Below are 144,179 nucleotides of genomic sequence, written 5' to 3' on the forward strand. Positions count from 1 at the left end.
GTTTTCTAGCTCAGAGGTGATGAGCATTGGTTTACAAGTTTTGGTAAGCCATGGCAAAAGTGACAAAATACTTTTGTAAAGATTTATTTATTAGAGAGAGAGAGAGAATGAGTTAGAGAAGGAGAAGAGGGAGAGAATCCTTAAATAGATTCCCCGCTGAGTTCAGAGCCCTACTCGGGGCTTGATCCCATGACCCGTGAGATCGTGACCTGAGCTGAAACCAAGAGTCAGACAGTTAACTGACTGAGCCACCCAGGCACCCCGAAATATTTATATATACCCAAACATTGAAATTTGTATATAACAAATGGAGAATAATTTTGTTAAAAAGATACTGAAAGAAATGACATATACTTTGAATTTTTATAGGTACACAGTGATTGTTCTTAGAGGTCAAAGTGTAATTCAGGGATTGGAATTGAATTTACTTCTCAAAATAAAAACTGCAATTAGAATGTTGTGGTTTAAAGAGTTTTAATCTGCAATTGCTCTTCTTCCTCCAGCTCTGCTCACTCACACACACACACACACACACACACACACACACACACACACACATTTCTGCTATAGAAAATTAGCCATTTAAGAATAGTTGAATATCCACTGGGAAATGCGATGTGAATAGTCACTGACATAAAAACCACACATTTTTGTCAGTTTCCAAAATAAGAAAAATACCAGGATTGAAGATGATGCTTTACGGTAAATAGAACAGTTACTGATTGACAAGTTCCTAGGTAGTAATAGAAGAATTATGTTGTAGAAAGGTTAACTGAAGTCAGTCAAAAGTAATAAAAGATGTGTATTGGAAGTCATGTGGCTTTACTAGATAACCAATAGCTGTTAACTTAGTAAAGATGGAGTCAGTAAGTTTTTATGGGAAACTTGTTAACTGCTGTATCTTTAACACCTAGAAGTATATTTGTCACATAGTAGATGCTCAGGAAGTAGTTTTTCCTGGTTATCTTTGTGTTTGTGCATTACATTTATTCTTGACCATATAGGAGCTGAGATGTGAGGAATAACCCACGTGTTGAGGACCTGTAGAAGTAGGATAAATAGCTATTGGTTGTCAATGTTTTAGACTCCCAGCCTTAAAGAAAGAAATGTAATGAAGCCAGAGTCGTGGGAGATCTCTTTTGGTACTTGAATTCTGCAAAGTGATGTAACAGTTTTTATTATATTAATTGAAAAAAGTTTTTTTTTTCTTTTTTCAAGTGGACCTGGGTACTCCTCTACTTGTTTACCCAACTAGTGGATAGAAAATGAAAGCACAGAGGACTACCTCAAATGACTTGTTCTGATTCCTCTCCCTGGGTGCTATAAAAAGACAGTTAATTATTATTATTTTTTCCCCTTAATGCATGACATTATAGCAACAACATTTCATCTATGACCTGCCATGTGACCAGCTCAAAACACTGTTTTTTTTAAACCCTTACATATGGTTTACAGTATATATCCAAATTATTTTTGTAATAATGCCAATTGAAAGTATAGCTGATGTAAAATAAAAAAGCACAAACCATAAAAGCAGTGGAATGGAATGGCTTAGCTCTGCCTTTTGTCTATTTGGCAGTAGTTCCCAGACATCTTGTTTGATTCATTTAGGGGATGCCTTCTCACTTCTGTTTGACCTTGGGGGTCTGTCACTCACCATCCTACTCCACCTCATGTCCCTTCTCTGGGGTTGCTCTCTGAAAGGTGATAAATGCTATCCCTTCTGGAATCCCTTCTGGAGCTGCATCTGGGGCTTGTACCATTTTGCCTACAATATACAGAGTCCTTTTGTGTGTGATGAAGGTGAAGGCGGTTGAGATGGAGAAGGTCTGGATAACACTGAGTGTCTGGATCTGGATCTGGAACTTGCTGTAGCTAGAACCACCCTGGACTTCCTGCTTATGCAAGCCAGTCAATTTCCTTTGTGTTTAAGCTAGTTTCAGATAGATTTCTGTAACAAGCAACTGAAAAATTTTTTTAAAAATCCTATATTGTTTTGGATAAATATTTGAATTGGGTAAATGTAAAATGATTCTAAATAAAAGTACTGCTGTCAGAATACGAAAAGCTTTGAGAGTACTACTGAGATATCCAGGTAATTGCAGAAGAAGCTTAAGTGATCTGGAAGGGCAATTAAAGTCACAAGTTATTTATCAGCCTGATTTACCTCAGGATTTTTTCACTAATCTGTCCATTATTTCCCCTCTTAATGATTGCAGCCCTAATCCTGTTTTAAAATTCATCAGAACAAGTCCATAAGACCAAATGCTTATTAATCTTCTCCCTGTTAAAAACTTTCTTAGTTATTTATTTATTATTTCTTTGTTGGGGGGGGTGGGAGTGTCAGAGAGAGATGGAGAGAGAATTATCTTAAGCAGGCTCCATGCCCATTATGTAGCCTGATGTAGAGCTTGATATCACAGCACTGAGATCATGACCTGAGCCAAAATCAAGAGTCAGACACCTTAACTGACTGAGCTGCCCAGGTACCCCACTGCCCATTTTAAAAAATTTTGAAATATAATGGACATATAATATGGTATTAATTTTAGGTGTACAATAATGATTCAGTATGTGTATATTTTGCAAAATGATGTCACAATAAGTAGTTAACATCACTTACCACACAAAATTACAATACTTTATTCTGATGAGAACTTTTAAGATCTATTTTCTTAGCAGCTTCCAAAATATACGATATAGCATTGGTAACTGTAGTCACCATACCGTTAGTTTTAAAAATTTTTATGCTTAAGTAGATAATTACTCCTTTACTCACACTTCTCATTCTTAGGCTAATCAAGTTTTAACTTCTACTTTTCTTATAGTTAATATTTTGATTATTTGCTTTTCCACTGTATTCCACTGGGACAGTTAATTCAGGTCGATAGTTTATAATGCCAAGGCCACACTTCATCTCCCATGAGATTAAGTTGGCATTATTCAGGAAGAATCCTGTTTGGTGACTGTTGTACTTCAGATGACTCAAAATAGAAGTTTTCGCTTATGCACATACCAGGAAAGAAAGCTTAGATGGTTTACCTCCAAATTCAGTAACTAGTGGAGGAAAAAAAAGCTGCCTTATCTAAGACAGTAGTAGTATTTTTATATATGAAGGCTGATTTTTATTTTTTAAGTTTATTTTTTTATGAAGACTGATTTTTAATAAATGCTTGTCATGTTATGTTTTAAAAAGAAAAACTGGGTACCTGAGCCTTCACGAGTCATGAGGGCAGAAGAGATTGGTCAAGGCTACTTTTAACTACCACCTATGAAACTGGTTTTATTACCTTTGTCTTTTAGGTCAAAATCATGAACTAAAAATGATCTCCCTGGCTCTGTAATTTTCTCTGTGTCTGTATTTGTGTGTATGTGCTCATACTGGGCCTTCTAGTTCTCTTCCTAGGGAATCAGCGTTGCATAGTGGTTAAGAGCACAGGCTTTTGATCTGCGCAGATTCAAATCTGACTACCATTTATTAGCTGTAAGACTTAGAGCAAGGAACGTCACCTCTGTAAAGGGTAATACCATCCTCCCTTAGAATTGTGAGTAAGAAGGGCCAAACAATAATTTGTAAAGGCCTTGAAGTAGTACCCATCTTAGTCAGTGAGGGAATTTTTTTAGAATGGCCATTTAAAAAAAAATAAGGGGGCGCCTGGGTGGCTCAGTCATTAAGCGTTTGCCTTTGGCTCGGGTCATGATCCCAGGGTCCTGGGATTGAGCCCCGCATTGGGCTCCCTGCTCGGTGGGAAACCTGCTTCTCCCTCTCCCACTCCCTCTGCTTGTGCTCCCTCTCTTGCTGCATCTCTCTCTGTCAAATAAATGGGTAAAATCTTAAAAAAAAAAAGTCTCTGTGGCCAATGTGGGGCTCAAACTCATGACCCTAAGATCAAGAGTTGAATGCTCCACCGACTGAGGCAGCCAGATGCCCCTCGAATGGCCATTATTAACATAAATAGGCACACATACATATCCTAGAATTTGTTTTTTTCCTTAAACAGTTGACGTAACACTGCTTCTGAGTGGATATAGATATATGGGATTCATTTTCACTGTAGAGCAGTCTATGCACATATCTAACATTTTCTTTAAAGACTCTTCCTCAGGGACGCCTGGGTGGCTCAATGGATTAAAGCCTCTGCCTTCAGCTCAGGTCACAATCCCAGGATCCTGAGATGGAGCCCACGTCGTCGGGCTCTCTGCTCAGCAGGGAGCCTGCTTCCCCCTCTATCTGCCTGCCTCTCCGCTGCTTGTGATCTCTGTCAAATAAATAAATAAAATCTTAAAAAAAAAAAAAGACTCTTCCCCATTGTTTTGATGTTTTGTAGGATAGATTCTTAACAATTTAGCTGGCTAGCTAATGGATATGCACATTTATATGATAGATATTGCCAGATTGCTTTCCAAAAAGTCAAACTAGTTTATCTACCTGTCAACAGGATATAAAGGCCCATTTCCTGACACCTTTGCTAATAATACTGGGTATTGAACCTTATGGTTTGGGCAAATCTAGGGAGGAAATAGTAACCAGTATGCTCTCATTTTAATTCGAATTCATAGGATTATCTTTTTGTATTTATTATCCTCATCTTTTCTTGTTTATAGCCAGTTGATTTATTATGTTAGTTCTGTTTTTATTGAGTCTTTCCTTTTTAATCTATAGAGTTGTCTTGTTAGTTTGTAGGTACTCCTAATGCATTCTGCATAGTAGTCTTTAGTGTTTTATAGCCTGATATTTGTGTTTTTTTTTTAAGATTTTATTTATTTATCTGACAGAGATCACAAGTAGGCAGAGAAGCAGGCAGAGAGGAGGAAGCAGGCTTCCTGCTGAACAGAGAGCCTGATGTGGGGCTCGATGCCAGGACCCTGGGATCATGACCTGAGCTGAAGCAGAGGCTTTAACCCACTGAGCCACCCAGGCGCCCCATGATATTTGTGTTTTAATTCTTTTTATGTTGTCTTTGTGGCACAGAATTTAATTTGTTTTTTCATATAATCCAATCTATTAGTATTTTATGGTTTCTGGGTTTTATGTTTTGCTGAGGAGGACCTTTTCCATCTGAGTTACAAAAGTATGGCCTATGTTTTCTTCCAATATTCTAATAATGTTCTCTTTTTAAAAAAATTTTAGATCTTTAAACAGTTTGGAACTTATATTTGTTTATGTATCCATTTTTTCCCAAATGGAGCGTCGTCTATCCCAACAAAATAATCCCTTCGAAGTTTACTTAAGAATTCTTAAAAACCTTAGAATTACATTGAATTTGTATGGTCCTTTTGGGACTGCTCCAGGATTCTTTCATATACATAGATGTCACTAGTGATTACCCACCGGATTGGTTTGTAGTGAGCTCTATAGCCACATGGACTGTGACGATCTCTTTCTGAGATGTGACACATTGTGAAATAAATTTGGCATGGAATTTTTGTTCTATAACTATGGGAATTTCAGTTTTATGCTATACTCTCCAGTTCTACAAACATTTATTGAATACTGTTTTTAACTAGATACAGGGTAAAGTATATTTTCAGTGCCTCTGGAGCTTATAGTCTAATGGGAAAGACAGATACGCCAACATAATTGGTAAACTCAGATGATAACAGGAAAATCCCAGAATACTAAAGAATGGCACCAAATGGAAGTATGAATCAAGAGGTCAGGTAAGGTTTCCTTTGGGCAGTGATGTGTGAGGTAAATCTTAAAAGAATGACAGTTCAAAAAAAAAAATGACAGTTCACTGAGTGAAGGGTGGCATTGTAGAGAGGGGTGGGGGCAGCAGAAAGTATGAACAGTATGAGCAGTTATGAAAGGATATACTTGTCTATAAGTATATATTCTAGAGTATATGTGGAGGGTTGGCAAGGAAGCATAACCCAACTATATATAGAGGTCCTTGCTTGTATCTCATACCGGAAATTTGGTATTGGTACTCTGGGCAGTCGGGAATTAACTGAAGATTCTAAGGAGCAGAGGGAGGGTGACGAGCAGATTTATGTGTGAGAAAGGTCACCTTGTGGCATTTTGAAAGGTGGCTTTGAAAGGCTGAGATGGGGGCAGGGAAACCACTTATGAGGCTCTTGGCAATGCTACTTACTGGCAGATGTGAGGTAATGAGGATCAGAAGAGACACATGAGAAATACTTTGGAGTTAAGATCAGCAGGGCTTGGTGACTGTGCAAGGAGAAACAAGGGAGAAATTAACACTTAGAGAAGAGCTTAGGTGACTGGCTGGGTAATTGGGGAGATAGGCAGGGGTGAGGCTTGGAGGGAGGGGGGCAGCAGGATGACAAGTCAGAATTAAGAAGAATTTCACTTCTCTGTGGGATATGCAAAGGGGGATGTCCAACAGGCAGCTAATTATGAAGAGCTCGAGGAAGTCTACACCAGGTCCTTATCTGGTAGCCATGAACATGTTGGCGGTAATTTAAACAATGAGAAGGGGAACCATATAGATTAGTAAGAAAAGTAAGCCAAAACCTAATCCTTGGAGGCCATGGCATTTAGTAGACAATAACAACAATAACTAACATCCAGTGACTGCTTAATATATTTTAGATGGGTTAGGTTTTTTTTTTTTTTTTTGGTCCTTAAAAAAACATTTCATTTTTATTATTATTATTTTTTAAAGATTTTATTTGGAAGAGAGCAAGGAGTGCACAATTGGGAGGAGGAGAGGTGGGGAGTGGGAAAGGGAGAAGCAGACTCCTGGTTGAGCAGGGAGCTCCATTTAGGGTTGTCCCAGGACCTAGAGATCATGACCTGAGCCCAAGGCAGATGCTTAACTGACTGAGCCACCCAGGCACCCCTAAAGATTTTAAATAATCTCTACACAATCTCTACACCCAACACGTGGCTGGAACTCATAACCCTGAGATCAAGAATCCTGTACCCTACTGACTGAGCCAGCCAGGCACCCCCACCTGGGTTGGTTTGAATCTGCACAGCAAGCCTACAGTCTCCTTCGATGTCAGGCCTGCAGCTTGCTTCCACTATATTCAGTAAACTTCTGTCTCCTTTCGGGGAAAAAATCTAAACAGCAATGCTAGGGATAAGGTACCATTATTATCCCTGTTTGTATAGGCGAGGAAAGAGGCCCAGAAAGACTACGTAGCCACCATCAAGCAGTGAGCAGCAGTCATTCTGGCCCCAGAGCCCAAACCCTTGGCAGCTGTGCCCCCCACTGGCTGGGAAGGGAGTGGAGGGAGAAGAGGATGACACAGAGAGCAGCAAAAGCCTCACAAAAGACAAGGAAGTTGTGTTTCCAGTGAGGCACGGGCAGTGTCAGGGAGCTGGGCAGTCAACTGGGAGTGCGGTGGTGTCGGGCTGGGCTGGTGGAGATCCCGCCACGTGGGTGGGTACGCTGCGGAGGTACAAGAAGCACATGCAGAGATGAGCAAATGGAAACAGTGGGAGTGCCGAGTCTAATGGGAAAGGAAGGGGAGTCAGCAGTTATGTTATACAGGCTCCTTTCGAATTGGGGAACCCAAGGACCCACGTGGTGTGGGAAAATCTCAAGGTCAGACTGAGGACATAGGAGCATGAGGGAATAGAGGGAGTGGAGTGCCCCCAACCGTTCATTTGCTGCCATATCCCCCACTTTCTTAATGGAACTGAGAAGGCAAATCCTTCTAAATTTTCTTTGGAAACTCTTATTTCTTGGTCCATTGATGCCAGGATTTACCCTTAGCTCTTTTTATACTCTAACTCTTCTAGCAATCTTATTCATTTGTGTGGAAAAATCCCAAATAATCCAGCCTAAAATCTCACCCACCCAGGTCGAGACATCCAACTGATGTCTTGACATCTTTTATCAGTCTTAACAGTCACTTCATACACTGCATGTTTGCAACTAGACTCATATGGGGTTGCTTCAATCACAAATACCTTCCCTATAACTCTGCCCCAACACACACACACACACCCTCACATCCTCTGCCAAAATCTTCTGTAGACCCTCAAGACTTCTCTCAGTTCCTCCCTGTTCTAGTACTTGCTACAGTATACCGTAGTGGCCATGGACACCTATCATCCTTACATGTAAACCAGAGGGCAGAGTTTATAACCCCAATCACAGTTATGACCTCTGCCTAGTGAAAAAATGAGGCTGTAGACTATGGCATTAAAGGCACATGTAAGGATGCCTTGAAAAGGAGAAAAGAGCCCATTATCCTCTGACACTGGACTGGCGGAGGTGAGAACAGATGCCCATCCAGACATATTTGTAGGTTACATGGGAAGATGAAGTGGTTGGGGATCCACTTTCACCATAAAGTAGGAGGTTAAGATGTTTCACTGAGGACAAGGGGCTTAGTCTGTGGCTTGAAGAGAGAAATGAAGAAATCGTCAGGCCAGGTGAGGGTAACCAGAAGAAAAGACCCCCCCAACCCATGGGGTGAAGCCTGCCAGGGGCCCCTTGCATGTAATTTCTAACCCACTACTCAAACCGTTGCAGATTTTGGATGTCTTTCCCATTCACTGCAGTGATGGGTTTCTTCAGGATGACTCAGGGATACAAACTACTAGTTTTACCCGGAAGTTGTTAAAGTTATTTCATGTGCCTACAATTATAAATAGTGGGATCTAAAAATCAGAATACTGGGATGCCTGGGTGGCTCAGTTGTTAAGCGTCTGCCTTTGGCTCAGGTCATGATCCCAGGGTCCTGGAATCGAGTCCCGCATCGGGCCCCCTGCTTAGTGGGAAGCCTGCTTTTCTCTCACTCCTGCTGATTGTGTTCCCTCTCTTGCTGTGCCTCTATCAAATAAATAAATAAATCTTCAAGAAAAACTTTTAAAAAAGTCAGAATCCTAGCCTGGTAGCTAAATGATACCTTGCAGATCTCCCTACTTACTTCATCTTAGAGTCCCCAGTATTTAACATGTGGAATAAAAATGGAGATAAAACTCTTGTGTTTTGGGGCGCCTGGGTGGCTCAGTGGGTTAAACCTCTGCCTTCGGCTCGGGTCATGATCTCAGGGTCCTGGGATCGAGCCCCACGTTGGGCTCTCTGCTCAGTGGAGAGCCTGCTTCCCCCTCTCTCTCCGCCTGCCTCCCTGCCTCCTTGTGATCTCTGTCTGTCAAGTAAGTAGATAAAATCTTTAAAAAAAAAAAAAAAACAAAAAAAAACCTCTTGTGCTTTATTTTTTTAGACTGAAAATGCCATTTCTTTGAATAATAAAAATGGAAATACACTTATTTGAAAGTTCCGTTATGAATGGGACTAAGTTGCGAATTAAAAATTCATTCTCTAAGTTGGCAGATTCTGATAATAAAATCATGGTAACTTTTCAACAAATGCATTTTCTAAACACTACTTCTCTTACCAAACAGGTGCGACTGATCACTTAAGAGCACAGTACTTTCATTAACCGTTAGAAACACACGTGCACACACATACACAGATTCTAAGATAAAAGCGGAATTCCATTTTATAAGTAGCGGTGACACATCTTTATAAAATGGGAATTTGGGTTCTGTGATGGCACTGAGAAGCAAAATATTCAAAGCAGCCAGACGGAAGGAAGGAGTAGCTAAGAAACACTTGAAGGCCTTTTCCTTGGGAGGAGAGTCATCAGATACTGCACTCATGCAAAACAAAGGCAATCCTCTTGGCTCCAATGGGACACACGTGCCCCAGGCGGTAGGAGTCTTCTAGAGTATCTCTGCACCATTGAGGACATGCTGCGGTGACCGTAAATTTAACTATCCTATCTTTTTCTAAGACGGCCATACCCCACTTTCCCCCCGAAAGTATCAGTACAGGTGGCCACAGTTTACATTGTGAATATATAGGCTTCTGTAAAAGGAAGCATCTGTTTATTAAAACAGCCCAAGTATTACTCTAGTAGAAGGTACTACTACCTATAAGTTCCCTGTGCTAGATGTAGTCCATCAGTTCTTTTATTATTTTATTAATAATAAATATATTTGATAACATCCTATGCTTCAACTGATTTCTCAGCTAAGGACTGAAGCAGATCTTTATAAAGGGCAGAGTTCATGAACCGGGGATAGGAGTCTCTGTGCATTAAGGTGTAGATCTGGAGTTGTGCATCATCAAATATGTGTTGGGATGGCTCCACCATATTCCTATTGATGACTTCTCTTACTCGGGAGTCCAAACTGACCTGTCAGTAGAAACACATAAGAGTGGTATTAGACATATTTATCTTTGGAAATCCATCCCCAACGCACAATGGCTTGTTCTGTTTTTTAAAAAAATCCCAAACCAAACAAAAAGTCATCCAAAAATCTAAATTGCTGAAAAAGAAACCGAACACATAATGCAGGGGCTTCTCAAGCTTTAGCAGCATAGGAAGCCCCTGGAGTGGCTGTTAAACGATTACTGGCCCCCACCTGCAGAACTTCTGACTCAGTGGGTCTGGGGAAGGGCCTGAAAAGGTGTATTTGTCACAAGTTCTAGGTAGTGCTGGTGGGATCACACTGTTCTAGAAAACCACAACATTGTTTTTCTTCTTTAAATAGATTGTACTGTGTCCTCTGAAGAACAGACTTCCTAATTTCCTAATAACATTAGGTCTAACCCCTGGAGGTCCCAGGCTGTGGCCAGGTGGAACACAGTTGCAGATTCTGGGAATGCGCATCAGGCTGGCTGGTGAATGGATGCTAACTCAGAGCGCTGTGGAAGGGGTGAGAGCACCAGGCCAGTGTTTATAGCCCAGCTATGTGTCACTGCTTATTTGTGGGGCCTGGGACAAAGTGAGCTGCACCTTAATGAACTCCTCCATAAAGAGGAAAATGGTGATGGATAATGCTGATTGGTGGGGATTTAATGAGAATTTATTTAAAGTGCTTGGAATGCACTAAGTCCTTAGGAGACATTGGCTCTTCTTTCTCTGATGTTTTCCTCATCCTAGAAAAGGCGGTCTCAGACCGGAGCAAGCTACTGGGCTCAGACTCTCCCCATAGGATGCCAGACAAACATGCCTACAGGCTGCAGAGCCAAGCTCACACATCTTCTCTTCTGTGCGAAGGACCTTGGCCGGACCCACTCTGCCCCAGGAGGCCATGGTAGTTTCAGTGCTGTACAATGCACATGCTACTCTTTCGTATGAACCTGAAAATCTGACTAGCTGAATCAGTAAATACTGACTTCAGTGATCTGTCTTCCCAGATGCATATACCCACTTTCCTCCTGGAAAGCCCCTTGTGCCCACCCATAGGTAGCTCAATATAGTTGACCTCGAACAACATGGGTTTGAATTATATTCTTCTCTTATGATTTCTGAGTAACAATTTCTTTTCTGTAACTTTATGGAAGAATACAGTATAGAATACATATACAAAGTATGTATGTGTTGTCACTAAGGCTTCTGGTCAACAGGAGGCTCTTAGTAGGTAAGTTTTTGGGAAGTCAAAGTTACACATAGGTTAGCGACTGTGTGGGGTCAGTGCCCCCAGCCCTGTGTCGTTCAAAGACCAACTCTGCATTCAACGCAGATTGCCAGCATCTCTGGATCTCTTTCTTATATAGCTTGTGGAGGAAGAGAATGATTTATTTCCATCCAATTCCAAGTCCCTCTCATCCTTTTCACTCTGGCTCTGTGTTTAGTCACAAAGTCTCAGGCACCCTGCCTCTTTAACCCCTCTCAGACCTGTCCACCTCGTCCCTCTTCTCTGCCAAGACCCCTGGGGAGGTCACTCACCGTTTCCTGCTGGATTGGTTCACTGGCCTCCTAACTGGCCTCCTGTCTCCCGAGTGCCCCTCCACACCACCCCGCTGTTTGGTCAGAGGCCTTCTTCTAAAGCAAACCCCATTCTGACACTCCAATTTCAGACCCGGCATTGACTTGGCCGGGCACTCAGGCTAAGTCCGAAGTTTACAGTCAGGAGGCCTTTATGATCTGCTTCCACGAATTCCCCTGGTCTACCTTACTATTCCACTCAAGAATATAAAGAATTTGGAGTTCCACTTGGAATTTTAAGAAAGAAGGAGCTAGGGTTGCCTCGGCACAGTCGGTTGAGCTTCTGATTCTTGGTTTCTGCTCAGGTCATGATCTCAGGGTCGTGAGATCACGACCCATGCTTAGCAGGGAGTCCGCTGTAGATTCTCTCTCTCTGCCCGCCTCTGGCCCTCCTCCCACTCACTCACATGATCTCTCTCAAATAAATAAATCTTTAAAAAAAAATAAGAAAGAAGGAGCTCGGTTTTGAGATCACCCTGACCCCACAGATTTTAGATACGAAGGAACAAAAACTGGGGGGATGGAAGCTTGACTGATGTCTCCCGGACAGTCTCTCTGCTATAAGGGAAGGACATCTCAGGGAAAAGCTCTGTCTCATATTAGTGAGGCTATTTCTAGTCAAATAAAAATACCTGTAAAAAATATTGGTGCTCAGAATAAAAGGACAATTTTAAAGAAATGCTTACAGGGTTTAATGTTTTTAAACAGTGTTTACAATACAATGCATAGACTCCCCCTTCTGGAGAATCTGGTGAAAGTCAGAAAAGAGGCACGAAGTCTTTCACAGATTTCAGGGCCCACGGAGAGCCCGCATGTGGGACCACGGTCAAAGGCATCTGGATAGAATGAGTGCGGGTGGAGTCATCTTTGTTTTGGACCAGCTGTCACTGTGCCCGGTGACCCTACACTGACGGTGTTCATTTTCCAAGGGCCTCCCAGGAGGAAGTCCTTTGTGGGGGCACATACCTCTTTCGGAGAAAGAATAGAAATGTAGTCTTCATAGATTATCCTTGCTTTCTCTTCAATGATCGTTTTATTAGCTTCCTTTTTCAGTTCCTCACACGCCATCCAGAAAAGCATATTTTCTTCACTGAACTCTGTTCGGAGGAATTCCCGAAAAGCATTCCTTCCCGCTGGAGTGAGCATTACCTTGTCGAAGGACTGAGCCCAGGCATTGACTTCCTCCAGGGTGGGACTTGGGCTTAGCAGAGATGGAAAGAAAGGGGCAAGAGGGAGCTATGTTATCAGTAGTTACTTTGAATTTCCTCACTAGAAACCTACCCTTTTCCCCTCTGAGGATGAAAATGTGCCCCTTGGCCCTTTTAGGAAAGGAGAGAGCTGTGCTCACTTCCATAGGCCCTTGGCAAAAACACGAGTATGATCCTTTCCAGCTGTTCAGCTGGAGTGCACGGCTGTTGCCCATTAAGTGCTTGCAGACCGATCGTTAGAATTGCTAAGAATGTACTTATTTACATCTGGATGAGTCCTGGCAAAGTTTTAAAATTGTAACAGTAAAGAAAAATCCTAGAAGCATCTGACCAAGGCTTCCCAGTGACCTGTGACAGAAGTACATCAGACCTTAGCACACTACCTTCCAGAACAGCCACAGATTTTTAAAAAATTTTAAAAAATTAAAAAAAAATTTTTTTAAGTTTTTAAAATTTGAAAAAGAATTTTACAGAGAAAGGGGAAAGAATAGGTTACATAAGTGCGAGCTCTAAAGGATGGTAACAAGCACACCGTGGAGTTCAGTATTCATCATGAGAACCAGCTCCTCACCACCAGCTGCGCCTCCTGCAGTCCCCTGGCCACACCCCGCTCTCCTGACTCCCCCACCCTGAGGGAACTGCTAGGTTTGACTTTGGACCCACCCTGGTTTAGTTCATTTTTACTTATATTTTAATTATATTGAGGTCAGAAAGCATCATCTGTCCAACAATGATCCCTATTAAATATTTCTCCCCCCCTTCCTTTTCATCGTGTTTATGTAGGTAGCTATCCCTGAAGAATATACCCTTTAGTGTTTTTTTTCCTTCACTTTATAAAAATGGCTGACGCTATGTTCTTCTGCCACTTGGTTTTGTCACCCCACACTAAGTTTCGAAGATTCGCCCGCATGGCTCCATGTGGCCAGAGTTCCTGAGTACTCAGGATTTATCTCCAACTTCCCAATCTTGTAGTGTCCTCATCTGATTTCGGTATCCCTGTTGAATTGATTTCTGAGACATTTGGGTAGTTATACACAACCTGTATAACCTTGGAATGATTAATTCCAGAACTGCTTTGTGGAACCAATCTGTAAAAACCCATTGAATTTAGTGTTTATTTTGTAGGAGGGTGTTGTGAGCTGAGTACTATCCCCTAAGAAAAGATATGTTGACATCGTAACTCTAGTACCTCAGAATGTCACTGGATTTGGAAATAGAGTCTTTGTAGATTTAACTAAGTTAAGATGAGGTGATTAAGATGAGCCCTGATCCAGTGGACTGATACTTTTTTTTTTTTTAAAGATTTTATTTATTTGACAGAGACACAGTGAGAGAGGGAGAAGCAGGCTTCCTACTGAGCCTGATGCAGGGCTCGATCCCAGGACCCTGGGATCATGACCTGAGCTGAAGGCAGACGCTTAATGACTGAGCCACCCAGGTGCCCAGTGGACTGATATTCTTATACAAAGGGGAATCTGGGGGCGCCTGGGTGGCTTAGTTGGTTAAGTGTCTGCCTTGGGCTCAGGTCATGATTCCCGAGTCCTGGGATCCAGTCCAGGTTCTGCTCAGCAGGGAGCCTGGTTCTCCCTCTCCCTCTGTCTACTGGTCCCCCTGCTTGTTCTCTCTCACTCTCTAATAAATCAATAAAATCTTAAGGAAAAAAACAACAACAAAGGGGAATCTGGATACAGAGACAGGCACACACTGGGGAAGGATGGTCATGTGATTGGCATGACGTGTCTATAAGCCAAGGAATGCCAAGGACTCCTGAATCATCAGAGGAGCTCTAAGAGTGAAGAGGTCTCCCCTAGAGCCATCAGAGAGCATGGCCCTGCTGACATCTTGATTTTGGACTTCTGGCCTCAGAAAAACAATATTAAAAATAGAAATAAGAAAAAATAATACAGAGGGATCCCATGTGTCATTTGTCCAGTGTCCCCAAGGTGACATCATGCAAAACTATAGTACAACTTCACAGTCTTCCTGGACACTTCTGATAGTTGGATTCTGCTCACTTATTTTTGTGATTTCATCTTTGATTGCTTTATATGTTTCAGAAACCATTATTTTATATATTTTTATAGATGATTCTAATATCTGAAAGTCCTTTGGGCTCTAAATCCAAGCGTCGTTTCTACAGACTCACGGGTTGTAGGCTGTGTCCTCTAAGTTTTAGTTTAGATTCTGGTTGGTCTTATGCTTTAGAAAACTGAGAGTCAAAATTGGGTATATTTTCTTTCCTCCAGCGAGGTCGTGTGTTGGCTTCTCCTGAGATCTAGGAGGTGTAACTGACCCAGGACTACCTGGGCTCCTTTCATAAATCAGGGCTTAATCTGGGATCTCAGTTTCAACACCTCGTCCCCACCCTGCTCTGTACTTGTTCTCAGAGAAAACCCTTCATTCCTGTGCTTAGCAGTCTCACCTCTCAGGTTTTTGCTTACTTTTTAAATTTGCTTTGGTTTTTCAGGTACTTTGTCATTTTCCTTACTTTCTAGGATTCCAGTGATGCAAAAGCTTTGGAATAATGCAAAATATGTTGTTCCACATTGGGAAGCCCCTCCGGTGATCTACTCTGCCACACTGCCAAAAATTCTGTATTTAGTTTGGAGGGGTAGAAGATGTATACCCCAAAATTTGATATGTGGATACTTGTCCTAGTTGTGTGAAGGTCATAGAAAAAAAAAAAAAACACACTCACATATATAGAGGTTCACAGTGGAAATTCTATGTCCTTTTCTTGAAACCACATCTTGAAGATGGATTATAATGAACCAGCAGTGAAGCATACATGAAAGTTTTAAGACCAGAGAAAGTAGATTATGGAGAGAAGGGAGTGAGCAGACCCCCCCAAAAAGGATATTGAAACAATAGTTTCAAGTTTAGTTTCCAAATTAGCTTCATTGTGTATAGTTGGATCCCATTTCTGTTCAACTATGTGTAAATGCATAGAAAATTCCTTTGAGGACATATTAAAAAAAACCCATGATGGCAGTTATATCTGGAGATTGGGACAAGGTCTAGAAAAAAAAGGAAGACTGAGTTTTTATTGCAAAACTTTTGTAGTGTTTGGGTTTTATTTTTATAGTAGGTAGACTTTTTATCATGTAAAAAAGCATTGTGTATGAAAACAAAATATCCTTTATATTTAGGGAAATTAGTTTTGAAAGAAAATGTTTTAAAAGATGTTGAAAACAGGGGCGCCTGGGTGGCTCAGTGGGTTAAGCCGCTGCCTTCAGCTCAGGTCATGATCCCAGGGTCCTGGGATCGAGCCCTGCATCGGGCTCTCTGCTTGGCGGGGAGCCTGCTTCCTCCTCTCTCTCCGCCTGCCTCTCTGCCTGCTTGTGATCTCTGTCTGTCAAATAAATAAATAAAATCTTTAAAAAAAAAAAAAAGATGTTGAAAACATAATTTAAAAATAGTAACTTAAAGTAATCTACATAAAAATCTTGGATTTTTTTCAGAAAGTTAAATTGGTGTGGCTAAGTATCCTAAATTATGTTCCTTAAATATGAGGAGTCAAAAGATACTTTTTTATTCCTGTCAGTTTTAAGAAATACATATTAAAGGATGATTCTGAAAAACTTAAAGGCAATTGCTAGTACATTTTTTTTTTTAAATAAGAGAGAGCAGGGGCGCCTGGGTGGCTCAGTGGGTTAAAGCCTCTGCCTTCGGCTCAGGTCACGATCCCAGGGTCCTGGGATCGAGCCCCGCATCAGGCTCTCAGCTCGGCAGGGAGCCTGCTTCCCCCTCTCTCTCTCTCTGCCTGCCTCTCTGCCTACTTGTGATCTCTGTCTGTCAAATAAATAAATAAAATCTTTAAAAAAATTAAAAATAAAAATAAGAGAGAGCAGAGGTGCCTGGCTGGCTCAGTCCGTACTGCATGCAACTCTTGATCTCAGGGTTGTGAGTTCGAGCCCTACATTTGGTGTGGATCCTACTTAAAAACAAACACACAGGAACAAACAAATAGATAAAAATATTTAAAATAAGAGAAAGCAATATGCATTACTGAAGGACCTAAAAGCAAAGAAGGCACAGTTCAAATAGCAAAAACCAAAATCAAACAAAATTAAGGAATTAATTAAGAGGTATTACAAGGAATCAAAGAATATGCTAGAAGATTAAATTTACCAGTCGTCATCAAAATAACTGACCCAATGTCATTGAATTCTAATTCCCCATTTAGAGACAGACTGCTATGGGACCAAAATCTAACATAATGCTATTTTCAGCAATCATACAAATCATACAAAATATTACAAAAGTTAAGAACAAATAGGCAAAGATATATGAGGCAAATGCAATAAGAATAATATTAATATCTAAGTAGAATTGGAAACGAAAAGCACTATGTTGGATAAAGTCATTTCATATTCTGGAATTTGATTGAGAACAAATAATGGCCAACATATATTGAATGCTTGCCAGGCTCACAATAGCCAACAGTAAACTGTAATCCCCATTTTACATACAAGGAAACTGAGGCAGAGTGTGGCTTCTCAGTAAAGTGCCTAAGGTCCCACTGTCAGGATGGTTAGAGTCAGGCCTCAACGAGGCATTCTGGTTCCAGATATAAAAGCCTCAAAGCTTTGGTACAGAATACAACATAACAGAATATATAAAATAAAAGCCATTTTAAAAAAAGTTTATTTTTTTAGTAATCTATACCCAACATGGGACTTGAACTCCCGAACCCTGAGATCAAGAGTTGCATGCTTTTCCAGTTGAGCTAGCCAGGTGCCTCAAGATAAAAGTTATTTAGAATACTTTTTATTTATTTATTTGAGAGAGAGAGAAAGAGAGAGAGTGCCACAAGTGAGGGGAGGAGCAGAGGGAGAAGCAGGCTCACCACTGAGCAGGGAGCCCGATGATGTGGGGCTCAATCCCAGGACCCTGAGACCATGACCTGAGCTTAACCCACTGAGCCACCCAGATGTCCCTTGATAAAAGTTATTTTTAAACAAACTCATAAATTGTGGAATATTTTTCAAAAGTTTTTACTTATTTTTTTTTTAGAAATCTCTATACACAACATGGGGTTTGAACTCACGATGATCAAGAGTCTTATGCTCCTCCAGAGCATGCCAGGTGCCCCAGACTGTGGAAGATTTTAATATGTTTCCCAGACTTTGAAAAATCTGGGTAAGGATAAATAAGATAAAGAATGAAAAAGAAACACTTAAGTAACCTTTTAGTCTACTTGTTTTTTTCCCCTCAAAAATAAGCAATTTAATACAAGATGTATTTGAACAATGCTTTTAGGATATATGTCTAGTATATGTGATAATATAGGTATAATATCAAGAAAGGTATTAGAGTGGGTAAGTGAAAGTAAGCCAATTAATAATACAGAACAAAAAGAGATAATTTTAAAATCTGATATTATGGAAAGTAATTTTATGTGTTTTCTTCCCAACTTTTTTTTTTCAAAATACTAAAATGAAGACAGTATTACATTAGCCAGAGTACAAAGTTAATAGTTAAGAAAAAAATGGACTTTTAAAACTTTTCTGAAAATCAAACATATATGTTTCACTATGGTCTCTTATTTTAAAAAGTCTATCATATGAAAATAGGATAATGTCACATTTTGTCAAGAAGCATCGATTTATATTTGTGATTAGCAGGGATGAACTTAATATGGAACTAATTTTTCTCCCTGTCACACAATGAACTCTGCAGAGTGGAAATTGTGATTTGATATTATTAAATTGCAGTTAGAGAAACTGTTACAATGCCGAAAAAAATCAAAACAATAAAGCTGGCATTTTTGTCAGTTTAGTGAGCTAAACAATAATGAGATTTACCTTTCTTCACAGGTTGGAAGGTCTTCTCTTCTGAGTTCATGGGAGGGCCTCCTGGTTCTCTGTTCTTCTTGGTTTCTAACAGTAAGACTGCATGAAACAAGACATTTCCATGTCAGTTGAGATCATTCTGCATCGAGGAATATTTTAAAGGGAACTCCAGATCACCACGTAGAATTTCTTTCTTTTCTTGAAAAAAATTGACCCTGACTGGTTTTCTTAAGAAAACCGAAAGTAGGGATCCTGGGTGACTCAGTTGGTTAAGCATCTGCCTTCAACTCAGGTCATTATCTCGGGGTCCTGCCATGGAGCCCTGTTGTGCTGCCTGCTCAGCGGGGAGCCTGCTTCTCCCTCTCTCTCTGCCTCTGCCCCCCACTTGTGCTCACTCTCTCTCAAATAAATAAATAATATTAAAAAAAAAAGAAACCAGAAGTATGATGCTAAAATATTAACAGAATAAATTATAATGTTATGGTCTACACTAGTTGAGGGAGAGTTTACATTTAAATTAATAGTTCTTTTTTTTTTTAAGATTTTATGTATTTGACAGAGTGAGAGAACAAAAACAGGGGAAGCATCAGGCAGAGGGAGAAGCAGCCTCCCTGCTGAGCAGGGAGCCTGATGTGGGGCTCAACCCCAGGACCCTGGGATCATGACCTGAGCCAAAGGTAGACGCTTAATGACCGAGCCACCCAGGCACCCTCATTAATAGTAATTTTCATAAAAACATGTCCATTAGAAAGTAATAAAAAGGTCAGGTTATCAGGGATGTTTTGGGTTTTCATCTCATTTCTGCACCTTGAAAAAAAGTGTACATTCTCTAGGCAAAATGTGTTTGTGTTTCCAATCCAAAATGGAGGTTTTAAATATTTATAGGTATACTTGGAAAAAGTGTTAGAGGAAAGCATACAAACAAAACTTATTGTATTTTTCAGGAACTTTAAATTTCCTTGTATACATCTTATACATCTCTTTGTACACTTATTCCAAGTGTTTGTATTGTTATTGCAAATGCGGTTTTCATCTCATCTCCTAACTGGTTCCTGTTTGTATTTATCAAGGCTATTACTTTATTGAGCATTATTTATGCATCAGGAAGTTACCTGTTTAAAGTGTACAATTTAGTGGTTTGTAGCATAATCACAGGGTTGTACAACCATCACTACAATCTAACTTCAGAACGTTTTCATCACTCTGAAAGGAAGGCCCGAAGAGCAGTTCCTTCCCCATCACCCCTATATCCCACGTCCTCCTGCCCCAGAAACATGCTAATGGACTTCCTGTCTCTATAGACACGCTTCTTCTGAATGCTAGAGCGCGTGGTCTTCGGTGGCTGCCTTCTGTCACCTGGCATCATGGTTTTACGTTTCATTCATGTTGTAGTGGGTATATCAGTACTTCATCACTTTTTGCAGCTTAATAACATTCCCTTGTGTGGATATGTGACACTTTGTTATCCATCCATCAGCTGATGAACATTTAGGTTATTTGCACTCTTTGGCTATTTACAAATAATTCTGCTGTGCACGGTCATGTACTAGTTTTTTTCTGTGGATGTTTGTTTTTATTTCTCTTGGGTAGACACTTCGGAGTGGAAATGCTTTCCTATGATAACTCTATTTTTAACATTTTGAGGAGGTCGCACACTGTTTTTCAAAGCAGTCGTGCCATGTTATATTCCTACCAGGAATGCTGGCAGACTCAGTTTCTCGACATCCTTGTCTACACTTGTGTCTTTCTTTTTTTTTTTTTTTTAAAGATTTTATTCATTTATTTGACAGACAGAAATCACAAGTAGGCAGAGAGGCAGGCAGAGAGAGAGGAAGGGAAGCAGGCTCCCTGCTGAACAGAGAGCCAGACGCGGGGCTCGATCCCAGGACCCCGGGATCATGACCTGGGCCAAAGGCAGAGGCTTAACCCACCGAGCCACCCAGGCGCCCCATGTCTGTCTTTCTTATTCTTACCATCTCAGGGGGTAGGCGGTAGTATCTCATTGTGTTTTTAACTTGCATTTTGCTAATGGCTAATGAGATGAAATAGTTTTTCATGTGTTTATTCGCTCTTTATATGTGTTCTTTGGAGACCTGTCCGCTCAGATCTTTTGCCTACTTTTATATTTATTTATTATTACTTTTTAAAATGTTTCAATGTCACAATATGTTGTTTATTTATTTTATTATTAACATATAATGTATTATTTGCCCCAGGGGTACAGGTCTATGAATCATCAGGTTTATACATTTCATAGCACACACCATAGCACATACCCTTCCCAATGTCCATCCCCTAGCCACCCCATCCTTCCTTCCCCCTCCCCTCCAGCAACCCCCAGTTTGTTTTGTGAGAATAAGAGTCTCTTATGGTTTGTCTCCCTCCCGATCCCATCTTGTTTCATTTTTCCCTCCCTGTCCCCCACGACCGCCCCCCCCTTTTAAAGATTTTATTTATTTGACAGACAGAATAAGCAGGGGAGGCAGTAGGCAGAGTGAAGGAGAAACAGTCTCCCTGGGATCATGACCTCAGCTGAAGGCAGATGCTTAACTGCCTGAGCCATGCAGGTGCCCCCCTATTTTTATTTTTTAATTTAATTTAATTTAATTTAAACGTCTTTAAAATTTTTAATTTTTAAAGTATTTTATTTATTTATTTGAGAGAGACACAGATAGCAAGAGAGAGCACAGGCAGGGAAGAGAGGGAGAAGCAGGCTCCCCACTGAGCAGGGAGCCTAATGTGACTTGGGGCTTGATCCCAGGACACTGGATTACGACCTGAGCCGAAGGCAGACACTTAACTGACTGATCACCCAGGTGCCCTGAAATGTCTTAAAAATAAAAAAAAAGATTTACCTATTTATTTGAGAGAGAGAGCAAGAGCAGGGGTGCGCAGGGACAGAGGGAGAGAGGATCTTAAGCAGACTCCCCACTAAGCACAGAGCCCAACTCGTGGCTTACAATGCTGAGATCGTGACCTGAGCCAAAATCAAGAGTCAAGATGCTCAACTGACTGAGCCATCCAGGTGCCCCTCTTTTGCCTGCTTATAAACTGGTTTGTCTTTTTATTTTTGAATTGTAAGAGTTCTTTATATTCTGAAGACTATTCTTTTTTTACACTAGTATTATATCTTTCTTCATATTGAATTCTTGTGTATTTGCATTAATTTAGCGACTGTTCCCTTGGGATTTCCAGGTATACTCTCATATGTTCTGCAGGTAGGGAGAGTCTTACCACTTCTCTTCTGAATCTTACGGTTGTTTTCTCTTGTCCAGCTGCACCAAGTGATAGCTAGTGCAATGTTAAACCGTAGGGGAGAGCATAGACATCCTTGCCTTGTTCTTGTTTTCAGGAGAAATGCTTTTAGTTCCCCATTAGTTTCAAAATGGATTTTTACTATTGGATATTTGAGTTTGCTTTACCTGACTATTGTTCCTATACTCTTTTCTATTCCTTTTATTATATCTTTCCTTTCCACTCTTTCCACCATTTTATAAGAGTCATTCAGCCTAGTCTTAGCACGTTTACTTTATGGATTTTCAGTAATTGTGTGTGCACATGCAGCTGTTTTTCGTTAATGCAAAATCATTAGAAATTCAGGAACTCTTCTGACTTGTTGCTTTCATGATGCCAGTTTCAGTAAATAATGGTTTCTTGAAACAAAAACAAACTTAAGAGGCATCTGTAGGGTGTTCTCACTGTAGGAGGGTAAATACTGCTTGACTTCTTAGGCTTCTTTTATAAGCAGAAAATATCAATACACAATGGGTATGAAAAATCAAAGAGAAAAAGAAAGGATGAATTTGAAACAAGGTTTCTGAGAGAACTGGAAGTTACATTGTGAATTAAACAATGCAATCTTTATTTAAGCTTTGACATGTTTTCCATGTCTTATTTTTTAAAAGTAGGAATATTTCTCAATGAGATACTCTGTTCTTAAAAAAGTGAAAAATATATTTTGTGTCAAGCTTTTAACCTGAGTGTATTGTTATTGTTACAGTAGAACAAGAAAACATTGCTGGAAGCCACAATAGTTGTTCACTATGTTTAAGAGCCATTCAGTAAAAGGAGCCCCATGGTTAGGTATATTTTGGTAAATTTCTGAGCTACAAAGAGGAAAAAATTCTTCAATCTTCTAGAAAGGAAAAAAAGTTTAGTTTTAAGAAATCAAGCACCTGCATGACTTCTTTGATAAAATGAAATGCCAGAAGGCCATGAAGCAGAATTTTGAGAAAGATAATACAAGGGTTTAGAAAACACATTGCCTTTTTCTTTTCTTAAAAATTGTCTTGGGGCGCCTGGGTGGCTCAGTGGGTTAAAACCTCTGCCTTCGGCTCAGGTCATGATCCCAGGGTTCTGGGATCGAGCCCTGCATCGGGCTATCTGCTCAGCAGGGAGCCTGCTTCCCTTTCTCTCTCTCTGCCTGCCTCTCTGCCTACTTGTGATCTCTCTCTCTGTCAAATAAATAAAATAAAGTAAAATTGTCCCTATTATGTATTATCAACACGGATAAGTCTTAAAAGCATGCTGAGAAAAAGAAAATCAAGGAGAGTAAACACTGAAACAGTTAAAGTTTGCTGTGTACTTTTTTTTTTTTTTGGAAGATTTTATTTATTTGTTTATATATTTGAGAGAGAGGGGCGGGAAGGGGCAGAGGGAAAGGGGAGGAAGAATTCCAAGCAGACTCCCACACTGAGCATGGAGCCCGATGTGGGGTTCAGTCCCACAGCACTGAGATCATGACCTAAGCCAAAATCAACAGTTGGACGCCTGACTGAGCCACCCAGTCACCCCACAATTTTTTTCCCCTCCAGCACATGCATTTAAGTGCTATATGCTATTGCATTGCATAACTACACTGCAATATATTTATCCATTCTCTGTTCATGAATTTTAAGGACATTTTCAATTTTTCTCAATCAGATTAATGCTTCATTTTTTCTTCCTCAAGTACACCCTTTCTTTTAGGGAAGGTCTGAAGACAGCTTTCTTGGCCTTTGGATGTCTGAAAATGTCTTGTTTTACTCCCGCCCTGGAATTATAGTTTGACTTAGTTTTCCATTACTTTTCTCCAGTTCTTTGAAGATATTGCTCTATTGTATACTTTTAATTGAAGTATAATGAACATAACAGTGTTATATTAGTTTCAGTGTATAATATAACAATTCAACATTGTTTCCCATTGCTCTGTTGTCTGTTAAGTACACACACAATATGTGCTGCAGAAGTGTTGGCTAGGACGATGATGTCTAAGCACAGCTCCATTGATTTAGTCACCACAGTTGGTGCCAGTAGGAGGAGCCTGCTCTGGAACAGCATGCCACCACCTGCTATGCTCACACTGTCAGTCCCGTACATTGTACAGGACACAATCTCAGCCTCTTATGTCTCTCTGAGGTAGCAGAGAAGGAAGGGTGACTGGGTCAACAGGTGTCTTCCCAGCACTAGGATATCTCTGCCCATCTCTCACACAATCATCTCTGATCATCTCACTGAAACGGATTAGTGGAGTGAAAGACTGGGAGAGGGGCCAAAATGAAATCCTGTCACCCCTGGTGGATATCCTCCTAGTCTATGGTGGATCCTGGACACCCACATGTGTAAGGTGTACCCACACAGGGTTCTCCTCTGGCTTCCTGCTGAGTCCTCTATGTTCCTACTTGGGACTGAAGCCTTGCCTGGAGTGCCAGACCACTTGCCTGCTGCCAGCCCCATGTCCCTCATATTCCCACTTGCCACCTGGGGTTTTGCTCTGAACAGGGCAACCACCCACCATCAGGACTCCATCAGTTGTCAGAGTGTTGTATTGCTGGGTCTCGTCCACCAGACTGGAACTTCCTGGAAGTTAACAGTAGATCAAATCAAGCAAGAGAAATTTTCTTGGACATTTCATGTCAGCCTCCACCTGCCTCACCCCCATTCTAACAGTCCTGTCACTGTTCTTGATAGCGGCACTATCACCTTGTCGTCTTCTCTACTTTGGAGTGAGGTCTTGGTCCAACTTGTGGTCAAGCCTACATAAATATACAATAACTTAATTGCCTAAAGTCAGGCACACATTTGGGGGGTGCTAAGCACTTTCCGTAACCAAGATTTCAGAAATGCCACCTAATGTTCTTATGATGTAAACGCTATACATTTCTCCAAACCTTTGACAGTGACTCAAGGGGTCAAGGATATCTTCCGTTCAAATTGTGTATCTCTCTTTTGAAGCAAAGATTATGTATCTTCCTGTACTAGTAAGTTACCCTATCATTTTATATTCTTCAGTTAAGAATATATTTTGACATTTCTCTTTATGAAAACATGAAACTAATAAAAGCAAAGCTGAAGGTCAAATCCAGGCGCCCTCCACTTTACTTCAATATTTAAGACCCACCTTAAATTCTATGTCCTCTACAAAGCCTTTACTACCAAGTAGGATGCCTTGAGTTCACTCCTTTCTAACCATCTAAGTAATTGTTTCTGCCCAAATATTAATATTCGATCGCCAATGGCCGTGGACTCTTCTTTAGTTGTTTAACACACAAGCATGATGCCAGGGATTTGAATAGAAGTCCCTTGAGATCTGGAATACAGAGCCCCTCATGTGTGTGCGCATGTGTATATGCGTGTGTGTGTGTGTGTGTGTGTGTGTATTTGCTGTTGTACTTCACAGATTCCAAATCAGTGTTAGGCATATAGTAGTCATTTAAAAAACATGCATGGGGCATCTGGGTGGCTCAGTCAGTTCAGCATCCAACTCTTGGTTTTGGCTCATGTCATGAACTCAGGGTTGGGAGTCCGAGTCCTATGCTGGGCTCCACACTCAGCATGGAGTCTGCTTGAGATTCCCTCTCCTCCTCCCTTTGCCCCTCCTACTCATGCTCTCTCTCTCTCTCTCTAATAAATAAATATTTTAAAAAATAAAATGAAAAACATGTATTGAGTTAATCACAAGCTGGCACTAGTCCAGGGTGCCCTCTGCCAGTCAGGAGGGCAGGACTGAGAAAAGCCCCAACCTTACCAGGAACAGCTGCAGCAGCAGCACCAGCAAAAGCAGCAGGCGTTGGACCCGCGGTCCCCTGCTCCGGGCTGGTCTGGCATGGAGCCGGTGGTCTCCTGGGGTGCAGGCATCTGCCGTTTCCGCATCTCCGTCTGCTCAGATCTCATGGGCTGCAACAGGGCAAGCAAAAGGGGAGCCCGTTACCACCACACAAAGCCAGAGAGTCAGTTGTCTGGATCGCAGAGAAGACACAATTATGACTCTCTCCAAGTCATTTCTGAGAATTCTGGGAAAATTTGGTGCTTATCATTCATTTCTATAGCCAACATCTCATGCCTGGCATCTGCCAAGCACTGTGAATAAAGGGGCGAGTGCAGGGGTCCCTATTCTAAGGCAGTTCCAGGTCAGGAGAGGACTCAAACACTGACCTCACCTACATGAGGCCATCATGGTGACAGCTATGATGAGGGCATTTTGCAGCCCTCAAATGTCCCTTTTGATGTCCCTTCTGGTCTCAACTGCCAGGGAGCAGTCCCAGGTGACAGCTGAGTTAAGGATGCCCACAAGGCATGATGGTGTGAGCACTGTGGACCAGAGCATGCATATGGGAGGAAGCCAGGCCAAGATGGCAGGCATGTTAACGAGGCTGTAAGAGGAAACATCCCAAGAGGGAGGATGGAAGTCCTGGGAGGCCACCAGCTTCTGAGACCCTACTGACAGATTCAAGTCTTAACAAGCTGTGAAACTTTGAAGAAGATACCCCACTGCGATATGTGCAAAGCATCTAGACCCTGCCTGCTACTTAATTTTTGCTCAGTTAGTCCCAGGAGGCAAGGGAGGGCGAGGGACCGAAGCTCTGCTCTGGTCCTGCCTTCTGCAGGAGGACCCCCGTCCCACCGCCACTGGCCTACTTCAGTGGACAGTAAGCCATTGCAAACAAGGTCTATGTCCTTCCACCTGTCCTGTTCCTGAGGACCACAAGAGAGAAGCATAAAAGCAATGTAAGAATGAGAAACTGCCAAGTGAACTTTTCCATTTGATGCTGTCATTCAAATGTTGGTGAAGTAAAAGCAAAAAATACCAAAGCCACATTAAAGAACCTTAGATGGGATTTTGGGATTAAATTCTGGATGTGTTCTTCTGTTCCAACACTAGATTTATCTCTTCCTACTATTACCGATTCTTATAGTCTATTGGACTTTTTTTTTTTTTTTTTAAGATTTTATTTATTTGTCAGAGAGAGAGAATGAGTACGGGGAGTGGGAGGCAGAGAGGGAGAAGCAGACTCCCCGCTGAGCCAGGAGCCGATGCAGGGCTGGATCCCAGGACCCTGAGATCCTGACTGAGCCAAAGGCAGACGGTTAACGGACTGAGCCTCCCAGGTGTCCCTGGACTTTGCTTTAATGATCATAGTTTTCGTATATGTGTTTATATTGGGTAGGCAAAGTTCTCTAAACAAATTTTAAAAAATTGGTATTGGCTGTTTGTGTCTGTTTTCTCATCCAGCTGAATTTTACAATCAGCTTTTCAAGGTCCAGAAATACCACGTTGGGATTTTGAGTAGGATCACATTGAATTTATAGGTCTATTTATGAGAAATGACATCAGTTTGAGTACCTGCCAAATCAGGGCGACTCTTCTGGAGTAGCTCTTTTAATTATCCCAGGATGTAGTTCCAGGACTGCAAGAGAGACGCAGCCAAGTGTCTACCATCCTTCCATCCACAGCCGGAACAACGCTCACAACTCCCAACCACAGTGCCCAGCCCGATCAGTCCAGGATGCCTGCACTGGGGTGGCTCGCTTGTTCAAAGGGTGGAGACAGAGACATTTGTCCAGCTCACAGCCACGTTTTATGGGCACCATGAGGAGACAAGCCCCTTTTAATGCCCCTGGGGTAGAAACCTGGGGCTCCTCCAGGCATCTTGGCATTGCAGCAGAGAGAGACTGACAATGGTTTCCCTTCATTCAGGACACTGAGGGACAAGGACAAGCCAGCACAGGCTCTAAACAGAGGTGCTGGGAATAGGAGATACCCCAGCTAATTATTTTCTAAGATATACTGATGCAACTTGCCTCATTAAAAAGAAAAAAAAAAAATCCCAACAGCTTCCCAGAAGGAAGGATTGTAACATGGTAACATCAATGGGTTTCAAGGGACTACTCTTCCAACGTCTTTGCAACACTGGGTTTTCCCAATCAGTACATGAACTATGTGTTCATCGAGAGCCTGCCTCTCTGTAGATTCTAAAGACTTTCCTCAAACAGGTCTTGCATATTTTTGATAGATTTATTTCTAAGTATTTTATAGATTCATTTTTGTTGCTGTTGTAAATACTTCCCCGCTTCAAGGTTTTAAGTAGTTATTTTAGTGTATAGGAAGGGTACTGTATCTGGCCTCCCCGTTGAATTCTTTAATTAATTCTAGTAGTCCTTCTGCTGATCCTCTTTGGTTTTCTAGGTGGATGATCATAGAGTCTATAAATAGTTACACCTGTCTGTTTACTTTCTGTATCTTTCCAAGTCCAAGATCCTTCCTCTCCTTGGTCTAATTTCACTGGCCACATAAATATCGAAAAGTAGCAGTACTTTTAGGTACCTTTCACTTCTTCATGACTTTAACAAGAAGACTCGACTGGCACTTTGCCCATATGTGGAATATGTGCTGGAGGTTTCTGGGAGAAGATAATTTTACAGAGCTAAGCATATTTTTTCTGTTAGTTACACAGCACAGAATAAGCTGTGCCTCCTAATCTTATTATTTATTTATTTTGCCGAGAGAGAGTGTGAGTGGGGGGAGTGGCAGAAGGCGCAGGAAAGAGAACCTCAAGCTGACTTGAGTTCAGCGTGGAGTCTGATGCAGGGCTCGATCCCAGGGCACTGGGATCATGACCTGGACCAAAACCAAGAGTCAGCTGCCCAACTGACTGAGCCACCCAGGAGTCATTCCCCCCTCTGCTTATCCTTTTAGTTAACATATTTTATTTGCCTGTATACACCTCATGTCTGTAAATCCTGGGAAGACTTAATGATTTAGTGAGCAAACTCTGAGAGAATGTCATGGGGTTGCTCATGACTAACAGCCTTCAGAAATCAAAGGCAAATGACATCAAAGTCTATTCTTACACATTTTTGAAAACAGCTCTATTGAGATGCAAGAAACATACAGTCTGCACATACTGCTTAAAGGGTATAATTTGGTATGCTTTAGCATGTACATACCTGTGAGCTACTACTACAATCATAAGCACATCATGAACCACAAGCTTCCTCACACCCCTTAGGAATCCCTCCATCAGGCCCCTCTCTCCTGCTCCTGCCTGCTCTCAACCATCACTGATCTACTTTCTCCCACCATATGTTAATTTGCATTTGTTAAGAATTTTATACAAATGGGATCTTTTTAGTTTGGCTTCCTTCACTCAGCATGATTATTTCATGATGGTTATGTGTATCAATCCTTCATCCCTTTTTTAAATTTCTGAGCAGCATTCCATTGTCTAGATGAACACAATTTGCTCATCCTTGCACCTGTTGCTGGCCTTATACCTTACTGAAGGTTCCTGGCATTGTCTTTTTCTTTTTAGATTTTATTTATTTCTTTGACAGAGATCACAAGTAGGCAGAGAGGCAGGCAGAGAGAGGGGGGAAGCAGGTTCCCCGCTGAGCAGAGAGCCTGATGCGGGGCTCGATCCCAAGACGTCGGGATCATGACCTGAGCCGAAGGCAGCGGCTTAACCCACTGAGCCACCCAGGCGCCCCATTGTCTTCTTTTGAACACAGAAATCTTTTATCAGGTGACAGGTGCATGTGGCTGTGATTGTATTAAAATTTACAGCACTGTATACAGTTGCGATGTTTCTAGTTTGCTCTTCCACATTGAATAATGCTTGATGATTATGTTCTTTTGGTATTTCTTGGACTAGACATGGTTGTTAGCCATTTTTTCTTTTCACTTAAAATTCCTCCTTTCTTTTCTCAGTGTTTCATGTTTCAATTCATCTTTATAGAGTTTCAACTTCATAATCTATTTAATTTTTCTTCTGTTCAACATTAGAATTTCTTGTATGGTTTCTTGGAAACCTTACACGTGGTTCAGTAACATTGACATCCTGAATTATTTAAAACTTTGGGTAAACAAGAAATATACGCTATTCCTATAAAATCTACAAGCAACCTATCTCCTCTCATTTCCAAGCTTTTTAAATGAATAGAAATGGTTTTTACTCAGTTACTAGGTGCTGGAGTGTTCAGTGGACAGAGTAGTTAGTCTTGACGATTTATGCCCTATTGAGCCATGGTGGAATAGGAGAGCATGAGAAAAGGCAAAAAATGTTAATAAAAGCTGAATATTAAATATTAGCAAAATGTTGATAATTGTTGAAGTTGTGTCATTAACACATGGACTTTGTTATACCTCCTCTCTACAATTTTTTTTTTTTTTTTTTTGATAGCAAGGACGCAAGCTGAGGGGAGGGAGAGAGAATCTTAAGCTCCATGCTAGGCATGGAGCCCTGAGATCATGACCTGAGCTAAAATCAGGAGTTGGATATTTAACCGACTGAGCCCCGAGGTGCCCCCTTCCACTGTACACTTAAAAATGTTTGAAAATCTTCTTTAAAGTTTTTAAAATGTTGAATTCTATCAGTTAAAAAATCTATTGAGAATATGAATCTATTAAGAATATGAATCTTCTTCTTTGAATAGTGAATGAAGTAAATTAATGAATTTCTTAATTTTGAATCACCTTTACCTTACTAAGTAAACTCTTCCTCGGTTTAAAAAGATGGTTATTGGGGCGCCTGGGTGGCTCAGTGGGTTAAAGTCTCTGCCTTCGGCTCAGGTCAAGATCCCAGGGTCCTGGGATGGAGCCCCACATCGGGCTCTCTGCTCGGCAGATAGCCTGCTTCCCTTCCTCTCTCTCTGCCTTCCTCTCTGCCTGCTTGTGATCTCTGTCAAATAAATAAATAAAATCTTTAAAAAAAAAAGATGGTTATTCTTGGGGCGTCTGGGTGGTTCAGTGGTTTAAGCCTCTGCCTTCCGCTTAGGTCATGATCCTGGGGTCCTGGGATCCAGCCCCGCGTTGGGCTCTGCTCAGCGGGGAGCCTGCTTCTCCCTCTCTCTCTGCCTCCCTCTCTGCCTACTTGTGATCTCTGTCAAATAAATAAATAAATAAAATCTTAAAAAAATATGGTTATTCTTTTATTATACTGCTGAGATAAATTTGATAAAATTTATAAGGAGTTTTTTAAAAAATCAATCTTTTTTTAAGATTAAAGATTTAATTAATATATTTGCAAGAGAGAGGGAGAGAGAGTTGGCGGGGGTTGGAGAGGGAGAAGGAGGGAGAGAATCTGAAACAGACTCCATGGAGCTGATGTGGGGCTTGATTATATGACCTAGAGCACAACTTGAGCAGAAATCAAGAGTTAGATGCCCAACTGACTCAGACACCCAAGCACCCCTATCTATCTTTATTAGGAAATTATTTTGTCAGTCCTGAAGATTTATAGAATTTGCCTGTAAAATTACTGAAATCTCTCAAGAGTGGCTTGTTGACTATGTTTTCAATTCCTTCTTTCATTTCTGTTCTTCCTTTCTTCCTTTCCTTGAGTCAGTATGGTATTTTTTCATCTCCTGTAAAAAAAAATCCGTTTCATCTAGTTTGCAAATTTACTGATAATCATTATTAATAGTCATCTTTATCACTGTCAGAATGTAATGCTTTTAATTACTGCCTGCTTGTTTAAAAGACAAATGTGTGATTGCTTATTGGGAGAGTTGCATATTTAATGTTACAAAATACTTGTAGAGACTTAATTTTTCAATGTGATAGCTGATTAATATGAGGCCTAAAAACATGTATTATAAAGATTTTATTTATCTATTTGTCAGAGAGAGACAGAGAGTGCACAAGCAGGGGGAGATGCAGAGGGAGGGGGAAAAGTGCACTCTGCTGAGCAAGGAGCCCGAGATGGGGTGCGATCCCAGAATCATGACCTGAGTTGAAGACAGATGCTTAACCCACTGAGCCACCCAGGCGTCCCTAAAAACGTATATGGAATGAATGCTACCCATTTTAAAGATTTTTAAAATATGCCATTGGTATGTATCAGCTCAGCTAGTCCTTTCAGACACTGGTGTCTGATTAGCCAAACTAGCTTCACATATCTTTTTTCCTTTGCCATCACCATATCTGTGGGAGAACTCTGCACACATTTAAATTCCATTAATTCTCTCTAAATAACATGGAATCGGTGCTTCTTTATCTTTGCTATTGTTTTCCTCTTGAGGTGAGTATCTGGCATAGACTGCTGGGTATCACTTCAATGTCTGTTGGGATGTCACATGCATAATGAGCCAGGAACTGCTGCCTTTGCTTGAGAAGTTATAGGAATGCAAACCAATGTCAGTGACCTCAAATGCTTTATTCTATAATTTATGGCATTTAAAGAGCAGCCTGAGGAAATGTGAATAATATAGGTTGGCAATTTTTTAAGTATTCAGATCTTAACCAAAAGATAATCCTACTCAAACATGGCTTTTCCCAATTTCTAGGAACCTGGCATTTAAGAGAATTCTTTCAAAGTTCAAGTAAAAGCCAGGGCAAACTCTTAATCTTGATCATACTCTTTTAGTAATTTGGAATCAAAAGTAGTATCTTGTTAGAAAAAAATTTAACCTAACCATAATTAGCTCAGAAAAAATACTTATTTTCTGGTAAACTTAAACTTGGTGCTTGGATGATCATTAATAGCTATTTATTTTCATTATAGTTTCCAACCTCTGAAAACAGCCATTTTTGAATTATGCATTAGGAATATGATGACACATCAAGTCTTGTATGAAAAAAATCTTCTCTCTTAAGGCCTAAGACCTGAGCTCCTGTTAGACTCATAGACAAGGGTATTGACTTATAGACAAAATGCCAATGAAGGAGAACCAAGAATCTTAGAGGGCATAAATTCAAGACCATTCTGAGTAGTTCTTAGAAAATGATCCTATCATCAGGTGACAGTTTAGGACCCTGAAGGTTAAACCAATATATAAGGAAACTAGAGAGGCCAACTTCCCACGAAAGCAACCCAAATCCCAAATCCATCTATACAGCCTCTGATTTCCTTTTTCTTTAACACACCCTGCCTCTTGAAGTATCTTTGGGCAGTACTCCACAGTGGATCACCAGCGTATGAAAATTAATAAAGGGAAACCACACTAAAAAGGAGTCAGGAGACCAGAAGGGGGAGCTCTCACCCCTTACCAACTGATGACAATTACAGGAAGAATTGCCAATTACAGACCCCAACAGAAAAATCCTCAACAGGAAAGAACCATCAATTACAGGCCACAACAGGAAAAGATACACACTGCATCTCCTCCAAGAAATCAACTACCCCAGCAACTCAGCCAATGAGAAACCCTCATCATCCTGAACTCTTGCTTTTCTCAAATGGACATTTTTTCAAAACAACCCCTTCCCAGCTTCCTCCTTTTTATTAAATAACATTTACTCTCCTTTGTTGTGCTAGCCCATGATTTTTTGCTGTGACTTGCCTGTCCTCAATTACAATTCTCTGGTATTCTTGAATAAACCTGTTTTTGCTGGTAAAATAAATTTTATTTTTATCACTGTAAATTTCATGTATTTCTGTTTTCATTTCCATTACTCTTTATCTTTCTCAAAAACTGCTTTTGTTAGTTTTCTCCTCACTTCTGGCACTAAGTTCTTGGTTCATTTATTTTCCATCATTGCTATTTTCTAATTAGTGCATTTTGGGCTACACATTTTTATCCAATTACTGCTTTGATCTTAACTATGAGTTTTGAATGTGGCATTATTGTTTAATCCAAAGAACTCAGATCATATTTAAGCTCAGATTTCTTTTTATCCAAGGTTTTTCAGAAACAAGGTTTTAGTTTCTTGACTAACCTGTCACTAGGATATATATATATATATATATATATATATTTTTTTTTTTTTTTCAGATTAGAAAATGTGACCTCTATGACTTGTCCACTTTTGAATATATTGAGATTTGGGAGTAAGGATATAGCTTTGCTTACCTTTAGTTTTATGTTTTCCAGAATGGCATATAAAGGAAATCATACAGTGTGTAGCCACTTCTAGAATTTTCCAATCATTTTCTGGGATCATAATGTCATTGGGATCAAGAACCCGTTAGCCTGGTCACTTGCTTCACAGTGGAATCATTACCTCCCAGACCAAACGGGGTCTCTCTGATTCTTTACATATTTTGGAAAGACTCTAAATTGTAATACAGATAAGCAGGCTGTCAGCACGTTGAAAACATCACGTGTTTCACAAGAAAGGTGATTTATGAGTGTGAGGAATTGTTATGCAATGCCCTCATCTTAGATAAAGAAGAGTGGGAATGGGGTGGGCACAGACCACAGAACGCCTTGCCTCCTCGCCACCCATGAGCTCAGTCATCCCCCCTCCCCCACCTCGCACCTTATTTACCAGTTGCAGAAGTAACGGATTTGAGTTTTGCCCTTCCTGTTTTCACATTGAAGAGTTACAAATGAAGTCCAAATGGGGTGGGAGGTGCAGGTGGAGAACCATCTCTGGTATATGATAGCTTTAGTAATTCCAAATACCTCAGCTCTACTAGGTTGACTACAAATGAGCGCGAGACCCTGAGCGTGAAGCTTCCTCATGCGCTACGTGGTGCACGCGAATTATATTTCTTCCCGCCATGTCTTCTCTCGGTCTCCCCCCCAAAATTTTTTTGAGCCTGTTCAAATTATCAGGCCTGTACCAGGAACAAAGCTCCCTTCCTCGGGAGCCACTTCTGTTCATCTATCCACAGTTTACTGAGCTGCCACTGCCAGGGGCGTCCAGCTGCGTCAAAAGAATGGCGGTGATAACTCCAGGAATATTCTCTGTGCTGCCGCCTCAAGAGACACTCTCCTTTCCCTGTTCTGAAGTAACAGTGCTGAGTAGTTAGCAGAATTTGCTCCTAATCTGACCCTGATTTTGGTCTTTCTGCCTTTTAAGTTTCCCCACCCTGGAACAGCCTTTTTTTTTTTTTTTTTAAGATTTTATTTATTTTTTTGACAGAGATCACAACTAGGCAGCGAGGCAGGCAGAGAGAGGAGGAAGCAGGCTCCCTGCTGAGCAGAGAACCTGACTCGGGGCTCGATCCCAGGACTCTGGGATCATGACCTGAGCCGAAGGCAGAGGCTTTAACCCACTGAGCCACCCAGGTGCCCCGGAACAGCTTTTTCTAACATTATTTTGCCCTGGATGCATGATGAGTTTTCACAGATGCCACCTTTAGGTCTGTATTCTGCACCCCGACCCTGCCACAGGGCAAGCACACCCAAGGTGTCTTCAACGGCCACGTGGCAAGCAGCCGCGTGTGAGCCTTCTGCAGGAGATGCAGCGTTTGTTCTTGGAGTTGGGTGCTCACCTGCGGGGACGGGGGGGGGGGGGGGGGGGGGCAGTGGAGGAACCTAGGATCCGGGTTTCTCTCAGAGGGCGCCTGACTTCTGAGGAACTGGAAGAATTCAAGTGAGCAGGCTGGGGAAAGGGACTGTTCAAAGTCCTTACACAGGTTGGAGGGAGGTGAACATCAGGTGTGATCAGCACTGGGCTTTCAGGATCTCAAGGGAGTTGTTGATGAGAGTGCTTGGCTTTGAGGGTGGTTAACCCACAGGAAGTCTCTCTCATTCAAGAATCTACACTCTGACGTTTGAAAAACAGACCAACTGAAATCAGCCGGGCCCATTCATTCACTCCTGAGCTTCCGGGGTTTAGCTACTTCGTCTGAAAACACCAAGAGGTGAAGGCGGCTTTCTCTGAGTCAGAGTCCAAGCCTTGACACCAGATCACCTGAGGCTTATTAAGTCACAGCCACGCCCACTGTCTGCCTCAGACTTCCACCTGTTATTCTTAGCTGCCAGGATATAAGCTGAACCCAGGTCAACAGTGATGTTTCCATTTTGTTTAGCTGGATCCTGAAATAAACCAATTTCAAATTTTAGGGAATGTGGGCACATTACCCTGGGCCACAGTCATCACCAGAAAGAAGTCCAACTCACTGCAGCTCATGAAATATTAATGAAAAGTTGGAAGTTCCTTGCACTGACTTCTACATAGTCAAATGGACCAGAACTCCAATCAGAGCTGTATCTTCCACTTCCAAGACACAGAGAGCTAACAGTTTTTAGGAGCTCGTGGGGTGGCGGAAGATCTTAGCTCTTCCTCTGTGCAAAACTAGGAGTTTCCAAAAAATTGTCTTTGATTTTATTGTCTGAATAATTTGGGGGCTATTTTTAGAAAAAGCTGGTTTATTGTTCTAGGAGGGGAAGTCAACTGAAAGCATACTAGTAACAATAGGCATTTTAGAATTGTAATTACTTCCAAATGGATGTTTACACATTTCCTCACCTCTTAAAAAAATATGTAAGTATGTTACCATCTGTTTTGCAGGGCCTGTGAATGGAAATCTTTACTCTGCTGTTTAAATAGCCACCACCAAGTTTAAGACCATAATAGTAACATCTTTCTCTTCTTTTCTGCTATTATTAAATGGACGTATTGTGTGACTCAACTTTTATGATTGCCTTTGGGAAATAATAAAAATAGTATGATCTGAAGGAAATTAATCAATTATGCATATTTTAACTTGTTCTTTTTTAATATCAGCCAACAATTAAGGAACATTTTGCGAGTACTGACTGAAATCTTTATCTGGGCTTTCCTTATCCCAAAGACCATGGGGAATTTCTCAAGGAGACTGGAGATAGATGTATTCCCAGTAATAAAGTAGCTCAGGGCACCTTGGAACGTACTAAATGTGTATTACAAGCTTTGTCTGTGGGGCTGCTTTAGGAAATCTCCAGATCATGAAGGAATGTGTCAGGCAGTCATTAATGGTTTGCACGAGAATTTCTGCCAGCTTTTTTAGTGCTTCTCAGCAAGGAACAGGCCCTCTTCCAAGAATGTATGAGTAAATCACCGCAAATTACAGAAGGAAAAAAAAAAAAAAACCCACAGGACAACATATTTGCAACATGGAAAAATTAAAGTCCAAATTCAAACTTATTTCCATGGACAAACCTACCCATTTTCTCCCTCTTCCTATCTTGGTAAGCAGAGTTGCGGTCTACTCTGTTTAAGAAAGCTTGAAGCCACCCTCCACGCCTCCCACTTCCATCTGGTGGCAAAGCCAAATGAAGTCTCCCCCCAAAATTCTTTTGTGTCCATCCCCCTTTCTTTCTCCACATGCCTAGGTCCTAGTTAACATCTCTGGCATTGGATCATGAAGAAAGTCTCCACATCAATCATTCTGCCTCTATTCTGGCCTTAGGTCATTGGAAAAGGGGTAGCATTCTGGAAGGAGGTATGAGAGAGTTATCACTGCCCTTTCCCCCTCTGTGGTCTTTCTTTTTTACTCTTCCTTCTAAGGCACCGTTTTAGGTGGTACTTGGTAGGGAAGGAGTTGCCTTTGGGATGAGTACGCTTTTGCTGGGGAGATACATTTTCATTTTGGATGAAGGTAAGGCTGGGGAACCGAAGAAACACAAGTTATTGGGGGCGCCTGGCTGGCTCAGTTGGAAGAACATGCAGCTCTTGATCTTTGGGTTCAGTTCAAGCCCCACATTGGGCATAGAGATTACTTAAAAAGAAAAAAGAAGGGTGCCTGGCTGGTTCAGTTGGTTAAGCATCTGACTCTTGATTTTGGCTCAGGTCATGATCTCAAGGTTGGGAGACTGAGCCCAGCATTGGCTCCACACTGGGCATGGAGCCTGCTTGAGATTCGCTCCTTCTCCCTCTCCTTCTGCCTCTCTGCCCCATCTGCCCCTCCCTAAAAAAGGAGAACAACAGGTTTTCTGATGCTGCTTTGGCTTACACTTTGAAGAACCTCGAGAGAAGCATGGACAGTGCTAGGTCATCAGCTAGGTCAGGAGGGTTAGACACCTGACAATGACCGTGGGCAGAAATTGGGCAGGAATGTGGTCTGCTCCTCATAGTTTCTTATGTGCTATCTCTCAGGGACCTAACTGCTGTGGAAGATGGCTAGCTGGAGAGCAGATGTAGTCAAGAAAAGGTTAATATTAATTCTAGGAGTATGGAACTAGCATTCTCTGTTAGTCAAATTTGACACATTTTTCTAAACTGATATTTCTTTTCCTATGACAATTGATGGACATCTCATTTGTTTACCATATCCAAAATATCTTAAAAAGAAACCTACATCAAAACATCAATACAGTGATTTTCTTTCATGATGGCAGGATAGCAGTGCCTAACATACAGGAGGACTAGAAATAATACACATATATTTATATGTGTACATATATATGTCTCTATACACACTTACATACATTTTATATATAATGATAACACAATGGCTTAATAAATTAAGCTGCCCATTTTCACGTAGAGGAAATAAGTTGCCAGTGTATGAATGGATTCCACCTGACCCCTCTGTCAAAAATATAAAAATCAGTCATATTTGTTTTTATATCTAAAGTTTAGCTTTTTGGGGGCGCTTGGGTGGCACAGTTGATTAAATGTCCAACTCTTGCTTTAGGCTCAGGTCATGATCTCGGGGTTGAGGGATTGAGCCCCACATCGGGCTCCACACTCAGTGCAGAGTCTGCTTGTTTCTCTCTCTCTCCCTCTCTGCTCCTTTCCCCCGCACACTCTCTAAAATAAATACATCTTATTTTAAAAATTATAAGTTCAGCTTTTTCTTAAAATTTTTAAAAGATTTACTTATTTATTTGACTGAGATCATAAGTAGGCAGAGAAGCAGGCAGAGAGAGAAGGAGAAGCAGGCTCCCCATTGAGCAGAGAGCCGGATATGGGACTCGATCCCAGGACCCTGAGATCACGACCTGAGCCAAAGGCAGAGGCTTAACCCACTGAGCCACCCAGGTGCCCCGCTTTTTTTTCACTTTCATAGCAATCCATAACCTAAAATCAGTCTAAGGATACCATGTAGATTTAGCCAACTACTAAAACAGGGAAAGGCACACACACACACACACACACACCCCAGAAGAGGTAAAATAATGAAGAAAATGCCAAGTATGGTGATCCTATGGAAAAACCTACATTGCTGATGGGAGTGCACACTGATACAACCCTTTGGACACTCTCATAATCTGCGAAAGCAACCCTTTGAACACTCTCATAATCTGCGAAAGCTGACCATGTGCACACCTCTGACCCAGCCACTGCAACTCATGGGATCCACTCCCCAGAAAGGCTGCGCCAAGAGCACACACTAGGATATTCTTGGATTATGTAGTAACAGGTAATCGCCTAAAACTACTCAAATGTCAATAGTAGAATGCGTTAATTGTGGTATATTCATACAACAAGCTATGATTCAGCAATGATTGATCTGTAGTTACCTCGACATGTGGATGAATCGCACCAACAACGCTGAATAAGAGAAGCCAGGTGAAACAGACCATGCACTGCATGACTCCCTTAAGAGGAAAATACAAGCCCCGGCAAAATGGCTGTCTGCTGCGAGGAGTCTGAATAGTGCTTCACCTCGGTGAGGAGGTTTCTGGGAACCTATAATGTGCTGCCGTCCCAGTGAAGGTGCAGGTTACAGGGGTGTGTTGAGGTGGTGAAAACGTATGTGCACTTCTCTGTTTGTACGGCATGGTATTAATGCTAAAATGCAAACAAGGCAGGCTAGAAGACATGGTAAGGGAAGATGGGAGGAACAGAGGTTTATAATTATCCGGATGTCTGTCACCTGCCAGGGCGTCTGACTTCATGAGCCTCCCAGAGAACATGAGGCCGGGGAGCGACGCGCCCGGGAAGTCTTGCCAGCGCTAACAGCCTGTATGCCAGACTCCACATGCTGGCTCGCCTCCTCTCTCCACTTGAAGTGTTCCTTTTTGGTTTACTCTTACCACAAGGTGTTTGCCATGTGCTTTCAATGTTTTTGACCCGTATGTCAAAGGGCCAGAAAGCATTATGAAGGAGGAACTTTTAAAAATGTGTAATAGCACCGTGTGTTATACACAACCAAAGAATCATGGAACACTACATCAAAAATTAATGACATACAATACGGTGGCTAACAGAACATAATAAATGTGTAATGGTGATTGACATGAGTGTCCATTTCATACAGAAATCATCCTACGAAGTTCTTGGCATAAATCTAGAGCCCAATAAGCACGATCATGGCCTTGTGAAAGATTTTTGTATGTTCCAGCATTGTTGGATATTGTCAACAAGACACTGTGAGAAATGGTAGCAGGGATATGGGCTTCACATCCTTCCTGGAAGCTTTTGTTTCACAGCTTCTCAAATGTGGAAAATATGTGAAGTCTTTGATGATGTAGCAGGAGGATCAGGCAAAGAATGACCTGATAAAGGGCACCTGGGTGGTTCAGTCAGTTAAGCAACTGCTCAGGTCATGGTCTGGGATCGAGGCCCTGCTCAGCGGGTAGTCTGCTTCTTCATCTCCCTCACCCTCCTCCCCCACACTGCTCGTGCTCTCTCAAATAAATAACATCTTAAAAAAAAAAAAAAAAGAATGACCTGATTAAAAACCTAGGGTAAAATGTTAAAAATATGACCACATTGTTTTCAAAGGATTTTCCTGCTGAACTGGTCACACATTTATTGAGCTCCACCTGAAATAGTCTGTGTTGCAGATGGGTGTCCTGTGGGGTGAGCCTGACTATCTCTGCCAAGGGCTTATGTTCTAGGTAGAGAAACACAAAACCATGACAAAATATTGGTGAGATGCTAAAATGGTCGATACCCTATAGCATGATAAGGGGTTGTGGGCAGGGAAGGTCTCTGAGGATGGGACACCTAAAGTGAGACCAACGATGTAGCAGTGGGTACACATGGATGTTGGTGGGCAGCAGTGCTTCCAAGAAGGAACTGCAAATACAAATGATACTGGCCCATCCCCAGAACATGTAGGAAGGGTGGTGAATGATGAAGGGATGGAGGGTGCTGAGGACACGTGAGTCAGGGAGATGAGAATGGGCTAGAGGCCTCAGAGACCAGAGAATTTATGGAGGAGAGCACCAGAATGAGGAAATGGGTGGTATGGGTTTGGGTTTCAGGACGAGGTTTCCATGTTGGTGCAGTTGGTCATGGCTGACCCTATGGATGATCACATAAATGAGGGCTGAGGTGTGGGAGGGGAAAAGCCTTATGGAAGTGAGAAATCAAGAAGCTGAGAGACCAGAGGGTAGCACAGGTCATTTACAGGAATGTTGAAGAAATCAGGAATGAAGACAGGGCCAGCACTGGAAAGAAAATGACGTCCACGTTCTAGAGTCTTCTACCTGAGGGCAGGGGCCAGAGAGTGAGCAGATGACGGAAAGAAGCAGAAGCTGAGGTTCACTCTAAGGACATGCCTTCAAAAGAAGTATCTTTTTTTTTTTTTTTTAGTTGTGGTAAATTTACATAACAAAATTTATCATTTTAACCATTTTTAAGTGTACAGTTCAGTGGCACTAAGCACACACACACTGCTGTCCAACCATCACCACCATCTGTCTGCAGAACGTTTTCATCTCCAATCTCTGAATTCATGAAACACTAACTTCCCATCCCCACCTCCCCCAGCCCCTGACAACCGCCATTCTACTTTCTGTCTCTAAAAATATGAGTCATCTAGGTACCTTGAATAAGTGGGACCACACAGTATTTGTCGTTTCACATCTGACTTATTTCACCCAGCATTGGTCTTCAGGGTTCATCCATGTTGTAGCCCATCTCGGAACTTAAGAGTAGGGTATTTGAGTGAAGAATGTTTTCCAAGTGGCCATAGAGACTCCCACTTAACTTCTAAGAATGGAAGTAAGTGGTAGAATTTCAGTGGAAAAATGCCTGCAATTACCAGGACCATGAGGGAAAGCACTGTCTTCTGAGAGTAGCCAGATTTCAGTGAGAGAAGGAAGGGAAGGGATGTTGAGACACTTGTGAAAACCTGGGGCATTCTGCTGGCAGACTGATTTCCAGAGAGCACGGTGGGCAGGAGGCTGAGGGGCATCCGATGAAGCCAGATCGTGGAGGTATGCGTCCCTGTAGTGACAAGGATCAGAAGCCAAGTGGGAATACCAGGTTTATTTGGAGAAGTCCTACAAGTCTTGGGCTGGCACTTAAAGAATAATCATTGAAAAATAATGAGCAATGATGGGCGCCTGGGTGGCTCAGTCAGTTAAATGTCTGCCTTTGGCTCAGGTCATGATCTCAGGGTCCTGGGATCCCAACATTGGGCTCCCTGCTCAACGGGGAGCCTGCTTCTCCCTCTGTGCTCTCCCCCACCCTCTCAAATAAATAAAAAAAAAAAAAAACTTTAAAAAATAAATTAATAAAAAAAAATGGGCAATTGATCCAGAATTTCTACAACGGTGTGTAGTGACCTGCACCATGAAGGGAAGAGATCATGGGGCATCAAGTCAGAGGGTCTACTTCTACTCTGACCTTTGCCACTTGTGTGGTCTGGACCAAACAACTTCATCCTCCTAAGCCTTCACCTCCTCACCTGGATATCAGCCACCTGGAGACTGGCTCAAAGTCATAAATGAGAGAATGTACATGAGAGGTCTCTGAAGACTAGTAAGTGCTACTCTAATGCGATTATTATTGTAAGTTTAATTATAATTAGTTATAATTATGGTGATTATGGATTATGGTGATTGCTACACACCCTGAATAGAGTAAAAAAATCCATTGAACTGTACACTTTAAATGGGTGAATTGTATGGTACTATAAATTATCTCCCAATATAATATTATTAAAATGCTGTTACTTTATATAGACTTGTCACCTGAAACAAATGTAACATGGTTATCAATTACAATTAAAACAATTTTTTTTAGATGCCATTTTTCAATTTAATTTAAAGGCAGCATGTTGCGCTGCATGAGTCCAGAAGAGCGGGGACGCTGGCTGCAAGTTCTGTTCTGGCCCTAACGTGGTGACCCTCCATAAGTCATTTGCCTGTGCTGGGCTTCTGGTGGCTGAGTCATTTCTACTTGCTGTTTTGTAAACTTCACGTTCACTGGGCATGGTATTTAATCAGGCATTGTTACTTTTGTTAGGTATGACAAAAGAATTCCATGACTTAGAGCTGAGACACATGAGGGCAAGGAAAGAAAGACGCGCAGGGAAGAAGAGTAAGGAGACAACACGTGGCAGGGAGGAGCAGCGACACTCGAGTAACACAGAGTTGCAAGCAGCGAGGGGAAGAGGGCTGTGGGTGCATGACCCAGCACTGGGGTGTAGTCGGAGTGTGGACAAGCCACCCGACTCCCGAAGGAAACTCTCTACCATGGCCCAGAACTGTGTATAACATCTCATATTTAGACAGATTTTCAAGTCTATATCTGAAAAAGGAAGTGTCATGAAAATACTTTCCCAGGGCGCCTGGGTGGCTCCATTAGGCATCTGCCTTCAGCTCAGGTCATGATTCCTGGGTCCTGGAATTGAGTCTCAAGTTGGGCTGCCTGCTCAGCAGGGAGTCTGCTTCTCTCTCTGCCTCTGCCCCTGGTTGCATTCTCTCCCTCTCTTTCTCCCAAATAAGTTAAAAAAAGCAAATACTTCCACAAACATCATGTTATAGTGGGAAATTCAGATGAACATGCCAGTCACCTTATATAGCATTTCAGTACGCTCTTGTATATGGGAGATGGTTGGTTCAAAGATCCAGAATGCAAGCTCTTTCCCTGGTTAAAAAGCACAAGAAGTGCTCTTCGACCCAGAGAATGATCATGTTTATAGTCTTTCCTACATGCAACTGTGGAGACATGGTTCTCAAAGTGCATGTGGAGAAACGGACATGAGTAAAGCTTAACTCATTACATTTCAAATTTTATTTGATAGAGAGGATAGTGAGTAAGTGCAGTTAATCCCACATTAGCCCTCACTGTGTTCAATCTGCATATTTCATCTCTTTCCCTGGTTTTGAAATCTAAATACATCTAGAGCCTAGAGGGTATCATGTATTATGCATGCTTCAATATAGCCCTAGGAGTGTGAACTGAAATTTGATGTGAATTTAAATCCTCTATAAACTCACACTTACGAAACTGTCTAAAGTAAGGATGCAACTTCAGAGTGAAGCCAGTTTCTTCTTTGGTTCTGAGGTGATACAAGGAATATACCCTCCCAACAAGAAAAGGGATAAAGGCCCTCTTTGCTCTCCTAACTGGCCTCCCACTCCGAGGTACACTCTGAATTCCTTTCCATACCAGGACAAGGGTCTGGAAACCTCTGATATCCTCAGATGCATTTCTGCAGGCGACACCATTTCCTCAACCCAGAGAGTTCTCCAAATTAACAATGTGGAGGGGGAAATGCAATATAATCACCATCATCCTTGCTCAAGGCCAGCCAGGGAAACTGCAGCTAGGAAGAAGCTGTGTAAGAGAGGGGGTGGGGAGGGTAGGAGGTGTGGAGAAAGTGGGGGAAGGGGGGGTAGTGAAGGGCTGCAAATCAAGGAAGCATTCCAGCCTCAGTGAGGGATAAGACTTCATCAAAGAGCTGGCCTGGAGCACACACTGCCAAGATCTTTGGGCAAACAGAGTCTCCTGTTACCCTTGCTGCATATGCCCAGAGTAGCCTGATAGCCAGTCTGTCAATGTTGAACTGACCTACCAAGCTTTTGAAAGGCCCTTAGGAAATAATGTTCTTAGTATAACTAAAAGAGGCTGGTGGAACAGACACGGTGCCCTTCTGATGCAATGCAGTAGGCAGTTCAAGCACCACCCAGGAAGTGGTCTGGTCAAGTCACAGAACCTAAGGCTATTCCAGCCTTTGGATATAACATCTAGTTTGCAGAAATTTAGGAAGTAGAGGAACACGTTCAGCGTCATGAAGAAAAAGTAAATAAATCTATGACGTAGAATAATTCCCGGGGCACTGGATCCAGATTCTTCCCCAAGTTAGAATGTGAAAAAGAAGATGGAGAGTAGACGAAGTAGCCAGACAGAAACTAAGGAGAAACGATGTGACATGGTCAGTGTTAGGGACTGAATTGGGTCCCCCTCATTTTTATGTTGAAGTCCTAATACCCATACTTCAGAATGAGACTGTATTTGGACACAGGGTCTTTAAAAGTGGTGATTACGGTAAAATAAGGCCAGTGGGGTGGGGCCACAATCCAATCTAACTGGTGTCCTTATAAGAAGCAGAAATTTGGACACAAGAAAGACACCGAAGATACGCGTGCACACAGAGGAGGAACATGTGAGGGCAAAGAAGAGAGCTGAGTGCCGAGCCAAAGAGAGAGACGTCAGGAGAAACCAAACTTGCTGACACCTTGATCTTGAAAGTTTAGCCTTCAAACTGTGAGAAAATAAAGTTCTGTTGTTTAAACCATCCAGTTGGTGGTATTTGGTATGGCAGCTCTAGCAAATGAATAGAGAGGTTAAGTGATGCTAAAATAGTGTTAACTTTGTTGGGTATGATGAAGGCATTGCTACTATTATATGGAAATTACATTTTAAATGTGCTTATTATAAGGTTATTAGATTTCTTAAAAGTAACATTTTTATTTTAACTGTCTTTAGTAAATAACATTTGTAATGAAGCTTCCTATCATTGTCCCAAAGCAATTAGTTAGAACTATGGAAACTCTAATGGACAAGGCCTCCTTCTTTGATCACAAGCAAGAGTAAGCCCTCACCCAGGGCTGCAGAAGCCCCCCACCACTCTGGTCCAGTCTACTGGGGTTCTTCTAATCTGTTCTGTTTATCTGGCCACAGATCTTACAGATGTTAGGCCTGCATGACTATTTGCTAGTTGAGGAACTAATTTTCCACCAATTAGAGCAGATGGGTAGTGAAATGTGTTAATGTACATGCAAATTAAGAATAATAAAAGTGTAGACAATCTGTGTTCCTAAGTAACTAGCTAGACTTCTGTACTCCTTACAGGTCTGTCTGGGCAAATTTTTTGCTAAGTCTCTTTTTACAAATTCTACCTTCCCACATAGAAAATTCTCCATGATCCCATAGAAGCATTGGGTCCTCAAACTTTGCCTTATGTCCATTATTAGATATTTTCATCCTGTGATGATAGCAAGTTTCCATCCCATTTAAACTTTTTAGATTGTAAGTGATTTGACTTTCTGAAGCCTCGAGCATCAGAGTTATAAACACAGCCTTTGTGCATATTATTTCCCTCTGGCCCTTCTTCCTTAGTACTTTTGGGGTTTGTTAAATGTCCTTAAGTTTTCCTGTTCATAGGAAAATGCTGAATATTAAGGTGGTGGATACCAAAAGGAACCTTAAGTTAGATCCTCTGACTTCATTTCCTATTGGAGATTGTCTTTCATTGAATTTTTGGTCTTGTCTTTCTGAAATTTTTTTAAGAGTGAACAGTTTTTCTAAGAAAAAACATTGCTAAGTGGTTGAACGTCATATTTACTTTCATACAGACTGTTTCCTACAAAAATGCAGTAATACTTCACACTTATATTTAGGTTATAGATGAGAGGGAAGCAAAACTTTTCTGTAAAGGACCAGAGAGTCAGTACTGTAGTCTTTGCGGGCCATATGGTCTCTATAGCAACATCTCAGCTCTGCCTCTATTGGTGCAAAAGCAGTCACAGACATCATGTCACTGAATGAATGTAGCTGTGTTCCAATGAAACTTTATAGACATTGAAATTCAAATTTCCTAACATTTTCATATGTCATGAAATATTCTTTTCCTTTTGATTTTTCCCCCAACAATTAAAAAATGTAAATATTGAACTTCTCAGTTGGTGACCACATCTAGATGCTAGGAGAGCAGTGTCCCCACAGAGAGCACGGAAGCTCCACATCCCTCCCCCATGCCTTTCCCTCAGCATCTCTTCCACTGGGCTGTGGCTGAGTTACTGACCTCTCCCATGCAAGAAGGAATGCTGCTAGCACACTGCCTTTGGATTTGAACTATAATTCTTCCCTGAGTCCCCAACATGCCAGCCCTAGCCCATTAAGACTTTGGATGAGCCAAGTTTCCACAATCATGTGAGCCAATTCCTCAAAATAAATTTCTCTCTCTCTTTCTCCCTCTCTCTCCACACACACACACATACACACACAAAATAATTTTTTAAAAATGTAATAACCATTTTTGGTGTGCAGGTCATACAAAGCCAGGCAGCAGTCTGGATGTGGCCCAGGCACCCTAGTTTGCTAACCTCTGTAGTAAATATATAGAAAATCTCAGTAGATCGTTTATGGTTTTAGAAAAGAAAGTGCAGATTCTAGGACAGTAATATCCCATTGATTATGCCAAAGAATCTCCCACCAGAACCTCATGAGAATTTAGTATACAGCACAGCAAGCCACATTTCATAAAGAGCCTAACAAATTCTCATTTCCGCCTCCAGCCCAGACCAATCCCTTCATTTCAAAACACATCAAACCAGCATCTACTCACCACCACAGCTGGAGCTTTTGTGGACATCAAAGAATTTAGGGTTTAGAATAGACTCCTGAGTCTCCTCTTCTGCTCCCTCTGTTTCCTCTCCAATCTTCTCCAAGTCCATACATGGTGCCCCTATCTACCCACATCCAAGGAATCACCTTGATTCCTCTCTCTGCTGCTCAATCACTGGCAAGCTTGCCACTCTGGAGTGGATGTTGGGTCTACCCACTTCTCTCCAATTCCACTGCCTGCCCAGCCCAGGTGGGCACCATCTTTTGCACGGACCACTACAGTGAGCTCTAATCTTCTTGCACTTTATTGCTCACAGATTTTCCAAGACAGTGGCAAGAGTTGAGTAGTTGCAATAAAGACCACGTGGCCCATAAACTCTAAAATACTTACTGATTAAATACAGTCCACATTTTGTGAGTCCCTTCCTGTGGCCTTCAGTGGCAATCTACGACACTGGAAGAAAATCTAAACTCTTTATCAGAGCCTACTTTTTCTAAGTATGGCTTCCAAATAATGCAGTTTCTCCTTTATCTATATGAGCAAAGGTAGTAGTCATCACGCCTTACATTTCATTTGTGAAATGTAGAAATATCATCTGTAGATATTTCAAGATCCCCTTTTATCAATGGGGAACTCAGACTCACAGAGCTTGTGTGATACGCCCAAATCCCCAAAGTCAGCCCCCAAACAGACTTGAATGTAGATCATTTGGCTCTAGGCTCAGGTCCATCCCACCACCCCACAGGGCCTTGCTCTTGACACCACAGCTGTGCACGGGCCACAGTTGGACAGGTTTGGGTTATTTTTGGATACCCTTCTGTAAATGCCTCTGGAGTCCTTTTTCTAGCAGGGCTGCTTCTGATTAGAATGGAAACTCCAATGTACTACCTTGGTTCCATGCTCCCTTAGTGTTCCCAAGACAGTCTCTGGGGGCTGAGCTGATGGAATGTTTTTGTCTGCTGTTCCCAGGGTATATGTGGGAGAATCTCTGGTCCTCAAGGTTCTGGTTTTCTATAATTTGTGCCAGAATAGCTACTGAAGTTTAGGTTCCCATCCCCCCTTGGCATAAAATGTTAAATAGCTAGATATGTAGAACAAACATCTCAAACTGAAAAAATTTCAAGTAACTGAAATGTTTAATGGTTATGCATTTTGGCCTCCCTGTAGTACCACAGCTATTTGACAATCTTTTTGTGAGACAATATAAGGTGGTTAGATACAGAGATCCAGAAATAAAACCCCCATCCTAAGGGATACATTAAAAGGCTCACAGAGCATCTGACTCTTGATTTTGGCTCAAATCTTGATCTCAGGGTCCTGGGATCAAGCACTGTGTCATTGGGCTCCATACTCAGTGGGGAGTCTGCTTGAGGACTTTTATCTCTCCCTCTGCCCCTTCGCTCCACTCGTGCATTCTGTTTCTCTGAAATAAGTAAATCTTAAAAAAAAAAAAAGTTCATAGATGACTAGTTTTTTTTTTTAAAGGTTTTATTTATTTATTTGAGATAAAGAAAGAGAGAGAACAGGATCAGGGGAGCAGAGGGAGAGAGAGAAGCAGGCTCCTGGCCAAGGAGGGAGCTAGACATGGGGATCATGTCATGAGATCATGACATGGCATCATGACCTGAGCCAAAGGCAGACACTTAACTGACTGAACCACCCAGGCACCCTGACAACCAGTTTCCATTAAGAAAACATAATCTCTGTATATGTAGCTCCTGATTCTTAGAATACATATGATATATTTTAAATAAATGTATGCTCTATCTAAATTAGTATTTATAGTTTTTTGGGGGGTAGAGGGAGAGAGAGAGAATTTTAAGTGGGATGTGGGGCTTGATTTCATGACCCTGAGATCATGACCTGAGCCAAAATCAAGAGTTGGACGCTGAACTGACTGAGCCACCCAGGTGCCCCATAAATTAGTATTTATAGTTTTAATACATTCATGATTTTGAATACATCATTGAAAGATAAGGAAAAGAAATAAACACTTTTTCTCATTTATGACATTTGTTTAATATGCCCAGGTGAGTTTTTCACTTTCTTAGATTTTGCAAAATTGTACCTTTTTCATACCTCTTTGCATCCTTTCATTCACCCTCCTTTAACCCAAATTTATTCAACGTCATCTGGTCATGATGTTCAGATGTTTTTGTTACTAAGTACTTCATTTCACCAAAAGAATAGCACAGTCTAATTAGTCATTTAAAGGGCCAGAAGTAATTTAACTTCTCCAACAAAGCCTTAGCTCTCATTAGGAATTTGATAAATTCCAGTTTGTTGCATAACCAGATCCTACAGTTCTTGTGCCTTGACTTAAATCTGCCCACAAACTGTAAGGAGTGCAGTCTCCCTAGAATTTGGAGGTCAGACCAGTGAAGCCCACTCTCACAATGCTGAGGAACTAAAGGCTGAGGTACATCTGTGGCCTTGGGGACACAGACCGGAGGTGCTGTCCTGCTCTCTCAGGTCAGGAGAGGCCTGTGTATCCCAGAAACACCTTTCTGACTCTAAGTCTACTATTCTCACCTTCTATTTAGAGCAGAATCTAATTGTTTCCATATACTAGTGCAGTCTTTTTTAAAGTTAATTTAATTTTTTTATTTGAGAGAGAGAGTGAGCAAGCAAGCACACACGAGTGAGGAGGTGCAGAAGGAGAAGCAAACTCACCACAAAGCAGGGAGCCCGATGCGGGACTTGATCCCAGGACCCTGAGATCATGACCTGAGCTGAAGACAGACACTTAATCGCTTAATCAACTGAGCCACCCAGGCACCCCTAGTGCAGTCTTTTAAAAAAGAAACAAATGCATAAGTCAAAATAAAAGTGTGGCTTATAACAGAAAATTTAATATGAAGATTAGTTATATTTGAAGCATTCATGGAGAGAATGTTAAAATTATTCCTAGCCCCCACACAGATTCTCCTCTGCAAAAATGAACCAGCTGTCCTTTCCAGAGAATGCTGGTAGACTTTTTAAAGTATTTCCTAGTACTGTTTTCTTATTGGCAACATCTTGTAATAAACCATACTGGTATGACACCAAGTAGTCAGTTGCGGACTTTACTGAGAGCAAACTATTTTTTTTTAAAAAGATTTTATTTATTTATTTATTTGTCAGAGAGGAAGAGAGAGAGAGACAGCACACAAGCAGGCAGAGAGGCAGGCAGAGGCGGAGAGAGAGAAGCAGGCTCCCTGCTGAGCAAGGAGCCCGATGCGGGACTCGATCCCAGGACCCTGGGGTCATGACCTGAGCCGAAGGCAGTGGCTTAACCCACTGAGCCACCCAGGCGTCCCAAGCAAGCTATTTTGAATATAATTCTTTCTGTTACTAAATTTTATTTATTTTGTGGTCTACAAAACACAAAAATTTTGGCAAAATATGAATTCATAGATGTATTAAGTAATATTTTCATAGGTATTAAGTCATAGGTATAGGCTTTTTATATTTTTAAAAAAAAAAAAACCCTTTTCAGAACCCTGTTTGAATGGTAAAAATCTTAGTATCTGTACCAGATAAAAATATATAAAAATATAAGTGTTGAAAATAAAATTATACATGTTCAGGGGCCTAAAATAATGATGGATACATATTAGAGGAATAACGATAATAGATCCCACTTACTGAATGCTCTCTTGAAACTTCTGCTGCACATTTCTTATTATAAAGTAAGTGTAATTATTCCTATTATACGTATTCAGAATTGGAGGCTCAGAAAACTGAGCAAAATAAAAATTCAAGCTCAGTTTTCCTTCATCCCAATGCTCATGTTTTTTACCCTATGTAACTGCAATGCGAAGCATAAAGAGTTGCAAGGATCATAACATACTTCTTTTCCTTTTAACATTTTTAAACTCATAAAACTACAGTACACTTTACAGTTGTAAATGGCAAGGTTTTTTTAAATGACAAGATTTTTAATGTTAGTTTTTCTCAGTTATATTGGAAACAGGTGATTTAATAGAAAGATGAAAATATGATCCAAAGATAGAAAGAAGAAAAAGAAAGAAAAGAAAAAAGAAAGAAAGAAAAGAAACTTAATTCAGGAAAAATATCTTTAAGAAAAAAGACAACAGGTCAGGGCAGACCACAGTTCCTTTGCACCAACCAAAAAGGTCAGAAAAATAACTGGAATCACCTTTCTTTCTTTCTTTTTTTTTTTTTTTAAAGATTTTATTTATTTGACACAGAGAGATCACAAGTGGGCAGAGAGGCAGGCAGAGAGAGAGAGGAGGAAGCAGGCTCCCCGCAGAGCAGAGAGCCCAACGCGGGACTCGATCCCAGGACCCTGAGATCATGACCCGAGCCGAAGGCAAGGGCTTAACTACTGAGCCACCCAGGTGCCCCTGGAATCACATTTCTAAAGACATCAAAGAGCTGTGGAAGCAAAAAGATTAAATTAAAATTTCTGAGAGGCACAGCTCTTCAAAAGTGAGAAGTCTGTCATCAGGTGTTTTTTCCCCTTGAGGGCATTTGCTGACTCTAGACTTGGGTTGAGAATATAAAGGGACTCCATAGTCTCATGTGGGACAGCCAGTCCCCATGTGTAATAAGACCATTCTCAAACATGTAACTGGCCTCCTCCAGGCATTTATCAGATGTGGAAGCCACCTGGGTAAGATGGGCACAGAAAGCAAGCTCAAAACCTCTGAAGGGGACACCAAGTGTCTCAGTCTTTCAAGACTGAGGAGATAGAAACCCACTTGGCTCTAACTCTGAAGCCCAGGAGGAAAAACTTGAGGAATGGGAAAAAGCCAGAGGTTGCCTATTTCTTATTAAAATTGCAACTGGCCCCAACTCATTTCAATACCTGCTAGTACTGAAGTGGACAGATTCTCACCCTCACACAGGAAACCCCTCCAAGGGAGAGTCCTTGCTGGGGAACCATATTATCTGAACAAACACAATTTCTTTATATACGATGTGTACATAAAATAAATGTCAGGAGGTATGTGAAGAGACAGAAAAATATGACAGAAGAAACAAATAATAGATACAGACTCACAAACAATATCAATATTGGATTTAGTAGATAAGAATTTGATGCACAAAACTGATGAAAAGATGAAGAATTTCATCCGAGAATTTAAATGTATTAAAAAGAATCAAATAGACATAATACATTGTGAACAAAACAGTTTCTGAAATTAACAACTCTCTAGATGGCTTGATGGAAGCCTGGGCACAGCAGAAGACAGGTTAAATAAAAAAATACACAGGTCAAAAGAAAGTATTCAAAGGGAAGAAGAGAGAGACCAAACAAACAAACGGATAAAACAGAGCATAGAATAAGAGACACAAGGGAAGAAAGGCCAAATCTAACATATGTAGAACTTTTTTTATTAAATATTTTATTTATTTATTTGACAGAGAGAGAGAGACAGCGAGAGCAGGAACACAAGAATGGGGAGTAGGAGAGGGAGAAGCAGGCTTCCCGCAGAGCGGGGAGCCCCATGCGGGGTTCAATCCCAAACAACTAAGCCACCCTGGCACCCCTGTAGAATTTGAGTCCCAGAAGCAGGAGAGAAAGAGAGAAAACAGGCAGGAAGTTGCTGAATGAACATTTCCCAAAATTGATGAATGATACCAATCTACAGATAAAAAAGCTCAGTGCGTTGAAAGCGGGACAGATACAAAACCACACAATTTGTGGCAAGTCAAAAACAAAGAGAAGAATTTTAAATCAGTCAGAGGACAAGCCGTATTACCTTCAGAGAAGCAGGACTTTTCAACAGAACCTACAGAAGTCAGAAGATAATGTTTTGAGAACATAAAGGCAAGGCACAGACTGGGATGTGCAATACATACGGACACACGCACATATTTGACAATAACTTATATCCAGAATATACAAAGAACTCTTATGAGTGAAAAAGAAGACAAATACCACAATGGAAAAAGATGAAGAAGCCAACAAAAAGAAAGGAAGCCAACAAAAAGATGCTCAACATCATTAGCAATTAGAGAAATACAATTTTTTAAAAGATTTTTAAAAAAATTTAACAGAGGGAATGGGAGAGGGAGAAGCAGGCTTCCCACCGAGCAGAGAGCCCAATGTAGGACTTGATTCCAGAACCCTGGGATCATGACCTGAGCCGAAGGCAGACACTTAACCAAAGGAGCCACCCAAGCACCCTAAAAAAAAAAACAAAACAAAAAACAAAAAACAAAAAACAAAAAGCCTAAAACCATAATGAATTACCAAAACACTGCCACCAGAATGACGAAAACTAAATAGGTGGACAATGGTAAGTGTTGGTGAGGTCACGAAGCAATATATTGCTGGTCGGGTTGTAAATTAGTTTGGAGTGTAAAAACAGTTTGAAAAACAGTATCTCCTAAAGCTAAACATATTTACCCAGCAATTTCACTCCTGGGCTTCCAACAGAAATAAGGCCTATGTTTGTCAAAAGACTTGAATAAGAATACTAATATTAGCATTATTCATAATAGCCTCATACTAGAAACAACTCAAATATCCTTCAACAGAAGGAATAGATAAATAAAACAGATGAAATAGGTAAGTAAACTGTATTGTGTTAACACAAAGGAACACTGCACAGCATTGAAACATCACAATACATGCAACAACAAGAGAATCTCTAAAAAGTAACGCTGAGCTAAAGAACCAGATGCAAAGAATATGTACTATATAATTCCTAAGAAAAGGCCCAGCTAATACAGGTGACCCTTGAACAACATTGGGGGTTGGGCTGCTGACTGTCCCCATGCAGCTGAAAATTTGCCTATAACTTTCGACTGCCCCCAAACTTAACTCTAGAGCCTACCGTTGCCTGGATGCCTTACTGATAAATAAACAGTTGGTTAATGCATGTTTTATGTTATATGTATTACACACTGTATTCTTACAATAAAGTAAGCTAGAGAAAATAAAATGTTATTAAAAAATCAGAAGGAAAATTCTTCTATAGTAGTGTAATACATAAAAAAATAAAATCCATGTATAAGCTGACCCAAGCAGTTCAAACCTGTTTTTCAGGGTCAACTGTATATGGTTTGAAAACTTATGAGAGTGGTTATCTGTGGGAGTAATGACTGGGAGAAAGTAAAAGGGGGTCTTATGGATACGAGCTGAAATTATCCGATATCTTGATCTAGAGCAGTGGTGAGTGATCTTGCCCCCCAGGAAACATTTGGCAATGTCTGGAGACATGTTTTGTTGTCACATCTAGGAAAGGGTGCTACTGGCATCTAGGGACAGGGACACTGCTAAACATCCTACAATGCACAGGACAGTCTCCCAAATAGGCAGGTATTTAGTTCACAATGTCGATAATGTTGAGGTTGAGAAATGCTCATCTAGATGATAGGAAGTTACATGGGGCTATACTCATGTAAGTTTGATTAAGTTGTATATTGAAGATGTGTACACTTTACTATTTAAGTTATAACTCAAATAGAGAAGGGTAAAAGTAATAACATCACAAAAGTACTTATAGCTCTGCCCTGAAATTTAGCAAACTTATGTAGAAACTGTGTTGCAGTTTTATGTGTAAGTCTAATTCATTAGCGTCCTAATGGCCTGAATTTGCCAGGAATTACACAAGTTAGGAAGAATGGAACCCTTTAGTTCTCATCCCCATTAAATGCCAAGAAGTATCTATACTTCCCGGTGTAGCAGAAGATGTATGAATTAGTAACTGGGTTATTTGCTAGGAAAGGATATTTGTATAAACACAATAAAGGTGTATGTAAATTCCACATGTCTGGGATTTTCTTGGAGCCATTCTGCTGAACTGGCTTGGGGGATCGCTGCAAAGCTGCTCTCTACTTAATGCCCTGTATTTCTGTCCAGAAGATACAGAAAAATATACATGTCCTTTTAAGCAGCAGTCTAACCTTTGTTCCCAAGATAATAACATTTTGCCACTAATTACCAATAATTAAGAAATCTACTAGTCCCTTACATATCGTTCCCACTCCACCCTGAGATGTCAATTTTGTTGGCAAATGTGGGGTAAGGTATACGTTGCATCATTCTTTCCACTGTCTTGCATAAATGCAACAACTGTCTAAGTTTATGCTGATCTAGCCATGCAGCCCAAAAAGGGTTACAAGTGCTGGGAGCTGGTAGACTTGGAATAGCACCACAAGCCCGTGTTCCAGCTCCTGAGCGAATACCGTTCAGTTAGTGTTAGGGGTGATAGGCACCTAAGGAGCCAAACAGGAGAACGAAGTGTACTCCTGTACCTCATTGTGGGGTTGACCTGCAGATGTACAACCCAGGACCACAGGAAGCCAAACTGCTAAGTAACTTCCTGAGATGTGGTTGTCTAAAACCCAAACACTAACATGTACTTAAAAAGGATTTTACAATTTGGAGTAAAATTAAGTAGTAAGTAGAAATCGAGCACATCCAAACCAGAATAGTGAATTGACTTTAAAAAATCACTCAAGTAACTGAAGTGAAATATCCCTGAGAGGCAATAGCGCGTATTACTCCTATTTCACAAATGATTCCCCATGCAAATAGCTAGAATCTAATGATTGGGATTAGAACCAGAGCAATTTATTCTACGAATCCATCATCATGTAATATTCCCTTGTGCTCTTGGTCACATCAAACTTTATTATGAATGGCTGCCACGGAAGCCCATTCAATCGTACTATGAACTGACTCACCCAATGCAGTGTTGTCTAGATTCTTGAGCTGCTCAAGGTAAAATTCAGAGACCATCTCAAGTAGGAGCCGGGTAGTCAGTGACTCACACTTCTTGTGTTAAATGCTAAGCTCTGACTCAGAGTGAACCCTGTTAGCTGCTGACTGATACTATACGTATTTGACTAGAAGCAGCTCACACCATGACTCACCTGGTGGTACACTGGAAACCAATCTGAAATATTCCCAATGGGACAGTGATTCACATTCTAATCATACTGGGACTTGACTTAACACATGTGGTTTCAAAACCTGATTCTGCTAAACTGGCTTGGGAGATTGCTACAAAGTCACTCCCTACTTAATGCCCTGTATTTCTGCCTAAAAACATGTGGTAGGTATACAGAGGTGCAAAATCAAGGGTAAGATATCCCAGTTCATGCACTGGAGAGAACCATGGTTTCCCTCATCAAGGAGGCAAGCACCATTCCTACAAGTGCTTTCTTAGAAGGACACGTCGTTCCTATAATCCTAAATAACTTTGTAAGGCTAGATGCTTACTTGAAAGGCTCTGCCATACAATTCCTAAACTGCTCGTGTGAGAGCTCGACCTTGAAAATACCTGCTGCACCTCTCTGTGGAAGGTGAATGTCATTATACATGCATTATACATGCAGTAATGAAAGAACTGCAGGATTTTAGGAATTGATATTCAAGTGCCTGGAGTGGAAACCATTATTTACCAAGCCACTGCCTTAGAATAAGAAAGCTTCCCCCACTTCACTCTTGCTTGTCCACAAAATCTGGAATAATAAAATCTCCTTCTATGTAAATTTGAAGGCCTTTCCTAAAAAGCTCTCTTAAGTCAGCAGGAAGGAAATTTTCAGAATTTAAGAAAAGCTCAAAAGTGATTTCTAAGGAAAAACTGCTACAAGGGATTAACAGAATATGCAACCAAATGCGTACTCCAGTGGGACCCTGAATTCTAGTGTGGCTCTGCCTCTGGCTTGATCTGTGACCTCAGCCTAGTAAGTTATGTAGTTCTACCTTCTGCTGTGCGGGACCATGATGAAGCTGTGGGACAGTAGCCAAATTATTGTCCCGTCTTTCTCGTGTTGTATATAACACATGCTTGTATATTTTCCAGTTTCCTATTTGTTACAGGTTCATAAACCTGTAGTAAACAGGAACACATCAGTGTGGTGTATAAGAGCCTTAGGTGGCGAGTCAGAAGACCTAACTCTAATCCTTTTTGGAGCCCTATTTACCTGGAGATCACCAGTAGGGACCTCTACCCTCTCTGAGTGTTTTCTCAGCTGTAAAGTGAAGGAATCTGAGTTTTATTATTCTATGTAGTTCTTTCTTTATTTTTGAAGTGATCTCTGTGCCCATTGTAAGGCTTGAACTCACAACCCAGAGATCAAGGGTCTGAACCAGCAGGCACCCCTATCTTTCTATATTCTTGATATTATAAGAGTATTTTGGCTAAAATGTTTACAATCATCTTAGAGAAGTTAGCATTTCTAGCTTGCAAGGTAAGTTTCCAGATTCTCTTAAATACAACTGACCTGGTGCAGTATTTTAATGGAGACCATGGATTTTCTGTATATACCATGACCTAGTGTGTATTTTTTATGCACATCATTTAACAAAATGAAACATTTTTTGAAGGTTAAACATAATTTTCAAAAATGCTGTTTGAAAAGTGTATATAAGTATTTCATCACTATTTGAAATAAAAAGAGTCCAGATGGTATACAAATGCACTATATTTAAAATTTACATATCAACTTAGGAAATATTTACTGTTTTTCTAATTTTGGTGATAGACATCTTCTACTTTGATATACATACTCTTTATAGCATATCCAAAAAAATGCATTTTGTTCCTGATTTTATTATACAGTATTTTGAAAGCTACTTAGCCAATTTTGCATAAATACAACAATAGTAATAGCTCTTGTTTGGTATGTGACAGAGCTCTACAGTATTAATCTACTGAAAGCTGGAAGCTACCCAGTAAAGTAGGTACAGGTACTTTTTCTTATCCTCATTTTACAGATGATAAAGAAAAGGCACCAAAATGTTAAGTTACTTCCAGAAGTCACACAGCTAGGCTAGGATTTGAATCCAGACAGTTACAGAACTTGGACTCTGACTTATCAGGCAATACCGCTTCTCATATGCATTACTGATACACGAGATAGAAGATGTTATTTAATGAGTAGAAAGTACATATGATGAGGCCCAGTAGAGGTTATGAGCAAAAATTAGGTTACGAACAAAACCAAGCATTTACAGATGGAGTCCTTTCATTACAAATGTCCTTGCCAAGTCTAGGGACGAAATCAGTTCGTTTTTTGAACTCGGACACTTGTTTAGTCAATTCCATAATCTGCAATCACCAGTAGAAAAATGAAGCCAAGCCACGCTGGGGCCCAGTGCCCCGGATAAGGAGGTCAGACCCAAGTGGGATGACTGGAGATTGGGGCAGGAAACTCCCTGCTCTCCCCAGTCCAGAAGCATGAAGGAGCCCAGCGGGCGAGTGACTACTTTTGCAAGGCGGTGAACAAGAGGAGTCCCGCCCTCACCGCCTGCGCGTGCCATGTTTGGGACGCCCTGGGAACTCCAGCTAGGCAGCCCCGTAGGCACAGTTGGGGTCCGAAAGAGCCCTGGACCTCCGCTGGATTCAGAGAAAGAAAAGAAGGGAGGAGAGAGTTCCCCTCTGGAGCTTTCCTTCTTCTGGATAGAAAATGCATTCACTTTCACCCCTGTAACTGTCCGCTGCTGGCCGCGACAGAGCCGCAGCAGCACCCCGGGCTCCCAGTCCGTGCCCGCATCCCCGGCTTCGAGCACTCTCCGCCGCCGCATCCCGCCCGCCGCTGGGGTCTTGTAGGGCCCTGGCCGCTCGCCCGGATTTTCCTCCTAAGCGGGCGAGTCCCACTCCTGCCTCGGAGCGGGTTCTCCAGCAGTCCCTTCCCCGCCCACTCACCACCCGCGCCTGGTGGGCAGGCAGTAAAACCGAGACTCCCCAGTGCGCACGGTTTTCAGCTCACACCCCCGGATGCCGAGCACAGAGACCCCGCCCGCAAACGCCCACCCGCCCAGCTCGCTCCTAGGCCCTTACCCCGCCTTCTCCCCACAGCTGGGGGAGGGGAATCGCCACGCACACCCACCCTAAAAGGTCCTACCATCCCTTCCCGCGGGCGCGACGTCCCTCCTAGGTCCCCCGCGCGCCCACGCCCCCTTCCAGTCTCCGCAGCCTGGCTGCCGCGACACGTTCCAACTTACCTAGCGCCTCTTGGAGAGAGCGGAAGATTCAGTCGCCCAGGTTTGTTCAAGAAAAACGCAGGGGCGCCTGCACCTTAACCGCCTTGTCCAAGGGTGCGCGGACAGTTCAGTCCATTAGGTTTTCAAGAGCGTAAATGCGGACACCCAGTCAGACCCTCCAGGGTGCATGTGCAGGCGCTTCCCCGTCCCCCGCCTGAGTTGCGCTTTTCTTAAAGGGAGGTTCTGTGATTCCGGGAGTGTCTCCTCTTCCGTCCTACCTGCGCTCAAACTGTCTTGGGCGCCCGGCCCGGTGAGAATGCCGACGTTTCCACAGCCCCGAGTTCCCCAAATCTACTTGGGGGGTCAGTACGTATTTTAGTCTTTAAGGGCTACCCACTCACTGACCCCAGGCCACAGAGGTTGAATCGCACGCACGCCCCGCTGGACCCGGCAGAAACTGATCCTGGTGGCTGGGGGCCCCCTTTGAGACCCGGTCACACCCTAAGCCCATACATCCCCAAAATACACACTGAATGACCTACCCGGCAGGACCCGTGGATGAGCAGACTTCTGCCATCGCGGCAACGACCAGACCTCCAGGTCCTGTCCTACGTGAGCGTCCCGCTTAGCCCGGCCACTTCCCAGCCCGAGGCCTTAGAGTGAGACCGAGAAGGGGAAAAGCGTTTGAAGATGCGGGGTACTCACAATTTCACCGTCTGCCGGGCGAGCCGGAGGGGAAGCTCGGGCCAGCTCGCCTCCGTCGGCCGTGCGCATGCGTTTCGCGTGTGCCCCCCCCCCCCTTTTTTTTTTTAATTACATTACCAACTGGTGGCCTTACTACGCCCGCAATTGCTTTCCCCGGTTTTCCTTTTCTTCTGGCTCTCGGTCTTTCCTCTCACCTTCTTCTCCCTCTCTCACGCTCCCTCAGCTAACCCTCCTCCCCGCCCCCTCACTCCCGCCTCCCCAGCCGGGCTATCCCGGTCTCGCCTCCCTCTTGCCGCGGCGCCCTCCACTGCGGCGGGGGCTGGCGGGAGCCCCGCTCCAAGCTGGACCCAGCCCGCAGCAGGACTGTAGCCCCCTCCTCCAGTCCGGAATTAGGCAGAATCCAGAGTGTGGGCGTTAAACCAGGCGAGCGCGAACAGAGTCTGCAAGACCCCCTCTGCGCTCCCTCCCTTCGGCGCGCGGGGGCTGAGCGAGACTCCGCTGTGCGGGAATGCGTGCTCAGACCTTGTGAATGAAGGGGGGCGGTGGGAGGTGCAAGTGTGAGTGTGCCGGGGGAGGAGGATGGTGCGCCGCGCGCGGAGGGCGTGCTATACCCCTGGAGAGACTACCCCGCATCTGGAGGGCAGCCTCCTACCTTTTCTCTTTCTCCGGTTGCCACTCCGAGAGCTGCACCCGTCCCACCCCGGTATGGTTTCTGCTAGTCCCTCACTGGAAAGGAGTTCCACGCCCTCTTCCTGCTGCCGGAGCTGGAGGCCCCACCAGGTCGGGGTGGGGTTAGGGGTAGGGGTGGGAGGGTTGGCTAACTCCGGATTTCGGATCCCGCTGAGACTTTTGGCAGCTGCCCTCCGTCCCCAGAGGCTCCGAAGTGCAGGGGTAAAGAGAGGGGAAAACGCTGCCTCCCAGCTCCGCGGGCACAGAGCACCGCGTGTCCCTATAGACCCCGCCGTGTGCCCTCGAGAGCGAGACGCAGACCGTCCGCCTGAGCCCGGCGCGGGAGCTTGGAGGGCTAAACTGAAGCTGGAAGCTGACCTGACACAAAAATAACATCACGTCATTTCCTCCCAGGCCTCCAGAGCCTGCAGACGCTGAGAAGACAGGGGAGTGGGAGCGCGAGGAGGGGGCGGTGGCGCGTGGAGGGGGAGGCTTGTAGGAAGGGGGTTGAGCTACATCATTGGGAACCAGAGTTTGAGAAGCAGATTCAGGAAGGACGAGGACTCCCTCCCGCTCCCACAGTTTCCATTGACACTGGAAGGAAATGGTCCAGGAAAAAGTAGCTTCGAGGGTCTACTGCAGAAAGGAGGTGTCAGGCGAGGCGCTGGCGCCTTTTCCTTGAACTAGCTGTGGCCTCTCTTGCCCTTCCCACCAAAACTCTCTGCCCCTTCCTCTGCCCCCTTCCGCCCTAGCACCTTGCGGGCTGGAGCCCCTGCTGGCCTGGCGTGGAGTGGGTCAGTCGAGGTTAGGGAAGAGCAGGGGATGCTCATGCCTGGGTGAGGCGGGGAGTGGGGCGTGGTGGAGACAACTATACTCACGGGCATGGGCGAGCTCTGCCCAGTACAGACGTCCTCTTCTCTGGGCGGGCGTCCCCCTGGGGGTCGGCTGGGCAGTGTCAGAGCTGACCCCAGAAGGAGCAAGAGGCGGTCCGGTCGCTCCCCGTACCCCCGTGAGAGCCCAGCTGGTAGGGAGCAAGTGAGAAGCCTGAGGGAGAAGTCCGGGCGCCCTGGGGACCCCCAGGAGGGGGTCGCCGGAGAAGATGAGAGAAGCATCGCGCGAGGCCAGAGAGCTTGCTAAAAAGGAGACCGAGCAGCTTCGGGGCAGCGGGCGAGTCTGGGAGCTGTGCAGGGCCGGCGGCAGGAAGGGCAAGAGGTAAGGGGAGAGAAACAAAAGCAATACACCATTACTGTTGGGTCTAGCTACAGACTGAAAAAAATGTGTATTTAGTATCATTTACTGCAGCATTTTGAGGCTGTACTTTGGGGAGCAAGAGAAGGTAGGCAAGAGCAAAAGGAAAGGCCTTTGGTTGGATTCTCCTCTCCTTTCTCTCCTTTCCCCCTTTCCCCCCTTCTCCTCTCCCCCTTTCTAACTCTGCACTCATTGTGGTTCTTGGACCAGCAGCTTCAATGACAACCAGGAGCTTATTAGAAATACAGAATCTGGGACCCTATCCTGAACTTTAGCATCAGAATCTGAATGTTAATGTTCCCAGGGGGTTCATATGCACCTTGAATGTGAGATGCAGTGTATAAAAGTATCTATATTCATCCTTCTTGGTTCTTAGGATTTTCTAGTGAATGAACGTCTAGTTCACTTTTGCAACTCTTGCTCTTCTCCTTCTTTCCCTCTGACCTTTCCCACCTCCTAAAGTGCCTAGAGCTCTCTCTGCCGAGGCACTGAAGTATACCAGGACTGTGTTGGGTCTCACGAGTGTGCACTATGCAGGGCCCCTTTCTGCACTCTGTGTGTCCATCTTATTCCCAGGAACACAGGGCTTTACACCTTCCACTTGTTGCTTAGGATATCTAAATGACCAGTGTAAAGGTAAAATCATTATTATTTTCTTTGAAAGTAGAGGGAAGCATTAATTTAAAAGTCAGAAGCCCGGGGTTCTAGGCTGAGCCTTGCAACTAACTCCACAATTAACCTTGGGAAAGTCTCTTTATTCTTTTAATTTATCTGCTTCATTTATAGAGTAAAGGGGTTGAACTCAGTGGCTTCTTAAGGTCACCTGCCTTGTCAGGCTCTCATTTTTGAGCTCTTAGAGCTTCTTGGTCCACTAACCTTCAGAGAAGCTACAATCCAGAACCTAACTCAGCCAATCCAAACAGCTCCCTCAAGTAAAACAAAAAGACAGTTTAATCTGTTTGTGAAAAACAAGAGTGGCGGTTGCCAAGAAGATTGAAGGTGGAGGCGGGAAGCAGCTAATAAAAGTGACAGGGTGGCTAGGCGCTGAACCCGGCTGGGGGAGCCGGGCGGGAGTCCCAAGGGCGCAGCGGCCGCTCTCCAGGGTCCTGAAGGCGGGAGAGGCCGAGGGCGGCTTCCGTGGGCTTGGCTAGGTTCCCCAGATCAGCAGTTGCCAGACCCCGCATGTTTTCTTTAGGCGGTGGAAGTCTTCGGGGAAGCGACTGTTGGGAGGGAGGGAGGAAACCTAGCAACCCATTCTCATTCATGAGGCCCTTTCTGGAAAGCCAACGAACGTGTTGGCGGATTTGTCTTTCGGTCGTTTGTATGCGATCGGGGAAAGAGTGGAGCTTGGTTTGCATTTCCGAGTAAGTTCACACAGTTTCTCTTCCCTTATACTTTTTCCTGGAGAATGGAGTCTTTCTCCTAGTATTTTCATTATCCCAGTTCAGATGCTTCTCTACCCTCCCCCGCTTTCTGGCACCATGTGTTTATTTTAGGGGATGGCCCTGAGAGCCCCGGGAGGCTTCTGGAGAAGTGCCAACAGCTCACTCGAAGCGGGGGCGGGGCGGGGGGAAGGAGAGATTTGGAAAACTCTCAGAGCCGGCCTTGGCGCCCAGCTTTCGTCTCGCCGGGGAGGAGGGCAGGGGACCAGGCCCTTGCTCTGGGGTCGGTGTGTATGCTTCGCGGGCTTCAGTAGAGCTCGGATGCCGCGGGCTGCTGGGCTGGGGCGGTTCGCAGCTAACTTCGTGCGCACCTGCCAGCGGCCGCCGCCGCGCCTGCCCCGAACGCGCTGCTGAATGGTTGCACAAACCTAAGGGGATGCGAGCACCGAGGCCTCAAGCACCCCATGCAGAGGAAGTCGAGAGAGAACTGGTCCAGCCCCTGGCGACCTAGAGCTTAACTAAGCCCACCCGCGACCCTTCCCAACCAGCCTTCATTCCACGGTTTGAGCAAAGCTTAAATCCCTGAAAATGAGTAGCAAGCATACTTCTGGGTCGCATGCCGCACTCCTAGGGCCCCGAAGGAAGCTTCAGGGAACTTCCGTGGGTCCCCGAATTTGCGTCTCCAGCTCGTATTTTCAAATGGTTTCTTGTGAATACGTGAGCCGGTAACCTGACCCTTCTCTCTTCTCCCCTCCCAAGTCCTTCTTCCCAAATCCTTTGCACGCCCCTTCCCCCGGGCACGCTTCATTAGGCATTTCGCTTCGGTCCTTTGCTTCAAGACAGAGTCGCTTGTGAGGAAAATAGTGGAAATGTTCAGACAGAATAAAAGTCTCAAACTCAGCCCCAGAAGCACAAAGCCCCGGCTCCACTGCTCCTTTGGAGACATTCAGCTTTTACCCTTCCCTAGACTGGTCTTTTCTCTCAGGATCAGCAGCCTACTCTCCAATTCTGGCTGGTGTGTCTGGACACACTCTGCAGTCAGAGCAAGTCTGGGCAGGGGCTACAGGCTTCCCTAACAAGCAGGGATCTGAAGCATGATAAGTGCAGCGTACTGAAATCTGACTTCCTCTGGCCCTCCTGGCAAGGACAGAGCTCTGGGAGTATCAATGTACCACAAAATTTGATCTGAGAAAAGTTATCTGAGGAAAGACCTTCAGCTACCCGCAGTGCTCCAGAGATCCCTGTCTTCCTTTTAGGCCAGATTCTAGATGACAGTCTGAGGATTTCAGTAATATTAGCCACAAAACAGAATCATCTTGGAATCTGTATTCCTGAAAGCACCACTCCGTAAGGATCCAGAAGACTTAGGGAATACTTTATAAAGATCGAATATCCACTACTTAATGAATCATACTGTCTATTGAACTATGCAGAGGAAAAAAACCACCACACCCAAATGTACAGAAAAATCTCATGCCTTTAAAAGGCAAATTAAAAATTTTCATTCACCCCTCAATAGCCTTTCATAAAAGAAGCATCCATGGCAGTATTAAATACTTTAAAAAAATCTTTATTTATTTTTTAAATTTCTTTTCAGTGTACCAGAGGATTAAATACTTTTAACCAAAAATTTCTCAGAGCTTTTAGAATTAAAATCACAGAATGGAATTTGAAATTAGATTTAATTTTATGAAAGGATCTATTTTTTTCTACCCTGGACTCTTTTTAAAAAATTCTGTTTACTTTAGTCTAGGCATATTATACGTTTTAATTTTCCGTTATTTGGAGAAACAATTCCTTCACTTGGATATAAGAATCCAATTGGCAGTGATTTAAAACTCCACTGGCAAGTCTTTGCTTGTGCTGACTATACAGCATGCAGATTGGAAAATGGCAAGATATAATAGACAGATCATGGATATTAGAGTCACAGGTTAATATTAGTTTGAGGCCAACCAAACTATTAATAACATGTTTCTATTAGGGTTCATTTCAAATCTTGATGTTCTTAGTGAAAGTACAACTGTTAAAAAGAATATCTCCTAATTAGTTCTGATTTTATCCATTCTTTTAATAACTTTTTAAGTGGATCTATGCCTAGGACTTATATGGAGGTGTTATATAAGTAGATGTTACATAATGAGCATTGATAACGAGGAGGGTGGGACTAGGAATGGAAGTGGAGGGGACCAGAAATAAGGGCTACTTAGGTGACATGTATGTCTGGAAAAGGGAAACACTGACGGTTGTCTCCTTTCAGAGATAACTGGGCCCTCTGCCTTCCTGCTGGTGTTGTTAACTGAGTGGGGAGCTTAAGATAGGAGTTGGGTCTTTATTTGAATATATATACATATATTCGTTTGAATTATATGCAACACTGAACTCTTGATTTTCTCCTCCAGACTTTCTCCTCCATTTTAGTGAATGGTAACTTGATCACTTTGTTCAGGTCAAAAACACTGGGGATATTCACAGCTATCTCTCTGTGTTGTTGACTGAATTGGGTCTCCCCAAAAATCATATGTTGAAGTCTTAACCCCCAGTACTTCAGAATATGGCCTCTTTCAAAATAGGATGGTAGACCGTATAATTAGTTAAGTCATGTTAGAATAGCATGGGCCCCTAATCCCATATGACTGGAGTCCTTCTAAAAAGGAGAAATTTGGACACAGACACATGCACCAGGAGAATGCCAGGTGAAAATGAAAGCAGAGATGGAGGTGAAGAATCCACAAGCCAATGAATGCCAAAGATTTCCAGCAAATGATCAGAAATGAAAAAGAGGCATAGAATAGATTCTCTCTCCGAAGAAATCTGGCTACAGGATGAAAACATAGAAACCCTGCCTCCGTTTTCAGCCTGTTGATGTATCCTGCAGATTTTAGATCAAGGATGAAATATCAATTCTCACCTGAATTTCCAGCCTGCTGGTTTGCCCTACGGATTTGGATTTGAGACTTGCCAGCCAACACTACTGAATGAGTCAATTCCTTAGCTGAATCTCCCTCTCCTTTCCCTACCCCTCTTTCCTTCCCCTCCCCGCTTCTCTCTCTCTCATCATCTGTCTATCATGTACATGTCCTGTAGGTTCTAGTTCTCTAGAGAACCTTTACTAATACTCTCTGGTACAGTTCTTATCATCATTAACCTGGACTATTGAATTTTCTTCCTAGTTGGTATTTCTACTTCCCTTTTGCTTTATTTCCCCTTAATACTGAAGACAGGATTTTTCTTCAAAATGCAGGTTGGGCTATGTCACTAACTCCAGACTTTCTATTGGCTTCTTATTTCAGAGTAAACACCAAAGTCCTTATATTAGCCCTCAGTGTACAACATAAATGGCCCCATGCTACCACGAAGATCTCTTCCACCTGTGCAGCTATTCTTGGAATACTGGTTTTGCACAGCACTCTTTACTATTTGGCATACTACGTATTTACTTCTTTATATGACAAAAGTAGTAACTTTTTCTCTTTTGTTCATTGTTATGTCAGTAGTGTCTAGAATAGTGCTTGACCCTTAAAGTGCTCAATGAGTATTTTTTGGGACAAATGAATGCAAAAACAAGCTCAAATATTAACCACTCATAAAAAGGAATGGAATTCTGGTACATGCAACAACATGGAAATCTCAAAAACTTGCTAAGTGAAAGAAGCTGGACACAAAAGGACAAATATTATATGATTCCACTTATCTGAGGTACCCGAAATAGGCAAATTCATGCAGATAGAAAGTAGAATAGTGGTTACCAGGGGCTGGTGGGAGAGAATGGGAAGTTACTATTTGATGGATGCAGAGTGTATGGGTTGAAGGAAGAGTTACAGAAATAGACAGTGGTGATGGTCCTACAACCTTGTGAATGTATTTAATGTCTCTGAATGATACATTTAAAACAGGTTAAAATAGTAATTTATTTATATTATTTATAATTTCCCGCAGTTTAAGAAAACATTAAAAAATCTTCAAGGTGTGAGCTCAGAGGAACCTGAGAATGTCCACCCCACAGGGAAAAACAGCTCAGTAAATCACTCCTGATTCTGCCAGAATCTCTTGGGGTTCCCTCGCTTTGATTTTTGCTTCCCTCACCTAAATGTGCTTTCAAGATAGATATTGCCAACTCCCATTCTATTCTAGAATGTATGGGGACACAGATTGTGATACGTAGAGGTAGAAGGAGAATAGCTAAAGCAGGGTCCAAGAAAGGTCTTGCATGCCAATCATTTCTTCATCCTTTCAGCAAATATTTATCATGCGTCTCCTCAGTATCAGTCTGCTCTAGAGGCTCTGGAGTCACACTGAGAGAGGAAGAAAATGATCTGCTCTTATAGTGTGGTGAAGGAGGGGGTAGTAAGAATCTATGTAGACTGAATAGGACAAGTAAGTCATGGCAAGGATTTTGGATTTTATTTTAAAAGCAATCAGAAGTCACTGAAAGGTTTTAAGCAAGAAAGTGACAAAATCTGCTTTATATTTTTTAAAGACTCCTTTGATGCTTTGTATTGGAGTGAATTGGAAGGGGACACGCTTGGGAATAGTGAAAACAGGAGACTTTGCAGTGGTCCATGTGGGAAAAGTTGATGACTTGGACAGTAATGGGGATAAAATACAGAGAAATGGACAGACTGAGATATGTTTTAGAGAGAATTAATTGCACTTCAGGTAGATTGGATGTGCAGGCTGAGAAAAAGGGAATCAAAGATCTTACCCAGGTGTTTCGAGATGAGCAGTTGGGTGGCTTGCTGAAATGAGGACGATGAGGAGGGAAATCAAGAATCCTGGTATTGGGTGCCTGGGTGGCTCAGTGGGTTAAGCCTCTGCCTTCAGCTCAGGTCAAGATCTCAGGGTCCTGGGATCAAGCCCCAAGTTGGGCTCTCTGCTCAGTAGGGAGCCTGCTTCCCCCTTTCTCTCTGCCTGTCTCTCTGCCTGCTTGTGATCTCTCTCTTTCTGTCAAATAAATAAATAAATAAAATCTTAAAAAAAAAAAGAATCCTGGTAAACATATTTCGTAGATGCCTATGAGTCATTCAAATGGAGTTGCTAAATAGGTTATAAAAGAGGCTTGAGCTCAGGGTAGAGGTCTGGGTGGGAGTCCAGGAGAGATGTACATTTAGGAGTCATTAGCATAAAATGGTATTTAAAGCTATTGGAATTGGGTAAGATTCTAAGAAAAAGATGAAAAGATAGAATAAGATTGAATCAATTTAAAGAGTTTGAACCACATCCAGATGGAAATGGGGAACCACTGACAAAATTTAATCAGGGAGTTAATAGGATTAGATTTGTATTTTAGAAAGAATCTCTCTGTCCTATGATGTTACTTAGAGGCAAGCATGACTGGAAAGAGGGATGAGGGAACATGCTGTTGCAATAATTTTTGGGGAGATGATAATGACTTGCTTTAGGAAAGTGTTAAATAGAGTAGAGATAACTAAATTAACAGATCAAGAGATAATTTTGAATAGTGTGAACACAATGTGGGAATTGATTAGACGTGTGAAATGAGGACAAGAGCAAGGTCAAGGGTTCTGCCTCCCAAATTGCTAGTTCAAAACCAGGTGGATGATGGTACCCATTTTTTTTTAAAGATTTTATTTATTTGCCAGAGAGAGAGAGAGAGAGCAAGGGAGTACACACAAGCAGGCAGAGAGGCAGGCAGAGGCAGTGAGGGAAGCAGGTTCCCTGCCGAGCAAGGAGCCCGATGTGGGACTCGATTCCAGGACCCTGGGATCATGACCTGAGCCGAAGGCAGCGGCTTAACCCAGTGAGCCACCCAGGCGTCCCGATGGTACCCATTTTTACTGTGATAGAGAACCTAGGAGAAGAAGAGTTTGGGCAAAAGTGAAGGCAATTGCTAATTTTGAAGTGCCCGTTAGACATGTAAATCTGCATGGTCAATAGACTTTTGTAAGTTCATGTGTGGACTGCAGGAGACAGAGCCTGAGTGGAGTCATCAATCCATAAGCCATCTTAGAACCTTTGACACTGCCCAGATTAGCCAGGGAGAATGAGTCCAGTGAAAAGAGAAAAGGACCAAAGATGAACACTTAGGGAACTTCCAATTTTTCAGAGTCAGTAAAGGGAGAGAAATTTTTTTAATGAGACTGAAAGGGAGCAGCCAGAGAAGTAGAAGAAAATAAGACAAAAGGGACATCATTTGTCACGTTTCAGACTCTGGTTAGATGTCCTGTCATTTATTTCTTTTTGTAACCCTGCAGGCAGTTCTTAATGTCCTCTCCGTTTCACAGAAGACTATATTGAGACTCAAGTGAAATAACTGGGTAAAAGACACTCATACAGAAAATAATAGATCAATTTTGAAGGAATTTAAACAAACATTGGACTGTGAAGTTTCTACCCTTTGATTGTTCCCAAAAGGAACGAATCCTGTGTGTGTGTGTGTGTGTGTGTGTGTGTACACGCGCACACGTGCGTCCCCATGTACATATATTTGTATATATGTAGACTATCTCTAGGAGGATACAAAGAAGCTGCTAAGACTGAAGAGTGGTTGCCTTGGGTGGATCAGGGAGTAGAGGTTGGAGACTGGCCAGATGGAGACTTACTATATTGTATACACTGTAATGCTCTGTATTTTTGTAATAGAGTCTGTAATAAAGACTTGGCTCCTTTTCTTTCTTTCTTTCTTTCTCTTTCTTTCTTTCTTTCTTTCTTTCTTTCTTTCTTTCTTTCTTTCTTTTCTTTCTTTCTTTTTTTTTTTTTTTTTTTTAATGCTTGACTGCTGACAGCTTTCAGTCCTCTCCTTTCCCTTCTGCCTCATATCCGGGCAAACTGATAGGACAGCCTCGATGCTTTCTCCTTTGGCACCTGCAGGGAGTTTAAGTGATGTAGGTCTTGACTCTTGAAGAGGAGAACCCTCAGTTCCAGCCCCACCATAAAATTCTAAGCCACTCTCCTCCTTCTGTTCTCTTCAGCCATTTTTGGACCGGTTAGTAAGCAACCTGCCTTGCTCTCCTCAGAGAGCCTCATTATGGGAGTAATACATCTCTCTATGCCCTCTTGGTATTTATGTGGCCTCATTGGTCTGGACAAGAGAATCAAATTGGGGATGTATGGGTGGGAAGGCCCATTCTGCCTATGTAGGGGTGACCACAACAATTGTATTAGATGACAACTGTAAGACTGGACGAGTCTGATTTTGAATATTCCAATTCAAAAATATAAGTTAGCCAGGACATTTTTAAATGGTAAGAATTTAAAAAGGCCCATGTCCCAAAGTCTCAAGATTTTAAGATCCATATGGGCCTTCTCCTCCATTTTTCTTATCTGTTAGATCATTAAAAAGGCTGAGAAGGTAAAGAAAACTAAACTAAACTAAAGAAAACTAAAACTAAAATGAACTAAAATCTGTGCTCTTTCTTCCATAATATTCTATACCTCTAGAGATCAGGAAGGGAATTATTATGTAAAGTATAAAATTAAAAAGAAAAATTCAAAATTAATTTTTGAAGCTTTAGTGATCTTTTTCTGGGATCTCCAGCTCTATAAAAATTGCATTTGTCCAAACTGCCATATTTTAAAAAATCATGGATTCTTACAATTAAAAAAATATATATGCATTTATATATATATATATATATATATATATATATATATATATATATCTCCAACCAAGCTATTCCTGAAGTATAGTAAGCCGTGCTCCAACAAAATCCTTCCTATATTTTGCATACTTCCTTGCATCATATTGTTTACATATTTTACCCTGACGTGCAAACACTTACAAAATGTTCTCATACATGCGTCTCACTACTCACCACCCCGTTCCTCATTGCTATTTGGTGAGGAAGCTACAGACCAGTGAGCTCAGATGATATCTGTTAGGCTGGCAAGGAGCGGAACTGGGCCACAGACTGGTGCTTCCTGACTGGTGCTTCTTGAACCACATCCAGGAGACATGGTCATTACTTACTGATGTCAGTAACGAGGATTGACAGGGACAGTCATCAAGGACAGCGATAATGTTGATCCATATCTCCGAATGCCTCCGATGGCAGCCAAATGGGAAGTACCTTCGACCACTTTCTTTCTCTTAAACTAAAATTCCAATTTCCCTTCCTTCTCACACCCAGCAAGTAATGAGAATTCCATGATGAGCTTGCTTCCAAACTACCACTGGAGATTGAATGCCCGACTTCAACTCTATAGGCGTTGGGTCCATTGATCACATGGCTGCTCATTCTCTACTTCGCTTAGTAATACAGTTACTTCTCTGAGATCCTAAAAGGGCTATATAGCTTTATAATAGCCCAATTTACCTAAAACTAAAGAACAGTATTTCAAGCACCAACAGAGAAGCCCCTAAAATTTTAGATATTGAAGAATACACACCAGAATGAAGTTTCTGGGAGACTCTGCCTCCCAGGTGTCAGACACCTTTGGTAAGTTAAATCCTTGGAGTGCAGAATATTGTTATTCTGAAATGAAATACAATATAGTTGAAATTCTGTATAATTTATAAAGTTCCTATTTAATTATTTATTTTTTTCAAGAAAGCTTCTAGTCTTAGTGCAGCCAAGCTTTGCACAGTGATTGGCAGAGTCCAATATAATTGTAAATCAAACATTTGTTTTTCAGATCGTATGCAGTTTCTCTTAAGAAGATATGGAACAGGTCAACAAGGGTTCCTATTGTAATGTTTCGTCCTAAGGCTTTTCAAGGATCCGTGTCAGTGACTATGAGAAATGAAAAACCCTGTCATTGAAATCCTAAGAGCTGGTGGAAGCAAACAGAATCTTGAACAATGTAAGCGTGAGAAATGCAGGAGACGGGGCTGCTCACATAATCAGAAGTCTTCTTTTTCTTATGTTGTCTGTCTACAAAAGTCCAGCACTGCTGCCATTTGAATGCTAATATTTTTCAGGGGTTCTGTTGCTCCCCTGGGGTGCCTGGTGGTGGAGGGGAGAAGGGAGAAGGTGGATAAATTCAGAGCAGTGGAAAAGCCGCAGATGGAGGAAGGGGTGGCAGAGTCAGGAGATGGAAACCTACTAGCCATATCCCTTGTGACTTTGGGTAAGTGTGTGCTCACTTGGGCTTTTCCCTTCCTGCCCAGGGAAATGTGTGGCAAATTTAGTGAAGATGGTCTCTAGGGCTTCCAAAGAGCTGATTTCTGGGTTCATGTTCGACCCATTCTCTGATACGTAATCACTTTCCATTGTCCTCTCTTGGGACTCCCTCCCCAAAGGAAGAGGGACACACACACACACACACACACACTCACACACACACTAACCCTATACCTTAGAGAAGAGAAGCAGAGCAGAATCCCCAGGGAGCTCTGGAGTCCAGCATACCTCCCCAGGCAAGCACTTACCAACATCCCCTCTGCGGCTTCCCCAGCTCACTTAATTAAATTACAGTGGTCTCCTAAACAGTTTCCACCTTGGAGCCTGTGCAGCACTTAGGTCCACTCTAACCTGTTCCCCACCCTGCAGAAGGAGGGATCTTTCTAAAAGGCAAGTGTGATCACATTACCCACCCCCCACTTCCCCAACCAATCACTGGCTCCTCATTTCTCTTTAGGCCCTAATACAGCATGTAGACCTTTTATGATTTGATCTGTACTCTTACCTACCTTTCTTTCTCACTCTTTGTACTTCAAGCTCCAATCATATTAAGGCTCCTCAGTTCCTAAAAATCCCCTTGTTCATGTTCATTCCTGGCTCTTTTTATAAATTCTCCTTCTGCTGAATCATTACCCATTCCTAATCTGCTTCTCCTCCTTTATCCTAAGGCCATCTCTTACTTAGCCTTCAAGTTTCAGCTTAGATGCCATTTCCTCCAGGAAGCTCTCCCAGGTTGGGCTAGCTGCCCATATACTTTCTCTTGTCACAGCCTTTCCTGCACTGAATTGTGATAGTTTGTGAGGGTCAGGACTTTGCCCTTATACAGACCTGTGTCTCAAAAAATCTAAAGCAGTACTGAGACATAATGTGTGTTTAATCAATAGTTGTAAATGAATGAACTTAGACATGATGTGATCTGGAGTTGGTAATTGTTGAAGCTGGTAATGTGTACATCAGGTTCGATTACGCTATTATTTACTATGCCATTTTCTCTGCTTTTATGTATATTTGACATTTATTGTAATAAAAACATTTTTAAAAAAAGATTTCATTTATTTATTTGAGAGAGAGGAAGCATGAGTAGGGGGAGGGATAGAGGGAGAAGCAGGCTCCCCGGGATCATGACCTGAACTGAAGGCAGACACTCAACTGACTGAGCCATCCAGATGCTGTAATAAAAAAATTTTTTTAAAACATGATTTTTAACTTCTAAACAACATACCTCAAATCTTAATTGCAACAGACAAGAGAGACAGCGGGGTAGAAGCTGCGACAATTCTATGTACAAGCCTCCTAGGTATAAGGTTTATTAAAATGCCTGTTCAGAGAAGGTGTGATGTGAAAGGGAACACAGGCAGTTCTTCCTAGAGGTGCCTGCCTTCCATTTGTCCCCATGGTCCCAGGCTAGATCCACCAGTTTCACACTGGTAGAGCACAAAAATCAACAAGCAAGATGGCAAGAACAAGGGGAGACATTGTTCCGTCCAAAGTGGAAATTTGTGACAGGGCTCAGGAAGGCAGCATGAGCTTTGTAGCTTTTCCAGTGGTTCCTAATAAACCAGGCTTTGTGTGAGTCTCACCCAGGCTGCACAGGGCCCTGTACTAAGGCTTTCTCTTTCCCCTGGCTTGGCTGCTGGGAAATCTTGTTAGCTCTCACTGATTTCTTTGAGTTGGACACCACTGAATTGGATTGCTTTGCTTTGCATTTTAAAAGGGGTATTTTTCTTGAGGAAGCTGGAAGTTGGCACGGACTTGAAATTTCATATTTTGAGACCATCCAGAATCCATAACTATCATTAATTTCCTTCATGGCACTTGAGACATTTGGCTGAATAAAGATTCTAACAACAATCTTAGCTTAAAGAGGTAGAGAAACTCAGTATTTTACCCACGTGATGAGAATAAAGTACGAAAATAATACATTTTTTCTACTACTAATCAATTAGCGAACCAGTATTGACTGGGCTTTTAGATGTGCCCAATATGAGTGAGGCTCTACCTGTAGATGGGAATAATTAGATTAGCTGTTTTGGGGGAAACTGGGTACAAATCAAGCATGGGTTCCCCAGGACAGCGGCGCAGGACCAATGGGAAGCCTGGACCCATGGGTGGAGATTGTTTTTTAAAAGTCAAAGTATCTGATTAAAAAAACCTAGTAAAATTACTTGCGAGAGGTATTGTCTTGATTTTATAGATGATAAAACCAAGACAAAGAGAATTAAACCTGACTTGGACCTGAATTCAAAAACCAGTTCTGGCCAGTACAAAGACATTGTTTTTATGTCATCCTATTGCCTGGTTTGCAACTACATACACCAAAAAGATGCACAGGTCTGAACTTCAGCTGGGATAAAGGATGTCTTCAAGGAATCCGATTTCTGTTAGTTACATCTGAGCCTCAGGTTTTACTGGCTCGAGATCCTGCAATACTGCAATGTCCACCAGGTGTCAGCATTTACCGTTCTTTCACTCCCTTAGGCCTTACTGTTACAAAGTATTAGGACAGAAAAGCCCATTTTGCTCCTGGGTGCCTCAGAATGTCTGGGCATGAGGTGAAGGGTTATGTGCCATGAGGTAAGGATGCTGCTGAACACTGAATCTTGACTCCATGCAAATTTGAAAATGTCATGAGCCCTCTGCTGCTCTGATTTTCTAAAACCCAATGGTATCCATTTTTTTCCTCTCTTCTTTGTGGTTTCATGTATCTAAAAACCAGTTCATTTCTGATGGATGAGCAAGCAGAGTTATAACCTGGCCTTTGGCCAAGACTGTACAGAAAAAGAGGAGGTTTTGAAAGTGCCAGAGGATGCCTGGTATGCTGGGCTTCTCTATAATCAACAGCAGAAGCCGGTGCCAGATGCGGCTGGGATTTGGACCAGGCTGGAGTGTGGCTTCTGATGAAGGACCAGAAATAGCCCCAAACACCAGGTCTGTCTTCTGCTCAGCTTTCACATATACCAAATTACACTACTGCAAGGTCATCCTTTGGATCTAATATTACCATTCCCTGTAGATTTCGTGAGTAGGAACAATCTAAGAATTCCTTTACATCTAAGTGCAAAAGAATTTGGACTTTATTTTTTTTCCTAATGGGAGAGACCAGGCCAGAATGTGACAATGAGGTGCCTTGGGGATGCCTGGAAATGTGGGGAAAGGGTCTAGGATGAGAGGTAGGGGAAACAGCGAGGGTTGCAAACTTCTGTGATCTCTCAGGCTGGTCCAGGCTAATGGACATGGTGCCTGAGAGACCTTCTTTTGCTTTCTGTCCCTCATACCATCTGGATCTTCAACTTGCCCATCTCAAATGTTGTGAAGAAGAGACAGAATACAATGATTGGTTCCCCAAAGCCTGGACTCCCTCAGGGGCCAACACATGATGGAAGATGCCTGCCTTTCTTTTTCCAAAATTGCCACTTTTGCAAAGGTGAAGCTTACTGACCTTAATGTTACCAGCAAGTTGTTAAAAATAGTTAGTTGGCCTCTATTTTAAAAGAGAAGACAAACATGAAAAAAGGAAGCCATAGTTGCTGGCTTTTATTTGCTAATCATATACCTGTCTTTCAATCTATCAAACGAGTTCTGTGACAGAATTATCTATGTAATTAAGTGCATGTGTTCCTTAGATGATGCTGCTGGTAGTACAGCTCTCACTTCAACTGAAAACTTCAAAAAATATACGCTTTGAACATGTGACATTCTGGGAAAATTGTCAGAAAACAGTCTTAAAGAAATGGGGTCCAGTCTAACTTGCAGAAGCAGAGAGAGCAGATTTATTACAGAATGCAGAAATGTGTGAAATTGATAATATCAAATGCTTTGATCATTTCTTTCTAGTAACGTTTTATTCATTCCATTTGGTCATTTCTGCTCAACTATTCTTTCACAACCTCAGGCAACCTTTAATAACAGTTTATAGGTAAAAATATTCATGGAGGGACACTGGGTGGCTCATTCTTTAAGCATCTACCTTTTGCTCAGGTCATGATCCCAGGGTCCTGGGATCAAGCCCCATGCTGGGCTCCTTGCTCAGTGGGAAGTCTGTTTCTCCCTCCCTCTCTCTCTCTCTCTCTCTCTCTCTCTGTCAAATACATAAATAAAATCTTTAAAAAAATATTCATGTAGCTGTGTGTCTGGATTACTGGATGACCCGCACTGACTCAAGGGAGCACAGAGGATCACACAAAAACCTCACAGTCCCCCATGTCTGGTGAAGGTGGGGGTTTGTCTGGTGACTCTAGACTTCAGTTACTTTGGGGCCTGCCCACAGATCTTTGCTAAATTGAAGATAAATGGATGAGATGTATGGATTTATCTCTGAAATGTGATTATAAACCCTGCAAGTGATAAATACAAAAATGCCAGATTTCAAATGCCTAAATTAGCACTATTTCCTTCAAGTGTCATTGTTACTTTGGGAGGCCATATGCTGGTTCAAAGTTGCAGTCTCTCAAAACATGCTGGTCAGCTCCTCTAAGATGGTCTCTCAGCCTATAGAAGGGCCAGAACAGATTGATCCAGGAGTGGATACCAGACCCATACTGGGCCAGATTCTCTCTCTTGGGAATTGGAAATGAAAACATGGAGATGCAGTGATGTGAGTCTGCTTTTTGGTGCTGAGCTGTCTTTCTAGCACCTTCCACGGACTCCTAGCCTCAGGTTTCTGAATGGCCAGACTCCTGCCTTCCTGCTGTTTATCTTCTGGTCATAGACAGTTTGAACAGGCAGTTACCAAAATGTGTTGAGATTATGCTTACAATATTTTAGTCTTATTGCAAATAAGAGTCCTTGGAATGCTCTATCACTTGAAAATGAATCCTTAGAATTTTTAAGGCTGAGAATTCAACATTATGTAAGCACAATATATTCTTAAGGGAAAACATATCTGGTTACATCACTGATGTCAAATTAAATTACTTATGTAGTCTGCAATCTGGGTTCCATTCTTGAATATTTGAAATATATTCCAATAGTCACTGTACATTTTAAACTAAATATTATCTGTCAGCCTGTGTACTTCATTTTAAAATTTCTTTTTTCAGTCATTTTATATGCAGTAACTATGAAGCCAGTCTGTGGACATTTCTAAAATAAACTTCCACATTACAAGCCTAATCTGAATTGCTTTTGCCCACAGAGTGGAAATACATGGTTCGTATAGAACCTATGACAACAAGTTTCCTGTCAGAGGCTCCCAGTGGTGTGGTGCATAAACAATGAATCTGGGAACACTGAAAAAAAAAAAAAAAAAAAAAGGTAAAATTTAAAATGTTAAAAAAAAAAAAAAGAGGCTTCCAGTGAAGTTCATCTACATCTTTGCCTTCCAAGAAGGCAAAACTTTAATGTAAATTTCCAAAAATATTTTCAGTGATTTTATGGTTTTGTGAAGGCTGGCTTGATTTTTTTTAAAGTTTATTTATTTTCTTTGTAATCTCTACACCCAATGTGGGGCTCAAACTCACAACCCTGAGATCAAGAGTCACATGCTCTTTTGACTAAACCATCTGGCTGCCCCAAGGCTGATTTGATTTTGACCAGAAAGCCAAAAACATGATTTTTATGAGATCTTTTGAAAAGGGGAAATGAGACTGAGACACCTATTTTTTCCTAATCATTAATTAAACATCTGAGCATTATAAGATTTACGAAAAAAAGCCTGAACTGCATAATGAGGCCAAGCAGGAATTTCACAGTATGTTTTTAACACTTCTAGACAGGATCTTTTGCCACTTTTATTTTATTTTATTTTTTATTTTTACTTATTTATTATGATTTTTTTCTTAGGATCTTTTGTCATTTTTAAAGATTTTTCTGAAAGGTCAAGATCAGTTGTGCTATCCAGTGACTGTGTGAAGTGTGTGCTAACAGCTCCTACTGTGGTAATAAAGAGATAAATGGGAAGTTGTACTTATGTATTTGTGTGTCTATTTGTTATTTAATTTCAAAGGGTAAATTCTAAGCTCCAGTCTTTGAGATTAAAAAAAAGTCTTTTTATTATGTTAATTTTCAAATAAAAAACCCCCCAGAGCAAATACACTCATCAACTTTCATATCCATCACTCAATATCAACATATTGCCAATTCTGCTTCATCTCTTACTCCTCCTTACTCCCCAGATCCCCTGTTATTTTAAAGGAAGTCGAAGGTCATATGTCATTTCCTCTGAAAGCATTTCCTCTTGCCTCCTTGGGACTTAAAAAAAAAAAAAAAAAGCAGAACCACAGTTTCTTCTGACTTCCTTTTACCGGACAGGATGAGTAGGGCAGTTGTTTCTCCTTTTCTCCCTTCCTCTCTTCATTCTGTGAGTTTGATTTGGAGCTGTAAGACTCGTCCCTCACTCATTTCTCCATTCTTTTTAGAATATAATCCAACTTTTAAAGAATAATCACATTTTGCAGTTCCTTTTTAATTCAAATATCTCCATCTGAGTGACTGTTTCAATAATTACCATCAATCCTTCCTAACTGTGGCTTCCTTATTTTTCATTGCTCTGAAACACATTTTCATATGACTTATCCCGGAAGTGTGGCTGTGTCATAATCTGTACACTTGCATATCTTAAATGTCTTTCTCTTGAGTTAGGGCACGAATGACACTGGCTTATGAATCATTCTTGGGATGTAAAAATTTGTTCTTTAAAGCTCTCTTGTTATAATTCAATTATTTTCAGTTATTTAGTCAGAGGACTATAAGGTAAAAATCCTTCTTGTTTCCTTTTAGGTAACCTTATTTTTTTCCCCTCTGGATATTTACTGAAATGCCTTAGTTTTTAAAATTTGAACATTCTATGAGGGTATTTCTAGGGTTAGTTCTATTTCCATTAAATTTGCTTATAATACAGTATGTCTTATTAGATTATTATCTGAAATCTTTATTACATTGGGAATACAAAATTATGTTTAAAGAAAACTTGATTATTGCTGTTTCAGCTACTCAGATTCCACTTTTATCTGTTTCCTTTATCTGTCCCTAAAGTGAGTTTCCAAGATATGACCTTCCTCTCTATTATGTCTTCATAATTTTAGTTTCTTTATCTTTCTCCTCCGTATTGTGATCAACTTTCTTTTCTTCTCTCTCTCTCTTTTTTAAAGATTTTATTTATTTATGAGAGAGAGAGACAGTGAGAGAGAGAACACAAGCAGGGGGACGTGGAGAGGGAGAAGCAGGCTTCCCAGTGAGCAGGGAGCCTGATGCGGGGCTGGATCCCAGGACCCTGGGATCATGACCTGAGCCGAAGGCAGACGCTTAGTGACTGAGCCACCCACGCACCCCATGACCGACTTTCTTAAATATATTTTTCTATTTTGACCTTAATTTTTGTAGCATCCAATCAGCTGTTAAATCTCCCTTCCTCCCTCCCTTTTTAAATCAATGACTGAATGTCTTATCTCCATTAAAACTTACTTTTTTTTGGTGACACCTCTCTAACTTCAGAAATGCAACATCTTCTTGAATATAACACAGGTATATATTGTTAAAATTCTCCCTCTGTTTTCTACAGGAGTATGCCTTGGTGGTACAGTCAACACCAGCCCAGAGCCAAAGCTGCCAGTAGCAGCAGGAAACATTCTGACTCAGTAGGCAGAATTTCCCGACAGTGATACAGACACGGGGCTGCCGTGACACTTGGTTATGAGTAATCCTTGGGACATAACTTTTTTTTCTTTAAAGCTCTCTTGCCATAAATCAATTATCTTCAGTTACTTACTGATTCAGAAAATTATAAAGTAAGAAGAGAAGCACTATGTGGGTTTTCCACTGAAGTGGTAGTGTCCTGCCCTTGTATAATTAGGACTCTCTGTGGCCCCAGCCACTGTACTTTGGAAGTCAAGAAGTATTGTGCTAAGCGAAATAAGTCAGAGAAAGACAGATACCATATGATTTCACTCATAGGTGGAACTTAAGAAACAAAAAAAATTAACAACAATAATAATATTATTAGTAATAAAAGATAACTATACTCATTTTTTGCCTCATCTAGAACACCCTACAGCAGGTATGGGAGGATTGCCAATTAATATTTGCCTGCTAACTGTAGGAGATGTAATCACAATGAACTTCCAAGTGAAACTTTTCCTGAAGAGGTTTGTCAGCATCTCAGGTGTTAAACTAATTACTACAGAATTCTTTTCAGAAGGCCTTAAAAAAAAAATAAGAACAAAATTTGTCCTTCTTATTGAACTTAACTCACAAATGGTGGGAGGACAAATTTTCTCTTCTGAATACATTAATGTTAAGGTATTGGATACCAGAAGCACAATTCCTTTTTACTAAGATTTTTATCTTCTTCTTCTTTTTTAATCCTTTTGGATAAAAATGGACAATGGACAAAAGTCCATTGTCTTTGTAGCTACCTTTTGGGGCCTTGACATTTATTTTTCTCCTTTTAGCATATAACGTCTTAAAACAGGTGCTTTGATCAGCTGCTCAAGGGATCACACGTCTGGAACAGGTGAGCAGTTAGAAGCCTGTGCTCTTAGAGGTGCATTGATGTTGGAATGATACAAAAAATTGCTTTTTGGAGGGGCATCTGGCTGGCTTAGTCCATAGACAATGAGACTTTTAATCTCCGGGTTAAAAAAAAATGATTTTGTGGAAACAACTTTCTTGTCTAAGCTCTGACCATGTTTATTACTGAAGAAGAATGCACTGACACATACATATAAGTCTCTATCGATAGAGGGATTTGACCTCTTGTCAGTGTGGCTTTAATGTTTTCTCTCTCATGTCTGTCACTTAGGAAGAGTGATTGGCCCAGGGGATACCCTGCCTCCCATTTGCACTCCTTGTCCTAAATGAAAGGAAGCAAAAATCCTGATGGAGAAAAGAAATTCTGCTGGAGATGGGTGTGTGATTATGTGGGTGGGGGTGTTAATTCATTTAGTAGTAAATTAGTGGCCCATGTTGGGGCACTTCGGGCTGAATGCACAGGGAAAACACTATTAAGAACGTTGGCTTCAAGCCTATGAAATTATAGCCTACTTTCTAAATCACTATCAGAAGCTATTGAATTAGTAATAAAATCAGTACCAAAAAACAAAACAAAACAAGACAAAACCCTAGGTTCAAATCACCACGCAGACGATTTTACACGTGTAACCAACACTATTTCCAAACCTGTTTTCTCATCTCTAAAACAGGTCTAATGACACCGGGCTACTGACCCAGTGAAATTGGTTAAGGACCCAAATGAAAGAACAATCGAATAACCACAACAATAAATGTAGGCAATACTGTGCTGGTGTCATCAGTCTAACTGCCTTTGTTTTCTTTTAACTGTTTATTTTGAGATAATTAGAGATTCATAATAAGTTCCAAAAGAGAATGTGCAAAGTGTTCCCAGGCACCTAGTGCTCAGTTTTCCTAATGGAAGCTGCATGGCTTTTGTAGAGTGTCAGACCCAGGACACTGACATTGGTACAATTCATAGAGCTTGTTTAGATTTCCCAAGTTTTACAAGCACTCGTGTGTGTGTGTGTGTGTGCGTGTGCGTGTGTGTGTGTGATTCTAAGGAATTTTCTCACATCTCTACGTTTGTGTAGCCATCACTGAAATCAAGATAAAGAACTATTCCACCACCACAAAATTCCCCCATTCTACCCCTGTGTAGTAACATCCACCACCTTCTCTGTATCCTAATCTTTGGCAACACAAATCTGTTTTCAATTTCTATAATTTTATCTCAAGAATGTTATATAAATGGAATCACACAGTGTTTGACTTTCACTCTGTATCATTTCCTTGAGATTTATCCAAGGGACATGTATCAATATTTCATTTCTTCCGTATATCAACAGTTGATTCTTTTTTTTTTGTTTCATAGTATTTCATAGTATGGATGTACCACAGTCCTTCATTCGTCCCTTGAAGGACTTCTGGGTTGTTTCTGTTTTTGATTGTTGTGAAGGAAGATGCTGTGAATGTTGGTGTACAGATTTTGTGTGAACGTGGGTTCTCATTTCTCTGCGCTAAATGCCCAATTGTGAAGTGGCTGGGCCCTAGGATCCTTGCATGTTTGGTTTTGTAAGACACTGCCAAATTGTTTCCCTGACAGGTTGTACCATTGTGCGTTCTTACTAGGAATGTATGGGTGATCCAGTTTCTCTATATCCTTGCCAGCACTAGGTTTTTGTCAAATTTTTTTTTTTTTAAGTGGAGCCCAATGCAGTGTTGGAAGGTCATGAGACCTTGAGATCAAGACCTGAGCTGGGATCAAGAGTCAGATGCTTAACCAACTGAGCCACCAAAGCACCACTCACTGGTTTTCATTTTAGCTATTCTGATAGGTGTGTAGTGATACTTTACTGGGTTTTTAGTTTGTGTTTTCCTAATGGCTTTGATGCTGACTATCTTTTCATGTATTTATTTACCATCTGTATATGCTCTTTGATGGAACGCTTGTTCATTTTCTTTGCCCATATTCTAGTTGGATTTTTTGTTATTTTATTCTTGAGTTTTGTGATTCTTGATATATTCTAAATATAAGGCCTTTGTCAGATAAGGGTTTGCAACTATTTTCTCAAAGTCTGTAGTTTGTCTTTTTAATCCTCTTAACAGGGTTTTTGGCAAAGCAAAAGTTTATTTTTGATATTTTAAGGTTCAATTTTTTCTATATAGACTATACTTTTGGTGTCTAAGAACTCTGCTTAGCTTTAGCTCACAAAGATTTAAAATTTTTTTTCCTAAAAGTTTTATAATTTTACTTACAGTTGTACATTTTATAAGTCCATGATGCATTTTGAGCTAGTATCTATATAATGTGTGAGGTTTAGGTGGAGGATTTTTGAAGGTTTTTATCACTGACTTCTGGACATCTAGACACATTCTAGCTCATGCTCTCCCTGTCTGCTTTTCTATATTTCTAACATTATTTCATTTCTCTCTTTAATTTCATCTCTCTCACTCTTTCATTAGGCCATTTTCAGTTGTTTTACTCCATATCAGTCATATATCATCTCTATTTCTTATTGCTTTCCTGATCAAAACAATGTAATCACATAGATATAATCTACTATTGACGAATCATGCCAACAATATGATAATTTGATAATATGTTGATATGTTTGTCTTTCCCAATATATTGTAAGTCTGCAAAGAAGAAGGAGCATATCTTTCTCTTTCTTGAAACCTAGCCCAGGTTTTGCAAATAGTAAGGATGCTGTGCTCTTTGTAGAATAAAAATGAATTGAGTTCTACCATCCTTATATATGTTAGAAGAGGAACATGTTCACCTATATGTGTGTCTATATCAGATGTGACATAAAAAGACTTTTTTGAGGAGGCAAAATTGAGTGGCGAGGCCAGTAGCAACCCAAATGGATCACTCCTGACTGCTCGAACCTGCTGTTGTACAGGCTGGAACCTGTTTACTTAGGTGAGTGAGGTCAGGATCACAGGTTGGATTGCCCGGTGCTGGTAGTGCATTTGATTCCAGGATGGTGTGGGAAGATATACCGCTGATTCATAAAAACTTTCCCAGTGTATTTGCCCATGATTCTGTCTAAAGCATACCCCTCAATACAGTTAGAACTTTGAAATTATATGTGTGTACACATTTTATATATATATATATATACATATATATATATATATACACACACATAAAACATACCTAAGTTATTGTTGCTGTCTGTTTCCTCAGAGTAGCTCTAAATTCCACCTTTCAGAAATCCCTTTTGCATGGGTTCCATACATCTAGGTGTAGATGCCTGTTAATTAAGGACTTCCAGCCAGTGTATCTATTTCATTTTAGTTTCCTAAAGACCTAGTGCTCAGGTGATAATAGGAGCTGTGGATTATCGCATATTATTTGTTCACATCTGTCTGAAAGCTCAAAACTGAAGGTCAGTACCTTTCTACATTTTTCTTCTTCCTGTGCCAATTAGTTAAAATAAGATGTCTGACAATAAATTATGATTATTATCAGGATATGAGCCATGGCACAAGGACAGATCAACTTTTTTTTTGGTCTTAAAGTATTTAAATAAGTTTGCTGTAGTATGATTGCAGTGTGTAATTCTGAGCTCTGATTATTGGTAGGCATTAACACATACCCATCCCCTTCCACTCTGAATAACATTTTAGAGATGATTCTATTCATAGTTAAGAGGATTTACAGACTTAAACTGCAAAGATACTACACTGAGCAGGGACATTGTCACTCTTCAGGGAAATAATTATCTATTGGTAGAAATTCATGCTTAGAAAATTCACCACAGGAAACTATGAATTTAGGAAAAGCATCCCTTAGCTTCTTAATGTTCTTATGTTCTTGTATTATTTTATCAGTTTTTTTCCTTGAGCAATTTTTGTAGAAAGCAGTCTATAATTTGTCTTTCATTACTCTAAGGGATATAATTTTTATTTCAGAGAAAAACATCTGAGCCACAATAGCTGCAGAACATCAATAGTCAGAAAAATCCATGACTATGTCTCCTGCTTTTTAAAACATTACCTCCTGAAGCAAGCAAACAAACAATAAATAAGCATTTGTCTGGACAAGGGAAGCTGTTTAGTTTGGAGAAAACTGGACATATCTGATAATTATTATCAAGGTTCTAGTTTTTCTCTTGGGGTTGGCTTGAAAACATTTTGATAAATCCTCAGTAAGACAGAGTAACAATACTATGAAAGCTTGCTTATGGTTTTATATTCTTTTTGGATAAACCTTTTCTTTGTCAAGTAAGGGTCTTGGATTGTGGAAATCGTCTTACCTTGACCTTGGTGCTGCCTTCATTTTCCACGGTTTGGTGAATGTTTGCTTTATATCCCTCAGCCCTAGGCAGGGGCAGGAATTGCTTCCACGCAGATGGCCTGGAGAAATGTTTCTGGAGGCACTCTTGGTTGTCTTGGGAAGGACTGGGCATATTTTTACAATAAAGTTCCAAATGAATCCTGCAGCCTGATTTTAACAACACTAGCCCAGGGTCCACTCTATTTCTCTTCGTTCGGCTGATGCTGGGCCATCTGTCAGTCAGTTGGGGACCTCCCTGGAAAGTTACACTATCTGAAGCAAAAGGATTATCTGTTTTGTGGATCAGCAGTTTATCTGCTAGTGTTCTATTCCAGGTAGAGCCTCCTATTTTTGAATGTCTATGTTATGTTATGACTGCCCCCTACAGGCAGCAATGAGCTCTTAATTCAAACTTAATCCTAAATCAAAATTGAAAGAAATGATATAAGAGATATATTGTTTAGGATATAATGACAAAGGGATAGATCGTTTTGTAAAATTCTGAATTAGTCATGTTGTGACAGGGACTAGTACCTGGGCTATGCAATACAGAGGCAGGTGGTCCACTTAATCTATGTAGGTTTTTTGAAAGGTCATTTAAAAAATGTAGGTCATTGAAAGGTCAGCAGCGGTCAGCTTTGTGGCTAGAAATGTGTACTAAACTCATACCCAAACTTAAGACCAGGATTATTACACCTTAATTGATATCATGTAGGATTAAATTGATTTTTCTAATGAAGTAATTAATCATCCAGTGATTAAGCCAAGAGTTGTCTTCTAACATGGTACTTCACATTTGTAAAGTGCCTTATAAATAAAGATTATTAAACAGAATGCAAAAGAGTAGAACATAATACCTTTCTCTCAAGGGATACCTAATTCTCGAGTAGGCCTTGCTGGGTCACAGAGGTAAAGATGTAGGTGTGTATTACTGAGGGTTATGAACTGGAAACATTTCCTTTTGTAAAATGACCCCCAAGCCTCCAGGATTGGTATACAAAACAGACACAATCCCTATCAACATCTCAGCTTCCTTTTTTATTTTCTTTCAGCTTCTTTTTTTTTTTTTTGCAGAAATTGATAGGTTGATTTTAAAATTCACCTATGAGATTGGAAGGAACCCAGAATATCCAAAATAATCTCATAAAAAGAAGAACAAAGTTGGGAGATTCATATTTCTCAATTTAAAAACTTTTAAAAACTTTTAAAATTTATTATAACTTAATACAACTTATTAAAACTTATTATAAATTCACAGTAATTAATATTGTGGTACTGGCATAAGGGTAGACATATAGATAACAGAGTAGAACCGAGAGTCTGTGAATAAATCCATACATTTATGATCAATTGATTTTTGAGAAGTTGCCAACATAATTCAACAGAGGAAAGAATTGTCTTTTCAACAAATGGTGCTGGAAAACGGGATAACTAGAGGTGGAAAAATTAAGTTGCATTTCTACCTCACACCACATAAAAAACTAACTCAAAATGAATTTAGCCTAATATGTGAGAGATGAAACTACAAAACTGTTAGAAGAAAATGTAGGGGTAAATCTTTGTGACCCTGATTTAGGCAAGGCTTTCTTACATATAACACCGAAAGGATGAGGGACAAAAGAAAAACACAGGTAAACTGGACTTCAGCAAAATGAAAAACTTTGATTTTCAAAAAACCTGATCAAGAAAGTGAAAAGATAACCCAAAAACAGAAGAAAATATTGTAAATCACATATACATAGTAAAATAATTATATCCAGAATATGTAAAGAGTTCTTACAACTAACAAAATAAAACAAAACTTAACTGAAAATTAGTGATGTGTTTAAACAGACATTTCTCCAAAGAAGATATACAAATGATCAATAAAGCCACTCTGCAAACTAAATGATTCGTGTTTCTCTTTTTCTTTAATGATGTCACTTAGGTCCACCAGCATTTTTCTCTTGCTCCAGCTTTCATTTTTGCACCATCTATTGTGGTATCAAACCATGGAGGAAATCTTTCATTCAAAAATTGCTAAGTTCTCTCTAGCACTTTCTTCATGTTTGCAAAAATTCTTGTGTTTGGAAACTTCTTTCTAGTTAACAATCATTTCTATGAAAATTCTTCATCTTCCTAAATTTAATTTGATAACTTTATCTAGATCTGCTAATAAAGCAATGCAAACTCAGTTCTTGAGAGATCCTAGTAAAAATTATTTTTTCGTATTTGAGGGGTGTGTGTATATAGTGGCACAGTAGCATTGATCAGCCTTCCCTGGCATTCTGTGTAAACCAAGTTTCTGGAGATTACAGTGAGAGGAATCAACTTGAAAAAAGAATTTTACTATCTGTCAAAGTTGAGTAAAGTACTTATTGGCAAATATGTATTTATTTTGCATTATCTCAAGTAAAAGGACATCTCCTAAAGGGTCAGTGTAACAGGCAGGACTGAGGGACTTGTGGCTAGGAAGCAAAAACAGTTCAGAGTGGGACCGAAGGAGGGAGGTTAACGGACTATTAATCTAGATGACCTTGACTTCGTTGCTACTCATGAGAGTGGCAGAAAGCTGGTGGATTGACAGCCGATTAAGTAAGTGTTAATGGAGATGAACAGACAAATCCTAAGCCTGGAGGAGCCCAACCAACACTCTTCCTTCGTGCAAATGAGGCTGATGATATGCAGGTCCAGGGAGGGAATTCCTTACAGGGGCCCATCTCAGACAGTCATGGAAGATCAAGACAAGGGAGCTCTCCAAGATTGCCCAACTTGTCATAGCTCACATTGTGGCCCACACTTGCTCTACTGGTAGGATAGGCAGTCTTTGGTCTATGTCATGGATCCAAACAGTTACCTCATTTTTCCCTCATCACTGTGTGTTGGAAGTGTTTGTGGTAGAAGTATCACTTAACCATGGGTTTATAGCTTTGAGGACCCACGCATGGACCAGACTGAAAGGAGTGCAAATCACCAACTGACTTTTGACTCTCAGCTGGATACAGTGACTAGAAAAGATTCTGGTTTGTTTTCCTTTAGAATCAGTGATTACATTTTTAAAAAAGATTTTGTTTATTTGAGAGACAGAGAGAGCACTAGACAAAGGGAGAGAGAGTGAGAGCGAGCGCACAAACAGGGGGAGCAGCAGGCAGAGGAGAAGGCTCTCCACTGAGAAAGAAGCCCAGTGCTGGGCTCCATCCTAGGACCCTGGGATTCTGACCTGAGCCGAAGTCAGACGTTTAACAATTGAACCAGCCAGGTGCCCCGAGTGAATACATTTTAAATGTCATTTAGAATATGTTCAGTGGGAACGTTTCTACAAGTATATATATGGAAAAAAGGGGATTGTGCTTGTGCGTGTATGTGTGTGTGTATGTGTGAACAGGGGGCTGAGAAGAGGTGGCATGGAGTGGACTTCTTTTTTTTTTCTTGTCCACTATTTAGTTCTAAGAGCACAACTCTAGTTTTCTTTGGGAAAATACATCTATCCCATCTTCAATCCCTGTGATTTGCATAGGGTTCACTGTGCATCCAGCTGCAGGTCTGCCACAACCTGGCAAGTTAGTGAATTCCATCCTACCCACACACAATAACTGCTCAAGGTCAAGCGTGTGAATTGTTCAATTAGGCTCAGCCCTAGAACTTTTGCTAAAACTATCAGAAAAGCAGTACTGCTTGTTTTCCCCTGGGGTGACTAACTAGTAGAAATAAGTCTGTTGCCACTACTTTGCCAATATTTGCACAGAACCTGCTTAAGGATGAAATCAGCTCACTGAGAACCAGAATAGAGAGGCAGGCAGAGAGAAAGACAGATTCCTAACATCATTTGAGCAGTTCACTGTCCCTGAAGATCTAATCCTAGACCCTTCATTTACATGATCCAATAACTTCCTTAAAAATAAAAAAAATCTTATTTTGAGAATATTATTACCCTTCGCTTAAGTTAGCTTGGTCTGTTTTCTTTCACCTGCAGGACAGATGAAGGGCTCATTGGAGTGCTCAACACAGAATAAACTCTTGCTACACGTGCGCTATTATTATTATTTGGCTCCTGTGACTTGATAGTTATTTATTATCGCATAACAGGTGAGTTATTTATTGTTACATAACAAGTGTTCCACAACTTGAGCCACTTTTGAAGCTATTTTTAAATTTTCCAATTATGGGAGATTGTCATTATGGGGCCAATAGAGCAATAAAATAAAATTGACCTACCTGGAAAATCCTGAAGCTCAGTTATCATAAGAATTTAGGCACTGGTATCACAAATACGTGAAATCCTGTGTGACTGACATTAGGTCTGCTTTGGTAATACTAACACAGAGGCTATTGGGATAGTTAGTTAGAGGACTTTGTAAAGGTGTCATGGTATCAATAGTCAGAGTTACTGTTAGGCCAGAGTAGGTCAGCTTCCCGCAAATGGCTATTGTGTGAAAGACAATGGAAAAACTGATTCTTTCATTAAACTAATAGTTTATTTAGTGAGCTGCAAAAACTTCTCGAAGTCTTCCCCCAAATGAAGGCAGACTGGTAGCATAATGTTCACGAGGGGCAGTAAGCGTTTCATGTTAAATAATCTTTTAGAATAGGATTTGCTTTGACTGGAACTCCTCTATCTCTATGGGCAAATATAAGTTTAACCCACATTTGGAAAGAAAAGATTGGAAATGATGATGTTCATAACATTTACTTTGTTTTAGACTGAAGATATTCCTTTGAAATTTCATATTTTTTCTATTTCTGATGAATTCTAAGTAGTATATTTTCTCCAAACATATAACATGATCCTATTATAGTGGAAAAAAAAAGTTAAACATATGGGATATTGACTTAATTTAAAGAACACATTAATTATTACCATTATTTTTCTCCTGTCAATGTAGTTTTATCTTATTTCCCTTGTGTCATTTCTAAATAGCAAATCTGGAGCTCAATTATCAAGAAATTACAAAGGAGCTCAAAGAATATCTTGCATATGCTATAACTGATAATCAGGCAATTTGAGGCCACCAACAGATGTATTAATGAGATAATGTGAGGGACGTATCATGAGGGGGAGCCTGCTTCTTCCCCCTAATGCCAGATAGACCCCCCTGGTGATGCTTGGAGAAGGCCATCCAAGGTGACCTGAGTACCATCTTCTCTCAGCTCAGTGCATTGTTCCTGATTTTTTTTTTCATGCCTTTGTGCCTCTCTGAAGAGCGGAGCACTCATGGAATCTGCTGAAACCTGAGGCATAATGACAGGTCTGGGGCTGGAGTGGTGCAGAGAAGATACCACGCACAGCAGACCTGGTCACCAGCTTGGCTCAGTGATGCAGAGGGACATGTTCTGCATCTTGCCAAGAAGTGAACAGCTTCATCTGAAAAATGACAACATTTTCAGGTGGATCAAGAGTGGAAAGAAGGAAAGGGACTCCTTCAGAATCTATGAATCCTTCTTTCTCTCTTTTGCCTGGAATGTGCTTTGCCTGTCTTGCCTAAGATGGGCACAAGCGTCAGTTATAAGATGGAGCGCCGGACCTCTCTCTCCTCTCTGTGAGCTGCAGCATCACCCTCCACTTCCAGGTGCATGGAGCAGTTTGAGATGTATCTCTGTCATTCCACTTACTGAAACCATCTGTCTGCGTCTGTGCTCCTCAACTTGACTCTGAGCAACTCTGAAGAACAGACCCCTACCCCCAACATTGGAGTGCCTGGCAAATTTTGCAGATGTGTCTCCGATGGGATGAGAGAGAGAGAGGAATGAAACATGCTTGTTCTTGTGTTTTGTCTGTTCACAGGAATTTTAGTCTCTGTTGCCAGTGATGTTCAATCATATTTTGTTTTGGTGGTGGGATTGAGCAGCTTCATTGGTATTGTGTAGTATCACCTTGGGCTCCCATAACAAAATACCATAGACTGTGTGGCTTAATCATCAGAAATGTATTTCTCATCCTTTTGGAGGCTAGATGTCTGAGAACAGGATGCTGCCATGGTCGGGTTCTGGCGAGAGCCCTTTCTCTGGCTTGTAGACGGCTACCTTCTTGTTGTGTCCTCAGATGGCTTTCCTTGTGTCTGATGTCTCTTCTTATGGAGACACAGATCCCATGATGAAGGCATCCCTATGACCTCATCTAACCCTAATTACCTCCTGAAGGCCCCATTTCCAAATAACATCACTTGAAGTTTACGACTTCAACACATGCATTTTGAGGAAAACATATTTAGTTCCTAATGTTAAAAGATAAACTGAGGCACATAAATATTTTCAAGAGCTTATTTGAGTTACTATCAGTTTGTACCAGGCAGCACCAAACTGAAAGTGCTTGACAGGAGCTTGGGAAAAGTCTTGTAGAGAACAGATGTAGAAGCAGAGCAAGGAAATGATTTGATGGGCTACAACTTAGGCGGTTGACTATGTTGAGGAAATCTAGGTGGCTGTGATTGTTTAGTGTCATTTTCTATGGTATAAGTGCATTTATAGGAATTGACTCTGGGTCACATGGTCTACCAAGGCATTAGAGGCAGCTCAAACTAATGGCCTCCTAGGTTAATTACTTTAACAGTTTCCCCTTTTGGCCATCTTCTTGTACATGATGGATTGACCACAAAAATAGTATTAGTGTCACCCTCAATCACTATCAGGGTTAAGTTGTTTTGCTGTGAAACTCATAGGTTATGATGTCAGTTTGTGAAAGGTTTTTGCTATTCATCTCCTTGTTTGTCTTGTTTCTCATTTTCCCAGCTCAGGAGAGACCATCTGATATATATGCACATATTTAAGACTTTATTTATTTACTTATTTATTTGACAGAGAGAGAGAGAGCGAGCGCGCACATAAGTAGGTAGAGTGACATGCAGAGGGAGAGGGAGAAGCAGACTCCCCACTGAGCAGAGAGCCTGATGTGGGACTTGATCCCAGGACCCTGAGAGCATGACCTGAGTCAAAGCCAGATGGTTACCCAACTGAGATACCCAGGTGCCCTCTTATTTAAGACTCTTGAGAGATACCACTTTAAGTAGATGTAACATAAAACATAATTGTTGTTGAAAAGTGCATTTACAAACTTTTACTTACATCTATTCAATGCACTCGTTCTAAACAATGATGTTGAGATTACTCCTGAAAATTTCACAAGATATCAAACAGCTATCCATCATCTCAAGTTATTTTTCTTGCTGAAATATTTTGCAAAAGCCATAATATCAGCTTTTTTGACTAGTAAACCTAGGTAGAACTGAAATTGTATGTCTGCATTATATTTAATGTTGATAACTCTGAAGACATGAATATTTTAATTAAACCAACCAAACTTAGACTAGCTTTTAAATACACAGATTATGCCAGATCATGTGAACTTGAAAAAACATTTGGGTTATTTTCTATATTTCTGAGAGAATACTTAATTTATGTAAATGCTTTATTTTTCTTTAAGCCAACTAAACAGAGTTCTACAAATTAATTTTGCCAATACCATCTGGAGATAGAAAAGTCACACATTTATAGCATATATATAGACATAAATAAATGTAGAGCAGACACTTTTTAAATTTTATCCATGAGACAAGTGTTATAATACAAAACTCACTAGTTTTTAAAAGAACTATTGGATTCAAATTGCGTTTCTTGCAGTTGGAATAAATTAAGATTACTCGTTCTGTTGCCTAAAGCTTTTTACTAATATTTATGGAGACAATGTATGATTTTTTTCATTTTTAAAAAAATTTTTATTTATTTTTTAAGTTTCTTTTCAGTGTTCCAGAATTCATTGTTTATGCGCCACACCCAGTGCTCCATGCAATGTGTGCCCTCCATAATACCCACCAGCAGGCTCACCCAACCTCCCACCCCCTCACCCCTCCAAAACCCTCAGATTGTTTTTCAGAGTCCACAGTCTCTCATGGTTCATCTCCCCTTCCAATTTCCCCCAACTCCCTTCTCCTCTCCATTTCCCCATGTCTCCTGTGTTATTACTTATGTTTCATTTGTTTTTTAAGGAAATTTCTGAGAGGCCATTCCTAATTCACTTAGTCTCTTAGAAGCTTCTGCATATCAATCAAAAGATGTATCCCATTTTTTGGGGGGGAGATTTGGGATTGGAATGCCTTTTTCTCTATGGCATCTTATAAATGGATAATCTTATCCAGATTAAAAGTTCCCCATTGTGGTCAATGTAATTCAAGATTATCTTTGATAAGTTTCATCCACTTGTTCAGACAAACACAGGCTCTGGGCTCATAATTTTTCTATGTATACTTAGGGAGAATTCTAGTTGGAGGAGTTCCAGACTCCTTGGCTTAGAGGAACCCCTTTTGTTTGGCTCTGTCTCTTTTTCCATTAAAAGAGAATTTCACCTGTGGGAGGCCTCATAATGGACCCAGACCAGTTTAAGCCAGACCAACTCCAACTTTAGACCCAGTCTGGAGGAAAAAATTCTCAAACAAAGCTGGAGAGCTCACAGCGCAAAAGCTGCAGAGCTCAGATGTGAGCGAAACTTTCTGTACCCTCAAAGAAAGAAGTGGACACAGTGGGCTCAGCAGGTGTCTTTGCCCAACAGCTCCCTGAAAGGTCGAAGATCTTCTTTGGATCCTGTTCCTGACGCCAGAACTTTTTTTTTAAATTAAATTTAATTTTTTTCAGTGTTCCAAGATTCATTGTTTATGCACCACACCCAGTGCTCCATGCAATACGTGCCCTCCTTAATACCTACCACCAGGTTCACCCATCCCCTCTCTCCCCTCCCTTCCAAAACCTTCAGTTTGTTTCTCAGAGTCCACAGTCTCTCATGGTCGCCTCCCCCTCCAATTTCCCCCGATTCACTTTTCCTTTCTTTCTCCTAATGTCCTCCATGTTATTCCTTATGTTCACAAGTAACTGAAACCATATGATAATTGACTTTCTCTGCTTGACTTATTTCACTCAGCATAATCTCCTCCAGACCTGTCCATGTTGATGCAAAAGTTGGGTATTTATCCTTTCTGACGGAGGCATAATATTCCATTGTATATATAGACCATATCTTCTTTATCCATTTGTCTGTTGAAGGGCATCTTGGTTTTTTCCACAGTTTGGTGATTTGGCCATTGCTGCTATGAACATTGGGGCACCTATGGCCCTTCTTTTCACTACATCTGTATCTTTGGGGTAAATACCCAGTAGTGCAATTGCAGGGTCACAGGGTAGCTCTATTTTTAATTTTTTAAGGAATCTCCACACTGTTTTCCAAAGTGGCTGCACCAACTTGCTTTCCCACCAACAGTGTAAGAGGGTTCCCCTTTTTCCACATCCTCCCCAGCATTTGTTGTTTCCTGACTTGTTAATTTTGGCTATTCTAACCGGTGTAAAGTGGTATCTCAGTGTGGTTTTGATTTGAATTTCCCTGATGGCTAATGATGATAAACATTTTTTCATGTGTCTATTAGCCATTTGTATGTCTTCTTCAGAGAAGTAACTGCTCATGTCTTCTGCCCATGTTTTGATGTGATTATCTGTTTTTTGAGTGTTGTGTTTGAGGAGTTCTTTATGTATCTTGGATATCAGCCCATTTGTCTGTAGTGTCACTTGTGAATATCTTCTCCCATTCCGTTGGGATGGGTTGCCTCTTTGTTTTGTTGACTGTTTCCTTTGCTGTAAGGAAGCTTTTGATCTTGATAAAGTCCCCCAAATTCATTTTCCCCTTTGTTTCCTTTGCCTTTGGAGACATGTCCTGAAAGAAGTTGCTGTGGCCGATGTCGAAGAGATTACTGCCTATGTTCTCCTCTAGGATTTTGATAGATTCCTGCCTTACGTTGAGGTCTTTTACCCATTTCAAGTTTATCTTTGTGTATGGCTGACACCAGAACTTTTAAAAGACAAGCTGAGGCATATTAAAACTTTGAAGAGTTCGTTTGAGCAATTTTATGTTGAGAATAGAACACAGATTCAAATCAGGCAGTGCCAAACCAAAAGTAGTTAGGGGCACTCTGTGAACAGGAGTTGGGGAAAGGGCTTTTATGGAGGAGATGCAGAAGCAAAGCAAGGGGATTATTTGACTGGCCACAGCTTAAGCAAGTGCTTCATTTAAGAAAACCTAGTTGGCTGCTTGGGATTGGTTGCTCTTTTTAAAAAATATTTTATTTTTTTATTTTGAGAGCGAGAGAGAGAGAGAAAGAGAGAGAGAGAAGAGAGTGGGGTCGGGGAGAGAGAGAGCAAAGATGGTGTCGGGTGGCGGAGAAGCAGAGGCAGAAGGAGAGGTAGAAGCAGACTCGGGACTCAATCCAAGGACCCCAGGATCATCACCAGAACCAAAGGCAGATGCTCGACCAACTGAGCCAACCAGGTGCCCTGTGGTTGGTTGCTCTTAAATTTTGTTTTCTGGAATACAAGCGCATTTACAGGAATTAACTCTGGCTTAGGTTTAGGTTTGTTTATGTAGGCTACCCAGGCATTACTGCCATTGGGGTCTAATGGCCTCCTTTAACAACAGCATATTATATTACACACTGCTGAGGACCAACTGGCTGATACATAGTTCCTAACAAGTCAGGGAATCAGGCAGCCATCCAGGCAGCACTTGGCCACGCTCTGTTTCCTACCCTTTGTCTTCCTATAATTAGGATCTGTATTTTTCAGGGTAGTGACCGATTGGTGGTCCCTAAAAGATAGGTCTACATCAACTCCTAGGAATCTGTGAATGTTTCCTTGTTTGGAAGAGGTCTTTGCAGTTGTAATTAAGTTAAGGATCTTGAGATGAGGAGATCATCTTTCAATTGCCCTAAATCCAAAATCCAATGACAAGGCCCTCATAAAGCATGGAGGTGGAAGCAGCATCATGACCAAGGAGGTGGAGATTGGAATGCTATAGGCACCGGAAGCTGGAAGAGGCAAGAATTGAATTCTATCCCAGACCCTTGGGAGGGAGCATAGTCCTGCTGTTACCTTGATTTTAGACTTCTGGCCTCCAGAACTGAGAAATAATACATTTCTGAAACTTCTGGGGTTTTTTAGTCAGCCCCCAAGTTTGTGACAAAATTGTTAGAGCAGTCCTGGGGAACTAACACTGCCAGAAATCTTTTTCTTAGACTGAAGCAGTGTTTCTCAACGTTTTCTCCATTTTTGCCTAGTCCAGAAGAGAAAAAAAATTAAACCAAATCTTATTTTATTTTTAAAGATTTTATTTATTTATTTGACAGATCACAAGTAGGCAGAGAGGCAGAGAGAGGAAGGAAAGCAGGCTCCCTGCTGAGCAGAGAGCCGGATGCAGGGCTTGATCCCAGGACCCTGGGATCATGACCTGAGCTGAAGGCAGAGTAAACCAAATTTTAAAGTGAATTTGGTTTCTCCCTAACAAGATAAGTTAAACATTTAAGGAAATTTTGGCGGGTAGGGTTGAGCCATTGTGGATCACAGACCATTGTAAAGTCTATGGGTTTCTCAACCTCAAGAACCATTTTGACACCTTGAAGACAATATTATCTCTCAGTTTCCATTGAAAGCACAGGTCTAGAAATATAGGAAATGATTAAAAAGGAGACAATTACTAGGGAAGGAATCATCAATATGTGGAAGGAATCAGTGGAAATTTAGGTCTAATAGTTTAGTTTAAAAGAAGATATATTTGGAGAAAAAGCTACTAAAAGTCAGTATGCAATCCAACTTAAAAATTTAAAACTTAAGTTTTAGATTATGTAGCAACTGAATGATACAGATAGTGTTATAGGTAAGTCATGGCCTGGGCCTTGATTCATGAATGTGGGTGATTAGTGGAGGAGAGACAAGAGGGCATTCCTGGTACAAGAAGAGAGATGGAGTGAAGGAGAAGACACAAAACTCATCTGGTCTGGTGCAGCTTGTGATAACAGCTGGATTAGGGCCCAAAGGAAGAAATGATGTTGGGTCCATATTGCAGGGAGCATTGAATGCTAGACCAGGAAGTCTGGATTTTGTTCTACAGCTAATAGGGAGGTGGTGCATATTCTTCATGAATGCTTCTATCCTAATCTCTCTCTCTCTCTCTTTTTTAAAATAAGGACACCAGTTAATTGCATTGGGGCACCCTAATGGCTTCATTTTAACTTAATAATGTTTTTAAAGACCTTACCTCCAAATACAGTCACATTCTGAGGAGGGATTGGGACTTCATCATATGAAATTTGGGGGGAAGGACATAATTTGGCCCATAACAATAATTATATAAATCAATTTTATACCAGTGGTTTAACTAGTTACATCTGAGTTTTTAATGTTTTTCCCCCCAGAATAAAAATAAATTCACTCTTAATTTATTCTTTTTAATTTCTTCTTCTCAGCATCTGTACTCTTGACACATTGATATGAAACAGATATTTTCAGACTCAATTTACAAGAAAGTTATAATAGAATAATATTTCCTTCTATCTCCTTTCAGCTTTACAATGAAGAAAACTAGTGTTTTCATCTATTTGTAAAAATTACAACTTATTTTTTTTATTAACATATAATATATTATTTGCTTCAGGGGTACAGATCTGTGAATCATCAGTCTTTCATAATTCACAGCACTCACCATAGCACATACCTTCCCCAATGTCCATCACCCAGCCACCCTATCTCTACCCCACAATCCCCCAGCAACCCTCAGTTTGTTTCCTGAGATTAAGAGTCTCTTATGGTTTGGCTCCCTCCCCGGTCTCATCTTGTTTCACTTTTTCCCTCCCTACCTGCCACAACCCCTGCCCTGCCTCTCAAATTCCTCATATCAGAGATATCATATGATAATTATCTATCTCTGATTGACTTATTTTGCTTAGCATAATACCCTCTAGTTCCATCCATGTCATTGCAAATGGCAGGATTTTGTTTTTTTGATGGCCACATAACATTCCATTGTATATATACACCACATCTTCTTTATCCATTCATCTGTTGATGGACATCTAGGTTCTTTCCATAGTTTGGCTATTGTGGACATTGCTGCTATAAACATTTGGGTGCACATGCCCCTTCGGATCACTACATTTGTATCTGTAGGGTAAATACCCAGTCGTGCCATTCCTGGGTCATAGAGTAGCTCTATTTTAAACTTTTTGAGGAAGCTCCATACTGTCTTCCAGCATAGCTTCACTACCTCGCATTCCCACTGACAGTGTAGGAGGGTTCCCCTTTCTCTGTATCGTCGCCAACATCTGTTGTTTCCTGACTTGTTAATTTTAGCCATTCTGCAATGGCCACAGTCGCCAAGCTGTGGAAAGAACCAAGATGCCCTTCAACGGACAAATGGATAAGGAAGATGTGGTCCATATACACTATGGAGTATTATGCCTCCATCAGAAAGGATGAATACCCAACTTCTGTAGCAACATGGACGGGACTGGAAGAGATTATGCTGAGTGAAATAAGTCAAGCAGAGAGAATCAATTATCATATGGTTTCAGTTATTTGTGGAGCATAACAAATAGCATGGAGGACAAGGGGAGATGGAGAGGAGAAGGGAGTTGAGGGAAATTGGAAGGGGAGGTGAAGCATGAGAGACTATGGACTCTGAAAAACAATCTGAGGGTTTTGAAGGGGCGGGGGTGGGAGGTTGGGGGAACCAGGTGGTGGGTACTAGAGAGGGCACGGATTGCATGGAGCACTGGGTGTGGTGCAAAAACAATGAATACTGTTACGCTGAAAAGAAATAAAAAAAAAATTTCAGCCATTCTGACTGGTGTGAGGTGGTATCTCATTGTGGTTTTGATTTGTATTTCCCTGATGCCGAGTGATGTGGAGCACTTTTTCATGTGTCTGTTGGCCATTTATATGTCTTCTTTGTAGAAATGTCTGTTTATGTCTTCTGCCCATTTCTTGGTTGGATTATTTGTTCTTTGGGTGTTGAGTTTGATGAGTTCTTTATAGATTTTGGATACTAGCCCTTTATCAGACATGTCATTTGCAAATGTCTTCTCCCATTCTGTCAGCTGTCTTTTGGTTTTTTGACTGTTTCCTTTGCTGTGCAAAAGCTTTTGATCTTCATGAAGTCCCAATAGTTCATTTTGTCCTTGCTTCCCTTGCCTTTGGCAATGTTTCTAGGAAGAGGTTGCTGCCAGCTGTGTTCTCCTCAAGGATTTTGATGGATTCCTGTCTCACATTGAGGTCTTTCATCCATTTTGAGTCTATTTTTGCATGTGGTGTAAGGAAATGGTCCAGTTTCATTCTTCTGCATGTGGCTGTCCAATTTTCTCAACACCATTCATAGAAGAGACTTTTTTCCATTGGACATTCTTTCCTGCTTTGTGGAAGATCAGTTGACTATAGAGTTGAGAGTCCATTTCTGGGCTCTCTATTCTGTTCCATTGATCTATGTGTTTGTTTTTGTGCCAGTACCATACTGTCTTGATGATTACAGTTTTGTAATAGAGCTTCAAGTCTGGAATTGTGATGCCGCCAACTTTGGTTTTCTTTTTCAACATTCCTCTAGCTATTCGGGGTCTTTTCTGGTTCCATATAAATTTTAGGATTATTTGTTTCATTTCCTTGAAAGAAGTTGATGGTATTTTGATAAGGATTGCATTAAATGTGTAGATTGCTCTAGGTAGCATAGACATTTTCACAATATTTGTTCTTGCAATCCATGAGCATGGAACATTTTTCCATTTCTTTGTGTCTCCCTCCATTTCTTTCATGAGTAGTTTATAGTTTTCTGAGTACAGATTCTTTGCCTCTTTGGCTAGGTATATTATTATTATATTATTCCTAGGTATCTTATTGTTTTGGGTGCAAATGTAAATGGGATCAACTCCTTAATTTCTCTTTCTTCTGTCTTGTTGTTCTTGTATAGAAATGCGACTGACTTCTGTGCATTGATTTTATATCCTGACACTTTACTGAATTCCTATATGAGTTCTAGCAGTTTTGGAGTGAAGTCTTTTGGGTTTTCCACATAAAGTATCATATCATCTGCAAAGAGTGAGAGTTTGACTTCTTCTTTGCTGATTTGGATGGCTTTTATTTCTTTTTGTTGAAAATGCCAGCTTATTATATCCTTTGTTTATATGTGTTAATCAAAGATATTTTATTATAATCAAAATACTTTAAATTGAATTACTTGATTTTTATCAAGTTTAATTTTTGGTTAATTAATTGAAATATGAAAATTACCCATGATGAGAGTTCTCTTTATTATTTCGTCACTCTGACCAAAAATTATATACAGTACGTGCTGTATTTTGAATAATTCCCAAGTCTACAAATGACATTCAACTCCTTTTTGTAAAATGGCATTAAACATTCATTTTTTGTGCTATCTTGAAGTATGATATTTAAAAAGTAATTTGAAGATAAAGGCATGCATTTGGCCCTGAGCCCTGGGCTCCTTTTCACCATTGGAGCTAACAGGATAATGAGGAGATGTGTGTTAGGGCGGGTGAATGCAAACCCTGTTTATCTGGATGTCTCAGGAAAAAAAAATTCTGCATGAATAAAATGAAAAATTTCTTGATTTCTCCACTTGGTTTACTTTGAAACCTGGCCTGTGAATGTGTGTGTGTTTAGTTATGTTCAGTTAGCCACCATATAGTACATCATTAGTTTTTGATGTAGTGTTCAATGATTCATTAGTTGCATATAACACCCAGTGCTCATCACAACATGTGCCCTCCTTAATACAGATCACCCTGTTACCCCATTCCCTAAACCCCCTCCCCTCTGAAACCCTCAGTTTGTTTCCCCAGGTCCATAGTCTCTCATGGTTTGTCTCTCTCTCTGATTTCTCCCCCTTCAGATTTCCCTCCCTTCCCCTGTGGTCCTCCCTGCTATTGTTTATGTTCCATATATGAAACCACATGATAATTGTCTTTTTCTGCTTGACTTACTTCACTTAGCATAATCCCTCCTGTTCCATCCATGTGAATAAGTAAGTTTAATTCATGGTAGTGAGAAATTATCTTCATAAAATTTTAGGGAGCTAATAGTCCAGATAGCTCCTTGAAGTTAAAAGATTGGTTATTGGAATTTAATCACAGACAAGTTAAATGAGTTGCTCTTTGATCATGTTAACTTCAGCTTTTAAAAAGCTCTATAAAACCTAGGGCACCTGGGTTAAGCATCTGCCTTCGGCTCAGGCCACAATCCTGGGATCAAGCCCTGTGTCCCGTTCTCTGCTCAGTGGGGAGGCTGCTTCTCCCCTCCTCCTCCCCCTGCACTCTCTCTCTTAAGTGAATAAAATCTTTAAAAAAAAGTTCTATAAAACTGTAATCATCCTTCAGTCTGCCCTGAAACTTCTGTCACCAATGCCAGGAGTCACTAGTAACTGCATATTTTGGTCCCTTGTCTGTCCTCCTTCATGTGGCCTGCCTATAGCATCTGACACAGTAAGCCAGTCCCTCTGCTTTGCAACTTTCTGTCCCCTTAATGTTGTCAGTCTTCCATAGACTTATTCCCTCCTACCTATCTGAACATTTCTTTTCATTATTATTTTTCCTCTTCCTGATCCCCCCATAAATATTATGTCCTCAGGATTCTGTCTTTAGCCTCCTTCACTTCCTACTCTTGGCTGACTGCATCCATTCTCAAGACTGGAATTTTGTCTTCCACACTGATGATACCCACATCACATCTCCAGTCCAGACTCCATCCTGAACTTTCTTTCTAAAGATCTGTTTAACTGATTCCTTGACATTTCTCCCTGGGTTTCCATATGAATTTCAAACTCAACATGTCATGTTACTGACACCAACAGGTCTATTGTATCTAGACTTCCAGGACTGCCTTCAGAAAATAGAGATCAGTTTTGATCAAATATATTTTGCTCATAGGCATTAAGAGGGAATAGTTTATGTCCCGCTTTCAAACCGACTTACAAAGAGAAACTTTACATGGATAGTATGTATGAAACTGTGGGTGTAGTATAGAATACATTCTGATTTTATCCTAATTCATTTTTATTTGCATAACAACCCATATTCAATAACTAAGTGATAAGGGAGGATTTGGATTTTTTTTTTCAGATGTGTAGTTCAAATCCTTGTTTTTCTCAGAAATTCTTGCCATCTCATGACTTACAATATTACATTGCTTAAATTCCAGAATTCTACATCCAATCTTTGTCTTTTAGGCACCCATGATGACATGAATTGCAAGAGCATTTCTTCCAATGTCAGAGGCACTGAGATCTATATTTTTTCATTTTATTTTATTTCTTTTCAGTGTTCCAGCATTCATTGTTTACGTACCACACCCAGCGCTCCATGCAATATGTGGAGATCTATATTTTATATCTCAATAGTGGAAACTAGTTCCCTTATAAGTGAGGAATAAAGATAATGATGACATCAGGAAACTCAGGTTGTTGGAGAACCAAAGGAGGACATTTTTTATTGGTATTAACTATTTAAAATTTCTATCTATCTATCTCTCTATCATCTATCTATTTAAATTCCAGTATAGTTAATATACAGTGTTATATTAGTTTCAGGTGTACAATATAGTGATTCAGCACTTCCATACATGACCCAGTGCTCATCACAACAAGTGCACTCCTTAATCCCCATCCCCTATTTCATCCATCCTTCTGCCAACCATCACCTGTCCCCTCTGGCAACCACCAGTTTATTCTCTAGAGTTAAGACTCTGCTTCTTGGTTAGTGTCTCTCTCTCTCTCTCTCTCTCTCTCTCATGCTTCTTTTTCTTTCTTCTTTTTTTTTTTGCCTTTGCTCATTTGTTTTGTTTCTTAAATTCCACATAAGAGGGAAATTATATGGTATTTATCTTTCTGTGACTTATTTTGCTTAGCATTATACTTTCTGGCTCCATAAATGTTGTTGTAAATGGCAAATTTCATTTTTTATGGCTGACTAATATGTGTGTGTATGTGTGTGTGTGTGTGTGTGTGTGTGTGAGAGAGAGAGAGAGAGAGAGAGAGAGAGATATCTCACATCTTCTTTATCCATTCATCTATGGATGGACACTGGTTCCTTCAATATCTTGGCCATTGTAAATAATACTGCTATAAACATTCAGGTGCATGTATCCCTTTGAATTAGTGTTTTTGTATTTTGGGGTACTCAGTAGTGCAATTGCTGGATTGTAGGGTAGTTCTATTTTTAAGGAAAGTCTATACTGTTTCCACAATGTCTGCACCAGTTTGCATTCCCACCAACAATGTAAGAGTGTTCCCCTTTCTCCACATCTAACAACTGTTATCCCTTGTGTTGTTGATTTTAGCAGTTCTGCCAGTCATGAAGTGGTACCTCATTGTAGTTTTGATTTTCATTTCTCTGATGATGAGTGATGTTGAGCATCTTTTCATGTGTTTCTCTGGATGTCTTCTTCGGAGAAATATCTGTTCCTGTTTTCTACCCAATTTTTAATTGGATTATTTGTTTTTTGGGTCTTGAGTTTGAATGGTTCTTTATAGATTTTTGGATACTAACCCTTCATTAGGTATGTCATTTGCGAATATTTTCTCCCATGCCATAGGTTGCCTTTTAGTTTTGTTGATTATTTCCTTTGCTGTGCAGAAGGTTTTTATTTTCAGGCAGTCCCAATAGTTTATTTTTGCTTTTATTTCCCTTGCCTCAGGAGACATATCTAGAAAAATGCTGTTCCAGCTAATATCAAAGACATTAATGCCTGTGCTCTCTTCTAGAATTTTTTTGGTTTCAGTTCTTTAATCAGTTTTGAGATTATTTTTGTGTGCAGGGTAAGAAAGTGGTCGGTCTAGTTTCATTCTTTTGCTTGTTGCTGTCTGTTTTCCCAACACCATTTGGTGAAGAGACTGTCTTTTGTCTTTTTCCCATTGGATACTCTTTCCTGCTTTGTTGAAGATTAATTGACCATATAATCGTGGGTTTATTTCTGCTTTTTCTATTTTGTTCAATGGATCTATGTGTCTGTTTTTTGCCAGTACCATACTGTTTTGATTACTATAGCTTCGTAATATAACTTGAAGTCTGGAATTGGGATGCTTCCAGCTTTGCTTTACTTTTTCAAGATTTCTTTGGTTATTTGGAGTCTTTGTGGTTCCATACAAATTTTAGGATTGTTTTCTATAGCTCTGTGAAAAATGCTGTTGGTATTTTGATAGGGATTGGATTAAATGCATTGATTTCTTTAGGAGTATGGACATTTTAGCAATATTTATTCTTCCAATCCATGAACATTTCCTTGTGTCATCTTCAACTTCTCTTATTAATGTTTTATAGTTTTTAGAGTATGGGTCTTTTACCTCTTTGGTTAGGTTTATTCCTAGATACCTTATTATTTTTGGTACAGTTGTGAATGGGATTGTTCTCTTAATTTTTCTTCCTGCTGCTTATTAGTATATGGAAATGTAACATTTCTGCACATTGATTTTATATCTTGCAACCTTATTGAATATCATGTATCATGTCATCTGTAAATAGTGAAACTTTGACTTCTTTCTTACTGATTTGGATGCCTTTTATTTTTGTTGTCTGACCACTGTGGCCAGGACTTCCAGAACTATGTTGAATAAAAGTGGTGAAAATGGATATCCTTGTCTTATTTCTGACGCGAGGGGGAAAGTTCTCAGTTTTTCCCCATTGAGTATGATGTTTACTGTATGTTTTTCATATATGGCCATTATTATGTTGAGATATGTTCTGTCTAGACTTACTTTGTTGGGGGATATTATTATGACTGGATGTTGTACTTTGTCAAATGTTTTTCAAAAGAGGGTCACTTTAAGAAGAAAGGAACTGAAAACATTTTGATGAAAGCTTAACTTATCATTTACCTCTCAGGCTGGAAGTAAACCAAGAAATATTTTGCTAATTTGAGAAAATAATATTACCTCTGTTTCACAGTTTGGGAATTTATTAGTACATGATTACTTCATGCTTCTCCTCTTTTTATGAAAGCCCTTATATTTGCTTTCAAAAGGAAACACCCAGACTTTTGCTTCTGTCCAAGGCAGAATGACTGGATGAATTTACCCTTCCAACCAAAGCAACTAAAAACTCGACTATGTATATGAAAAAACAAAAAACAAAAAACAACCCAGTACTCAAGACATTGGATGTCAGCGATGAAGGGCACCAATCCCCAAAAGACAGGAAACAAATGAAGTGAGTCCTATGGATGCCCTGGCTTACTGCTTTGAGAGAGTTTTTGGGCTCTGACTTAGGGCTGGGGGCCCAAGTATGGAATGGTGGTCTCCCTGAGATGAGGTGATGGAGCAGGGGGTTTGGAGAGGCCATGGCAGGTAGAGTTCCTAGGGCTGAGTACTGGTGAGGAAGAGCTGCATAGAGCGAGACTTTGGGGATCTTCACAGGGTCCCTCTTGAATGTTCAGCTGAGTACTGATCATTGTACTTGTATAAGGAGACTATTGAGGCTGGGGAAAGAAATACCCAAAGGATAGAAGAAACAATCCTTGTAGCTTATAAAAGGCTGGGATTAGCACCTGTCCTCAAAGTGGGAACACTTACAACTCACAAAGTATTGGGTATTTCAGAACTCAGAGGGTTTTGCTTCAGTATTGGGGAAAATTAATCCTAGATGACACATTGCTTTAGTTCTGCCTAACAAAGCTTAAAAGCAAGACCCCAAATGATTAAACTGTGGGTAATAGAAGCATGTTCTGGAACAAAATCCAGGAATATTTATAGAAATAAAAAAATATCCCTGCACCCAAGAAGGTAAAGATCACCAGTTCTGGCATTTAATAATAATAAAAAATAACTAATACCTTGTGAATTGTAAATGTGTGCACTCTCTCTCTCTCTCTCCCTCCATCATGGGAGGAAACAGTAAGAAGGTGGCTATCTATTAGCCAGGAGGGAACCTCATCACTAACTAAAATAGCCAGCACCTTGATCTTGGACTTCCAACCTCCAGAATTGGGAGAAATAAAGTCCTGTTGTTTAAGCCGCTCAATCTGTGGCATTTTGTTATGGCGGTCTGACCTGACAAATAGAGTTTTCTATTTTTTTTGCTATTATAATGAAATATTGCCCTGAAAATCCTTGTACAGTTATCTTCACACCCTTATGCTGAAGGTTTACTAACAGAGATTCCTGCAAGTTTGATTGCTTGGTTATGGTGTGTGTACATGTAACATTTGAGTAGATACTTATGCTGTTCTTTCTGGCAATGCCTCTTAGTGTTCAGATGCACCACAATGATGTCATTCTGTAATGGTAAGGCCATGTATTCTCACCACAGCCTAGAATATGCGTTCATGTTTGGAATTACAGATTGATCAGGTAGAGGTAGTCATCATCTCGCTTTCTCCATAGGAGTGTTGCTGACATTTTTGGCTAGAAAATGTCTTGTGTGTGGTATTGAGCTGGTATCCTTCCCCAACACTTACTATCTCTGGTCACTGTAAACCAAATGCCAGCAACACATGATCACATGTCATTGCTGTAAGTCCAAAAGTCCCACGCCTGAGGGGGTTACTTTCCCACTACCAGAAACTCTGAAACATATAGCAAGTTTAAAATATTATAGTTAGTGGGGCACGTGGGTGGCTCAATGGGTTAAAGCCTCTGCCTTCGCCTCAGGTCATGATCCCAGGGTCCTGGGATTGAGCCCTGCACCAGGCTTTCTGCTTAGCAGGGAGCCTGCTTCCCTTCCTCTCTCTCTGCCTGCCTCTCTGCCTACTTGTGATCTCTGTCTATCAAATAAATAAATAAAATAAAAAAATTATAGTTAAAAGAAACAGTTTTGTGACCTATAGCTTTGTTAACAAAGAATTTATTTTTTTACCAAGCTATTATCGTGGTTAGCATCTGCAATCTTTTTTTGATTCTAATTCCACAGTTTTCTTAGTTAAGCAAGTCCTACATTAATTTGGGCTAGAATTTCACATATAAATGTACTCAATCCATAGCATCAAATTTATTAAAAGAAAATTTCAAATAAAAAGAACAACATAGGGGACGCCTGGGTGGCTCAGTTGGTTAAGCAGCTGCCTTCGGCTCAGGTCATGATCCCAGCGTCCTGGGATCGAGTCCCACATCGGGCTCCTTGCTCATCGGGGAGCCTGCTTCTCCCTCTGCCTCTGCCTGCCATTCTGTCTACCTGTGCTTGCTCTCTCTCCCTCTCTCTCTCTGACAAAAAAAAAAAAAAAAAAAAAAGAACAACATAGGGAATATCCATGTACATTATTTAGATTTAAAAAGGTTAACATTTGGGGTACATAGGTGGCTCAGTTGGTTAAGCATTTGCCTTTGGCTCAGGTCATGATCCCAGGGTACTGGGATTAAGCCCCACATCGGGCTCCCTGCTCAGCTGAGAGCCTGCTTCTCCCTCTGTCTGCCACTTCCCCTGCTTGTGCTTTAACAAATAAATAAATAAATAAAATCTTCAAAAAAAAAAGGTTAACATTTTGCAGTATTAGGTCAAGTTTAAAAAAATTACTTTAGAAATATAATGTAGATATCATGTAGGGCCCTTCTGTATGTTTACTCAACCAGTTTCTCTAGTGTGGATCCTTCACTCTATATTTGTGATAGGCAGAATAATGTTTCCCCAAAGATGTCTATGTTATAACCTCTGGGACCTGTGAATATGTTAACGTACATGGCAGAAGGGAAACAGGGTTACGTATGTGGTTAAGGTTAAGGACCTAGAGATGGAGAGAGTTGCTTGCATTATACGGGTGGACCCAATCTAATCACATGAAGCCATAAAATCAGAGAAGGCTTCTCAGCTGTGTGGAGAGAAGGCGGGTGGGGGGAGGGAGTGGGGGGCAGAGGGGTAATAGAAGAGGAAAAAGAGAAAGGGAAAGGGCACACACTCACACTGTGATGTTGCTGGCTTAGAAGATAGAGGAAGGGGGACATGAGCCAAGGAATGCAGGCATCTTCTAGAAACTGGAGAAGGCAGGGAAATGGATTGAGACCCATGTTAGGCTTCTGACCTCAAGAACTATAAAAGAATAAATTTGTGTTGGTTTAAGCTCATGAATTTGTGGTAATTTGTTAAAACAGCAATAGGAAAAACAATTATACACTATGTGTTTACTCCTAAGTGTTTAAAACTTGACTGAAATGTAACATTTTTAGTAGAAATGTGTTGGTTCTACTTATAAATCCCTCTCAGTGCTGATTAGCAAAAACATGCTATTACATATACCTGACTGTCCACTAGTTGTAGTATTGAGTAATATCACTTATTATTATATTAAGACAAGGAGGATCGATAGCTGAGGCCTGGACTGGGGCAACTTGGGCTTAAGGCAGGGTTGTCAAACTTGCATTTTCACTAAACACGAAAACTTATTTATTTATTTGACATACAGAGATCACAAGTAGGCAGAGAGGCAGGCGGTGGGGGCAGAGCGGGAAGCAGGCTCCCCGCTGAACAGAGAGTCAGATGCGGGCTCGATCCCAGGACCCTAGGATCATGACCTGAGGTGAAGGCAGAGGCTTTAACCCACTGAGCCACCCAGGCGCCCAAAACGAAAACTTTTAAAAATGTAATTGCAGGGCGCCTGGGTGGCTCAGTTGGTTAAGCAACTGCCTTCGGCTCAGGTCATGGTCCCAGAGCCCTGGGATCGAGTCCCACATCGGGCTCCCAGCTCCATGGGAAGTCTGCTTCTCCCTCTGACCTCCCCTCTCATGCTCTCTCTCTCAAAATAAGCAAATAAAAAATATAAAAAAAAAATGTAATTGCAAATACTACATGAAGCATAATTTGCTAAACCTGCAACCGAGGGCAAGATAACTCTTGTGATCCACGTTACAGGATCAATTTCATATTTAACATCAGAGTAAGAACGCCTATTACATTGAGCTGTTAAATCTACATGGAAGTCAATCTATTTAAAAACCTTAAATCAAAACTTCAAAAGAATGACGGTTAAGAGATACAAAGTTTGGCCTGACTAGGCCTTGGGGTGGGGACCCCGGCTGCCCCCAAGCGGGGCTCTGGGTTTTGGGGTGGACGCCTCCTGACAGGCCAGCCTGGGCTTAAGTTCTACGTCCCTCCGGAGTTTCTATCGCCAGTCGCCTGAACACTATACTAGCTTCCCTCCGTGTATAAGACCCTTCTAAGAGCTATGAGGCTCCGCGAGCTGTTTTGGATCTTCCCGGCTTCCGGCTTCCGGGCTGTCACGTGCCTCTGGTCATGTGACCGACCCTCCTGTCATTCTAAGGCGGCCGCTCCTGCTTCCTTCTGCCTGTGCCGCCCGCAACGTCTCCTGGGTGCGGGAATCTCTGCACTTCTCGGGCTCTGTGGCTCGCTCCGCCTCTCAGGCCTCTTTACCGGGCAGGCGACGCCGACTCGACGCTGTTTCAGGTGCCCCAGCCGGGCTGTGGCCCCGACGGCCTGAACCTGTGCATCGTCCCCGCCGCCTTTGGGTGAGTTGTGGGGTCCCCAGGGTTCGCGAAGTAAGGCCGCACTCGCGTTTTGTCGCCTGCCCCAGCCCAAGTGAGGCGACCCCTGCGTCTTCCCCAGCTTCCCTCGCGCGCGCTGGTTTCTCGCTGCGCAGGTCCCTTCTGCTCTCCTCTCGCCGGGGTCTCCAGATTTCTTTCCTTTCAGGCCTCCAGTAGGTTTACGGAACTGGAGCTTCTCCACGGCAGAGAAGCAGGGGGGAGGGGGAGGAAAGGTAAGAAGTATACTTTCCCCAGGTTTGGGGCAGGCCCTGGCCTGCTGAAAATTCGAGTTGTTCAGGGATTTAGAGGACGGTAATGAGGCACTTTCACCTACTCCAGGAGCGGCTGCCAGGCCTGAGTCCGCTTGGGTGAACCAGGGTTCCAGCCTGACCCGGACAGAGCCAGTTTTATCTCCGCCATACCTGTGTGTATTGCTTTTGATTGTTTAGGCAGCAAATCCTCAGATGTAGAGATTTTAAGTTCCAAACTGACTAAGGTCATTGGGATTGTAGAATAGAATTTTGGGTATGGCTTTAGTTTCTTTGTGGCCATGGCGTGAACTTAACATTTTGTGAATCAGAACCTACATATTTTGTATTGAGATAAAATAAGGCTTAAGCGTTTACTAGTGAATTTAGAAGTGAGAATTACATGAAAGCTCATTTTGTAGGTTCTTGTTATCACACCAGACTCCATTGTCAGTTGTACCTAAACCGTAGTTGGTATTCGTTCCAAAACTTTCTCCCAAAATTGGTTATGAAAATACTGTGAACTTGGTTGAAAAAAGAAAGCTCTGTCTTTGAAGAAATGATATTCCCACTTTGGGGTTTTTAATTTGAATGAGTCATTTTAGAAGGTACTTGTAGGTTTTTCATATATGTCACTTAAAAATGATGTTTAGTAAATGTAAATGAAATAATTGGTTTTATCTCTGCAAGTTATTTTTTCTGTCAGAAGGAAGTATGATCCCAGTTGCATACATTTAAGCTGTATGCCTGTTTTATTAAAGGATGATTTCTGATGTCAATATCTTTAAGAGTTCCTTTGAAAAATATACTGCAAGACTAGACTCAATGATTAAAAACTTTTCTTGGAAATGGAAAAAATCTTTAGGCAACACTCTTACGGGGTGTGGTGTAATTGGGCAAGATCTGAAATATAATAATAATATTTAATATTTAAGATATTCAATATTTGAGTTGAATGGTTGTCTGGGGAGAGTAAGATAATGATGATATTAATTATAACAGCAATGATAGTAGTGGTTGTTAAAAAATGGTAACATCTGGTATTCTGGCTTCATCTTGCATCAGAATTGAAGATCTGTTGAAAAACATCTCAGATCATAAAATCTAGATGACCAAAATGGATATCCGAGGTGCCGTAGATGCTGCTGTTCCGACAAACATTATTGCTGCCAAGGCTGCAGAGGTCCGCGCGAATAAAGTGAACTGGCAGTCCTATCTTCAGTAAGTACTCATTTGCTGTGAATCATGGATAATCATGTGCTTTCACATCAGACTTGTCCATGATCATGCTTCTGTGAGAGGAATACTGGAAAAATGCTAATGAATGTGGAAGAAAAACACTTCCTCCTTAGAATTCTTCCTTGACCTAAGAAGTGCTGGAAACAGCCTGAGGCTCTAGCAGGGGAACAGAGCCGCTCAGAGCAGTTTTGATCTTTTCTGTCTGGAAAGTTGTACTTTTTGAATGAGTGGGAAATGTGGGCAGCGTGTTCATGGGAACTGTAGCCAAGGAAGGGGATAATGGGCAAAGCCTTCCAGACTGGCTTGTTGTGCCTTGGTGATCAATGTGGGGACAGAGGTGTTGCAGAATGGCTTATAGAACTAGTAAAAACAGTGTAGATTCTGAATTTCAAGACCTGGGTTTAGGAATTCTGGTTCTTTTGTCTACTAGACTGGTAATTTTAGGTAAATCTGTTAACTTCTCTGAGGTTCACTGAAGTAAATGTGAAATGGGGATAGATATCTCAGAGTTGTTGCTCAAATAGTGTACTTAAAGTATTAACACAGTTGAATACAAACTGTGTATGTTGAATATACTCTTAATAAATTTTGGTTCTTTCCTCTTCTTTCTTGTATGCATTAAGATTTAGCATGCTGGTGTTCTGTATTTATCTGTAAAGTAAGAATTTTTTCTTAACCATAGTTTATCATACTGACTTTACTTTATATCTGTTTATTTTGGTACACTTATGAGTGATTTATTAAGGAAATTCAGTTAAGATTTGCATATACATTTTGAAAAACAAATTGAGGAATCTTTAGTTTTTTTTTTTTTAAGATTTTATTTATTCACTTGATAGACAGAGATCACAAGTAGGCAGAGAGAGAGAGAGGAGGAAGCAGGCTCCCCAGTGAGCAGAGAGCCCGATGCGGGGCTCGATCCCAGGACCCTGGGATCATGACTTGAGCTGAAGGCAGAGGTTTTAACCCACTGAGCCACCCAGGTGCCCCGAGGAATCTTTAGTTTTGTATTTAACAGTTTTCTCTGCTGTAAGAGGGACATGCAGTGTATAAAAGTGATGCATTTATTTCTGTTAATTTAGTCAGTTATCAAACATTTATTCCTGCCTTTCAAGTGTGAGGCATTTTTCTAGGCTTTGAGGCTTCAAAAGATAAATTTATAATCTGGTAGGTAGTCAAATATATAAACAGATCATTTAAATTTGGTATGTTAACTGAGATAGAAAGGTGCACAGGGAACGATAGGTGGACAGAAAGATGACAGTTAATCCTACCTCTGGGAGGTTTTCCTGTGGGGGATTTTCAAAGGTAGAGAATTAAAAGCAGGATTTTAGGCGGGGAATAAAACATGTTTTGGAGGCAGGCAGTGCAGAGGGCTAAGGCTGGAGGCAGCAAGGAGCCATTTGTGAAGACTCCTCCAGGAACAGAGTTTTAAAATTGCTGTTGTAGGTATTAAGAACAACCAATGTTTGTAAGTGGGGGTTAGATGTCAGATTGCCTTTTGGTTGGATTGTTCTACTGTCAAAGTAGAGGGTAGATTTGTGGAAACAAACCTAGAGCTAAGGGTGAGACCTTAGCGCAGTATTCAAATTATTGGAATGGATAGAATTGGATAGATTTGAGAAAGTCTTAGTGATCGATTTAATGTATGAGGGTGAGAAAAAAAATCTTAAGATGAGTCTGGATTTCTGCTTTAAGGGACTGGATTGTTATGGGGCCATGGACTCAAGGGCAAGAGGAGGAGGGACTTTGTGATGTTTTCTCTCTTTATCTCTATCTGTGTAGTTGTTTAAAACCCCTGTGAAATTAGGATTTTGAGTTCTTTTTCCTAATATTAGTCCAGCGTGTGTTTAGACTAGAGGACAAGGAGTTTCATGTTTATAAAGCTGGACTCTGTTTATAACCTAAATAGAGTGGTATTGTTACTGACCATAAGGCACTGGCTGACTGCAGAAGTTCCCTAGCATGGGCATGGAACTTTTTAATTCCATGTAGATTTTTTTTTTCTTTTTTAAAGATTTTATTTATTTATTTGACAGAGATCACAAGTAGGCAGAGAAGCAGGCAGAGAGAGAGAGAGGGAAGCAGGCTTCCTGCTGAGCAGAGAGCCCGATGGGGGCTCGATCCCAGGACTCTGAGATCATGACCGGAGCCGAAGGCAGAGGCCTTAACCCACTGAACCACCGAGGCGCCCCACCATGTAGATTTTTAATTGCTTTCTCTTCTGTTCCTCCTTTTCCAAGGCCTCTGTACTACTAAGTTGTAGTCTCATTCCTACTTCTGTCTTTTACTTTGTTGTCCATCTCATGCATTTCTTTATAAAGTCTTTCTACTCTGTATATCTGTATACAAATGTTCATCAAATGATACTGTGTGCCTGCTGTTGAGCCAACTGTTTTGGGGACATTGGTGGATGTTGAATGTACCCAAAGAGCTTACAAGTCATTGGGGCCATCCATGACACATGAGTTCTCAGGGAATCTTGTATCACATCTTATTCTGATAAAAATAAAACCCTTGGAAAAGTCCTCTAATGTCAAAAGGCCAATATGCTCTAGCCCATATGGACTAACATGTTATTATGAAAATACAGTGTTTTAAAAATGTATGTTTGTTTGATTAAACTTTTTCTTAGTAATTGAACTAGACCGTACTTAAATGAATGGACATGGCTATCTATTAGTCAAGCTAGAATCTAGTAAAACTCTATCCCAAGGATCCAAGAACCATACAATATTGTAAAATATCATTCTTCCAGTCGAGTATAAGGTCTGATGAGGAAACAGAACTTTAAATAAAAAAGATTCAATAATAAAAAGTGGGAAGCATTAAAATGGAAATATATGTGAAATTTTCTCAAATAACAAAAGCAGGGAACGAATAATTATTTGGGAGCTTTAGGAATGACTTCACAGAATACATGAAGATACTCATCAGAGTTGGCCAAGCAGAGGAGCTGTGGGTGGTGGTGAAGGAAACTGCTGGCTGGGGGCTAAGTTGGGGAAGAACATGCAGCAGTAGGGGAGCCTCAGGTAGTTGGGTGGGGCTTTCTCCCAGCTGCTGCAGGCCAGTTTGTGGCACCTTCCTTCACTGGCTTTGGAGGCCCAAACCCATCAGGCATTTTGACACTTCTCTTACATAACTAACCATATCCAGACAAATTCTTTTAGCTCTGCGTCAGAACCCATCCCAGATCTTACCACTTTTTCTCTAGCTCCACTTTCACTGCCATGTGTAAGCTGTCATTATCTCTCACATGCTCTCTTCTTAACAGACCCTTGTCTGCTGTCTCAGGTTTCATTGTGCCCCATAGGAGCAACTCTGCTTTTTTTAAATTAAAAAATTGATTTAATTGACTATAATGTAATGTTAATTTCAGGTGTACAACTTAGTGATTGGATATTTTTATACATTATGAAATGATCATCTTGGTGGGTCTAGCTGCCATCTGTCACCACACAAAGTTAGTACAATATGATTGACCATATTCCCTGTGCTGTACTTTTCATCCCCATGATTTATTTATTTTGTAACTGTAGGTTTGTAACTCTTAATCCCCTTCATCTATTTTGCCCTTCCCCTCACACCCCTCTCCTCTCCTCATCACTGCTTGTTCTCTGTATCTATGAATGTGTTTCTGTTTTGTTTTTTTGACTTCACACATAAGTGAAATGTGCAGGATTTGTCTCTGTGTCTGACTTACTTCCTAACTTAATGCCAGGACACTAAATGCTATGAAAACAAAACTGAAGCTTGGTAAAGAGCTAGAAAATGCTAACAGAGGAAAGAATATATTCTTGGTGGATTACAGTGAAGGCCTTTCTTCTTTTTTTTAAATTAAGATTTATTTATTTATTTTAGAGACAGAGAGTGCACAGGCAGGGGGAGGGGCAGAGGAAGAGAGAGGAAAAGCAGACTACCCACTGAGCAGGGAGCCTGACACAAGGCTTCTCAAGACTCTGAGGTCATGACCTGAGCCAAAACCAAAGAGTCAACCTACCAAGACTTACTTCCCTTACTATTACCCTCTAGGTCCATCCATGTTGTCCTAAATGGCAAGAGCTCATCCCTTTTTTATGGCTGCATGATATTCCTTTGTGTATATTCCACATTTTCCTTATCCTTATGTCTGTTGGTGGACACTTAGGTTGCTTCTATATCTTGATTATTGTAAATAATGCAGCAGTAAACATTGGGGTGCACATATCTTTGAATTAGTGTTTGTTTTCCAGGGATAGATATCTAGAACTGGAATTGAAGAGCAGTTCTTTACAATGCTGTGACAGTCATTTTGAAAATAGAAATCAGATTATGCCACCCTGGTCACAGATATCCAGCAACTCTGCTTTTCTTGCTCTTTGAAGCTACTGCTGCCCCACTGAACTTGCACTTACACCTCTGTCTGGAAGTTCCTCCCTAGATCACTCGGCTCATTAACTGACTTCATGCAGTTTTCTGCACAGATGTCTTCAGAAGGGCCTTCACTGTGGGGCACTTGGGTGGCTCAGTTGGTTAAGCCTCTGACTCTTGGTTTTGGCTCAGGTCATGACCTCAGGGTCTTGAGATCAAGCCTTGTGTCAGGCTCCCTGCTCAGTGGGTAGTCTGCTTTTCCTCTCTCTTCCTCTGCCTCTCCCCCGGCCCGCGCACTCTCTGTCTCTAAAATAAATAAATAAATCTTAATTAAAAAAAAAAAAAGAAGAAAGGCCTTCACTGTAATCCACCGAGAATATATTCTTTCCTCTGTTAGCATTTTCTAGCTCTTTACCAAGCTTCAGTGTTGTTTTCGTAGCATTTAGTGTCCTGGCATTATGGTATGCATGTGTGTATTTAAAAAATTATTTTTGTATTTTTGTGTTTTTGTTTTCCTCCCTGTGATGCAAACTCAAAGAGGGATGTTTAATTCACTGCTGTGTCACCTGTTCTTAAAGGTGCCTGACACACAGGCTGATGGTTGATCTTGGGTGATTAGATCATTAATGGGTAGAGTAGATGTTGGGCAGTGGTGGAGACAGTATTTGGGAAAGGAGTAATGTACTTGGTAAGTCATGGACTGTTCCATGTTGCTTTCATGTCAACAGTCGGATCTGTTTTTTTTGGCCTTATTTTAAAGAAGAGCAGAGAGCTGTGCAGATAGGTTAAGTAACATGTACCTGCCGATACAGGTTTTAATTAGTTGATTCAAAAGATTTTTCCTGAATACCTTTACCTAGGTGCTAGGTAGAATTGCCATTCAAATTCACAGTCTGAATGATATGAAAGGAGAAGTACTGTTAGATGTGTGCTTGAGAAAGCTGGCTGGTGGTAGGTAAGAGGGATGTGGAGGGGAGGGGTGGATCAAAAGCAAGGAAACCCTTTGGTGGATTGTTACCTTAGGCCTGAGCCACTCCAGAGATAGGGAAGTCAGGAGGAGACTGATGGTAGGTGGAAGGATGGCTAGGACTGGTGTCTGAGTGGTCTCAGGTCATTAGAAAAGAGACCAGAGTCCCTAATTTGCTAGGTTATGGGACTGTCCAAGGAAGATTGAGAGACAAAAGAATTTAAGCAAGAAAAGAAGAAGGTTACTTGAAACAAATGCAGGAAAGACAGATTTCGGAAGAACTGGTTTACGAAATAAAAACCACAGTTATTTAAATGGAAAAGAAAGCCATAGAATTGATAAGGTTACCAAGTGTAACCTTCATTGTACGCAGTCATGGTAGAAAAACCACAACTTTTTCACATGATTATCCTATCTGCAAAGGTTATGATATGCTTTTATACATCAGCATAGCAAAATTTGGGGATGAAATTGGTTTAGCTAGGAAGTTCAGGTTTATGAAAAAGACTGTGTTTATTTTGGGGCCATAGCTGGACGGGATGACCTTGCTGGTCTATCCCAGGGTTCAGAGTGCATTTATTCCTGCCTGGTATGTGAAGTGCTTAGCCATGGAGAAAACAGGGCAAAGTGCCTTTTTTTCCCCCTTTCTTTGCACTTTCATTATCCCATTAACCAGGCTGCGGTAGAGTGTGTGTAGGGATATATGTTAGTGATGTCAGTTCTGCCCCGGAGGGTTTGGAGTGCCTATGTGCTTCTTCTGTTGAAGGAGAGGTCCCCGTGTATGAGTGGGGACTGCAGGAGGGCAGCCTGGGCCTCAGTTCACAGTCTGAGGCCCAGGCTGCCCTCCTGCACTCATAGCTCTGCACTAGCTCCTGCACTCATAGCTCTGCACATAGCTCCTGCACTCATAGCTCTGCACTACCTATGCAGAGCTAGTGGGGAGCACTCAGGGAGGTTTCAGGGAGTGCAAATGGAGAGAGCCTTCCATAGAACCTGAGGCACAGGATAGGAGATAAAGAGTCTATGAAGAACACTAATGAGTCTTTTGAGGAGGACAAGAAGAATCCGGAAGCTCAGGAAGAGAGTGTCAGGAAATGGTCACGTTTTCACCTGCCTTAGGAATCTAGAAAAATAAGGACTTGAAATTCCCCTTTGGGTTGGTAAGGAAAGGTTTGTTGAAAAAAATCCAATGCATGAGAATAGTTTACAAAAAAAGGCTATGTTAAAAAAAAAGGAGCATATGTGAAAACAAGGTTACAAGCTTCAAACTGTGTAACTGATACAAGAATGACAGCAGCAGATTACAGAATCCAGAAGCAAGTTAACAGGATATAAAATAGTTTAGTATATAGTAGTAGTATATAGAAAACCCAGAAGGGGTAAAATAAAACACTGACATGTTGAATACCTGAAAGTCAAGATCTTTGGAGGAAGGTGGGGTTGTGGGGAGGAGTATCAGGAAGTTTGAAAGTTTGGTTCCCTTGTATTGGGGGAGGGCATAGGTCTGAGGACCTCACCTTCCCAGACTCTCCTGTGTGGTCAGAGACCTGTTCTCTTCAGGACTTTGCTTGAATCTGGGCTGGGCTCTTTACCTTCCACGTCCGGTATTCTCCACCCCTTCCCTGGGCTCTCTAGGGGCACTGCCTACATAGATTGCCCACATACCAATCTCCATGTCAAGGCCTGCCACCAGGAATCCAATCAAAGACAGATCTGAAAAAGGGCTACATGTAACTATGCATGTGGGGGAAACCTGCTTCAAATTCATTGTTTCCACTGTTGGGCTTTTGTGGTACATTAGTCTCTCAATATACTTGGGGGTAGGGGGTGGGGAAGGGCAGTTTTTAAAACTACTGAGTTAAAAATATATTGATGCTATTTGAATGACAGAGCATATTATAAACATTTTTAATTTAAAGAAAAATTTTTAAAAAAGATTATATTTATTTGACAGACAGAGATCACAAGTAGGCAGAGAGGCAGGCAGAGAGAAAGGGGGAAGTAGGCTCCCAGCCGAGCAGAGAGCCCGACGTGGGGCCTGATCCCAGGACCCCGAAATCATGACCCGAGCGGAAGGCAGAGGCTTTAACCCACAGAGCCACCCAGGCACCCAAGACATTTTTAATTTTAAACTTGTATTTACTTCATGCTTATATTCATCAGGTGCTTTTTCTTATATTTTTTTTACAACCGTTCAGTGGAGTAGGGTAGGTAGTATTATAATTGCCATTTTACTGGTGTGGCAAACATTGCTCAGAGGGGTAGTGACATACCAGAATTTCACAGTTGCAGTTGGAACTCTTCCTCATATTGATATAAATTCTCTACTTTCCCCACTATACTGATAGTCTGAAAATATTGATTTATGTCCTGAAGTATCCAGTGTCATAGAGACTAGCAAGGCTGTTTTGCTGACAGGTCTTTTTATAAGGAAGCGTCAGACAGGGTTTGAGTTGTTGATGAGTCAGCTGTGAGGTCATGCCGGGTTGGAAGGGAAGGTGATGATGGTTCAGTTGAGATGATGCTGAATTTGTGAAAATGGTAAGAGGTGGAAGACAGAGATGGTTTGGCAGAGAGAAAAGACTAGACTCTCTTGGTTTGAATCTCACTGAAGGAAAGAATTTAGGAGAGAAAAATAAGATTCCAAGGATTGAGCTTGGAAAGAAGCCTTGGGGAGCAAAGAACCATTGAAGAAGGGACCCCTGAAAGAAGTAAGAGGAAAACAGGATAGTGTGGGATGATTGGTGAGAGGACAAGTGGTCGGGATGGAAAGGTTATTTTTTCAGAGAGGAGGAAGATCACATTTTTCTGAGTCTGGAGGGAATATGAGAATATGCTGGAGGTAATGATTGTAGAAGTTCATATAAAGTGGCTTTGGTCTTGATGGAGTAGAAAACCAAGTGAATTCTTTGGCTGTGAGGGGGATAGGGTGAGACTTTGGACAGTCTAAGAGGTGTCAGTTATTTAGTGCTTCCTGTGAGCTAAGCACTATGCTAACCACCTTAAATGAATCATATGATATCATCCTCAAATCAGCCCCTAAAGGCAATGTGGATATTATTCCCACCTTGCAGATAAATTAACTCAGGTCCAGAGAGGTTGGATGATCAGTATGTGGTGGAGCCAGGCTTTCACTCAGGTCTGTCTGATGCCAGGACCTATGTGCCCACCCTAGTGGTTAACTCCCAGGGAGAGAGGAGAAAGATGGGGAATTCCTGTATCCCTTGCTCACGGTGGTGATTCCACTCTTACTGAGAAAACCCAACTTATTCTTACTTTCTAGGGGGCAGATGATTTCTGCTGAAGATTGTGAATTCATTCAAAGGTTTGAAATGAAAAGAAGTCCTGAAGAGAAGCAAGAGATGCTCCAAACTGAAGGCAGTCAGGTGATGGATATAAACATTATGTCATCAACACCTCCTTGTGTCTTTAAAAATACTAGAAAAGAGTTTTAATGACTTTATGACATTCCATTGTAGGTATGCATCATAATTTAGCTAAAAATCCTTTTTTATTGGAAGACATTTGAATGATTTCCAGTTCTCTTTGCTCATTTTGGAAAAATGTTATGTTGGGTATGTTTATTCCTCTATCCTTTTCTGCATTTCTGAAAATCTTTCTGGAATAGATTCCTAGAAGGGAAATTAAGTTTCAAAGTATATGTTGCTTTTAAAGTTGCTTAACTTTTTTTTTAAAGAACATTTTTTAAGAAATTTAAGAAAATTTCTAGAATATGACCATCAGATTTTCTTTCTTTTTTTTTTTTTTAGACAACTAGAGTTCAATTTTAATGTCAGCAAAGGTGGGTTATGGAAACATACATTTGTCTTTTTTTTAATTTTTAATTTTTTTTAAAGATTTTATTTATTTATTTGACAGAGATCACAAGTAGGCAGAGAGGCAGGCAGAGAGAGAGAGAGAGGAGGAAGCAGGCTCCCCGCTGAGCAGAGAGGCCGATGCGGGGCTCGATCTCAGGACCCTGGGATTGTGACCCAAGCCGAAGGCAGAGGCTTTAACCCACTGAGCCACTCAGGCGCCCCTTTTAAATTTTTTAAACTTATTTTCAGCATAACAGTATTCATTGTTTTTGCACCACACCCAGTGCTCCATGCAATCCGTGCCTTCTCCAATACCCACCACCTGGTTCTCTCAACCTCCCACCCTCCACCCCTTCAAAACCCTCAGATTGTTTTTCAGAGTCCATAGTCTCTCATGGTTCACCTCCCCTTCTAATTTCCCTCAACTCCCTTCTCCTCTCTAACTCCCCTTGTCCTCCATGCTATTTGTTATGCTCCACAATCTGATGTGGGGTCCTGATGGCCTGTAAGAGCCAGTATGCAACTCAGTCTGATTCTAACAACAATCTTGGGAAATCTGTGAGGAAACATAATGTTAGCTCCAGTTTTTGTTGAATTCCAGAGATTATCACATAGTTGATATGTTATAGGGTGGAGACAGTTCATGGCCTTCTGATTCTAATCCTAATCCCTTGTTTCTGTAGTGTTCTGCTTCCCAGCAAATGAAAAAACAAAAACATAACCCCAAATCAAAATCACTGATAATTTTTGGTTGTCTGTGTAACTTAATCTTTATGTTACCATGGTCAGTCAAGAGTTATAGTTACTAGGTCTGTTTAAAAGTAGTAAACACTTTGAAATTTATCATTAAAAATCGTCAAAAATTGAACGCGAGTCATAGTATGTTTCTCTCATACTTCACCACAGTATTTGTAAAAAGTATCCATTTTTTGTAATTGAGATCTGTTGATAATAGCATTTGTATTAGAATTTATGCAAGAGAAATAATATTTTACTGAAATTCCATTAAAATGTTTTTTGTAGTTGAAAATAAGTTAACATTACTTTTTCTTTTTCAGTGTGCTAAAACCTTTATAAATTTGATGACCCATATCTCCAAAGAACAGACCGTTCAGTACATATTAACTATGGTGGATGATATGCTGCAGGTAGGTATATTCTTTACTTAATACATTTGCTGACTTCATTGTTTTGTATTCCACACAGTAACAGTATTTTTGATGGTTTCACTTACACCATGGGTTCTCTTTTAGAGTTGTAATTTCTAATAGTGTTAAAGATGGGAATGCCCCCACATGGGCTATTTTTGTTTTTTAGGATGTCTAGTAATCAATCTGTATTTTTTCCCCATAATACCTTAGGAGTTCTATGTCGAATATCAACAATTTGGGGTGAATCACTTGAGGCTTTCTGGATGTTCTTTGTACTTACAGGCGATGTGGCTTTTTCCCTTTAAGTCATTCAACAGATTTCAATGCCCCTGCTATGTTTCAAGTCAGTGCCAAGCACTGGGGCTTCAGTGCTGAATGCAGGCAGTGGTTCTCTTTGAGACAGGGCACCTGGCTGCTAAATCCAGTACCTGACTGCATGTCTCAGGACTTGAAGAACAGTATCGTGTGTTTTCTTATGTGGAGCATTGTTCGTCAGTTTACAAGGAAAAACATTTATTGATGGCCTACTATATTCCAGTTGTTGTAATGATTGTAATTGAAGGTACAGAAGTTAATTAAGAAGTACAGTGCTGTCTACCTAGGGACCCTCATGTCACTTAAAGTAATGTAGTGATTTTATAATATGAGTAAGGATCAGTATCCAGCCTGGGCTGATACAGGCCTGTCTGAGAATGATCATGGTCTCTTTCAGCATTTTTTCCTTTAGTAAAGTTAAGAAAAATGGGGAATGTTGTGGTCTGCCTTGGTTATCCTGATTACTATATAGGATTGTACCTAGAATGAGCAGGCTTGAATTGGCATACAGACTTTGGTTTTATTTATATGTGTATACATACATACAACACATACATGTATGCATACACAAATATCTTCAGTTTTTAAAAAGATTTTATTTATTTGAGAGACAGAGATAGCAAGAGAGAGCAGGAGTGGGGAGTAGAGGGAGAAGCAGGCTCCTTCCGCTGAGCAAGGAGCCTGATGAGGGACTTGATCCTAGGACCCTGGGATCATGACCTGAGCCAAAGAGATATTTAACTGACTGAGCCACCCAGGTGCCCCACAAATACCCTCACTTTTTATACATATATCTGTAAATTAGAATCCATGAGTTCACACTATGTCCAGTTTCATTTCAGCTCAACACCAGTTCATTCTAATCTCCCTTTTCCATATTTGTAACTCTTCTGTGACAGTGAAATTGTGAGTTCCTCTTATCCTTTGTATATTTACTTGTCTGTTCCACCCAGCACAAGGAAAGGAGTTTCAAAATGGCTGACCCATATAGCTGTGAAGAGTGAACCCTTTATCTAGAGTTCAGTATTTGTTTGCAGTACTTTTCTTTAAGCTGAGAGTATGTAGCCAGTGAATTGTGTTCAGGTTTCTTTCAAAGTGGTTATATCATTTTTCTTGAAATACAGTTAGGTTCATTTGTGTTTTTTGGTATTCTACTTACTTTCTTCTCATTCTTACAGATTTTGTTTTATTATTTTTGATTATGTAAAACACTAACATGCTTCCAGAAGTCAAAACTATACAGAAAAGATAATGCTCAGACAAATGTCACCAAACCCTCACTCCTATCCCTTGCCTTCCCACCTAACTCTTGTTAAGTAACTGGTATCATTGATTTCTGGTTTATTCTTCCTGTTTTTTTCCCCCTGCATAAATAGGCAGATACATACTTCCTTTTCTTTCTTATAAAAAACATGTACCAAATATCATCTCTTATATTTTGCTCATCTCACTTAACAAAATATGCCAGAAATCATTCCATATCCATTCTGAGATACTCTTTTTTGATAAAAACAAAATACTTTTTTTTTAGACTTTATTTTTAAGTATTCTCCACGCCCAATGTGGGGTTCAAACTTACAGCCCTAAGATCAAGAATTGCACACCCACTGACTGAGCCAGTCAGGCTCCTTACAACAAAGTACTGGATGTACTATAGTTTACTTAATCAGTCTCTCATGTGATGACATTGAGGTTAGCTCATATACATATTTATTTGAGTTGAATAAAGGTTTATTTTTTGAAATGTTCATTGGGTTGGGCCTGATCATGCATCTTTACCAGTAGCTGGCACATCTTCACCTTTGGTGCTTTGGGTGTAAATTACTTGAGCTCTATTTTGAAACCAGTTGATAAGTCCTTTATGAGGAGTTCCCGAAGGACTTTCCTGGCCAGGGAACCATGAATTTCAGTCTTAGGCAACAACTGGCGTTATAACCTTTATCGCTGGGAACATCTTTACAGATTTCGTCATATGTGGCTTTGTCAAGCAAGACAAGCTTATTGAGCATGTGCTGAACTTTGCCTTTGGACTGCTGCTTCTTTTTGGCTTTGCCTTCAGATTTGCTCACTAGGTCTTTGTCTTTCTTGGCCGACTTTCTGGCATCTTTCTTCTTATTGTCCTTGGGTGGCATCACGAGGTGTGGGGAGCAGCCTCGCTAAGATGTTGGACCAAAATGTGGTTCCGATATTTTGTAATTAGAAATAAAGCCAATGCCTTCGGCTCAGGTCATGATCCCAGCGTCCTGGGATCGCGTCCCACATCGGCTCCTTGCTCGGCAGGGAGCCTGCTTCTCCCTCTGCCTCTGCCCGCCACTCTGTCTGCCTATGCTTGCTCTCTCTCTCTCTCTCTCTCTCTGACAAATAAATAAGTAAAATCTTAAAAAAAAAAAAAAGAGGGGCACCTGGGTGGCTCAGTCGTTAAGCGTCTGCCTTCGGCTCAGGTCATGATCCCAGGATTCTGGGATCGAGCCCCACATCAGGCTCCCGGCTTGGTGGGAAGCCTGCTTCTCCCTCTCTCACTCCCCCTGCTTGTGTTCCCTCTCTCGCTGTGTCTTTCTGTCAAATAAATAAATACAATATTTAAAAAAAAAAAAATAAAGCCAAGATAACCTTGGGCAAATGTATTTTCATATGGGTTGGGAGTGTACTTTGTGGTAAATGCCTCGAAATAGGATTGCTGGGCAAAAGAGTACTACATACATAGTTTTGGTAAGCTATTGCCATAAAATTCCATTTTGCAGTCCCACTGACATACGAGAATGCCTGTGTCTCTGCAACCTTGCCAACAGAGGGCATTGTTAGACTTTCACATTTTTGCCAATCAAGATGGATCTAAAGTTGAACATGTTCAAATACAGTTTTTTTTCTTTTCCTGTTGACCTATTTTTTATGAGGGATTCAGATTTAGGTAGCTGACATTATCCTTAGTTATTGATTAAATACATTTTAACAGTTGATTTTATTGGTAACATTTTAGTTACATTGAGAAATTTGCACAAACTTTGACTGTTTGATTTCTTGTGCTGTTTAAAAAATACTGTAATTTCAAATAGTTTCCTGTTTGTGATTCAGTTATTTCATTCTTTACACTTCTGGATAGAATAGTTTTGGACAGAATTGCTTGTTTTTTTCTTCCCTGTTCAGTTTTAGGTACATAATTTTGAAGATTAAGATTTTTTTTGATGCTCAGGTATCAACAGCAATTTTTAAATGGCTTTGAGAAGAAGGGCTTTATTCTTATTCTATTAAAGGTTTGTGACTTAAGTACCTGGAACAGTGATGGGTGGAAGATAAGTTTTGCTTATTTGTTTTATTCAAATTCAAGTTTTTGGCCTCATAAAAGGAGTTTGGAAGTTTTCCTTCCACTTCTGTTTTTTGGGCTAGCCTCAGAAGAATAGGTATTAATTCTTATTTAATTGTTTGATAGAATTTCCCTGGGAAGCCATCTGGTCCTGGACTCTTGTTTTTTGGGGGGGAATTTTGATTACTGATTCAGTTCCTTTGCTGGTTAATGGTCTGTTCAAATTTTCTGTTTCTTCTAGGAATTTATCCATTTTTCCCCCAGAGTGCCTAATTTGTTGGCATATTATTGCTCATAATATTCTCTTACAATTGTTTGCATTTCTGTGCTATTGGTTCTGATCTCTCTCCTCTCTCATTTGTTATTTTATTTATTTGGGTCCTTTCTCTTCTCTTTTTGATAAGTCTGGCTAGGGGTTTATCAGTTTTGTTAATTCTTTCAAAGAACTAACTCCTGGTTTCGTTGATCTGTTCTACTGTTTTTCTGCTTCCTGTATCAGTGGTTTCTGCTTTCATCTTAATTATTTCCCTCCTTCTTCTGGTTTTAGGCTTTATTTCCTGTTCTTTTTTCCTGCTCCTTTAGTTGTAATGTTAGGTTGTGTATTTGAGACTTTTCTTGCTTCTTGAGGAAGGCCTTTATTGCTATATATACTTTTCTCTTATGACGGCCTTTGCTATGTCCCAAAACTTTTGGACTTGTGTTTTCATTTTCATTTGCTTCCATGTGGTTTTTTTTTTTTTTTATTTCTTCTTTAATTTTATGGTTAACCCATTCATTCTTTAGTAGGTTATTCTTTAACCTCTATGTATTTGTATTCTTTCCAAAATTTTTCTTGTGGTTGAACTTAAAGTTTCAGAGAGCTGTGGTCTGAAAATATGCATGGCATGATCTCAGTCTTTTTGTACTGGTTGAGGCCTCATCTGTGACCCAGTATGTGATCTGCCCTGGAGAATGTTCCATGTGCACTCAAGAAGAATGTGTATTCTGCTGCTGTAGAATGAAATGCCTTGAGTATATCTGTTCAGTCTATCTGGTCCAGTGTGTCACTGAAAGCCATAGATAGATTCCTTGTTGATTTTCTGCTTAGATGATCTGTCCATTCCTGTGAGTGGGGTATTAAAGTACCCTAGTATTATTATATTGTTATCAGTGAGTTTCTTTATGTTTGTTATTAATTTATTTCTGTATTTAGCTGCTCACAAGTTGGGGATAAATATTTACTATTGTTAGATCTTCTTAATGGATAGAACCTTTTATTATGATATAGTGCTCTTCTTCATCCCTTGGTACAGTCTTTGATTTACAAATCTAGTTTGTCTGCTAAAAGTATTACTAGCCCAGCTTTCTCTTGATATTCATTAGCATGATAGATTGTTGTTCACCCTTTCACTTTCACCTGGAGGTGTCTTTGGGTCTAAAATGAGATCTCTTGTAAGCAGTATTTTGATAGGTCTTGTTTTTTGTTTTTTTTTTTTAATCCATTCTGATACCCTGTATCTTTTGATTGGAGCACTGAGTCAGTTTACATTCAGGGTAGTTGTTGGTAGATATAAATTTAGTGCCACCTGTAAAGTTGCTGTTCCTGTGGATTTTGTCTGTTCCTTTCTAGTCTTTGTTGCTTTTGGTGTCTCTTTTCCACTCAAAGGGCTCCCTTTAATATTTCCAGAGCTGCTTTAGTGTTCATGAACTCCTTTAGTTTTTGCTTATCTTGGAAACTCTGTATTTCTCCTATTGTGAATGACAGCCTTGCTGGATAAAGTATTCTTGGCTGCATACTTTTCCCATTCAGCACATTGAATATATCATGCCACTGCTTTCTGGCCTGCCAGATTTCCATGGATAGGTCTCCGCTAACCTTATGTGTCCAACTTTGTCGGTTATAAGGACCTTCTGTCCCTAACTGATTTCCAGAATTCTCTCTTTATCTTTGTATTTTGCAAGTTTTACTATGATGTATCTTGGTGTTGACCTGTGTTTGTTGGTTTTGAGGGGAGTTCTCTGCGCCTCTTCAACTTGAATGACTATTTCCTTCCCCAGATTAGGGAAGTTCTCAGCCTATCTATCCCTTTTTCTTGTTCTTCTTGGACTTCTGTGATACAGATATAGATATTACTGTGCTTTGAGGAATCTCTGAGTTCCCTAAGTCTATATTTTTGATCTAATAGTTTTCTTTCCATCTTCATTATTTTCCTTAATTTTATCTTCTATATTATCTATTTGATCCTCTGCTTCTTCCATCCTCATTGTGATTACATCCAGTTGGTTCTGTATCTCAGTGATAGCCTTTATTTCTGCCTGACTGGTTTTTAGGTCTTTTATCTCTGCAGCCAGGGTTTTTCTGGTGTTTTCTATGTTTTTTTCAAACCCTGCTAGTATCCTTATGACTGTTGTTCTAAATTCTTGTTCGGATATATTGATTATATCTGTTTTGAGCAATTCCCTGGCTTTGGTTTCTTCTTGATCTTTCTTTTGGGGAGAATTCCTCCATCTTGTCATTATGTCTAGGTTTCTGTCTTTTGCGTATTATGAAAGCTTGTTATGTTTCCTGCTCATGAGAGTAATACTATATTAGAAAGGGGTCATACACTGTCTAGGGCCTGGAGCTTCAGGGGGTGATTCTGGTGTATGCTGTGTGGACTCTGATGTTGTCTTTTGGTAGCTCTGTACCACAGGTCAGTACTCTGTAGAATTCCTCCTGCTTGGACCTTTAACTAGGTGTGCTTTGATTTGTTTGTTAAGTTTGATTTAAAAAAAAGGATTCTGATTCAAGAACAGAGAAAAGGAATAGGAACAAAAAAGCAAACAGACAAATAGAAACCATAAGCCTAATTCTAAGAAAAGAAGGAAAAAAGAAAAGAAAAAGAAAAAGAAAAAAACCTGATCCAAAAAATGAGAAAAGGAAAGAAACAAACCAACAAATGAACAAAAAAACCTAAACCTGATATCAAAGAAAAAAGAAAAAAAGAAAATGAAGAAAAAATTAAATAAAAAATAAAAAGTAAAGTAAGTTAAAAAAAATAAATAAAATAAAAAGAAAGCCTTGTTCTGTTTCCACCAGAACTGAAGCTGATTCTTTGGAGCACTCTGTGATTGGTATGCTTGTCACACACAGGGGCCTGTGTTAGTCTTCTGGGAGAGAGGCCTGCTGGGCTGGCTCACAGTCATATTTGCCATTATAAGGATGCCCTTGCTTGGCGCAGGGGTGTGGGGTTTGGTGTAGGGGACTCCAGCCTCCACTGGAGGCACTGTGTTTCTCTCTGAAGTCCTGTGGTGCTGGTGGGCTGGGTGTGTGTGAGTGTACATGTTTGGAAAAATGGTGCTACCCTACCCTCTTGTCCCCCAGAAGGGGAACTCACAGCCACTCTTGTTTACAAAGTCCTCACAGTATAGTGAACAGTCTTTCCTTGTGTGTCCCTGGCTTTTGTCAGACCCCTGCCCTCAATCTGTCTGTGCTCGGGCATGCCTGGCATCATGGTTCTGTGTTTTAGCTCTGGCCAGGGACTGGGATTCAAAACTCCAAATCTTAAAGGGCCAGGCAAGACTCAGACCCTCTCCCTTACCCCGCAGTAGAGAGCCTCCTGGTATGCCTTGTTCCATTCTGTCCCAGAAAAGCAGTCTCAGGGCTTATGCAGGGTGGCTGGAGTCTCTTGTGCCCCAGGAAAAGCTGAAGACCAGGTTTTCTGTCCTCTGTGTACACATCTGTCTGCCTGATGAGTGTTGCTTGGTGGGCCTTTCCTCTTTAGAGTCAATACATAGCCTCATCCAAGTGTACTCAGGATGGGGAGTGTTCTCTCTTAGTGCAACCCAGGGGTTCCCCACACTGCAGCATCTTTTGTGAACCCTATACGCTGCTTGCTCCCCTGCTCTCTCACTCTCCCTGACTTCCCTACACTAAAAGGGCTGCCTCCCCTTCAGGGCACCATGGCTTTTCTGTCCCCTAATTCATGTCTTTGAACTTTGCATCAGCCATGTTCTGTCTGAAGAGTTCTACAACTGAAGAGGGTGTAGGAGCTACTTCCCACCAAATTATTTGTAACTAATTATAAATTATTCAATACAGTTTAAAATAACAGAACCTTAAAACCCCAGTCTCAAGGGTTGGGAACCTTAAATCCGTCACCAAGGGAATCAGCAAAGAGGGTATTGATCGGGAGGAGAGAAAATTGGTAGGGTTGGTCTTTAAATATCCCAAAATTTAGTGTTTGTGTTTCCTTCAGTTATAGTTTCCATTTCTAAAATACTCTAAATCACAGAGTCCTGGGGGCACCTGGGTGGCTCTTTTGATGAAGCGTCTGCCTTGGGCTCAGATCCTGATCCCAGGGTCCTGGTTTGGAGCCCCGCATCAGGTTCCTTGCTCGGCTAAGGAGCCTCTTTCTCCCTCTCCCTCCTCCCCCTGCCTCATGCTCTCTCTTGTACTCTCTCAAATAAATAAATAAAATCTTAAAAAAAAGTTAGGTTGTGCAGATTTTCTTAATCCTCAAATCAAAATGATTTCTTGATTCAGCTATGTTTGAGCTATGAGGCTAGCTCAGAGTGCCCTGCTGCTCTGCCATCATAACTCCTCCTCTGTAAGATACGTTTTTAAGCAGGAATTGAAACCACAAAGGAATTGAAACCACAAAACATCTTTCTTGACCACAAAGTCAAGAAAGATGAATTTTTTAAAAAGATTTTATTTACTGGGCGTCTGGATGGCTCAGTGGGTTAAGCCTCTGCCTTCAGCTAAGGTCATGATCTCAGGGTCCTGGGATCGAGTCCTGCTCAGCAGGGAGCCTGCTTTCCCCTCCCCACCCCGCCTGCCTCTCTGCCTACTTGTGATCTCTCTGTGTCAAATAAATTAATAAAATCTTTAAAAGAAAGATTTTATTTACTTGAGAGAGCGAGCAAGAGAGAGCAGGGGGAGGGGCAGAGGGGGAGGGAGAGAGAGAATCTCAAGCAGAGTCCCTGCTGAGTGGGGAGCACCATGTGGGGCTCGATCTCACAACTCTGAAATCGACCTGAGCTGAAATCAAGAGTCAGAGACTTTTTAAAAAAAAAGTTTTTGTTTATTTTTTTGACAGAGACAGAGCGAGAGAGAGAACACAAATAGGGGGAGTGGGAGAAGCAGACTTCTCGCTAAGCGGGGAGCCCAATGTGGGGCTTGATCCCCGGACCCTGAGATTATGACCTGAGCTGAAGGCAGACGCTTAATGACTGAGCCACTCAGGCACCCCAAGAGTCAGAGACTTAATTGACTGAACCACCCAGGCACCTCAATGGAGATGAATTTTAAACTTATTTAAAATGCAAAAATATTTTCTGTTCTTTCTGTGTGTAGTCTACTTTGTTCATTTATGTGCAGTGATATTACAGTTTTAACTTGGGAAATAACCCACCAATGGAGTAAATGATGACCTATCCAAATTTTGAGTCCTTGATAAAATCATCATAACTTGTAATTGAATTATAAATGATTCACTACTTAGAGATGTTAGTCTCTTCCTCAAATAGGTAACTGTTAGCGGACCAAGATTAAAAACAATATACTTAAAAAGAATTAAATGTTGATCTGAAAAATTATTGTTTATGTGGGTTTTTTTTGTGCTTTTACCAAATACTGCTACTTAGAACCATATTCATTTAGTGAATCAGAAAGTATATTTGAGCCAGTGAAATGCAGGTAAAATTTAGGTGAGAGGTAGAGTATGCTTGTTTTGAGCTAAGAATTAATTGTTTTCCAAATCCTCTGTCTTTCTGCTAGTGTTATATGCTGTTCTTTTGATATCTTTATTTGCCCTGATTTTTCTATCATAATATTTAGGAGTAACCTGATTTTATTTGTGTGGAAAAACATTGGGAAGGGTAGGTCAGAGGTGCAGGCTCAGATTAAATGTAACTTAGATTGCTACATCCTGCAGGGTTGGGATCTGCTAGCTTGGCTCACTTGACTTAAAGCTAATCACAAAATTAAAGGTGATTTTATTTTATTTTATATTTTTAAAGTTTTATTTGTTTATTAGAGAAGGAGAGAGAGCATTCACCTGTGCATGTGCTTGTGCTGGTGGGGAGCAGTGGAGGGAGAGGGAGAGAGAGAATCTCAAGCAGACTCCCCACTGAGTATGGAGCCCAACGTAGGGCTTGATCTCACAACCCTGAGATTATGACCTGAGCTAAAATCAGGAGTCAGGTGCTTAACTGACTGAGCCACCGAGGCCCCTCCTAAAGGTGATTTTATTTTTAAAGTATGTATGCCTGCCCCCCTCATCACCCTGGACCCGTAATAACAACTGGAGGAAGAAAATCACACTGACTGATGGGACACAGAATGAAAGGTTGAGAAGCAGTGCACAGTAGTAAAATGCATTCCGATTAATGATACTTCTTTTCTTTTCTAGGAAAATCACCAGCGGGTTAGTATTTTCTTTGACTATGCTAAACGCAGCAAGAACACTGCCTGGTCCTACTTTCTGCCAATGTTGAATCGGCAGGATCTCTTTACTGTTCATATGGTAAATTTTGAATTGATAAAATTTCTGATTTGGGGAAGAAACACATTTGGGCTGTTTATGACTTGGTAATGTCCCAGTTCCCAGAGGAGTAAAGGCTGTAATGTTAATTTTTCAAAGCAGTGTTTCCTTATTGATGGTTAGTAATGTGGGGATATTGGGAAGACAGAGGAGATGGAGTTGCTTTGATACAGTTAAAGTTTTGTAGAGTATTTGTAGAGTTCATTAGCATAAAAGTCTTTGCTAGACTGCATGCAAAAAGAGCTTTAGATTGTGATAGGATTAACCTGTGTTTTGCTATAGAAATAAAATTTTGTTTAGAAGTAGCCACTGTGCTTAATTTTTATTTTAATTTAGTAATTACTTGTTTTTTAATATCTTAAACACACTCCTGTTTTAAACTTATCCTGAAAGACTATCTTTGGAAGCCATAACACTGAACATATTATGGAGTATAGAGAAGGTATGAGAGGAGAGTTGAGAGAGTAAATCTTTGTACAAGCCTTTTCTATTCCCAGCGTGGAGTGGGCTGCAGTAGCGGAGCTCCTGAGGCTGTTCATTTCAGTAGATGTCTTTAAACTTTTCAAATCAAGAACTGCTGTTAGTAAAACATTTTTGAACATGTGAAAGGAACTAATTAAAAATACATTTTGACTGTATTGCAAAATATATTTTAAAAAATGAAATACAAACTTATTTGGGAGGAGTTGAGTATTGAAAAAAAAATCACAGCAAAGTGGTTGTGAGTCCTGCTTTTAAAGGTATATGATGTGATTTTAGAATCAACCAATGTAGTATTCAAATACATTTCTTATTTTTCAGGCAGCAAGAATTATTGCAAAGTTAGCAGCTTGGGGGAAAGAACTAATGGAAGGCAGTGACTTAAATTACTATTTCAATTGGATAAAAACTCAGCTGAGTTCACAGGTAAAAGATGCTTTTTTTTTTTTAGTATCTTTGAAGGGAATGTGACTCCCATATTAAGCTATTAGTGAAATTACAAAAAAGTTATATTAAAATCATGCCGTTTTGAACTTGATAAGTAAGTCAAACTACTCTCAGGTATGGTAATATGCTTCACTTTTTCTTTCATTGACTAGCTTCAACTCAGACCTTTCTGTCTTCTGCCACTTGGGATTTTCCTTTCATGCTTTTCAGTGGGCAAGGAGTCTCTTCCTTCCAGGTGGCTACCAAGCTCACATAGGTGGAAGAACTGAGAGGAGTTGCACATTCCAGACAGCATACTCATGTAAGGGTTGTAAGAAGGAAAAAGGAAACAGTATAGCAGGATACAGAGGGTAGGCAAGCTTCAGACTGAGAGACTTCAGGTGCAGCTCCCATGTCTGCCTTGGAGACTCTGAACTTTCAGGATTTGTGCAGGAAATCTTGGGTTTGGGGAGAGCTCTTCGTAAGTTTCTAGTGGGATCGTTTATGTCCTTCTGGTCACAAAACCAGGCCAAGCTGTCTGACTTGTTACACCAGTAAACAAACTGTCTCTGGGTGCTGTCAGGGGAGTTTTACAGACAGCACATTACACAGATCATTGCTCAATCAATCCAGTTATTCTGGTCTTTCTCAAGAGTCCATACCAGGCTTCCAGGTGCCCCCAGGTAAGCCTGGAGCTGCTGGGTACAGCTGCGAGGTAAACATTGCACAGTGGCACCTTCCCAGGATTTACTGTCACTTAGAACATTTGGTCCTAAGGTTAAACATGAAGCCTGCTTAGTGGTCATCTTGGTTGCTTTCAGACCTCTGTAGCTCTACTTCTCCATGAAGAAAATAACTTGGTGGTTAAATGATGGGGAAAATGACAGGTTTTCTGTTTTTGTCTTCATGGTTCCTTGGACAGGCAAAAGATAGGACACTTATGGTGGCTCAGTGGTTCTTTCCTTTAGGCTTCCAGTGACTAATATTAGTAGTAAGGGGGAACTGGGAGTGATCCTCAGAAAGGGAGTGAAATGAAGGTGGGTGGGGAAGGAGTATTCTGGGGGAGAAAGCATAAAAGAGAATGAGATTTTGGTATGGGAATGTCTTATGTGAGGAATGGGACCAGGAAAATAATATAGGTACTTAGTGCATCGTAACAGTGTTCGATTACAAATAAATGTCTATTTGAAATAAATTTTTGTAATTCAGATTTCAGGTGACATTTTAATAGATTTTAATCCGAGACATAGGAGAGACACCAGGATATTTACTTGGGTTTACTTTTTGTCTTATCATTGCTTGCCTTTTTGGGGAAATCTAACTGTCTTTTATATTTGGATAGGGATATTTTGGAGTGTATTGAACATTATTATTTTTTATGTCAATAGCATAAATTTTAACAGTCTGTATGGCTTAGTTTTTTTTTTTTTAAGATTTATTTATTTTAGAGAAAGAGAACTTGAGAGCAGGGGGAGGGGCAGAGGGAGAAGGAGAGGAGAAGCAGACTGTTGAGAAGCAAACTCTGTTGAGCGTGGAGCCTGTTGCAGAACTCGATCCTACAATCTGAGCTGAAACCAAGAGTTGGATGCTTAACTGACTTGAGATACCTAGGCACCCATGGCTTAGTTTTCAGAGGTATTTTTACAAGAGCCACAAATTTGTGGATTTTACTGAATTTGTGAGGTATTTAAAAAACATACTTAGAACATGAAAAATAGGTGTGTGAAGATGAACTTTTAAATTTCTAGGTGTGTATCATTTAGGGTCAGAATGCTTAACCTTCCCCCCCACTTTTTTTTCTTTTTTGAAATTAGTTCTTCCTTTGAACAACTTCAATCTGTTTCAGCATTAGCTTTATGGTAATGGTAGTGAGGCTGTGTTGTAACTGGATTCATAAAATGAAAATTGGTAGAAAAGAATGTATACTGTAGTTTGCCACTAACATTTTGGGTTGTTTCATCTTAGATTTTTCCTCACAGAATAACATTTATATTGTGCCTTGCAGATGATTTATTACTTTTGGAATGATTAACTATGGTTATAACTGTGTCCAAGAATTGGGGGAAATATCTTTATCATCACTAGTGGAAGCAAAATACTTCAGTGTCTAGAACAGTCTTCATTAGAACAGAGCTTCTTGGTATTAGATAAATGCTTTAAAAGACCTTTTCTTTATCTTTCTGGTGCATTCTTCTTATCATCAAGTCTTTGGCTTTAAGTAGTTCTGGTTCAGTGTTTCTGCTTTGCAAGTCCTGCTACAAAGTGACTCTTCAGGGTGCTTAGGCCCTTTCTGGCTTTGCCTCTCAGAGTCTGGTCACTGCTTCTGCTAGGATCTGAATTGCACTGTCTCTTTTGCTATGGACAGATACTTACTCCATAGCTTTCTATCAGGATCAAATTACAGACTTCTTGTTTAAGGAATGAAACCTAGGATTATTTGGCATTCTGTTTGCTGTTTTGCTTAAATGTCATGTGATGGCACTAGATCTCTTTTTCTCTATTGTTAGTGTTTTCTCCCTCATAAAAAGAACCACAATTTCATAATTTTAATAGAAATAAACTTTCAAAAGTCCAAATTAGTTGCAAGTTTGGATATTTTGTTGACTTCATAGTGACATTTAAGAGCTTTTTCTTTTTTGGTAGTTTAAGCATTCTATATGGGTTGTAGGTGGCCTCATGCCTGGCAATTAGTAGATAGTAAATAAAATCAGTTTGAATAAAACTAAATAAAAATTTCCTTTCAGAAATTCATTACTACTTTTCTCTTGTACATTCAACCTTTGGCTTTCTACCTTAACTTTTCTTCAGTCATTTTTATATATCATTTAGACATTATATAACATGTGAAGTTCTGATTGTCATTATAACTTGCTAGGATTGCTGTCGATAGTCTAAGTTCTGTGTAGAATCTTCCCATTACTAGACACCTATTTTAAAAGCTTTGCCACATAATATATTGTGGATGGTTCAGTTTAAGATAGTCCTCTTACTTGAAAAACAATTCAGTAAGTAAATTCTGAGACTTGGAAATTTGTACCAGCTTCACTTACGAAATTTAGTGGAGCTTAGTATTCAGTTTATTATTGTTCCATTTTTAATTAAGTTGTCTGGAAGAGTGTAATATTTAGAATATTTTGTGTCATCCCCATGCTTTTTATTAGCTGATGATACTCCATTAAGTAGGATTAGGAAAAAAATTATAAAATTTGCTTAGCTCCCTTTCATAAGCTGATAAATTAGGATAAAATTAAAAACAAAACTAAGTAATAAGTTATTTATTTCGTAATAGAAACTGCGTGGTAGCGGTGTCGCTGTTGAAACAGGAACAGTCTCTTCAAGTGATGTAAGTATATTCCTTCTTAATTCACTGGCCTCCTAACACCATGAATATAAGTTATTTTGAGTCATTTAAAATTTTAAAGATGTTTACTAATTCCCCAAATGTAAATCCATATTAACCTCCAGTTAGGTTAATAGCATTGTAAAAACTCTATATTTATGTATATGTAAATATTTATGGTCTATTGGTAGACAGGAGACTTGCTCTTCCCTGTTGCTCTTCTTTTCAGGTCCCTTTCTCTTAGACCTGAGAATCAAGACAAGAGTCTGAATTCAGGGGCGCCTGGGTGGCTCAGTGGGTTAAGCCGCTGCCTTCGGCTCAGGTCATGATCTCAGGGTCCTGGGATCGAGCCCTGCATCGGGCTCTCTGCTCAGCAGGGAGCCTGCTTCCTCCTCTCTCTCTACCTGCCTCTCTGCCTGCTTGTGATCTCTCTCTGTCAAATAAATAAATAAAATCTTAAAAAAAAAAAAAAAAAAGAGTCTGAATTCAGATGTACAGCTGGAGTGAAAAATCATAAAGTTACTCTCTTCATGCTTTCATTGCTTGATAACCTGTCCAACATCTGCTTAACAGATATATGAACAGTGTGTCAAGGAGTTGAAAACATTTCAGTTTCCTGATGGGATAAAGCTCGTTACTTGCACAGTGTTGTTCAAGGCTTTATGTGGGGATATATGTTGGGCAGAACCCCTACCTGCCCTTTTTTTTGGCCAAACTCTCCCCACATTTTTGTAGAGCCAAAGGGTAAAGGTTAAAATTAATCACGTCTCCCCAAGTTTCCTTCTTGGTTGGACTTATCTTCCCCATTTGGGAGCAGTTTATCTTTGTTATATTCTGAATACTTCAAGAACTGGCAATAAGTTTGGACAAGTAAGGGTTGGCATGATTAGAGCTAATTGAGAATAAGATAGGGAAAAAAGAAAGTTAGAAATGTAGGTGAGGTGCATCTATCTTCATTAGTGGGAAATATCTCTGGGAAACTGGAAGGCATCTTCAGAGGGTGGTGTCTCCCACCTGCCTGTGGTAGACCTAAATGAAGCTGTGTAGGAGCCATTTCATATCCATATTAATCAACAGTACTTCTGTAATCAGCATGGAGTATATCTGTTTGTGTGCTCTGACACTGACAGCAGAACCCATTTTCAAAGCCAAGAGCAGGGCTTCTTGGGGCAGGTGTTGAAGGACTTGACAAATAGTGTGTTAGGCCAGAAAATGACTGTTAACCTTCTGAAGAGGGATCAGAACAAGGTGTAGAACTACATGAACAATCTTGGGGTCAGAGTGGGGTAAGGAGGTGATAGGTTGGAAGTCTAGATATTCGATCATAAGCACATGTTTAAATTGAGAATCTTTTATTTCATGACTTGAATTTTTATGGGTTTGAAATTCTGAAAAATTATTTAATTCGTGTTTTGGAATTATTGATAAATTTTTAAAAAGGTATTTACAGAATTACATATCTTATAAACTTATTTGAGTGATTAACGTGTTTGTAAATTATTAAAGCTTACATAATGACTTGCAAGTTCTGGTGACATGATGTTCTTTTCTGTCCAGTGTACTCGAAAAATAAAACTAGTTAATTGAATTGGCATACATTAGTCAAAGTGGTTTACCTGGTAGACTCCTACACATACATCCCAAACAGAATTAGCATCAGAGGTAATAGTGGGTAAGGAAAAGATGACCTTTGATTTTTGACCTTCTTCCCTTTCATACCCTTCAAACTTTAAACATACTTTCTGTATCATCCTGAAGGTTCTTACTTTTTCAGATGGCTATCAACTTGGAAAGCAGATGTTAATAAGTTGAGCGTAACATGGTAGCTTCTGCTCTGTTATGATTTAATAGGGGAATCTGAATTGGTAACTAATATTGAGCTCTTACTATGTGCTCGGCACAGGTTTATTCATTTACATTTACATCTCCTTGAAATATTCATACTTCCTCTCTTGACTTAGGTCTTACTGTAAGCCACATTGTATAGATGGGAGCAGTGAGGCTGCACAGAATGGCAATACCAGTTTTTGTGAAGTCATTCAATTAATGAGTGGCAAAAACCCCAAAGGAAGGAATTGTTTGCCAAGACAATTCCTTTTGAGGCAATAGAAGTTGCAGTTGGGTCTTTAGGCATTCTCCAAGTCGCATAGCCTGCTCAGCCATGTAAAAATATTGGTATTATATTTTAAAAATCCCTTTTAGTTTTCCAAGAGCATAGAAAAGCAGTTTGGGAAGTTGCAGTACATGATATTGCCACTTGATGTCAGTGTAAAACAAACACAAGTTTTATACTGCAAAATGTGAAATAAGAATGATTCAACAGTCTTACCTTTAAAATGGTCACGGAAGCATCATTGTAAGTTATGAGTGGGTCATTAAAAACGTTTTTATTTAAGTGATGTTATATAAGTAGACTTTCCTTAGCATGCATTATGTTGTCTTTGCCTGGAGATGAAAATAATAAATGATACCAAATCTTAACACACTTGCCTTAAGCTGCTCAGTTCTTTACTAACTGTCTAATGTGAGTACTCAAGTCTTCTGAGAAAGCTGCACAGCTGTGAACTGATTAGTGCTAATGCCCTGATAAGAAGATGAATACGGTGATCTCTCAGAAGCTTTGCAGCATTTAGTAAGAATCTGGGAATTTCTTGTTTGTTTCTTTTCTTTTTCTTCTGTCCAGCTTCACTTAAACTTGTGTAGGAAGAACCAAGGTGATTCCCCATCTGACTGTGTCCTGATCTCTGGCTATTTTGTTGTGGATACAGTTTGGCATTAGTTACTACTAGATAAACATCGTTTCATTGATAGTAAGTAAGTTGATGAAGTTGCCAGGTTCTCCCTATTATTTCTTCTTGCATTTTAATGTTTTGGAGCAGTTCTGTCCATCAGTACTTTCCATGATGTTGGAACTTTCCATTATGGTAGCCACTGTGTGGCTATTGAGGACTTGGAAAGGTGGCAAGTGAGGAAATAAATTTTCAATTTTGTTTAGTTTTTTAAATTATAAGTTTTTTTAAATCAAAATATATGTCACACACCATAAAATCCATTCATTTGCAGTTCAGTAGGTTTTAGTATATTTACAGACTTGTGCAGCTATTATCACAATCTAATTTTATAACATTTTTAACACCTCAGAAAGACAACCCTGTACACATTAACAGTTATTCCTCATTCCTGCTCCCTACTCCCAACTGGCAACCACTGGTCTCCTGTCTCTCTTTCTCTTTCTGTCTCTTCTGGCCATTTCATAAAAGTAAAGCACATGGAGTGTGGTGGTTGTCTATGACTGGCTTCTTTTTTTTTTTAATTTTTAATTAACATGTATTATTAGCCCCAGGGGTACAGGTCTGTGGATCACCAGGTTTACACACTTCACAGCACTCACCATAGCACATACCCTCCCCAGTGTCTCTAACCCAGCCACCTTCTCCCTACCCCCCTTCCCCCAGCAACCCTCATTTTGTTTTTTGAGATTAAGAGTCTCTTGTGGTTTGTCTCCCTCTTGATCCCATCTTGTTTCATTTTTTCCCTCCCTACCCTCTAAGCCTCCCATGTTGCTTCTCAAATTCTTCATATCAGGGAGATCATATGATAATTGTCTTTCTCTGATTGACTTACTTCACTCAGTATAATTCCCTCTGGTTCCATCCACTTGGTTGCAAAAGGCAAGATTTCTTTTCTTTTGATGGCTGCATAGTGTTCCATTGTATATATATACCACATCTTCTTTATCCATTCATCTGTTGATGGACATCTAGGTTCTTTCCATAGTTTGGCTGTTGTGGACGTTGCTGCTATAAACATTTGGGTGCACATGCCCCTTCGGATCACTATGTTTGTATCTTTAGGGTAAATACCCAGTAGTGTGATTGCTGGGTCATAGCGTAGCTCTATTTTCAACTTTTTGAGGAAACTCCATGCTGTTTTCCAGAGTGGTTGCACCAGCTTGCATTCCCATCAACAGTGTAGGAGGGTTCTCCGTTCTCCTCATTCTTGCCAGCATCTGTCATTTCCTGACTTTGACGGTCTTCTTTCACTTAGCATAATGTCTTTAGGATTCATGCATGTTTTAGCACATAATAGCATTTTAGAATGAGAGAAATGATAGATTTGGCTTTGGCCAAATTTCTTAAATTGTCTTCTGTGGCAGTTCTAATATCCTTGTTAATATGAAGATAGTTTTACTGTTTTGACTTTGTTTTTAATTTAATGCTGCACTGACGCAGCACTTTTCAGTCTTCCAGAAGAGTTAAAATACTTTAATGATTTAGTTCTTTACTACTTCATTGTTAACTACATTGAAAGTTATGCCCAAGTAGCAGAAATAAGTGGGCTGTGTCAGGAATTCATACAGCTCAGGCCTATTATTTAACTGTGGTCTGCTGTGGCTGGTGAACTGTGAATTCTGTGAGGACTCAAAGTAATTCACAATCAGTTAGGCGTCTGTGTAAGTTTCAGGAGCATTGTTATTTACCTAAAGCAGTTCCTGGAGGATTTTCATTTTTAATTGCCTTTTATCTTCTTGCCACAAAATTAATGCATTTTAAATATTGGGGATCATTAAAATAAATGCACAGAATGAACATTAAGGAAGGAATATAAGAATCTGTGAGTTTTGTTTTTCTGATCAAATTTTTTGGGAGGACTGTCTGGAGGCATATTCTGGCAATACAAAAGAAATTTAAGAGATAAGGTATTTCAGTATAAGATTTTCTTTTACAAATCATTGCCAAAGCACAGCACTGATAATAACAATAAGTAATTTAATATGGTGCATTAGATGTGTTCTTTGAAGTTGTATACAAAGCAATACTTTATAAAGTAAGTAATATTTTCTCAAGTTCACAATTTTTCTGTATAGTAAAGAATCTTGTTACATGACTGAGCCAATTAGGTTGAAAGCATCGCTTGAAGGAGATTTAGATATTTGTAAATTAATAATGAAATTACTTATTTTTTGGTAAAACAAGTGTAAGACTAAATTATCCTAATTTAGGCATTAACTTAATCTTAGTATTTTATGAGTATTGACTAGATCTCTTTGAGCCAACTTCAAGAGAATTTAAAAAAAAATTTTTTTTTTTTAATTTTAAGGGAATTCTTGTGCTTATATATGTATTTTAGTTCCTGCATATGAGGTAATAATAATATACCTTATGGCTTTTTTGTGCTTTGTAGAACTGATTAGAGTTCAGATTTGAGGAGATTTTCTCCCTTTAACTTGTTGGGGCTGGTATTTCTCTCTATTGATGACAGAACAGTTTTGAAGATTTTAAGTGATTTGCCAAAGATAATTTGGCAAAACTCCTGATAGGCAAAGCTTCTTCTCTTTTCCCTTCCTTCCTTTGTCTTTTTTTTTCTTTTCTTTGTTTTTTTAAAAATTTTTTTAATTTAATTTTTTTATTATGTTCAGTTAGCCACTATGTTGTGTTTTTATAATTATGTCTTAACTCACACAAAGTAAAATGCTCAGATTTTAACTGTTCAGCTAAATGAATTTACATGTCCTGTGTCCTCCTGCTCAATACCTCCCTTTGACTAAATTCTCACCAAGGTTATTGTTTTCATGGTATCTATTACCAGTGATTAGTTTTGCCTAATCTTGAGCTCCATTGTAGTGGAATCATATACAGTATGCTCTTACGTATCTGACTTCTCTTGCCAGTATTGTGCTAGTGAGATTCATTCATGTTGCATTTAACAGAAATTCATTCTTTTTATTGCCATAGCAGTAGTAATCCATTAAACGAATATTCTCTATTCTGTTATTAGTGGATATTTTGGGTTACTTTTTAGTTTTTGGCTATTATGAATAATCTTGCGATGAACATTCTTGTACCTGTCTTTGGATAGATGTGATCACTGTAATCACTTGTGTCTGGAGCACTTAATTCTAGAATGGAATTGCTGGGTTGTGAGGTATATGTAAATTTAGTAGATACTACAAATCAGTGTTCTCAATCAATTTACATGTCCCTCAACAAACTATGGAGAATTTCAGTTGTTCCAGCCCTGACTGACACTTACATTGTTTTGTGTTATTTTTTCTGTCTTGTGTTATTTTTTAAAATGAATGTCTGTAATAGAATTAAGAATGACACACATATATGCTCACACTCACTTTTTAGTTCTACAAGAAAAGATTTGTACGATATTCATGAAACATTGAATACTTTTGGGACTGTTAAAATCAGCAGTCCTCCATTTCACGTAAACCTGGCTTCTGGAATCTATTTTAGTCACATATGTGTTTGAAAAGTTCAACTTGGTGCTTCGCCAATTCCACTGTACTGTGCATTTTTACTCTGTGGGACAGGTGCTTTTTATTGCAATGAAGACATGTTATTTCAAGTGCCCACGATTCCAAAATTTAAGTGAATATTTGCTCTTTCTCATTTAGTTTGTACTTAAATCCCAGCATTTGAATATTGAAAATACTGTCTATAAATGTTTTTATAACATTAGTTTTATTTTGGTACAATATCACTGTTTTTTATGTTTATCTTTTGTTGCCTGCCTGCTTTCTGATTCCTTAGTTCTTGAATTACTTTGTAATTCTGCAGAATATGGATCTCTGAGATCATATTTGCCACAAAGGGGAATTTTAGCAGTTGCTGTTTTTCCTGTGATGTGATTATTCCACCATAAAGTAGGAGAGTTTGCATTTCAGCAACACTGGAAAATTTCTCTTAAATGTGTTGAAAAGTAAAAATAGTTTTTCTCTACCAGTGAGTTTTGCTGCAGTGAGAGGTCATCTTGTGGCCAATTCTCAGCCCAGATTGTCTGGTACAGCACAGAGAACTCTGGCTCAACCACGAAGAGAGTGGATTCCTAGGACTAGTCCCAGATTAACTCACTCTTTTAATTTCAGCAAATTACATCTCCTTTTTAAGGCTCATCTGAAAAATTGGGTATTGTAATATTTCCCTTTTATTTTTAATAATTTTTAATTTTTTAATTTTTAATTTTAATTCCCTTTTATTTTCCCTTCTATTTATAATTTAATTTCCCTTTTAATTGTTTAAAAATCCTTTGAAAAATGTTAATAAATTATTTTTATAAAACGTTTTAAATTTCTTTTTTGACAGTTTTTTGATTAGTTGTAAAGGTTAGAAGATATATTTTGATTCTTGAAAAAACAAAAAGTTTACCTTAAGGAAGAACTCCGGTTGGATGACATTTAAACAAATAGAATTTAGGAAACAATGCAATGAGTACCTAAAATATCTTTTTTGTGTGTATGTATTTTGTTGCTGTTATTAAGTCAGTCCAAATTGCCCATATGGGTGATACTTTTGTAATGGAAAAGTGAATTACTTTAGCAGTTTGTTTATTTATTTATTTATAAAAAAGATTTTATTTACTTCATAGAGAGAGAGAGAGAGGGAGTGCATGAGCACGGGGGTGGGGGGTAGTGGGGAGGAGCAGAGAGAGAGGGAGAAGCAGACTCCCTGCTGAGCAAAGAGCTTGATGCAGGGCTCTACCCTAGAACCCCAGGATCCTAGGATCATGACCTGAGCCAAAGGCAGATGCTTAATGGATTGAGCCACCCAGGCATCCCACTTCAGTAATTTAAATGAAAATTATCATCTGGCTTAAGTGAGCTCTTTTACCATAAATATTTTCTAGTAAAATAGGGTGATATAAGGTACAGCCGGAATCGACTAGCAATTTATATTAGTTTTCTTTTTAAAAAATTTTTTTTTAAAGATGGCGAACTTTTTTTTTTTTAATCTTTTATTTATTTCTTTGACAGACAGAGATCTCAAGTAGGCAGAGAGGCAGGCAGAGTGGGGGGGTGGGAAGCAGGCTCCCTGTGAATGGGTATTGTTTTGTCAAATGCTATTTCTTTACAAATTGATAAGATTATGGCATTTTTTGTCTTTAGCTTGTTGATATGGTAGATTACATTATTGGCCGTGGTGTATAACTCCTTATAAATAATGTAAAAAAAAAACCCTATGAAATTTATCATAACCCCTTTTTTTAGTGTACAGTTAAATAAGTAGTGTAAAATATATTCACATTACTGTGAAGTAGATCTATAGGCCTTTTTTTCTTCTTAGAAATCTGAAATTCTATATCCATTATATAACTTCCTTTTTTTTCTCTCTCCCCAGCCCCTGGCCACCACCATTCTACTTCCTGTTTCTGTAAATTTAACTACTTTAGCTACCTCATATAATTGGAATAATCGTATAGTATTTTTCTCTTTATGACTGGCTTATTTTTTTATTTCTTACTTTTTTAATTTTTAAAAATTTATTTGACAGAGAGAGATCACAAGTAGGCAGAGAGGCAGGCAGAGAGATTGGTGAAACTAGGTTCCCCGCTGAGCAGAGAGCCCGAGGCGGGGCTTGATCCCAGAATCCTGGGATCACGACCTGAGCCGAAGGCAGAGACTTAACCCCTGAGCCACTCAGGTGCCCCTTATATTAGTTTTCAAATTGAGATAAATTAAAAGAAAGTACTAGACAGTTACATAAAATCCATACTACCAAACAGATTTAGTTTCAGCTCCAAAAAGAAATAAGATAATGGTGCTGTGTTGTATATATATCTGCAGTATTGATTGTTACTAGGATAAAAATGTTAATTATGGAACCATATCTATTAAAGTCCCACTCATTTGGAATTTGTGTAAGATATAATGAAATTTGGTTGTATTTCTTTTGTTTGCTCATTCAGTCAAGAAATATATATTGAGTACCTACCAGGAACAGTGCGTGGTGCCAAAAGCATAGCACTGAATGGGATGGGCAGGACTTCATCTTAGGACAGCATTAGACAGGTAATTACACACTGTGATTATTTTAGTACCTTTCTGGCAGTGCTTGTAAGAGAGAAGCACAGGTCCTTTACAGTTAGGGGTCTCATCTGGGCAAGTTTGCTCAGCCTTATTGAGGAAGCAGAGGGATGAGGCCTGTACCTCCACTGTGGGGAAGTGTTTGGAGAGCATGGGCAGAGAAAGGAGAGTGAGTGGTGCT

General features: G+C 40.5%; 2 protein-coding genes and 1 pseudogene across 4 annotated transcripts in view; 1 reads left to right on the forward strand and 2 right to left on the reverse strand.

Moving 5' to 3' along the window:
- Positions 1-9,378: 9,378 nt before the first annotated feature.
- On the reverse strand, positions 9,379-84,937 carry LOC111155463 (regulator of G protein signaling 20). Its single transcript, XM_022515625.1, is given in 7 exon segments — positions 9,379-10,125; positions 12,670-12,904; positions 18,719-18,805; positions 25,713-25,861; positions 61,240-61,427; positions 61,430-61,541; positions 84,785-84,937. Coding segments are annotated over 7 exon segments (1,113 nt in total). The 3' UTR covers positions 9,379-9,936.
- A 23,766-nt stretch (positions 84,938-108,703) lies between these two features.
- Positions 108,704-144,179, forward strand: part of LOC111155413 (ATPase H+ transporting V1 subunit H) — a 194,806-nt gene continuing 159,330 nt past the window's right edge. For 2 of the 3 annotated variants that reach the window (XM_022515546.1, XM_022515549.1), the window contains exons 1-7: positions 108,704-109,030; positions 110,359-110,514; positions 119,133-119,235; positions 120,726-120,815; positions 130,809-130,922; positions 131,742-131,846; positions 135,136-135,189. In XM_022515546.1, coding sequence (XP_022371254.1) covers positions 110,402-110,514; positions 119,133-119,235; positions 120,726-120,815; positions 130,809-130,922; positions 131,742-131,846; positions 135,136-135,189 — 579 coding nt within the window. In that variant the 5' untranslated portion in view covers positions 108,704-109,030; positions 110,359-110,401. The remainder of the gene's footprint in view (positions 109,031-110,358; positions 110,515-119,132; positions 119,236-120,725; positions 120,816-130,808; positions 130,923-131,741; positions 131,847-135,135; positions 135,190-144,179) is intronic. The other variant, XM_022515548.1, reaches the window with a different exon arrangement.
- On the reverse strand, positions 122,899-123,265 carry LOC111155414 (annotated as a pseudogene).

This window comes from Enhydra lutris, unplaced genomic scaffold, assembly GCF_002288905.1.
Source record: "Enhydra lutris kenyoni isolate GAN:26980312 unplaced genomic scaffold, ASM228890v2 scaffoldscaffold41, whole genome shotgun sequence".
Taxonomy (NCBI): domain Eukaryota; kingdom Metazoa; phylum Chordata; class Mammalia; order Carnivora; family Mustelidae; genus Enhydra; species Enhydra lutris.